We start from the raw sequence: 139134 nt of genomic DNA on the forward strand, positions 1-139134 counted from the left end.
CATTTGTCAACATTGTATTCCATCTGCCAGACACTAGCCCATTCACTTAGCCTATCCAAATCCCTCTGCAGACTTCCAGTATCCTCTGCACTTTTTGCTTTACCACTTATCTTAGTGTAGTCTGCAAACTTGGACACATTGCCCTTGGTCCCCAACTTCAAATCATGAGAGGTGACTTCATAGAAATTTATAAGATAATGAGGGGGATAGAGTGGACGTTCAGAGACTATTTCCTCGGGTAAATGTAGCTGTTACAAGGGGGCATAAATATAAGATTCAGGGTGGGAGATATAGGAGGGATGTCCGAGGTAGGTTCTTTACTCAGAGAGTGGTTAGGGTGTCGAATGGACTGCGTGCTGTGATAGTGGAGTCGGACAATTTAGGAAATTTCAAGCGGTTATTGGATAGGCACATGGAGCACACCAGGATGACAGGGAGTGGGATAGCCTGATCTTGGTTTCGGAAAATGCTCGGAAAAACATCGAGGGCCGAAGGGCCTGTTCTGTGCTGTACGGTTCTATGTTCTATGTCCTTTCATTTCAAACTAGATTTGCTTTTCCTATTTTTGAAGCCCAGCCAGAGTCGTGTATCTGAGTGCCATCCTTCTCCAGGCCGCCGGGGGTTAAGGAGTTTCTCATTGCTGCATAGATCAGTTTGCTCCAATCAACAAGGACCGAACTGCCGCCGACCTGTTCATCACACGAGGATATTGAGAGTGTAAGATCTGAGCGGCGTGAAGGATCCAATTAGTCAGTTGTATCCTGATGACTGGGATCTCTCTCCACAGCTGCTTCTGGTGCTGCTTTCACAGACAAGTAGCCGAAGAACCCTTCAGTGTCCACACAGGAGGAGGTACATCCAGGAAAAGCGTCAGAGAAGGATTCTGCGAGAGGTCAACTGAGTCACCTCGACAATCCAACCAGACATGCTTTTTGCAACAAGAGAGGGGGAATTTTATCCGGGGTCCTGGGTTCAATATTAATTCCTCAGCCAGTGTCACTGAGCAGGTCATCCAGTCATGAACTGGGCTTCGGCCTGTGGGGTCTTGATGTGCGAATTTAAGTAGAAATCTCTTGTCCGGAGACGACCGTTTCCCCATTGAATTGGCGTAATTGGAACTTCCTGGAGTTGAACATTTTGCTGGAGAACTGTAACCTCGTGGAGTGAAACTTAATGTCAGAAGTGGGATTCAAACCCACGCCTCCAGAGAAAACTGCGACCTTAACGCAGCGCCTTCGACTGATCAGCCATCCAGCCGCGTAGTGGCAAACGACACGCTTCTTGCACAAAACGATTTAAATTATATCTTCATCGTCATTTCTCTGCAAACTCGATGTGCTTTTCCTCTTTTTGAAACCCAGCCAGAGTCCTGTATCTGAGTGCCATACTTCTCCAAGCCGCTGGGGGTTAAGGAGCTTCCAATTGCTGCATTGATCCGTTTGCTCCCATCAACAATGACCGAACTGCCGCTCTACCTGTTCCCACACGAAGGTATTGAGAGTCTAATATCTGAGCGGCATGAAGGATCCAATGAGATAGTTGCATCCTCTCTCCACAGCTGCTTCAGGTGCAGCTTTCACAGAACTGACAGATGACTGCCTCTCAGCAAGTAGGGTGGGGGCAGCTTCAGCAAGTCATACACTAAGCTAAACACTGCACCTTTAACTGAGAAGCAGCAGAATTTGACTTCCCACTTACCTTTCCTGATTTCCTCACTGCACCAAATTACCAAGTTTCAATTCACATTCTGGATGTGTCTCACTCACTCAGGATGTGTCTCCTTGAACTGGGCAAAATCAGATGTGCTTTTCCTATTTATCAACTCCAGCCAGAGTCCGGTATCTGAGTGCCATCCTTCTCCAAGCCGCTGGAGGTTAAGGAGCTTCTCATTGATACATTGATCCGTTTGCTGCAAACAACAAAGTCCGAACTGCCCCCTACCTGTTCCTCACACGAAGGTATTGAGAGTCTAAAATCTGAGCGGCGTGAAGGATCCAATCAGACAGTTGCATCCTGGCGACTGGGATCTCTCTCCACAGCTTCCTCTGGTGCTGCTTTCACAGACAAGTAGCCGAAGAAGCCCTTCAGTGTCCACACAGGATGAGGTACATCCAGGAAAGGCGGCAGAAGAGGATTCTGGGAGACGTCAACTGAGTCACCTCGGCAATCCAACCAGACAGGCTATTTAAATAATGAGAAGAAGAATTTTACACGGAGTCGTGGTATCAATATTAATTCCTCAAGCAGACTCACTGAGCAGGTCATCCAGTCATGAACTCGGCTTCTTCCTGTGGGGTCTTGCTGTACGAATTTAAGTAGAAATCTCATGTCCTGAGACCACCGCTTCCCCATTGAATGGGAGGTATTGGATCTTCTTTGGGCTGAACATTTTGCTGGAGAAACGTAACGACGTGGAGGAAATGTTAATGCCAGAAGTTGGATTCGAACCCACGCCAACAGACGAGACTGCGATTTTAACGCAGCGACTTCGACGGCTCCAACATCCTGACGCGTTGCGGCAAAGATATGCTCCGTGCACAAATCGATTTAAATTCTATTTTCATCGTCATTTCTTTTCAAACTTGATGTGATTTTCCTAATTTTGAACCCCAGCCAGAGTCCTGTATCTGAGTCCCATCCTTCTCCAAACCGCTGGGGGTTAAGCAGATTCTCATTGCTGCATTGATCAGTTTGCTCGAATCAACAAGGACCGAACTCCCGCTCGACCTGTTCCTCACACGAAGATATTGAGAGACTAAGATCTGAGCGACGTGAAATATCCACTTCGGTTGGAGAGTTGCAACCCGGCGACTGGAATCTCTCTCCACAGCTGCTTCCGGTGCTGTTATCACAGAGAAGTTGCCGAAGAACCCCTCCAGTGTCCAAACAGGAGGACGCTCATCCAGTCGAGGCGCCAGAAGAGTGTTCTGGGAGAAATCAACTTCGTCACCTGGACTGTACTGTGGGTAGCTGAAGAACAGGTGTCAAAGAGCGGATCAGACTGAAAGCAAAACTTTGATGCTAATAAAGAAAAAGGCAGATATGCTGCTGGCAAACAATGACTTGTTTCCGTTTGATGTGAGAGAGAATATAAATGGCAGATGATGGTTTCGATCCATGGGGTTATGGGCACAGCACGCTTCCGCTGCGCCACTCTGCTCGTGGTTGTGTTCTTTCGGGGTCGGACTTGAGGCAAAGTTTGAAGAAATCAGTTACAGCGTGATCCATGTTCCCGGAGAGGTGAAACTGCCGCCCGAAATTCATTCTATGACGGTGATTCCAGACACTCCCCACTTTCCCATCAGAACAACGTCACAGAAGAAATCACATCACCTTCACAGAACAACCATTGCGCACGAAAGTTAATTATCTGACCTATGCTGACCAGAATCAGTTTGCTCAAACGTGTGTTCCTGTTGAAAGACTAAATGAGGAAGTGAATAGTTGAGTGGCTACCGCAGGGCAGTAATGTTGTAGCTCCTGGTTTAAGGAGCAGAGTGCCGCAGCGGAAGCGTGCTGGGTCATTACCCCGAGGTCGAGGAATCGAGGCAATTTTCTGCAATTTACATTCTCCCTAACACCAAAAGTAAACATAACGCACGCTCCTGTTTGCTGTGCACCAAATACCCGTCAGAATGTTTCTTGCACTCTCATCCCGTCATTTGTCCCAGGAATGAATGAGACAAAATGACACATTACAACATTGTAATGCTCACAAATATGGAACCACGGAGAAAACGTTTTAAAATCTCTGCCGGTCTGACAGCATCTGTCGGGTGACAAATGAGCTAACGCTTCGAGTCCAGGTGACGCTTTGTCAAAGCTGGACTGGAAACGTTATCCAGGAGAACGCCACAGAGGGGCAACATAGATATATAACGATATCCAGTAATCCCTCACAGGGGGCAATAAGGAAATAAACCAAGTTCCCATCTTCCTCTCTCGGACGGATGTGAACGATCCAACCAGCACGACTTTTGAAAACCAATTTTACTCGGAGCCCTGGAATCAATGTTATTTCCTCAACTAGAGTCACTGAAGCAGATTATCGAGTAATTAACTGGGCTTTTGCCAGTGGCATCTTGCTGTGCGTATTTAAGCAGGAATCTCCTGTCCTGCGACCGACGCTTATCCATTGAATGGGAGATATTGGATCTTCCTCAGGTTGAAAATCTAGCTGGAGAAATTTTACATGCGGGGGGAAAAGTCAATATCAGGAGTAGGATCCGGACCCAAGCCTCCAGAAGAGACTGCGACCTGAATGCAGAGCCTTAGAACGCTCGGCCTTCATAGAACATAGAACGATACAGTGCAGTACAGGCCCTTCGGCCCACGATATTGCACCGACATGGGAAGTCAAAAAACAAAAGCCATCTAACCTACACTATGCCATTATTATCCATATGCTTATCCAATAAACTTTTAAATGCCCTCAATGTTGGTGAGTTTACTACTGTTGCAGGTAGGGCATTCCACGGCCTCACCACTCTTTGCGTAAAGAACCTACCTCTGACCTCTGTCCTATATCTATTACCCCTCAGTTTAAGGCTATGTCCCCTCGTGCTAGCCATTCCCATCCGCGGGAGAAGGCTCTCACTGTCCACCCTATCTAAACCCCTGATCATTTTGTATGCCTCTATTAAGTCTCCTCTTAACCTTCTTCTCTCTAACGAAAACAACCTCAAGTCCATCAGCCTGTCCTCATAAGATTTTCCCTCCATACCAGGCAACATCCTGGCAAATCTCCTCTGCACCCGTTCCAAAGCTTCCACGTCCTTCCTATAATGAGGTGACCAGAACTGTACGCAATACTCCAAATGCGGCCGTACCAGAGTTTTGTACAGCTGCAACATGACCTCATGACTCCGGAACTCAATCCCTCTACCAATAAAGGCCAACACTCCATAGGCCTTCTTCACAACCCTATCAACCTGGGTGGCCACTTTCAGGGATCTATGTACATGGACACCGAGATCCCTCTGCTCATCCACACTTCCAAGAATTTTACCATTAGCCAAATATTCCACATTCCTGTTATTCCTTCCAAAGTGAATCACCACACACTTCTCTACATTAAACTCCATTTGCCACCTCTCAGCCCAGCTCTGCAGCTTATCTATGTCACGCTGTAACCTGCAACATCCTTCCGCACTGTTGACAACACCACCGACTTTAGTGTCGTCTGCAAATTTACTCACCCACCCTTCTGCGCCCTCCTCTAGGTCATTTATAAAAATGACAAACAGCAACGGCCCCAGAACAGATCCTTGTGGTACGCCACTTCTAACTGAACTCCATTCTGAATATTTCCCATCAACCACCACCATCTGGCTTCTTTCAGCTAGCTAATTTCTGATCCACATCTCTAAATCACCCTCAATCCCCAGCCTCCGTATTTTCTGCCATAGCCTACCGTGGGGAACCTTATCAAACACTTCCTGGCGCGTTGCCGTCGAAATGAAGATCCGTGCATGAATAGACTGAAATTCTGTCTTCATCGTCATTTCATTTCAAACAAGATACGCTTTTCCTACTTTTGAACCCCAGCCTGAGTCCTGTATCTGAGTGCCATCCTTGTCCAAGCCGCTGGGGTTAAGCAGCTTCTCATTGCTGCATTCATCAGTTTGCTCTAATCACAAGGACTGAATTCCCGCTCTACCTGTTCCTCACACGAAGTTATTGAGAGTCTGAGATCTGAGCGACGTGAAGTATCCAATTGGAGAGTTGCATTCTGGCGACTGGAATCTCTCCCCGCAGCTACTTCCGGTGCTGCTTTCATAGACAAGGAGCCGAAGAACCCCTCCAGTGTCCAAACAGGAGAACTTTCAGCAAGTAGAGGCGGCAGAAGAGTGTTCCGGGGAAAGTCAACTGAGTCACCTCGACTGTACTGAAGGTAGCTGAAGAACAGGTGTCAAAGAACGGATCAGACTGAAAGCAAAACTTTAATACTAATAAAGAAAAAAGGCAGATGTGCTGCTGACGAATTGCCACTTGTTTCCGTTTGGTGTGAGTGAGAATATAAATAGCAGAAGATGGCATTGATCCATCGACCTCCGGGCTATGGGCCTAGCACGCTCCCACGGCGCCACTCTGCTCGTGATTGACTCGCTTCGGGGTCGGACTTGAGGCAAAGTTTGATGAAATCAGTAACAGGTTGATCAATGTTCCCAGAGAGGTGAAACTGCCGCCCCGAACTTCCTTCTATGAAGGTGATTCCAGTCACTCCCCACTTTCCCATCAGAACAACATCACAGAAGAAATCACATCACCTTCACAGAACAACCATTCATCACGAAAGTAAAATATCTGAACTGTGCTGACCAAAAGCAGTTGAGTCGGGTTCGATTCCTGGCCTTCACAGTAATAGTTGTATTGGATGTTCTTGCACCACATCGTTAGTTTCAAACTGAGGAAGACTGGCCAACAGCTTTTCACTCAGAATTTATGCGCCATTATTTAATTGAGATGTATAAGATGTCGGAAGGTATGGATAAAGGAGACGTGGCGTTGATGCTTCCTCTTGTGGGTCATTCTAAAATCAGAGGTCATGATCTGAGTATAAGAGATCGCAAATTTAAAACCGATTTGAGGAAAAACTGCGTGTCCCAAATGCTTGTGATTCTGTGGAATTCGCAACCCCACAGTGCGTTGGATGCAGGGAGAGTGAGTAATTGTAAGGAGGAGTTAGAGAGATTTTTATTGGTAAGGAGTTGAAGGTTTAGGGAGAGCGTGCAGGACGGTGGAGTTGAGGCCTCGATGGGATTTGCTAAGATCACATGGAAGGTGTTAGACTCAGGAGGCTAAATTGCCTACTCCCGCTCCTAGGTCATGTATTCTTGGGAGAAGGTGTTCTGGCTGATATCATAAACGATCTCTTGGTCTGTAACATTCTAAGTAGCAGCTGAGGAACCTTTCAGCCATGATGGAATGACGGGCAGATTCGTTGGGTCGACTGGCTTAATTTTGATTCTATACCTGATGAACTTATCTTTTTGGCGCGACTTCATGCCTTTCAAACTGAGGGAAAGAAATCGTTTCCAACACAGAATTTATGCGCTATTAGGGCGGGCAGTGAATAAAGTCAATTCCTCGTCATTTTGTCATGTAGTTTGAATATGGAAAGTGTTCGAGTATTCACCACCTCCAGGCCCTTAAACAAAAGCTAAAAATCACAGCATTTTTACTTCACCCTCATGAAGTGGACCAGACAGAGACGCTACAGACACGTTGCAGACGATGATGGGATACGGACCCACGAGCGCAGAGCACCAAGGGTTACGGTGCATCCCCTTAACCACGTGGTACAACTCCTTCACTTCATGGATCTTTAATATTTGATCTTCGCACAGACATGGAACCCCTCCAATGTACAAATAGAAGGAATTTCATCTGGGAGAGGTGGCAGAACTTAATTATAGGAGAGGTCAACACGGAAACATCGACTTTCCTGTGTTCGGCCGAAGACGAACAGGTGTCAACGGGCGGTTAAGCACCAACACGTCTGTCTTCGTTCCTCCCTCCACTAACCCAACTCGATGCAAAAGGCCTGAAAAATTGGAATAGATTGACACATCAGTTATTGCAGATCCATCATGGAAAAATTAGCCCCACTTCCGAGAAACACTAGATGAAAATTCGACGAGGATGGGATTCGAACCCATGTTTTCAAAGCACAATGGACAAGCAGTCCATCGCCTTCACCATTCGGCCACCACATTACAGGCACGCATCCGCTAATACGTTTAAATTCGGTTCGCATCCATGAACTGATGGAAATTATCTGCCTCTTTCTATTCAACCTGGTATCCAAAATTTGAAATGGAGCGATGGTGGTACAGTGATGAGCGCAGCTGCCTTCTAAACGGTTTATCTGGGTTCGATTCCCAGCTATGGCAGTAATAGTTGTATTGGAATTGGATGTTTTTCACGACATCGTGAGTTTCAAACTGAGGAGTACTGGCAGACAGTTTTTCATTCGGAATTTATGCGCCATTATCTAATTGAGATGCATAAGATGTCAGAAGGTACGGATAAGGTAGACGTGGAGTTGATGCTTCCTCTTGTGGGGCATTCTAAAGCCAGAGGTCATGATCTTAGAATAAGAGATCGCAAATTTAAAACCGATTTGAGGAAAAACTACGTGTCCTAAATGCTTGTGATTCTGTGGAATTCGCAACCCCACAGTGCGTTGGATGCAGGGAGAGTGAGTAAATGTAAGGAGGAGTTAGAGAGATTTTTATTGGTAAGGAGTTGAAGGTTTATGGAGAGCGTGCAGGACGGTAGAGTTGAGGCCACGATGGGATCAGCTAAGATCACATGGAAGGTGTTAGACTCAGGAGGCTAAATTGCCTACTCCCGCTCCGAGGTCATGGATCCTTGGGACTGGGTGTTCTGGCTGGTATCATAATCGATCTCTTGGTCTGTAATATTCTAAGTAGCAGCTGAGGAACCTTTCAGCCATGATGGAATGGCGGGCAGATTCGATGGGTCGACTGGCTTAATTTTGCTTCTATACCTGATGAACTTATCTTTTTGGCGCGACTTCATGCCTTTCAAACTGAGGGAAAGAAATAGTTTCCAACACAGAATTTATGCGCTATTAGGGCGGGGAGTGAATAAAGTCAATTCCTCGTCATTTTTTAATGTGGTTTGAATATGGCAAGTGTTCGAGTATTCACCACCTCCAGCCCTTAAAGAAAAGTTAAAAATCACAGCATTTTTACTTCACCCTCATGAAATAGACCAAACAGAGACGCAACAGACACGTTACAGAAGATGATGGGATGCGGACCCACGAGCGCAGAGCACCAAGGATTATTGTGTATCCCTTAACCTCGTGGTACCTTCACTTCATGGAACTTTAATATTTGATCTTCTCACATACAAGGAACCGAGGCACCCCTCCAATGCACAATTCCACCTGGGAGAGGTGGGAGAACTTAATTATAGGAGAGGTCAACACGGAAACATCGACTATACTGTGTTCGGCCGAAGAAGAACTGGTGTCAACCGGCGGTGAAGCCCCAACACGTCTGCCTCCGTTCCTCCCTCCACTAACCCAACTCGATGCAATCTGGCCTGAAAACCTGGAATAGATTGTCACATCAGTGATTGCAGATCCATCTTGGAAAAATGAGCGACACTTCAGAGAACCAGTGGATGAAAATTCCACGAGGATGAGATTCGAACCCACGCGCGCAAAGCACAATGGATCAGCAGTCCATCGCCGTGACCACTGGGCCACCATCTCCCACACACTCAGCCGCAAATACGTCTAAATGCGGTTCGCATCCATGAACTGTTGGAAATTATCTGCCTCATTCTATTCAACCTGGTGTCCAAAACTTAAAATGGAGCGATGGCGGTACAGTGTTGAGCATAGCTGCTTACCAAACAGTTGACCGGGGATCTGTTCCCGGCCATCGCAGTAATAGTTGTATTGGATGTTTTTGCGCCACATAGAACATAGAAAAATACAGCACAGAACAGGCCCTTCGGACGACGATGTTGTGCCGAACCTTTGTCCTAGATTCATCATAGATTATCATAGCATTTACAGTGCAGAAGGAGGCCATTCGGCCCATTGAGTCTGCACCGGCTCTTGGAAAGAACACCTCCACCCAACACTAAGGGCAATTTTGGAATCGAAGGGCAATTTATCGTGAGTTTCCAACTGAGGAACACTGGCCAACAGTTTTTCACTCAGAATTTATGCGCCATTATCTAATTGAGAAGGAAAAGATGTCAGAAGGTATGGATAAAGTGCGGAGCACAATGGATGAGCAGTTCACCGCCTTAACCACTCGGCCACCCCGTCCCGCAAGCTCGCACGTCTATCCGTCTTCGTTCATTTTGCACCCATGAACTGATGGATTATATCTGCCTCGTTCTATTCATCCTGGTGTTCAATATTGAAAATGCAGCGATAGTGGCATAGTGGTGAGCATAGCTTCCTTCTCAGCAGTTGAACAGTGATCGATTTACCGCCATCGCAGTAATAGTTGTATCGGATGTTTTTGCGCGACACCGTGAGTTTCAAACCGAGGAAGACTGGCCAACAGTTTTTCACTCAGAATCTATGGGCAATTATCTAATTGAGGGGTATAAGATGCCAAAAGGTCAGGATAAGGTCGACGTGGAGTTGATGCTTCCTCTAGTGGGGCATTCTAAAACGCGAGGTCATAATCTTAAAATAAGAGATCGCAAATTTAACAAAGATTTGAGGAAAAACTACTTCTCCCAAAGGCTTGTGATACTTGTGGAATTCGCAACCCCACAGTGCGTTGGATGAAGTGAGAGTGAGTAAACTTAAGGAGAAGTTAGAGAGATTTTTATTGGTAAGGCGTTTCAACTCCTTACCAACAAGGAGAGCGGGCAGAACGGTGGAGTTGCGGCCACGATGGGATCAGCCAAGATCACATGGAAGGTGTTAGGCTCAGGAGGCTAAATTGCCTACTTCCGCTCCGAGGTCATGTGTTCTCGGGAGGAGGAGCTCTGGCTGATATCGCAATCGACCTCTTCACCTGTAACATTGTAGATAGCAGATGAGGAACATATCAGCGATGATAGAATGGCGGGGCAGACTCGAAAGGTCGAATGGCTTAATTCTGCTCCTATATTTTATGAACTTATCTTTTGCGCGAATTCGTGAGTTTCACACTGAGGGAAAGAAACGGTTTCCAACTCAGAATTTATGGGCAATTATGGTAGAGAGTGATTTAAGTAACTTCCTCATCGTTTTTTAATGTTGTTTCAATATGGAAAGCGTTCTACTATTCACCACCCGCCAAGCCCTTAAACAAAAGCTAAATATCACAGCATTTTTATTTTATCCTCATGAAGTTGACCACGTTACAGACGAGAATGGGATTGGAATCCACGTGCGCAGAACACAATGGATTATTGTGCATCACCTTAACCACGTGGTATACCTCCTTTACTTCATGGAAATTTAATATGCGATCTTCTCACAGACAAGTAGCCGAAGAACCCCTCCAGTGTACAAACAGGAGAAGGTTCATCCAGGAGAGGTGGCTGAAGAGAATTATGGGAGAAGTGAACCCGGTAACCTCGCCTGTACTGTGGGTAACCGAAGAAGAACTGGTGGCATTGAGCGGTTAAACCACAAACACGCTTGCCTCCATTCGTCCCTCCTCTCACCCAACTCGATGCAATCCGGGATGACAACTTTGAATAGACTGTCACATCAGTGATTGCAGATCCATCTTTGAAAAAGGAGTCCCACTTTCGAGAAACGGTGGATGAAAAATCGACGAGGATGGGATTCGAACCCACGCGTGCAGAGCACAATGGATTAGCAGTCCATCGCCTTAACCACTCGGCCACCCCGTCCCGCAAGCTCACTCAGAATCTATGCGCAATTATCTAATTGAGGGGTATAAGCTGCCAAAAGGTATGGATAAGGTAGGCGTGGAGTTGATGCTTCCTCTAGTGGGGCATTCTAAAACGCGAGGTCATAACCTTAGAATAAGAGATTGCAAATTTAATAAAGACTTGAGGAAAAACGACTTCTCCCAAAGGCGTGTGATTCTGTGGAACTCGCGACCCCAGAGCTGGTTGGATGCAGGGAGAGTGAGTAAATGTAAGGAGGAGTTAGAGAGATTTTTAGTGGGAAGGAGCTTAAGGGTTATTGAGATCGGGTAGGACGGTGGAGTTGAGGCCAGGATGGTTTCAGCCAAGATCACATGGAAGATGTTAGGCTCAGGAGTCTAAATTGCCTACTCACGCTCCGAGGTCATGTGTTCTCGGGAGGAGGTGCTCTGGCTGATATCGCAATCGACCTCTTCATCTGTAACATTGTAGATAGCAGATAAGGAACATATCAGCGATGATAGAATGGCAGGGCAGACTCGAAAGGTCTAATGGCTTAATTCAGCTCCTATATTTAATGAACTTACCTTTTGCGCGAATTCGTGAGTTTCGAACTGAGGGAAAGGAACGGGTTCCGACTCAGCATGTATGCGCAATTAGGGCAGAGAGTGAATTAAGTAACTTCCTCATCGTTTTTGAATGTGGTTTCAATGTGCAAGGTGTTCTACTATTCACCACCCGCCAAGCCCTTCAACAATTGCTACATATCACAGCATTTTTATTTTATCCTCATAAAGTTGACCACGTTACAGACGAGGGTGCGATTGGAATCCACGTGCAATGGATTATTGTGCATCATCTTAACCACGTGTTCCAACTCCTTTACTTCATGGAAATTTAATATGCGATCTTCTCACAGATAAGTAGCCGAAGGACCCCTCCAGTGTACTAACAGTAGAAGGTTCATCCAGGAGAGGTGGCTGAAGAGAATTATGGGAGAAGTGAATACGGAAACCTGGACTGCGCAGTGGGTAACCGAAGAAGAACTGGTGGCATTGAGCGGTTAAACCCCAAACACTGGCAGATACAATCACACAGTCACAAAAAGTGACATACACTGACAGGTACTATGACACACTCACAGTTAGTGAAATATAGTGATACGCATAATCACACACTCAGAGACAGTCTCAGAAACAGATAGATGCAATCACACACTCAGACAGTAACAGATACTGACAGATACAAGCACACACTCATAGACTGTAAGCAACGCTGACAGATACAATCACACACTCACAAATAGTATCAAACATTGATAGATACAATGACAACGCACAGACAGTGACACACGCTGATCGATCCAATCACACACTCACAGTCACAGACACTGACAGATACAACCACACACTTAGAGACAGCGACAGGCACTGAAAGATACAATCACACACTCACAGACACTGAAAGATGCAATCGGACTCTTACGGACAGTCACAGACACGGAAAGATGCAATTGCACACTTACAGACAGCCACAGACACTTATAGATGGAATGGCACACTTACATACTGTAAAAGACACTGATAGATGCAATAGATCACCCACAGACTGTACCAGACGCTAATAGAGGCAATTACACACTCACAGACAGTAACAGACACTAGCAGATCCAATAGTACACTGACTGATTGTAACAAGCACTGATAGATAAAATCACAGACAGTAAGAGACACTGACAGATACAGTCGCGCACACACAGTCAGTGACACACACTGGCAGATATAATCACAACTCACAGACAGTAAGATACAGTGATCGATGCACTCACACACTCACAGACAGCAACGTAAACCGACAGATGAAATTACACATTCGTCGGCAACAGTGCACACTGATAGATGCAATCACACACTCAGACAGTAACATACACTGACAGACACAATCAGAAACTCACAAACTGTAATAGACACTTATAGGTACAACAGAAACTCACAGACAGGAACGTCACGGATAGGTGCAATCGCGCCGGCACAGAGAGTAGCAGACACTTATTGATACTGTCTCACACTTACAGATAGAACGAGGCTGACAGATTCATCCACATACTCATATACCGAAACAAAGAATTGCAGGCCTATCACACGGTAAATGACAGGCTCACGGATAGAATCAGGCACTCACAGAGAGTAACAGAGGCTGGCATGCACAATCACACAATCAGACACAGTAACAGACACTGACAGATACAATCACACACGCACAGAGAGAAACAGATTGGCAGCAACAGAGACTGACATATATAATCACACACAGACAGCAATAGAGACGGACAGATATAATAATCGAATAATAATCCACCTTTTTAGTACCACATAGGTTTCCATTAACACAGCCATGAAGTTACAATGAAAAATCACTAGTCGCTGCACTGCGGCGCCTGTTTCCTCCTCTAAGGGGGAGAGCTGACTGGTGTTGATTTAACCTGAGAACCGCTGCACCTCGGGAGAGGGGTGTGTTTGAGAAGGTGGCCCTTCCTGAACCAAATACCCAAGTTAGTTGCATTGGGGTAGTATTAAGTAAATTGGCACCACTCAATGGTCCACTCACACACTGTGACCTCATTGGCTGGGGGCCGGATAAAGTTCTGGAAAGGCAGGGGGGAGGGGTATAACAATCAAATCCCGGTCCCCCGAACAGCGAAGACTCCATTCAGCAGAGCCGGTAGGAAGCAGCGTGTGAGGCCCACCCTGGCAACGAAGACCGCGAGGAAATCGAGGCTCAGAGAATGAGAGGAACAGGCACAGTTTCTAATTCGGGAGGTATGAGAAATTAAGTCAGGTAGTGAAATACTTAACTTACTCAGCATTTTGTTTGAAGAGCGTAAACTTTGGATTCAATATGGAAGGAGTTCGATTATTCCAGGCCCTCAAACATCATCTGCCACCATGTTTCTTTGAACATTTTAAACTCCATGAATTAAAAACTAAAAATCACAGCATTTTCAGTTCACCCTCATGAACTGGACCAAACAGAGACACAACAGATACTTTACAGACGACGATGGGAGCTGAAACCACTTGTACAGAGCAGAATGGATTATTGAGTATCGATTTAACCACGTGGTACAAACATTTGATCACATCATGATGAACATCGCTCAGGCGCCTTAAGGATCAGGTCATGTGGAACTCATGACAAATCTAATTTGTTATCCATAGAATCCCTCAAATTCCGAAGAGGGTCATTCGGCCCATTAAGTCTGCACCGACCCTCCGAAACAGCCTCTGTCCAGAACCCCCCAATCCCCCGCCCGCCCTATTCCCCTAACACCACGCATTGCCCATGGCCTATCCACCTAGCCTGCATAGCTTTAAAATGAGATACGAATCCGCAGCACCCGGAAGATCCTCCTTCCGCAGAGACGGGGAGAATGTGGAAACTCCACACGGATAGCCACGCAAGGCCGGAATCCAACTATTACGAAACGCCAACTGACAGGCAGAATTGCTGTAACTCCACATGATTCGGACAAGTTGAGCGAGTGGGCAAATGAATGGCAGATGCAGTACAATTTGGATGAATGTTAGGTTCGCAACTTTGGTAGGAAAAAGAAGAAGGTAGATTATTATGTGGATGGCAATAAATTAGGAAATGTGAATGTGCCACGAGACCTGGGTGTCCCTGTGCACCAGTCGCTGAAGATAAACGTGCAGGTGCAGCAGGCGGCAAAGAAGGCAAGTGGTACGTTGGCTTTCATCGCGAGAGCATTTCAGTGCAGGAGCAAGGATGTCTTGTTGCAATTATATAAGATGTGGAGATGCCTGCATTGCACTGCGGTGAGCACAGCAAAATGTCTTACAAGACCAGGTTAAAGTCCAACAGGTTTGTTTCAAATCACTAGCTTTCGGAGCATTGCTCCTTCCTCAGGTGAATGAAGAGTTGTGTTCCAGTAACATATGTATCGACAAAGTCAAAGATGCAAAACGATACTTAGAATGCATGCACTTGCAGGGGTGACCCCAGATTTAAGAGGGGTGTGAATTGCCCAAGCCAGGATAGTTGGTAGGATTTTGCAAGCCCAGGCCAGATGGTGGGTGGGTGTGAATGTAATGCGACAAGGATCAAAGGTCCCGGTTGAGGCCGTAGCAATGAGTGTGGAACTTGGCTACAAGTTTCTGCTCGGCCATTCTGCGTTGTCGCGCGACCTGAATGCTGCCTTGGAGAACGCTTACCCAAAGATCAGAGCCTGAATGCCCTTGACAGCTGAAGTGTTCCCCGACTGGAAGGGAACATTCCTGCCTGACGATTGTCGCGCCATGTCCGATCATCCGTTGTCCAAGCATCTACATGGTCTCGCCAATATACCACGCTTTGGGACAAACTTTCCTGCAGCGTATGAGGTAGACAACATTGGTCAACTCGAACGAGTATGTACCGCGTACCTGGTGGGTGGTGTTCTCATGTTTAATGGTGGTACCCATGTCGATGATCTGGCACATCTTGAGGAGATTGGTATGTCAGAGTAGTGTGGTGGCGTGGTCGTTGTTCTGAAGTCTGGGTAGTTTGCTGCAAACAATGGTTTGTTTGAGGTTGCGCGGTTGTTTGAAGGCAAGTTGTGAAGGTGTGCGGATGTCCTTGGCAAGATGTTCGTCTTCATCGATGACGTGTTGTAGGCTGGAAAGAAGATTTCGTAGTTTATCCGCTCCAGGGAAGTACTGGACGACGAACGGTACTCTGTCGGTTGTGTCCAGTTTTTGTCATCTGAGGAGGTCCGTGCGGTCTTTTGCTGTGGTGCGTTCGAACTGTTGATCGATGAGTCGAACGCCATATTCCGTTCGTACGAAGGCATCTTTCAGCGTCTCAACTCTCATTTCCTGCTTCACTCCATTGTTCTGGAGTGATGTTCCTCGGATGTCGGAAGAACCATCACCACGTGATACAGAAGGATCACATTTGAATTCAGAGCAGAAAACTGTGTGTGAATCACATTCTGTACACGAATCATATTATTTATTTGTGATAAAGAAGTAAGATTAGTGAAATTAAAGTCACAATAAATGGATTGAAGGGCGGGTTGTTCATGGACAGATTGCAGAATTTGACGAATATTTATTGTCAGAGATCTCAGAACAATTGATATTTGACGCGAGTAAGGAGATTAACATTGAACGAAGCATGTCCTTAGCTATAATTTACCATTATCTAATTTTGTGAAATTTGCTCTGACAGATGGCATTCAAAGTCCTGACGTCATCAGGATTCGAAACTGCGGAGAGAAATCCCGATGGATTATGAATCCATCGCCTTAACCACTAGGCCAGGGTTGCGTCCCCTGACGTATGCAAACCACACACACTGCTGGTGAAACCACATGTCAAAAATGTACTGCCGCATTTTGAATTCCGGTGCTGCATCTTAATGTATTTCGGCATTCTGATGGTTATGTAGATCTGTACTCTGCATTTAGAGTGAATCGTATTTAATCGGGGTGGGTTTTAATCAGCCTTTGTAGCCATCTGGGATGGCCACTTACCACGAGGGACAGAGAAACTCGCAAAGCCTAAAACGGACAAGGCAAGACTCAGCCAGGCTCAGAGCCTGAGATGTATATTTGCAAGCAAGAAGTCCAGACGGTATCGAAACTCCGACCAATTAGCGTTTTGATGGGGCCGATTAGCATTTGATGGCCCATTTTCACGTAAACAAAGGACTGGTACTCCAGAGACCGTACAGTCCCAGACATTTCGGCGCCACTCCCTGTTCAGGGGAACCTAAAGCAATTCCGCTTGGCACACGTTCAGCCATCCAGGTCCCCGCCCACCTATTGGTTAGGAATCGAACAGAGTGATCAGGGATCACCCAATTAGTGGGGTCCAAACTGAAGGACCGCCCAAAAGAGCGCAAAAACCCCCAAGTATAAGAAGAAGAGTTCGCCATGTGCTCGACCTCTTTTGGACCTGGCGCCCTGGCAACGACCATCTCCAATCGCAGCAACACCAGAAGCAAGTCCAAGTTCAACGCTCGCTACCAGACGGATGAGCCTAGCTGAGCAGCACTTACTTCTCCAGACTCGATGGATCCAGAATCGGACAGCGGCCACTGTTCCTCTGGCCAAAGCCGGGTGCCTGAAGTTAAGTACATGTTGTCTTAGTCGATAGGTGTAGTTAACTAGTAGTGTTTATATTGCATGACTAATTGTGTGTAAATAAAGTATCCTTGACTTTGAATTAACTGACTTGTGTTTGGCTCTTTGATCAATAGCCGGTTGAACCTTGTGGTGGTATCATTTGATACCTGGCGACTCTGAGCATTAGAACATAGATATCAAAAGAAAGGAGGGCAAACTAACTGATTGCCATAATTGGAACAGAGCCACAGAAAAAGACAGGGGAATAAAAGGCAACAGTCATTGGCGACACGTGACGGGAATTGACCCAAACGTGACCGTGTCAATCCGAGAGAACCCACAAAAGTGTTTGAATTAGAAATCCAAATTTTCAAAATAAAAGAAACCACAAGCGAAACCAATATCGATCAAACCTCCAAAATTCAGGAGTGTGTAATCTGCATGCGTATTAACTAAGTGATATAAGGTAAACTCGATAGGGTTTGTTGCGTGAAACTCTTGGGAGTTGCGTAAACCGGAAAATAGCTTGAGCCTTACCCGTATTGGCACCACCGCTTTATTCCCCCTTGTTCCAGATTTCCGGTAGAGACAGAAGTAATTGTTGGGATTGCCATGAAAGCAATGGAATGCGCTATGCATCCACAGGCACCCGAGGGTGCAGCGAGCAACAGATCAGAACAGTGTCCCGTATGGGAAGAAGAGCTTAGGAGATACCTAAAGGGGAAAGGATGGCCCCTATGGTCGGAATTTTGCGCAAATGAGGAAAGTGTTCCTGACAGCATAGGACAGACTTGGTGGGACAGCCTGACAGAGATCCACAAGAAAAGTTTAAGTAAGGTTCGTAAGCCGATGGCAATCGTATCCTGTCTGGCAATTGCGTGTCACGGAGGAGGTCATGAGGGCACTCCGTAAGCAGCTTGAGAAGAAGGAGAGATGTAGAGAGGGAGATATTAGTGCAACCGAGAGATTAAATGTGCAGCTGCGGTACCAGCTAGCGGCGAAGCACAAGGAGATGGATGATGTCAAGAAGACACACCAATCCTGTCTCGCCCACCGTAGCAGCTTCCAAATTCACTATGATAAGGCCTACCAGGACACGCAACGTGATGTGATGGTAAGAGAAGAAACAGCGAACCAGTTAGAACAATTGAGGAAACAGTGCTGTGATTTGTAGGCAGCCCTCCGAGCACTCCACAGTTCCACCACGGGACAGAGGCAGGGTTTGGTGGGTCATGCCAAGTGCAGGCAGCAAATTGCAAAATTGCAATCCCTGCTATCTGTTCAAAATGGGTTCAGAGACACCTTTGGCCCACAGCTAGATCAGGAAGACGGCCCTGATTGGCAGGAACTCAGTGAAACGGCCCAACGGTACATGAGTGAGATCGAAAATCAAAATAGAGCTCCCCCCCTCCCGCCCCCCAGGCTCCGGAAAGAAAAGCACCCGCACCACCGACTGCACAGGCAGCACCCAACACAATGAACCCCATCACCATGCAGCGCAGGGTCAGCACGGAAGACCAACCCGATTTTCTTTATACAACCCCATTAACCATCACCCAGTTAAGAGATGCCGACGATAAGATTGAGACTTTCCACCGCACATCAGACATACACCACCTTTTCGAGCTAGTGAAGCAACAGACACTAATGTACAGTTTAGATGAGAAGGAGGAGGTAACGCTCATAGTTATGTGCCTCGACCCGTCAGTTAGTTCAGCCCTTCCCAACTCACAAACGGTAGGAGGTGGTAGCCTCCAAGGCATGAAAACAGACATTTTAGACGCCATTGACTATAATAGAGGAGATGCGTAGAAGGACTCAACCGGTGCAGACAGAAAAAGGGAGAGCATACAACAGCTTTTGCTGAACACCTTTGGATTCACTTTACTGCTGTATTTGGTGAGTCAGCCCGCGCCCGTTTATCAGCAGACGATACGGTCAAATGTACCCATACACTAGTATCCCATGCCACAGAAGCAGGGCAGAAGATGTGCCAGTTACGACTCCTCAGACCCGGCACACAATGAAGTGTGGGGTCGGAAACGCTTATCGAGAGCTTGGGAACAATCTGTACAGAGAACGACAGAGCAGTAGAGAGTGGGCGCCACAATGAACCCAGTAAGGGCACACCAAGACCCCGCATGGGTAAATTAAGGTAGAAGAAGCGCGCAGCATGCTAAAGCATAGGAATGTTATAATTGTGGACACGAAGGACATTATGCCCGAGAATGAAATACCGCCCGAAGCAGCAAAGGAATAAGCACCCCCCCCCCCCCCGCCCAGAAACAATGCCAGACCCATCCACAGTGTTAGCACCCGACCAGATAATTCGGCCATGAATGGCACCGATTGACGGTCTTCACGCTCCGCAACCTGGGTCCGTGATACACTTTAGGATAACTCCGGAAGACCGGTAGTTGCATGCACCGTCTGGGGACGCCCCGTAGAGTTCCTTTGGGATACAGGAGGGTCCTGAACCACAGTAAACCCCTCCACCATGTACCAAAGAGAGATATGGCCCACTACGGACACCATTACCCTTCATCGCTTTACAGGTCAACTCCAGCACGGACACATCACAGCCCCTGTGGATGTACAGATTGGCAATATTAAAACAAAACACTTGGTCATTTTTGTAGATTTACCCTAGGCAGCAGAACACATCCTAGGCATAGATTTCATGAGTGCACCAACCTTTCATTGGACCCAGTCAACAGATGTATATGGGAAATGGCTAGAGCAGCGCCCGCCAGGCTCACAGTAGTAGATTATGCCCATTGACTCAGCTCATTAGGAGAGTACTGGTTTGATGCACAAACCATTACCACAGGCAAAGCGGTTAGAGAGGTCTTGAAGAGACATAAAGCAGCGTTTGCCCAGCACAAGCACCACTGCGGCAAATTCCCAAGAGTGGTTAACATTACAGGTCCCAATCCTAAGTCCCAGAAACAGTATGGCTTCCCCCAGCAAGCCGAGGGAGAGTTAGTCAAGGTAATTGCTTATTAAAGCTTATTAAATCAAGGAGTGATTCGACCAGCAGCATCGACGAACAATGCCCCGATTTGGCCAGTAAGAAAACCAGACGGTTCATGGCGACTGACCATCGACTACAGGGAATTGAACAAAGTGACTCCCCTAGCAGCCCCCACTGTTGCCACGAGCTCCGAGACCATGTTAAAACAGGGACTCCAGTCGAAAGTTTTCACGGTATTGGACATTAGCAATGGTTTTTGGTCCATACCACTGGACAAAGGTTGCCAGTATAAATTTGCGTTCACGTTCCAGGGACAGCAGTACACGTGGACGTGCCTTCCACAACTTCTCCTCCATTTTTCACAGACAATTGGCGAATGGCTTATCTAAATTTTCCCGCCCTGAATGCCTTGTTCAGTATGTGGATGACTTGCTCCGACAGACGGACACCAAGGAAACGCACATCTTGCTTCTTTCAGAATTATTAGGACTACTCACAACAATTGAAAGCAAAATTAACCCCATGTAAGCCCAAATCCTCCATGGAAATTTCACAAATGTAGGTACGGTCATCACACATGGGAAGAGTAAAATAGAATACAAACGCATAGATTCCATTCGAAATTTGCCTTTGCCCCAGAACGTTACAGCACTCCGTTCATTTTTAGGAGTGGTTGGATCTTGTAGAAACCCCATAGACGGATTCGCCGCAAAAGCAGCCCCACTTTCCGAGCTCAGAAAGAAACAGGCCCCATGGAAATGGCTTCCACAGCACACGGATGCCATGAATGTTTTAAATCGCGCCCTGAGCACAATCCCCGCCTTGCAAGCCCCAGATCCACACTCCCCATATGCGATAGAGGTAGCGACCACCGACCGAACCCTTTCGGTCGTACTCCTGCAGGAAAGGCACGATCGTTTCGGACCCATATCCTATGCCTCACGTGTTTTAGATGCAGTCGAGCAGGGATTTTCAGCCTGCGAAAGCTGTTAGCAGTTTTCTGGGCAGTACAGTGCTTCTCGTACATAACCGGACTCAACCCAGTAACCATTTTGACCGAGCATACCCCGACACAGCTTTTACTGGACGCGACTAAAAGACGGCACAGTAAGCGACATTCAAACAGCACGATGGACCCTACTCGTACAAGGAAGCGACATTACGGTAAAACGGACAAAAACGCACATGTTTCTGGCCGACCATTTGCACGATGCAGGAACCCCACGTGAGTGCGAGATCATAGCCCCCAAGCACAGTACAGGCCCCTTTGTTCCCAAGTCGGTACCAAAAAAGACAGGCATCCGACGATAGACGAACACAGACAAAGCATTGAGAATCTATGTAGATGGCTCCTCCACAGTCCTTGATGGAAAAAGGATCACAGGATGTGGTATTTATGTCGAGGATGCGCAGGGACGCGCTTCAGAAGAAATTGCTTTAAAGTTGCCTGGACACTTAGGTTCGCAGGCAGCCGAGTTAGCAGCCATCGCTTACATTGTCCAGCACCCTGATTCGTTCCCGACCCCAGCAGACATATATTCAGACAGTTTGCATGTCTGCAACAGCCTAACAGAATTCCTATCCCTGTGGGAGTCTAAAGGATTAATTTCCGACGACGGAAAACCTCTACCCTCAGCCCCATTGATCAAATATATCCTTCAGAATGCGAGAGGCAGAAAATATGGTGCGGTAAAAGTAAGAAGTCACCATCGTTCCTCCCCACCCGGCAACATGAAAGCTGATGCCCAAGCGAAGGCAGGCTCACGACATGGCCACTTTTGGCAACCCCCCGAGAGTGCCCCAGTACACGCAGTTCAGGTCTCACAGACCAACATCCAAGACTTAACCCAGGCCCAGAAGGAAGACGAGACATTGAAGGGAATTTTAAAAGGAAACTTCTCAGCTCCCTGCGAAAATGTTAGGAATTCTTTAACGATCCATGATGGAATCGTTTTAAAAGATGGCATTTATGTAGTCCCCACCCAGGACAGGAACCAAATATTTTGTTATTTCCATGACGGATATGAACACCAAGGAATTGAATCCACCCTTGCCCACGTCAGACCTCTCTGCTGGTGGCCTGATTTGAAAACCGACGTATCCCATTAGGTTGAAAATTGCTTGATTTGTGCACAGAACAGCCCGGATAGATATGCGAAAAAAGCCCAGCTACGACACACCCGCCCTGTGAATTGCCCGTGGACAAACCTTCAGCTAGATTATATTGGGTCCCTCCACCCACCCCCCCCCCCCCACCCTGCAGAAATGGATACAAATATGTGTTGGTTGTAAGCGATACATTTACGAAATGTGTCGAAACTTTCCCCTCGAGAACAAAGACAGCCAAGCCCACGGCAAAGATCCTAACCGAGCAAATTGTCACCAGATGGGGACTCCCCTGTAGTACTGTGTCGGACCAAGGTTCGTACTTTACAGGCAGGGTTATGAAAAACGTTATGCCCATTTTTGGTATAAAGCAAAAGTTCCACATTGCCTATCACCCGCAGTCCAGCGGCATTGTGGAACACACGAATCGAACACTAAAGGCAACACTTAAGAAAACGGTGCAGCAGCACAACACGACATGGCACACAGTTCTCCCATTCGCACTGATGTTTGTTAGGAACACAGTGTCAAGTTCAACAGGATATACCCTGAGAAAATCGCACGTCCACATATACTCTCATAACCGGACGACCCATGAAGTGTACCGAGTATTTATTTGGACTTGATTTGGCCAGCCCCGCAGTCCCCACCCTGACCCATGAGAAAGCAGTCCAGCACATGGTAGAAAATATTAAAGCAGCACAAGTCGCTGCAGCTGTTCGACTAGGTGCAAAATGAAAGCAGAGTAAAGCCTGCTTTGATAAGACGGTACTCCCGACAGAGTATACAGTCGGACAGCAAGTAATGGTCACCTTATACAACCACAGCTCATTCCTCTCCCCTAAATTTGCAAGTCCCTATTCAACCTCGGAGAAAGTAAGCCCCCCAGTTTATGAAATCACGTAGCCGAACGGAAAATCAGGATGGTTCCATGCAAATCAGCTTAAGGTTTATGGAACCCAGTGCAGCCACTCGCACCACCTCTCCTCGGCGATGGCAGACAATGAAGACCCGCCCACTGACAACCCAATCCCCCCTCCCCCCAGCAGCAGCAGCACGTCCACACACACAACCTTGACCCGGCGCCTCGAATCAAATTTCACCCTGACGCTTGATTCTGCTGACAGCGACAGCACAACTGAAGCCCATGAGAAAACCGAACAATGGACACACAGGCCAGACCCCAGTCTTTGCAGCCCCAGAGACACCGATCAGGATACATTCATCCCCTTCGTGACGATTTATTTGCCCACACCGGAAACTGACCCACCACCCGCCGATAGGGACATTGCCCAGACCGCCATATGGAACATGAAACACTGGCAAAGCGATCATTCCTGTCGTCTGACACGGAATGATGGAATGGACCCCACATCGGCAAACGCGGTGTTAGCACGGAAACTCTACACGCAAGTTTGGCACCTGGGAGATGCTGATGACTCCATGTCTGACTCCCACCATGGTAACCCCTTTGAAACCCTTTTCAGAATGGAACCTTGAGGTGTCCAGATGATGAGAGACAGGAACCGATTGAGATTTACGGTGTCCTATACTCTGATGGAACCTGTCCGCTTTTGTTCTTTACTTTGTTTTTAAATGTTGTATATTCTCTCTTGTACGATTTTGTGTCAGCCTCACGAATACTTTCCTGATACAGTAATAACTACTCTTCTGACGCCACATGGCAGTTAAGAAAACAAATTTCCAAATTCGTACCGCTCTTGGAAGGTCACTCGGGCAGTAGAGTAACGGCATTTATCGCCGCCCTGCCTGAGGACCCCTTATACATTTGGTCAGCCAAGCTCGGGGAGTGGTGTAAAGGCACTTGTCACCACCCTACCCGGGGATCCCACCCATTCTTGCCCTGCCGCAGATCATACGCACGCCATTCAGAGAATTATTTTCGAATCTCTTTGCTGTTCTTTTTCATTCCTGTGGTTTAAAGAATGCATTTTGCCACAACTTTGCCCCTTTCAGGCAACCCTTCGGTTGTTATCCCCCACCTACTATTTACATGTCAGAATCACTTCGTTGGAAAAACGAGTTTGCAGAGGACGGAGAAATTGTTCGTCCACTCAGCCCATCAAACACCAGCTGCGAGACTGCTGGCACTGTGACAGAATTTGTTTTTCGGATGTCTTGTCTCCGCAAATGGTTGGTATACAAATAAAATGAGGGAGTCACATATGGTGACGATTCTAACGGGAAATTGGCGTTAAGGAGAAACAGACAGACAAACGAGATGTTAAGCAACAAGATAATAACAGACATTTTGCTTGCTCCCCGAAGAAGATACGAAGATACCTACAGACGGAGAAAAGTCTGAACAAGATGAAGACGACCCTGATGATCTGCATCATGACCGTAGCTAGAACAATACAGTTGCGCGAGTTACCTACCTCTACCTCCCTCACCACAAAGGCCCCGAACACGACTACCCAACACAACAACCCCAGCCTGGACACGACATCACACATAGACCCAGCCACCGATACCCCCACATGGTGTGAGAATCTGATTAAATGGTCCTCCCTGTCAAAAACAGTAGAAGCCTTACTAGTGATAGCCATATTCTGCAGAGTCACCCAGACAATCAGATTGCGGAAATGGAGAAGGAGAGCCTCCCGCCCTCCAGTATACACAGTTAGAGTCCCTATCCTCGGACTCCAGCAAACCCCACACTCTTTCTGAACTTTTTTATTTCATAAATTCCGCAGTTGTTGCTTCGTTAATAAAGTTAATTTTCTGTATATGAATGTTAGTGATATGAAGAAATGTGATACTGCTATTGGATTTTTGTGCTGCAAGATAAGTTCTTTGATTGTTAAATAGCAGCATGAGGGTAGTTTACTGAGACACAGTTAGAGGTTCTCCTTTTATATTATTTATAAGGAGAATGGAATATAGGATTGAATGTTAAAAGGCCCCTTAGGAATATTTAGGTACGTGTTGTATCAGGGAGATTTAGGTAAATGCTTTCGACCCGTGGCACAGAGTAGGGTAGAACCTGTCCTTGATTGAGGGTACCCGGCATTTCAGAGATCAGGAGAAGACCCAGTATTGTGATCCTTCACGCTTCGCGATGAGGATCAAGAGGACGGAGTGTAGCCATCTGGAATGGCCACTTACAACTAGGGACAGAGAAACGCGCAAAGCCTAGCGGGTAAAACGGACAAGGCAAGGCTCAGGCAGGCTCAGAGCCTGAGATGTATATTTGCAAGCAAGAAATCCAGACGTTATCGAAACTCCGACCAATTAGCATTTTGATGCGGCCGATTAGCATTTGATGGCCCATCTTCTCCAAAACAAAGGACTGGTACTCGAGCGACCGGTACAGTCCCAGACAATTCAGCGCCACTCCCTGTTCAGGGGAAGCGTAAGCAACCGGGTCAGTGACCGCTTGGAACACGGCCAGAATTCCAGGTCCTCGCCAACTTATTAGTTAGGAATTGAACATAGTGATCAGGGATCACCCAATTAGTGGGGCCCAAACTGAAGGACCGCCAAAAGAACACGAAGCCCCCCCCCCCCCCCCCAAGTATAAGTAGAAGAGTTTGCCAGATATTCGTCCTCTCTTGGACCTGGCGCCCCGGCCACGACCATTTCCAAGTGCAGTAACACCAGAAGTAAGTGCAAGTTTAACGCTCGCTACCAGACGGATGAGCCGAGCTGAGCAGCACTTATTTCTCCAGACTCGAGTGTTCCAGAATCGGACAGCAGCCACTGTTCCTCTGACCTAAGCCGGGTGCCTGAAGTTAAGTACAGGTTGTCTTAGTCGATAGGTGTAGTTAACTAGCAGTGTTTATGTTGCATGACTAATTGTGTGTAAATAAAGTACCCTTGACCTTGAACTAACTAACTGGTGTTTGGCTCTTTGATCAATAGCCGGTTGAACCTTGTGGTGTTATCAGATGACACCTGGCGACTCTGAGCATTAGAACATAGATATCAAAAGAAAGGTGGGCAAACGTATTGATTGCCATAATTGGAACAGCGTCACAGAAAAGACAGGAAAAGAAAAGGCAACATCTTTCCTTCAGTTTTCAATCAGGTCAAAACACATTGATACACAAAGCAGCTCAACACAAACAGATTGAGAGATAACAGAAATAAATACACAATTATTCTATTATTCAACGCACTATCATGCTCCTACACATAAAATTCAAATGCAAACGTCGCAATAGTAATCATAAATATTGTTTTATTTAGAGCTTGATATTATCCAATACCTGCAACAGCTACGTTGAAGATGCCATCGGAGTGCGTTCTTCAGCGGGAGGAACTCGAAGATTTTATATTCTTCTGTCATTTGTCGCATCCATTCTGCAATTTAGATTTGCGGAGATATGAAAAAGGAATATGTGAATTCCTCGGCTAGAACGAAATAAACTGATATGTGCCAGTAGAATACAGGCTGGAAATGCAATGAATAGTAGGCGCAGAGGCAGTCAGTAAAGATGTGCGGGGTTACACAACAGCCTCACATTGCAGGACCAGTGGGAAATTGGTGTACTTTGCAGATGGTGAGAAACGATAGACCTTGGAGGAGCAAAGGGATTGGAGACCCTTGTTTCGGAGTCATTCACCGTCAGTGGAAATATCCGATTACTAGTTTCTCGTTCTCAACTTCCAGGCTGTCATATCAGAGGCGACATTCATTCCTCCAGTCCATTGTCTGGGCAAATCTCTCCAATGAGCTGCTGTAATTAATTGAAACATCGATTCCCTAGCGGGCAGAGTGGGGCTATTCGGTCCATTAAGTGGTGACCGACCCTCCGAACGAGCATCATACCGTTCCCGTACCAGCCTCCCCGAACAGGCGCCGGAATGTGGCCACTAGGGGTTTTTCACAGTAACTTGATTTGAAGCCTACTTGTGACAATCAGCGATTTTCATATTTCATATTTCATTTCATACCCTGTCCATGCCCTGCCCATAATTCCACCTAATGTCTGGAAAGTAAAGGCCTAGTAAACATGGCCCATCCAACTAAGCTGCAGATGGTTGAAGTGTGGAAGGTAGCCGGTGCAGTCCCACTGCCTGCTCGCACCTCGTTCTATTCATCCATTAGCCTTTGATTTGAACAATAAAATGATATCCAGACATTTTGCTCATTTGTCGGCGAGATCAGCGGCCATTAAGAACGGCAGAGAAGTCTTGCCGTTCGACACATTTTCACGAAAGTTCCTTTGACATTTTTGTGTTTTACACCACCTCACAGCTTTCCATGTAAGGCATAACTTATGACAACGAAACTTGCGTGAATTTGTAAATTGCATGAGCAAAGGAAGACACGTTGTCATCAGGATTCGAACCTCCGCGGGGAAAGCCCAATGGATTTCGAGTCCATCGCCTGAACCGGCATAGTGAGGAGCACCGCCGTGTTCCCGGTGGTTAACCAGCGTTCGATTACCGGCCATTGTTGCGCCGATTTATTTAGAAATTTATGCGAGCTGGTCAATTTCAAAATAAGAGAACAAAAAGATCTAACAAATGACAGGCAAAAATAAATTTGAAGCTTTGTTATCATCGATTTTCACAATTCTGGTGCCCGGTGAAGTTAATATGAACGTGACTGAGGTTGTGAAACTATCCTGACAAATAAGAAAATTCAGAGCGAAAGCAGAATGAGAAAAAGGAAGGATCTTCTGTCATGACACAGACATTTAATCCGAATACATTGAATGAACAAGAACTTCAAATTGATACTTAGACTGACATCGTGTTCTGCAAACAGATTGCTCCAAACGGAGTAAAGATTTCAGATCATAGCCGCTGCGAGTAGGATTCGAACCTACGCGGGGAAACCCCATTGGATTTCGAGTCCAACGCCTTAACCACTCGGCCATTGCAGCTGACCGCTCGCTTGTCGAAAGCATTGTAAAATGCACTCCAGGTATTCCAGTAATGCAATGAACGGTGTCCCAGTCTTTACCTGGGAAGGGTAGAATTAACATGGAAAGAGACCATGAGATTTGGGGCAATGCCTTGAGCTGCACGAAAATCTCACCTTCCATAACGCACTGTTCTACTTTTGTGTCACAATATCAGTTGCAAAGGAAATATGCGATAAATTGATGTTTTTTGAATGGACCAGTACATAACTTCCCAGTCTCGGTCAAAATTAAAGTAATGGAATCGAAGAATCTTACAACACAGAAAGAGACCTGCGCAGACCGAGTGGTCACGTGATGACTGGGTTATCAGGAAGTTCCACCAGATTTCTGTGTGAAGTGACCGCAGCAGGTCTACCACATGGACTCAACGTTAAATTCCTCGACGTCAGACGCCGTTTCCATCCGCTGCAAAGAGGAAGCTGATGTTTTCACCCTGTCAATAATCACTGTCAATATTTCCATTTCAGTTCTGTTTTTGATGATACCCTTTTTCCCAGATCACAGAAAATACACGGACATGGTCATTTTCGATGTCGCAAAAGTCCTTCACATTGAGAGCCGTGAAGATTCATGGAGCATCATCCTCAAATTTAGCTGCTCACGGGCATGTGTCACATCCTCTGCCTGTTCGGCATTCACATAGAGTCAGTGATCCTCACCAAGTGAATCAACTCAACCCCGGCTCAATAAGAACTGCAGACAAACAAAGGGTGCGTCATAGCACCAATTTTCTTTTCCATTTTCCTCACTACAATATTGTACCTGTCACCCAGCAACTTCCCGACAGGCCTGGAGATAATCAAAGGAACGACAGGAAATTGTTCAAACTACAATCGTTTTCATTAGAAAGTCAAACACTATCTTCAGACATTGAGCTCCAGGCTGGAGGCAAAGTTTGTGTGGGTGTTCAATCAGAATCTCAGAATCAAGCAGATTCAGCACGGCTTTATGAAGGGAACGTCATGGACGACAGATTAATTGGAATTCTTTGCGGCGTTAATCACCAGGATAAATAAAGGAGACCCAAAAGGTGTAATTTACTTGGATATCCAATAACGCGTTCGACAAGATGCCACACATAAGTTAACTTAATGAGATAAGAGACCATGGTTTTCTGGCTAATATATTCGGACGGTCTCCTTGGATTTTATTTTGTATATTGTCACGTTCTCCAAGGTACAGTGATATGTATTCTTCTGCGAGCAGCTCAACAGATCATTAAGTACATGAAAAGGAAAGGAAATAAAAGAAAATACATAATAGGGCAACACATGTTACACAATGTAACTCCATAACACCGGCATCGGGTGAAGCATACAGGGGTGTAGTGTTCATGTGGTCAGTCCATAAGAGGATCGTTTAGGAGTCCGCTAACAGCGGGGAAGAAGCTGTTCATGCGTTATCTCAAACTTCGGTATCTCCTGCCCATTGGAAGAAGTTGGAACAGTGAGTAAGCCGGGTGGGAGGCGTCTTTGATTGTGCTGCCCGCTTTCCCCAGGCAGCAGAAGGTGTAGATGGAGTCAATGGAGGGGAGGCAGGTTCGTGTTATGGACTGGGCGGTGTTTACGACTCTCTGAATTTTCTTGCGGTCATGACCGAGCAGTTGCCATAACAGGCTGTGATGCAGCCAGATAGATTGCTTTCAATGGTGCATCTGTAAAAGTGGGTAAGAGATAATGTGGACATGCCGAATTTCCTTAGTTCCCTGAGGACTGGATAATATCCCAAACTTGTATCCTGCTATTGTCACCTTGCTCCACCACCTTGTTCTCTTCACAAAACATCAGGAATCTCAGACCAAATCTTCAGACATTTGATTCTCTCTTCAACCAACATCTTGTCCCTGATTAAGTCCACCTTGGGAAGAGGGGCTTGACATTCCGAGATCCCCTGCAGACAGCCGGCTGCTGTTGATGGATCAAAAGAGGCCTAACCCCTGAAAGAAAGCCTCTCTCACAGTCCTGTGAGCATGTCTCCATTAGACGGCGCAGTCACAACCTGCAGAATACCTAACGGCACAGAGGTCCCACTTTCGATCCCGGCCCTGGGTCACTGTCCGTGTGGAGTTTGCATATTCGCCCCATATTTGTGTGCGTTTCATCCCCACAACCCAAAGATGTGCAGGGCAGGTGGATTGCCCCTTAATTGGAAAAATGAATTGGGTACTCTAAATTTACATTGAAACAAAACACTGAATAGACCCTCTGGGAGCTGGACTCAAATCAAATGGGGAATATCCGATGAATTTCTGGTCGAAAGATTTAACAACTGGATAACGTCAGCTGACATAAGCAATTGTGTTAAAATCCCTGTTGATATTCTACAGGAAAGGGAAGGAGAATTTGCAAAAGACAGATATCCCGCTGTTATGGAGGAAGTTCTCATTCTTACACATGGTCAAAGGGAATAAGGCTCGGCTGAGATTTGAATTTAGATTTTTCTTTAGGGAACAGACACTTTAACGTACTAAACTACAGTGTGTGAGTATGTTGAGCTAATCACAAGGGAATGCTGGAAATACTGTACTGATCTGTAGTATCTGTGAAAAGAGAAATAGTTACCATTTCAGATCCTGACCTTTCATTGGAACGACCTGTTCCTCTCTCCACAGAAGCTGCCGGATCAGCTGAATATTTGCAGCATTTTCTGTCTTTGTTTCGGGTTTGCAGCATCCACAGTATTTTGGTTTTGGGCCTAAGGACAATGAGTTGTCCTTCCTGCTCTGAGGGTTATTGCAGGTCTCTCTGGATGTGATTATCGCTGATTATCCATCTCTGGGATCTTTATGAATCATTGAACGATTTATCGTGAGCTAGTCCCATTTACTGCATTCAGGAGCAGCATTCCCTATCAGTGAGCAGGTCACACTCGTTGCAGCCCCCTGCTGCCTGTGACCAGCAACAAAAGCAATTGCAGAGACAGACTTAGATTATCATCATGGGACAAATAACAAAAATAATAATCGCTTATTATCACAAGTCGGATTCATTGAAGTTACTGTGAAGTCGACACATTCCGGCACCTGTTCGGGGAGGCCAGAATGGGAATTGAATCCGCGCTGCTGACTTTGTTTTGCAGAACAAGCCAGCTGTTTCGACTACTGTGCTAACCCGGTCCCTCAATACAAAGCCCGAGAGACAGGATCAGAGGGAAGGTTGTTTTTCTGCAGTGTGGACTTCACTCCAGAACAATGAGAAAAGCAGAACATGAGAGTTGAATGTGGTAAAGAGACGTTTCTTCACACAAAAGGTAACGGAAATTAGGAACTCGCGCCGAACAAGCCAGTGAGACTCAGAGTCAATAATATAGTTTTGAATATTTCACATATTTTTAACCAGCTCTGGTCTGATTGTTTCTGAAATCCTGTAAGGGAGCTGGAGTGAAGATGCAGCCGAGCCCTAATTCAATTTAAATAAAGCGTGGAACAGTCTCGAGGGGCTGAATGGCCAGCACAGTTTGTTTGTTCCTGGGAATACAACAGAATATCAAGAGAAACAGTTGAAAACACACATTGCATTTCATTCATAGAGTCATAGAACCATACAGCACAGAAAAGGCCCTTCGGCCCATCACGTCTGTGCTGCTCAAAAACAACCACCTAACCATTCTCATCCCATTTTCCAGAACTTGGCCCAAAGCATTGTGTGCCCTGGGATGGGCAAGGTAGGGGAACTGGCAGCGTGGGTTGGTACCTGGGACTTCGATGTTGTGGCCATTTCGGAGACATGGATAGAGCAGGGACAGGAATGGATGTTGCAGGTTCCGGTGTTTAGGTGTTTTAGTAAGCTCAGAGAAGGAGGCAAAAGAGGGGGAGGTGTGGCGCTGCTAGTCAAGAGCAGTATTACGGTGGCGGAGAGGATGCTAGATGGGGACTCTTCTTCCGAGGTAGTATTGGCTGAAGTTAGAAACAGGAAAGGAGAGGTCACCCTGTTGGGAGTTTTTTTATAGGCCTCCTAATAGTTCTAGGGATGTAGAGGAAAGGATGGCGAAGATGATTCTGGATATGAGCGAAAGTAACAGGGTAGTTATTATGGGAGACTTTAACTTTCCAAATATTGACTGGAAAAGATATAGTTCGAGTACAATAGATGGGTCGTTTTTTGTACAGTGTGTGCAGGAGGGTTTCCTGAAACAATATGTTGACAGGCCAACAAGAGGCGAGGCCACGTTGGATTTGGTTTTGGGTAATGAACCAGGCCAGGTGTTGGATTTGGAGGTAGGAGAGCACTTTGGGGACAGTGACCACAATTCGGTGACGTTTACGTTAATGATGGAAAGGGATAAGTATACACCGCAGGGCAAGAGTTATAGCTGGGGGAAGGGCAATTATGATGCCATTAGACGTGACTTGGGGGGGATAAGGTGGAGAAGTAGGCTGCAAGTGTTGGGCACACTGGATAAGTGGGGCTTGTTCAAGGATCAGCTACTGCGTGTTCTTGATAAGTATGTACCGGTCAGACAGGGAGGAAGGCGTCGAGCGAGGGAACCGTGGTTTACCAGGGAAGTGGAATCTCTTGTTAAGAGGAAGAAGGAGGCCTATGTGAAGATGAAGTGTGAAGTTTCGGTTGGGGCGATGGATAGTTACAAGGTAGCGAGGAAGGATCTAAAGAGAGAGCTAAGACGAGCAAGGAGGGGACATGAGAAGTATTTGGCAGGAAGGATCAAGGAAAACCCAAAAGCTTTCTATAGGTATGTCAGGAATAAGCGAATGACTAGGGAAAGAGTAGGACCAGTCAAGGACAGGGATGGGAAATTGTGTGTGGAGTCTGAAGAGATAGGCGAGATACTAAATGAATATTTTTCGTCAGTATTCACTCAGGAAAAAGATAATGTTGTGGAGGAGAATGCTGAGCCCCAGGCTAATAGAATAGATGGCATTGAGGTACGTAGGGAAGAGGTGTTGGCAATTCTGGACAGGCTGAAAATAGATAAGTCCCCGGGACCTGATGGGATTTATCCTAGGATTCTATGGGAGGCCAGGGAAGAGATTGCTGGACCTTTGGCTTTGATTTTTATGTCATCATTGGCTACAGGAATAGTGCCAGAGGACTGGAGGACAGCAAATGTGGTCCCTTTGTTCAAAAAGGGGAGCAGAGACAACCCCGGCAACTATAGACCGGTGAGCCTCACGTCTGTAGTGGGTAAAGTCTTGGAGGGGATTATAAGGGACAAGATTTATAATCATCTAGATAGGAATGATATGATCAGGGATAGTCAGCATGGCTTTGTGAAGGGTAGGTCATGCCTCACAAACCTTATTGAGTTCTTTGAGAAGGTGACTGAACAGGTAGACGAGGGTAGAGCAGTTGATGTGGTGTATATGGATTTCAGCAAAGCGTTTGATAAGGTTCCCCACGGTAGGCTATTGCAAAAAATACGGAGGCTGGGGATTGAGGGTGATTTAGAGATGTGGATCAGAAATTGGCTAGCTGAAAGAAGACAGAGGGTGGTGGTTGATGGGAAATGTTCAGAATGGAGTACAGTCACAAGTGGAGTACCACAAGGATCTGTTCTGGGGCCGTTGCTGTTTGTCATTTTTATCAATGACCTAGAGGAAGGCACAGAAGGGTGGGTGAGTAAATTTGCAGATGATACTAAAGTCGGTGGTGTTGTCGATAGTGTGGAAGGATGTAGCAGGTTACAGAGGGATATAGATAAGCTTCAGAGCTGGGCTGAGAGGTGGCAAATTGAGTTTAATGTAGAGAAGTGTGAGGTGATTCACTTTGGAAGGAATAACAGGAATGCGGAATATTTGGCTAATGGTAAAGTTCTTGAAAGTGTGGCTGAGCAGAGGGATCTAGGTGTCCATGTACATAGATCCCTGAAAGTTGCCACCCAGGTTGATAGGGTTGTGAAGAAGGCCTATGGAGTGTTGGCCTTTATTGGTAGAGGGATTGAGTTCCGGAGTCGAGAGGTCATGTTGCAGCTGTACAGAACTCTGGTCCGGCCGCATTTGGAGTATTGCGTACAGTTCTGGTCACCGCATTATAGGAAGGACGTGGAGGCTTTGGAGCGGGTGCAGAGGAGATTTACCAGGATGTTGCCTGGTATGGAGGGAAAATCTTATGAGGAAAGGCTGACGGACTTGAGGTTGTTTTCGTTGGAGAGAAGAAGGCTAAGAGGAGACTTAATAGAGGCATACAAAATGATCAGGGGGTTGGATAGGGTGGACAGTGAGAGCCTTCTCCCGCGGATGGAAATGGCTGGCACGAGGGGACATAACTTTAAACTGAGGGGTAATAGATATAGGACAGAGGTCAGAGGTAGGTTCTTTACGCAAAGAGTAGTGAGGCCGTGGAATGCCCTACCTGCTTCAGTAGTGAACTCGCCAACATTGAGGGCATTTAAAAGTTTATTGGATAAACATATGGATGATAATGGCATAGTGTAGGTTAGATGGCTTTTGTTTCGGTGCAACATCGTGGGCCGAAGGGCCTGTACTGCGCTGTATTGTTCTATGTTCTATGTTCTATGTTCTATGGCAAGTGCACATCTAAATACTTCAATATTATGAGGGTCTTTGCTCTACCATCCTTTCAGGCAGCGGCAAAACATGTTTTCACAATAAAATATTTCACAACAAACACTGCAATCAGAATCTGAAAAGGGAGAGAGGTCATCTGGCAGGAATGATCAAGGAAAACCCAAAAGCTTTCTATAGGTATGTCAGGAATAAGCGAATGACTAGGGAAAGAGTAGGACCAGTCAAGGACAGGGATGGGAAATTGTGTGTGGAGTCTGAAGAGATAGGCGAGATACTAAATGAATATTTTTCGTCAGTATTCACTCAGGAAAAAGATAATGTTGTGGAGGAGAATGCTGAGCCCCAGGCTAATAGAATAGATGGCATTGAGGTACGTAGGGAAGAGGTGTTGGCAATTCTGGACAGGCTGAAAATAGATAAGTCCCCGGGACCTGATGGGATTTATCCTAGGATTCTCTGGGAGGCCAGGGAAGAGATTGCTGGACCTTTGGCTTTGATTTTTATGTCATCATTGGCTACACGAATAGTGCCAGAGGACTGGAGGACAGCAAATGTGGTCCCTTTGTTCAAAAAGGGGAGCAGAGACAACCCCGGCAACAATAGACCGGTGAGCCTCACGTCTGTAGTGGGTAAAGTCTTGGAGGGGATTATAAGAGACAAGATTTATAATCATCTAGATAGGAATAATATGATCAGGGATAGTCAGCATGGCTTTGTGAAGGGTAGGTCATGTCTCACAAACCTTATTGAGTTCTTTGAGAAGGTGACTGAACAGGTAGACGAGGGTAGAGCAGTTGATGTAGTGTATATGGATTTCAGCAAAGCGTTTGATAAGGTTCCCCACGGTAGGCTATTGCAAAAAATACGGAGGCTGGGGATTGAGGGTGATGTAGAGATGTGGATCAGAAATTGGCTAGCTGAAAGAAGACAGAGGGTGGTGGTTGATGGGATATGTTCGGAATGGAGTACAGTCACAAGTGGAGTACCACAAGGATCTGTTCTGGGGCCGTTGCTGTTTGTCATTTTTATCAATGACCTAGAGGAAGGCGCAGAAGGGTGGGTGAGTAAATTTGCAGACGATACTAAAGTCGGTGGTGTTGTCGATAGTGTGGAAGGATGTAGCAGGATACAGAGGGGTATAGATAAGCTGCAGAGCTGGGCTGAGAGGTGGCAAATGGAGTTTAATGTAGAGAAGTGTGAGGTGATTCACTTTGGAAGGAATAACAGGAATGCGGAATATTTGGCTAATGGTAAAGTTCTTGAAAGTGTGGATGAGCAGAGGGATCTAGGTGTCCATGTACATAGATCCCTGAAAGTTGCCACCCAGGTTGATAGGGTTGTGAAGAAGGCCTATGGAGTGTTGGCCTTTATTGGTAGAGGGATTGAGTTCCGGAGTCGGGAGGTCATGGTGCAGCTGTACAGAACTCTGGTACGGCCGCATTTGGAGTATTGCGTACAGTTCTGGTCACCGCATTATAGGAAGGACGTGGAGGCTTTGGAGCGGGTGCAGAGGAGATTTACCAGGATGTTGCCTGGTATGGAGGGAAAATCTTATGAGGAAAGGCTGATGGACTTGAGGTTGTTTTCGTTGGAGAGAAGAAGGTTAAGAGGAGACTTAATAGAGGCATACAAAATGATCAGGGGGTTGGATAGGGTGGACAGTGAGAGCCTTCTCCCGCGGATGGATATGGCTGGCACGAGGGGACATAACTTTAAACTGAGGGGTAATAGATATAGGACAGAGGTCAGAGGTAGGTTCTTTACGCAAAGAGTAGTGAGGCCGTGGAATGCCCTACCTGCTACAGTAGTGAACTCGCCAACATTGAGGGCATTTAAAAGTTTATTGGATAAACATATGGATGATAATGGCATAGTGTAGGTTAGATGGTTTTTGTTTCGGTGCAACATCGTGGGCCGAAGGGCCTGTACTGCGCTGTATTGTTCTATGTTCTATATGTTCTATCTTGTCCTCTGTGCCCCTATTAATAAAGCAGAGGATACCGTCTGCTTTATTAACGGCTCTTGCAACCTTTTCTACCTGCTTCAATGATTTATACACTTGTCCATCCATTTCCCGCTGTTCCTGCACACACTTTTGGAATTATATCCTTTATTTTATATTGCCTTCTTGTGTTCTTCGTACAGAAATTAATCACTTCATTTCTTGTCTGCCACATGTTCTCCTGTTGCACCAACAAGTCTATGTCCTTTCAGTGTTCGACGGTGTTCAGAATTCCCGGAACTCTTTTCACAACCACAGGCCGGCCCAAAACATTTCACACAATAATGTTCTCTTGAAATGTACTCTTTGAACTGTGCAAATTGCTGAACTTTTGAACTGCCTGTTGGACAACATCGGAAATTCCCATGTGGGGATGGGCGGTTACTGCAAGTGTGGCTCTATGGCGCAACGAATAGCGCGTTGGACTTCTGGTTGCTGTCGTGGTGAGACGTTCATTGGTTGTGGGTTCGATTCCCATGAGAGTCACGTTTTAAATAATGTTTTACGAAATCAGTCACGGGTTGATCAATGTTCCCAGAGGACTGCCGCCCGGAACTTCCTTCCAGAAAGGTTCCTCCAGTCACTCCCCCACTTTCTCATCAGAACAACGTCACAGAAGAAACCACACCACCTTCACAGAACGACCATTCAGCAGGAAAGTAAAATATGTGAACTATGCTGACCCGAATCAGTCTGCTCAAACGTGAGTTCTTGTTGAAAGAAAAATTGAGGAAGTGAATAGTTGACTGGCAACCGCAGGGCAGTAATGTCGTAGCTCTTGGTTTAAGGAGCAGAGTGCTGCAGCGGAATGATGGGCCATTACCCCGAGTACGAAGAATCGAGGGTATTCCCTGCTATTTACAATCGCCCTCACAAGAAAGCAAACAGAAACAACGTTCCTGTTTGCTTTACAGCAAAAACCTATCAGAATCCTGCTTGCAGTCGCATCCGACAGTTGTCCCAGGAATGAAGCAGACAGTATTACAATATTGTAAAGGTAAAAAATGGGGAACCACAGAGAAAATGCTGTAAAAAGGGATGGGTGAGTAAATTTGCAGATGACACTAAAGTCGGTGGAGTTGTGGATAGTGCGGAAGGATGTTACAAGTTACAGAGGGACCATAAGACCATAAGACATAGGAGCGGAAGTAAGGCCATTCGGCCCATCGAGTCCACTCCACCATTCAATCATGGCTGATTTCAACTCCATTTACCCGCTCTCTCTCCATAGCCCTTAATTCCTCGAGAAATCAAGAATTTATCAACTTCTGTCTTAAAGACACTCAACGTCCCGGCCTCCACCGCCCTCTGTGGCAATGAATTCCACAGACCCACCACTCTCTGGCTGAAGAAATTTCTCCTAATCTCTGTTCTAAAGTGACTCCCTTTTATTCTAAGGCTGTGCCCCCGGGTCCTAGTCTCCCCTGCTAATGGAAACTACTTCCCTACGTCCACCCTATCTAAGCCATTCATTATCTTGTAAGTTTCTATTAGATCTCCCCTCAACCTCCTAAGCTCCAATTAATATAATCCCAGGATCCTCAGACGTTCATCGTATGTTAGGCCTACCATTCTTGGGATCATCCGTGTGAATCTCCGCTGGACCCGCTCCAGTGCCAGTATGTCCTTCCTGAGATGTGGGGCCCAAAATTGCTCACAGTGTTCTAAATGGGGCCTAACTAATGCTTTATAAAGCTTCAGAAGTACATCCCTGCTTTTATATTCTAAGCCTCTTGAGATAAATGACAACATTGCATTTGCTTTCTTAATTACGGACTCAACCTGCAAGTTTACCTTTAGAGTATCGTGGACTAGGACTCCCAAGTCCCTTTCCACTTCAGCATTATGAATTTTGTCACCGTTTAGAAAATAGTCCATGCCTCTATTCTGTTTTCCAAAGTGCAAGACCTCGCACTTGCCCACGTTGAATTTGATCAGCTATTTCTTGGACCACTCTCCTAAACTGTCTAAATCTTTCTGCAGCCTCCCCACCTCCTCCATACTACCTGCCCCTCCACCTATCTTTGTATCATCGGCAAACTTAGTCAGAATGCCCCCAGTCCCATCCTCTAGATCGTTAATATATAAAGAGAACAGCTGTGGTCCCAACACTGAACCCTGCGGGACACCACTCGTCACTGGTTGCCATTCCGAAAAAGAACCTTTTATCCCAACTCTCTGCCTTGTGCCTGACAGCCAATCGTCAATCCATGTTAGTACCTTGCCTCGAATACCATGGGCCCTTATTTTACTCAGCAGTCTCCCGTGAGGCACCTTATCAAAGGCCTTTTGGAAGTCAAGATAGAGAACATCCATTGGCTCTCCTTGGTCTAACCTATTTGTTATCTCTTCAAAGAACTCTAACACGTTTGTCAGGCACGACCTCCACTTACTAAATCCATGCTGACTTGTCCTTATCCGACCCTGCACTTCCAAGAATTTAGAAATCTCATCCTTAACAATGGATTCTAGAATCTTGCCAACAACCGAGGTTAGGCTAATTGGCCTATAATTTTCCATCTTTTTCCTTGTTCCCTTCTTGAACAGGGGGGTTACAACAGCGATTTTCCAATCCTCTGGGACTTTCCCTGACTCCAGTTACTTTTGAAAGATCATAACTAATGCCGCCACTATTTCTTCAGCTATCTCCTTTAGAACTCTAGGATGTAGCCCATCTGGGCCCGGAGATTTATCAATTTTTAGACCTCTTAGTTTCTCTCGCAATTTCTCCTTTGTGATGGTTACCATATTCAACTCTGCCCCCTGACTCTCCTGAATTGTTGGGATATTGCTCATGTCTTCTACTGTGAAGACTGACGCAAAGTACTTATTTAGTTCCTCAGCTATTTCCTTGTCTCCCATCACCAGATTACCAGCGTCATTTTGGAGCGGCCCAATGTCTACTTTTGCCACCCGTTTGTTTTAATGTATTTAAAGAAACGTTTACTATCATTCCTAATGTTACTGGCTAGCCTACCTTCATATTTGATCCTCTCTTTCTTTATTTTTCTCTTTGTTATCCTTTGTTTGTTTTTGTAGCCTTCCCAATCTTCTGACTTCCCACTACTCTTTGCCACATTATAGGCTTTCTCTTTTGCTTTGATGCATTCCCTAACTTCCTTTGTCAGCCATGGCTGCCTAATCCCCCCCCCACCCCCCCTCTGATAACCTTTCTTTTCTTTAGGATGAACCTCTGTACTGTGTCCTCTATTACTCCCAGAAACTCCTGTTATTGCTGTTCTACTGTCTTTCCCACTAGGCTCTGCTCCCAGTCGATTTTAGTCAGTTCCTCCCTCATGCCCCTGTAGTTAGCTTTTTTTAACTGTAACACCTTTACATGTACATAGATGACTGCAGCTCTGGGCGGAGAGGTTGCAAATGGAGTTTAATGCAGAAAAGTGTAAGGTGATTCATTTTGGAAGGAATAACAGGAAGACAGAGTACTGGGCTAATGGTAAGATTCTTGGCAGTGTGGATGAGCAGAGAGATCTCGGTGTCCATGTACATAGATCACTGAAAGTTGCCACTCAGGTTGAGAGGGTTGTTAAGAAGGCGTACGGTGTGTTAGTTTTTATTGGTAGAGGGATTGAGTTTCGGAGCCATGAGGTCATGTTGCAGCTGAACAAAACTCTGGTGCGGCTGCATTTAGAGTACTGCGTGCAATTCTGGTCACCGCTTTATAGGAAGGATGTGGAAGCATTGGAAAGGGTACACAGGAGATTTACCAGAATGTTGACTGGTATGGAGGGAAGATCTTATGAGGAAAGGCTGAGGGACTTGAGGCTGTTTTCGTTCGAGAGAAGAAGGTTAAGAGGTGACTTAATTGAGGCATACAAGATGATCAGAGGATTGGATAGGGTGGACAGTGAGAGCCTTTTTCCTCGGATGGTGATGTCTAGCACGAGGGGACATAGCTTTAAATTCAGGGGAGATTGATATAAGACAGACGTCAGAGGTAGGTTCTTTACTCAGAGAGTAGTAAGCGTGTGGAATGCCCTGCCTGCAACAGCATTGGACTCGCCAACACTAAGGGTATTCAAATGGTCATTGGATAGACATACGGACGATAAGGGAATAGTGTAAATGGGCTTTAGAGTGGTTTCACTGGTCGGCGCAACATCGAGGGCTGAAGGGCTGTACTGCGCTCTAATGTTCTATGTTCTATGTTCTAAATCTCAGCTGCTTTGGCAGCATCTATGGGGAGAGAAAAGAGCTAACGTTTGGAGTCCAGGTGACACTTTGTCAAAGCTGGACACGAAACATGATCCAGTAGTACCACACAGAGGGGCAATATAGATATATAACGATAACCAGTAATACGTCACAAGGGAGCAATAAAGAAATAAAACATTATCGAGGAATAAGTCACAATAGAAACTGAGTGCCCAGCTTCCCCTCTCGGACGGATGCGGACAATCCAACCAGCCAGACAATATGCAACAAGGGAAGAAGGATTTTACCCGGAGTCCTGGGATCATTATTAATTCCTCAACCAGAGTCACTGAACAGGCTATCCAGTCATTCACTGGGCTTTTACCTGTGGGATCATTCTGTGCGAATTTAAGAAGGAATGTCTTGTGCTGAGATCGCCGCTTCCCCATTGAATGGGAGGCATTTGATCTTCGTGGGTTGAACATTTTGCTGGAGAAATGTAACCTCGTGGAGGAAAAGTCAATATCAGGAGGCGGATTCGGATCCACGCCACCAGAGAAGACTGTGACCTTCGACCGCTCGGCCATCCTGACGCGTTGTGGCAAAAGATATGCTCCGTGCAGAAATCGATTTAAATTCCACCTTCATCGTCATTTCATTTCAAACTAGATGTACTTTTACGATTTTTGAACCCCAGCCAGAGGCCTGTATCTGAGTGCCATCCTATTCCGAGCCGCTGGTGGTTAAGGAGCTTCTCATTGCTGCAGTCATCAGTTTGCCCCAATCAACAAGGTCCGAATTCCCGCTCTACCTGTTCCTCACACGAAGGTATTGAGAGTCTAAGATCTAAGCGGCGTGAAGGATCCAATAGGAAAGTTGCATCCTGGCGACTGGAATCTCTCTCCACAGCTGATTTCACAGACAAGTAGCCGAAGGCGCCCTCCAGTGTCCAAACAGGAGAAATTCCATCCAGTAGATGCGGCAGCAGATGATTCTGGGAGAAGTCAACTGAGTCACCACGACTGTACTGTGGGTAGCTGAAAAACAGGTGTCAAGGAGCGGATCAGACTGAAAGCAAAACTTTGATACTAATAAAGGTATAGTCAGAAGTACAGCTGGGTGACACCAAACTGTTGGCTTTTCGTATGAGTGAACGTATAAATAGCAGAGAATGGTTTCAATCCATCGACCTCTGGGATATGGGCCCAGCACGCTTCCGCTGCGCCACTCTGCACCTCGTTGAATGCCTCAGGGCTTGGACTTGAGGCAAAGTTTAAAGAAATTAGTAACAGGTTGATCAATATTCCCAGAGAGGTGAAACTGCCGCCACGAACTTCCTTCCATGAAGGTGTTTCCAGTCACTCCCCACTTCCGCATCAGAACTACGTCACAGAAGAAATCACATCCCCTTCACAGAACAACCATTCAGCACGAAAGTAAAATATCTGAACGATGCTGACCAGAGTCAGTGTGCTCAAACGCGTGTTCTTGGTGAAAGAAAAAATGAGAAAGTGAATAGTTGTGTGGCTACCGCAGGGCAGTAATGTTGTAGCGCCTGGTTTAAGGAGCAGAGTGCCGCAGCGGAAGCGTGCTGGGCCATTAGACCGAGGTCGAGGAATCGAGGCCATTCTCTGCAGTTACATTCACACTGACAAAAACGTAAACATAGCGCACGTTTCTGTTAACTTTGCAACAAATACCTATCAGAATCTTGCTTGCAGTCTCATCCCGACATTTGTCCCAGGAATTAAGGAGACAGCATTACAACACTGTAAAGTTCACAAACAAAGATCCACAGAGAACATGATGTAAAATCTCCAAGCAGGAGGAAGTTGATCCAGCATTGACCCTTTGTCAGTGCTGGACTCGAAGCGCTTTCCAGTAGTACCCCACAGAGGGGCAATATAGATATACAACGATTTTCAGTAATACCTCACAGGGGGCCAATAAGGAAATACATCTTTATCGAGCAATGAATCACAATAGAAACCGAGTCCCCAACTTCCCCTCTTGGACGGATGTGAACACTCCAACCAGCCAGACATTTTCCCACAAGAGAAGACGATTTTTCCCCGGAGTCGAGGAATCAATATTTATTCCTCAATCAGAGTTTATGTGCAGATTATGCAGTCATTAACTGGGCTTTTGCCTGTTGCGTCATGCTGTGCGAATGTAAGCAGGAATCTCATGTCCTGAGGTCACCACTTCCCCATTGAATGGGAGGTACTGGATCTTCCTTGAGTTGAACATTTTGCAGGAGAAATGTAATCTCTTGGAGGAAAACTCAATCTCTGGAATGGTATCCGAAGCCACGCCTCCAGAGGTGACGGCGACCTTAACGCAGCACCTTAGATCGCTCGGCCATCCTGACACTTTGCGGCCGAAGAATTTCTCCGTGCACAAATCGATTTAAATTCTATCTTCATCGTCATTTGATTTGAAACTAAATGTTCTTTTACTATTTTTGTACCATAGCCAGAGTCCTGTATCTGAGTGCCATGCATCTCCAAGCCGCAGCGGTTTAAGGAGCATTTTATCGCTGCATTGATCAGTTTGCTCCAATCAACAAGGACCGAATTCCTGCTCTACCTGTTCCTCCCACGAAGGCATTGAGAGTCAAAGATCTGAGCAACGTGTGGTATCCAATTGGACAGTTGAAACCTGGCGACTGGAATCTCTCTCCACAGCTGCTCCTGATGCTGATTTTACAGACGAGTAGACGGAGAACCCCTCCAGTGTCCAACCAGGAGGAATTTCATCCAGCAGATGCTGCAGAAGATCATTCTGGGAGAAGTCAACTGAGTCACCTTGACTGTACTGTGGGTAGCTGAAGAACAGGTGTCAAGGAGCGGATCGGACTGAAAGCAAAACTTTGATACTAATAAACAAAACGGCAGATGTGCTGCTGGGTGACAGCGACTTGTTTGCTTTTGGTGTGAGTGAGAATACACTGGGCCCAGCACGCTTCCGCTGCGCCACTCTCCTCGTGGTTGAGTCTGTCTGTGATCGGACTTGAGGCAAAGTTTGATGAAATCAGTAACAGGTTGATCAATGTTCCCAGAGAGGTGAAACTGCCGCCACGAACTTCCTCCTGTGAAGGTGATTCCAGTCACTCCCACTTTCCCATCAGAACAACGGCACAGAAGAAATCACAGATCCTTCACAGACCAACCATTCAGCACGAAACTAAAATATCTGAACGATGCTGACCAGAGTCAGTGTGCTCAAACGTGTGTTCTTGGTGAAAGAAAAAATGAGGGAGTGCATAGTTGTCTGGCTACCGCAGGGCAGTAATGCCGTAGCTCCTGGTTTAAGGAGCAGAGGACCGCAGCGGAACCGTGCTGGGCCATTAGCCCTAGTTCGAGGTTGTTCTCTGCTGTATACATTCTCACTCACACCAAAAGTAAACATAACGCACGTTCCTGTTGGCTTTGCAGCAAATACCTATCATCCCGACATTTGTCCCAGGAATGAAGGAGACAGCATTACAACATAGGGAACCACGGAGAAAATGCTGTAAAATCTCAACAGGTTAGGCATGTCCTGAGACCTAGGATTTCCCTTGAATGGGAGGTATTAGATCTTCCCAGGTTTGAAAATCTTGCTCGAGAAATGTAACCTCGTGGAACACAAGTCCATATCAGGAGTGGAATTCGAACCCAGAGCACCAGAGTAGGCTTCGACTTTAACACAGCGCCTTTGGCCGCCCAACCATCAGAACACGTTGCGATAGAAGATACAAATCGATTTAAATTATATCTTCAACGCCATTTCATTTCAAGTTAGATCTGCTTTTCCCATTTATTTATTTTTAAAATAAATTTAGAGCACCTAATTCATTTTTTCCAACTAAGCGGCAATTTAGCGTGTTCAATCCACCTACTTGGCACATCTTTGGGTGATAGAACATAGAAAATAGAACATAGAACAATACAGCGCAGTACAGGCCCTTCGGCCCACGATGTTGCACCGAAACAAAAGCCATCTAACCTACACTATACCATTATCATCCATATGTTTATCCAATAAATTTTTAAATGCCCTCAATGTTGGCGAGTTCACTACTGTAGCTGGTAGGGCATTCCACGGCCTCACTACTCTTTGCGTAAAGAACCTACCTCTGACCTCTGTCCTATATCTATTACCCCTCAGTTTAAAGTTATGTCCCCTCGTGCCAGCCATTTCCATCCGCGGGAGAAGGCTCTCACTGTCCACCCTATCCAACCCCCTAATCATTTTGTATGCCTCTATTAAGTCTCCTCTTAACCTTCTTCTCTCCAACGAAAACAACCTCAAGTCCATCAGCCTTTCCTCATAAGATTTTCCCTCCATACCAGGCAACATCCTGGTAAATCTCCTCTGCACCCGCTCCAAAGCCTCCACGTCCTTCCTATAATGCGGTGACCAGAACTGTACGCAATACTCCAAATGCCAACACACCAACACGGGGCGAATGTGTAAGCTCTACGCGGACAACTACCCAGAACAGGATCGAACTTGGGACCTCGGCGCAGTGACGCTTTTCCTATTTCTCAACCCCCACCAGAGTCCTGTATCTGAGTGCCACCCTTCTCCAAGCCGCAGGGCATAAAGGAGCTGCTCAAAGCTGCATTGGTCAGTTTTCACCAATCAGCAAGGAGCGAATTCCCACTCTACCTGTTCCTCACACCAAGGTATTGAGAGTCTAAGATCTGAGCGACGTGACGCATCCAAATGGAGCGTTGCAACCTGGCGACTGAAATCTCTCTCCACAGCTGCTTCCGGTGCTACTTTCACATACTAGTAGCCGAAGAACCCCTCCAGTGTCCAAACAGGAGGGAGTTCATCCAGTAGAATCGTCAGAAGAGAATTATGGGAGAAGTCAATCCGATCACCTCGACTGCACTGTGGGTAGCCGAAGAACTGGTGGCAATGAGCGGTTAAGCCCCAAACACGTCTGCCTCCATTCCTCCCTTGAATCCAACTCGATGCAATCTGGCCTGACAAACTGGAAAGGATTGTCACATCAGTGATTGCAGATCGATCGTGGAAAACTGAATTCCACTTCCGAAAAATGTGTGGATGAAAAATCGAAGAGGACGGGATTCGAACCCACGTGTACACAGCACAAAAGGTAAACAGTCCATCGCTTTAATCACTCAGCCACTTCGTCCCACAGGTTCAGACGCCAATACGTCTCAATTTGTTTTGCATCCATGAACTGATGGAAATTATCTGCCTCGTTCGTTTCAAACTGGTGTTCAACGATGGAAATGAAGCGATGGTGGTATAGTGGTGAGCACAGTTGCCTTCCAAGCAGTTGATTCGGGTTCGATTCCCGGCCATCGCAGTAATTGCTAGCGCGGATGTCTTGACATCGTGAGTTTCAAACTGAGAAAAACTGGTCAACAGTTTCTCACTTGAATGTATGTGTAATTATCTAACTGAGGTATATCAGATGCCAAAAGGTCCGGAAAGGTAGACATGGAGCTGATGCCTCCTCTTGTGGCGCATTCTAAAACGAGAGGTCATGACCTTAGAATAAAAGATCGCAAATTAAAAAAGAGTGGAGGTGAAACTACTTCTCGCAAAGGGTGTGAGTCTGTGGAATTCGGTACCCCAGAGTGTGTTGGATGCAGGGAGACTGAGTAAATTTCATGAGGTGTTAGAGAGATTTTTATTGGTGAGGAGTTGAAGGGTTGTGGAGAACGGGCCAGACGGTGGAGTTGAGGCCAGGATGGGATCAGCCAAGATCACATGAAATGTGTTAGGCTCACGAAGCTAAATTGCCGACTCCAGCTCCGAAGTCTTGTTTTCCAGAGAGGATGTGTTCTGGCTAAAGCGCAATCGACCTCTTCATCTGAAACATTGTCGGTAGCAGATGAGGAACATATCAGCACGATAGAATGGCGGGGCAGACTCGATGTGTCTAATGGCTTAATTCGGCTCCTGATATTTTATGAACGTAACTTTTGCGCGACTTCGTGAGTTTCAAACTGAGGGGCAGAAACAGTTTCCAAATCAGAATTTATGCGCAATTAGAGCAGTGAGTTAAATAAGTAACTTTCTCACCTATTTGTAATGTGATTTCAACATGAATAGTGTTCGACTATTAACCACCCCCAAGCCCTTAAACAAAAGCTAAACATCACAGCATTTTTACTTTATGCTCGTGACATGGACCAAACAGAGACACAGCAGACACGTTTCAGCCGAGGATGGGATTCGAACCCACGTGCGCAGAGCGTAAAGGATTATTGTGCAACCCCTTAACCACGTGGTACAACTACTTTACTTCATGAAACATTAATGTCCGATTTTCTCACAGACAAGCAGCCGACGCACTCCTCCAGTGGACAAACAGAATGAAATTAATCCAGGAGAGGTAGCAGAATGTAATTGTGGGAGAAGTCAACCCGGTCACCTCGACGAGACTGGGTAGCCGAAGGAGAACTGGTGTCAATGAGCTGTTCAGCCCCAAACACGTCTGCCTCCGTTCCTCCCTCCTCTAACCCAACTGGATGCATTCTGGCCTGACAACTTGTAATAGACTGTCACATCAGTGATTGTGGATCCACCTTGGAAAAATGAGTCACATTTCGCGGAAACAGTGGATACAATTTCGAGGAGTATGGGATTCGAACCCACGTGTGCAGAGCACAATAGATTATCAGTCGATCACCTTTACCGCGGCCCACAAGCGCGCAAGTTAATGTATCTTCACTCGTTTTGCATCCATGAACAGATGGAAAGTATCGGCCTCCATCTATTCCACCTGGTGTTCAAATTTGGAAATGCAGCGATGGTGGCACAGCTTTCTTCCAAGCAGTTGTACCGGGTTCGGATCCCGGCCATCGCAGTAATAGTTGTATCGGATGATTTTGCGCGACACCATGAGTTTCAAACTGAGGAAGACTGGCCATAGTCTCACTCAGAATCTATGCGCAATTATCTAATTGAGGGGTATAAGATGCCAAAAGGTATGGATAAAGTAGACGGGGGGCTGATGCTTCCTCTTATGGGGCATTCTAAAACGAGAGGTCATAGTTTTAGAATAAGAGATTGCAAATTTAAAAAAGATTTGAGGAAAAACTACTTCTCCCAAAGGGTTGTGATTCTGTGGAATTCGTTACCCCAGGGTGCGTTGCATACAGGGAGAGTGAGTAAAGTTAAGGAGGGGTTAGAGAGATGTTTATTGGTAATGAGTTGATGGGTTATGGACAACGGGCAGGATGGTGGAGTTGAGGCCAGGATGGCATAAGCCAGGATCACATGGAAGGTGTTAGGCTCAGTAGGCTAAATTGCCTACTCCCGCTCCGAAGACGTGTGTTCTCGGGAGGAGGTGCTCTGGCTGATATTGCAATCGACCACTTCATCTGTAACTTTGTAGGTAGCAGATGAGGAACAACTCAGCCATGATAGAATGGCGTGCAGACTCGATCGGTCTAATGGCTTAATTCTGCTCCTATAACTTATGAACTTATCTTTTGAGCGACTTTGTGAGTTTCAAATTGAGAGGAAGAAGCAATTTCGAACTCAGGATTTATGCGCAATTAGGGCAGGGAGTGAAATAAGTAACTTTCTCACCTTTTTATAACGTGGTATCAACATGGACAGTGTTGGACGAATTCACCACCCTCCAAGCCCTTGAACAAATGCTAAAAATCACAGCATTTTTACTTTTTGCTCATGAAGTGGACCAAACAGAGACACAACAGACACATTACAGACGAGGATGGGATTTCATTCCACGTGTGTAGAGTACAATGGATTATTGTGCATCTCATTAACCACATGATACAACTCCTTTACTTTATTGAATTTTAATACGCGATCTTCTTACAGGCAAGTAGCTAAAGAACCCCTCCCGTCTACAAACAGGAGGAGGTTCATCCTGGAGAGCTGGCTGAAGAGAATTAGTGGAGAAGTCATCCCGGTAACCTCAACTGTACTGTGGGTAGCCGAAGAACTGGTGTCAAGGAGCGGTTCCACTGACAACGTATCCACCGGCACATATAGTGACGAAGACTGACAGGTTCAGATTGTCTCTTTCACTCTCACTCATTACCTGAGAGTGACAGGAATCCCCCATTTACAAACGGGACCAGAGAAGGGCAGAGCGAATGCACCTCACTCCCACATACAACATGTTGCCGGATTCAACACAACCAAAATATAAGAAAAGATCATCACCAAATATTATGTTCTCATAAATCCCACCGTCCCAAGTTCAATATAATATAAACAATTGTTATCAGTTGTGTGTCACTCTGACCTGCGAACTTCGTTCCACCAGAGTGTGCTGACATCTATTGGCCACGACACAGAACCGCAACAGAGCGGGGGAGATTCACATGAACTGTCGGTGTTGCAGAAACAGGTCAACATGAAGAACCGGTGATAGAATGTGATCGGCAGGACTGAGAGGTGTTAGAAGTAAGTAAAAGTTAAACAATCTATATTCATGTATTTCCCAATGGAGGTGGTAGAATTTGGAAGTGTTTATCTTGAGGATCAATTAAGACGAATAGCAGAAATGTTTTTAAGTGAAATCTGGACGAGTACAGGAGTGAGAATGGATTTCAGAGACAAACAAATAATGTTGCATGAAGTAGTCCATAGAATCCACCAATTCTATAGTCTGGGTGTAGGATCTCCTGGAGCACTGTAACAATTAGAGAAGTGTCTGTTTTCAATTATGAGCATTATGGAGAGGACGAATAACAATTTGCAGTATTTTCAGACACTGACAGATACTGACAGCAACAGAGACTGACAGAAAGTAACAATCTGACAGGTAAATCACACTCACAGATAAGAACTGAGACTGACAGATACAGTCAGACACTTACAGACAGTAACCCACACTGACAGATACAATTGTACATTCACACACAGTATCAAACACTGAAAGATACAATCACAACTCACATACACTGAAATACACTGATAGCTACAATCACACACAAACAGGCATTAACAGATACTGACAGTTACAATCACAACTCACAGACATTTACACACGCTGATACATCTAATCAGCGTGTGTCTGTTTAGCACAGGGCTAAATCGCTGACTTTGAAAGCAGACCAAGGCAGGCCAGCAGCACAGTTCAATTCACGTGACAGCCTCCCCGAACAGGCGCCGGAATGTGGCGACTAGGGGCTTTTCACAGTAACTTCATTTGAAGCTTACTTGTGACAATACGCGATTTTCATTTCATTTCATTTTCATACACTCACAGTCACAGACACTGACTGATACAATCGCACACTTACAGACAGTGACAGGCACTGATACACTCGCCCAGAACCCTCCTCTGCCGCCTCCACTGGGTGAAATTCCTCCTGTTTGTCCACTGGAGGTGTTTCTCGGCTACGTGCCTGTGAAAGCAGCCCCGGAAGCAGCGGGGGAGAGAGATTCCAGTCGCCAGGATGCAATTCTCCAATTGGATACTTCACGTTGCTCAGAACTTACACGCTCGTTTAGAGAATCATAGAATGGTTAAAGATCAGCGTGAGTCCATTCCGCCCACCGTGTCCATGTCAGTCGCCTGGAGCTGGCGTGTAGTCCTGTGATGAAGACAGAAAATGCTGTAAAATCTCAACAGGCCTGGCAGCAGATGTGGGGAGGGAAACAGAGAATGGGAAGGAGGGTCAGACTGGATTCGGAACTGTAACTCTCTGTCTCCCTCCACAGGTGTTGCCCGGCCATCCGAGTTATCCACAATTTTCTATTGCTGTTTCAGGATTTTATGAAGAATCGCCATAGCGGCATTGCCCTTGTGCTCGGCGCTTCTATTTATAAAGATTGGTCCCGGATGTCTATTGTTCTGTTCGCAGTGGAGGACAACGAACCAGAAAGAACCAAATTGACGCAATGATCCCGATAAGAAAAGCAAGGGACAAAGAAGACTTTCTTTTGATTTTACTTTCACAACCAAACCAAATTCAGCGGGAATTAAGAAGTCCATTGAGTTGCTCAAATAAACTTTGCTTGGGACGTAATGGTAAGGTGGTTTCAGCGGTACGTTGAGCGCACCTGGTTCGTTGGTCTAGGGGTATGATTCTCGCTTGGGGTCTTCTGCTGCAATAAAATGCTAGAGGTCACGTGTTCAAATCCTGGACGATCCTTGCAAAGCACTTTTTAATATCTATGCGATCGATATGGTGTCATTGACTGAACGAGGGAGCAGTTTGGAGAAAAAGGAGTGTGGGAGCGAGGGTCATGTTTGGGGCTTAACCGCTCTTTGACACCAGTTCTTTGGCTGCCCACAGTGCAGTCGAGGTGACACAGTTGACCACTCCCAGAACCCTCCTCTACCGCCTCCACTGGATGAATTTCCTCCTGTTTGTCCACTGGAGGGATTCTTCTGCGAAGTATCTGTGAAGGCTGCACCGTAAACAGCGGGGGAGAGAGATTCCAATCGCCAGGATGCAACTCTCCAATTGGATACTTCACGTTGCTCACACTCGTTTAGAGAATCATTAAATGGTAACAGATCAGGGTGAGTCCATTCCGCCCAACGTGTTCCTGACAATCGCCTAGAGCTGGCGTATAGTACCGTGATACAAACAAAAAATGCTGGAAAATCCCAACATGCCTGGCAGCAGCTGTGTTGAGCGAAACAGAGAATGGGAAGCAGGGTCATTCTGAATTCGGAATGGTAACTCTCTTCCTCTCTCCACAGATGTTACCATACCAGACGATTTGTCCAGCAATTTCTATTTGTCTTTCAGGATTTTATGGAGAATCTCCATAGCGGCATTGCCCTTGTGCCCGGCGCTTCTATTTACAAAGACTTGTCCCTTCTGTCTATTGTTCTGTTCCCCGTGGAGGCCAACAAACCAGAAAAAAACAAATTTACCCAATAATCTAAATAAGGAAAGCAAGGGGCAAAAGGGACTTCCTTTTGATTTTACTTTAACAACCAAACCAAATTCAACAGAATTAAGTCCGTTGAGTTGATAAAATAAGCTTTGCTTGGGAGGTAATGGTAAGATGGTTTCAGCGGAATACGGATCTCCGGCTTGTTCGTTGATCTAGGAGTATGATTCTCGCTTAGCGTCTTCTGATCGGCAAAATGCGATTGGTCCCGGGTTCAAACCCCCGCCGAGCCCTGCAAGGACTTTATAACATCTGTTCGATCGATATGGTCCCATTGACTAAACTCGGGAGCAGTTTGGAGGAAAAGGAGGGAGGGGCAAAGGTCATGTTTGGAGCTTAACCGCTCCTTGACATCAGTTCTTCGGCTGTCCACAGTACAGTCGAGGTGACTCAGTTGACCTCTTCCACAATCCTTCTCTGTCGCCTCCACTGGATGAATTCCCTTCTGTTTTGTCCACTGGAGGTGTTCTTCGGCTACATGTCTGTGAAAGTAGCACCGGTAGCAGCTGTGGAGGGAGATTACATACGCCAGGGTGTAACTCTCCAATTGGATACTTCCCGTTGCTAACTCTTGTTTAGAGAATCAAAAAATGGTTACAGATCAGGATGAGTCCATTCCGCCCACCGTGCCCATGACAGCCGCCTAGAGCTGGCGTGTAATCCCGTGATAAAAACAGAAAATGCTGGAAATCCTTAACAGGCCTGGCAGCAGCTATGGAGATGGAAACAGAGAATGGGAGGGAGTGTCGTACTGGATTCGGAACTGTAACTGTCTTTCTCTCTCCACAGATGTTGCCATACCAGTCAAGATATCCAACATTTTCTATTTCTCTTTAAGGATTTTATGAAGAATCTGCATAGCGGCATTGCCCTTGTGCTCGACTCTTCTAGTTGTAAAGACTGCTCACTTATGTCTATTGTTCTGTTCGCAGTGGACGCCACCAAACCAGAAAGAACCAAATTGACCCAGTGATCCCGATATAAAACCAGGGGACAAAAAGTCTTTTTTTTGATTTTACATCAGCAAGGAAACAAAATTTAACAGGAATTAAGAAGCACATTGACTTGATAAAATAAGCTTTGCTTCGGAGGAAATGGTAAATTGTTTCAGTGGAATGCACAAAGCGATTTAAATTCTATATTCATCGTCATTTCATTTCAAACTTGATGTGCTTTTACTATTTTTGAACCCTGTATCTGAGTGCCAGAGTCACAGATCTGATTATCCAGTCAGTAACTGATCTTTTCCTGTTGGGTTTTGCTGTGCCAATTTAAGCAGGATTCTCACGTCCTGAGGCCGCCTCTTCCCCGGTGAATTGGAGGCATTGGATCTTCCTGGGGTGAACATTTTGCTGGAGAAATGTAACCTCGTGGAGGAAAAGTTAATATCAGCAGTGGGATTCGGACCCATGCCTCCAGAGGAGACTGTGACCTTAACGCAGTGACTTCGAACGCTCGACCATCCTGACGCGCTGTCGCAAAAGATATGCTGCGTGCAAAAATCGATTAAAATTCTATCTTCGTCGTCATTTAATTTCAAGCTAGAAACAAGTAGCAGGTGGAAGGTACTGAGGGAGATAGTAAATGGGAGACCAAAAGACAGAGCAAGAGTAGGAAGGCAGTGCAGGGGTCCTCTGCGGTCATCTCCCTGCAAAACAGATATACCGCATTGGATACTGTTGAGGGAGATGGCTCACCAGGGGAAGGCAGCAGCAGCCAGGTTCATGGCACCGTGGCTGGCTCTGCTGCGCAGCTGGGCAGGAAGAAGAATAGCAGGGCTATAGTGATAGGGGACTCAATTGTAAGGGGAATAGACAGGCGGTTCTGCGGACGCAATCGAGACTCCAGGATGGTATGTTGCCTCCCTGGTGCAAGGGTCAAGGATGTCTCGGAGCGGCTGCAGGACATTCTGGAGGGGGGGGGGGGTGAGGGTGAACAGCCAGCTGTCGTGGTGCACATATGCACCAACGATATAGGTAAAAAACGGGACGAGGTCCTACAAGCTGAATTTAGGGAGCTAGGAGGAAAACTAAAAAGTAGGACCTCAAAGGTAGTAATCTCAGGATTGCTACCAGTGCCACGAGCTAGTCAGAGTAGGAGTGTCAGGATAGAGAGGATGAATACGTGGCTCGAGAGATGGTGCAAGAGGGAGGGATTCAAATTCCTGGGACATTGGAACCGGTTCTGGGGGAGGTGGGACCAGTACAAACCGGACGGTCTGCACCTGGGCAGGACTGGAACTGATGCCCTAGGGGGGGGGGGGGGGTGTTTGCTGGAGCTGTTGGGGAGAGTTTAAACTTATGTGGCAGGGGGATGGGAACCGATGCAGGAAGTTGGAAGGTTGTAAAACAGGGACATAAATAAAAGGCAGTAATGGGGAAAGTGTAAGGCAGAGAAGCCATAGTCAAAAATCAAAAAGGGCGACAGTACAAGGTACAGTGACTGAGGGGGAGCTCAGTGAATAGGACCACGAATAATAAAAGAAATAAAACGGGAAGTGAAAACATTAATGTTAAGCGACGCGGCAGGTTGTTACAGGAAGATATGGGTTCGATGACAAGGAAAATTAGGAGAAAGGTTAAGAGGAAATATAACTTAGGAGAGGTTACTGATCGAGGTGTTAAGATTCAGAACAGAGGTAAAAAAGCCAACATAAGTGTACTTTACCTGAATGCTCGTATTATTCAGAATAAGGTAAATGAGTTGATGGCGCAAATCGTCGTGAATGACTATGATTTAGTGGCCATTACTGAAACATGGTTAAAGGATGGTCACGACTGGGAGTTAAATATCCGAGGGTATCAAACCTTTCGGAAGGACAGAGTGGATGGTAAGGGAGGTGGTGTAGCTCTGTTATTTAAGGATGACATCCGGGCAACAGTAAGGGGTGACACCGGTGCTATGGAGGATAAGGTTGAATCCATTTGGGTGGAAATCAGGAATAGTAAGGCGAAAAAGTCACTGATAGGAGTAATCTATAGGCCACCAAATAGTAACATTATGGTGGGGCAGGCAATAAACAATGAAATAGCAGATGCATGTAGAAATGGTACAGCAGTTATCATGGGGGATTTTAATCTACATGTTGATTGGTTTAACCAAGTCAGTCAAGGCAGCCTTGAGGAGGAGTTTATAGAATGTATCCGCGATAGTTTCCTAGGTGGAACCTACGAGGGAACAAGCGGTCCTAGATCTGGTCCTGTGTAATGAGACAGGATTGATTCAGGATCTCATAGTTAGGGAACCTTTCGGAAGGAGCGATCACAATATGATGGAATTTAAAACACAGATGGAGGGTGAGAAGGTACAATCAAGCACTAGTGTTTTGCGCTTAAACAAAGGAGATTACAATGGGATGAGAGAAGAACTAGCTAAGATAGACTGGGAGCAAATATTTTATTGTGAAACAGTTGAGAAACAGTGGAGAACCTTCCAAGTGATTTTTCACAGTGCTCAGCAAAGGTAGATACCAACAAAAAGGAAGGGCGGTAAAAAGAGGGAAAATCGACCGTCGATATCTAAGGGAATAAGGGAGAGTATCAAATTGAAGGATAAAACATACAAAGTAGCAAAGATCAGTGGGAGACTAGAGGACTGGGAAATCTTTAGGGGGCAACTGAAAGCTACTAAAAAAAGCTATAAAGAAGAGTAAGATAGATTATGAGAGTAAACTTGCTCAGAATATAAAAACAGATAGTAAAGGTTTCGACAAATACATAAAACAAAAAAGAGTGGCTAAGGTAAATATTTGTCCTTTAGAGGATGAGAAGGGAGATTTAGTAATGGGAGATGAGGAAATGGCTGAGGAACTGAACAGGTTTTTTGGGTCGGTCTTCACAGTGGAAGACACAAATAACATGCCAGTGACTGATGGAAATGAGGCTATGACAGGTGAGGACCTTGAGAGGATTGTTATCACCAAGGAGGTAGTGATGGGCAAGCTCATGGGGCTAAAGGTAGACAAGTCTCCTGGACCTGATGGAATGCATCCCAGAGTGCTAAAAGGGATGGCTAGGGAAATTGCAAATGCACTAGTGATAATTTACCAAAATTATCTGGGGCCGTCCCGGCGGATTGGAAATTAGCAAACGTGACACCACTGTTTAAAAAAGGAGGTAGGCAGAAAGCGGGTAATTATAGGCCAGTGAGCTTAACTTCGGTAGTAGGGAAGATGCTGGTATCTATCATCAAGGAAGACATAGCGAGGCATCTGGATGGAAATTGTCCCACTGGACAGACGCAGCATGGGTTCATAAAGGGCAGGTCGCGCCTAACTAATTTAGTGGAATATTTTGAGGACATTAACAGTGCGGTAGATAACGGGGAGCCAATGGATGTGGTATATCTGGTATATCTGGATTTCCAGAAAGCCTTTGACAAGGTGCCACACAAAAGGTTGTTGCATCAGATAAAGATGCATGGCATTAAGGGGAAAGTAGTAGCATGGATAGAGGATTGGTTAATTAATAGAAAGCAAAGAGTGGGGATTAATGGGTGTTTCTCTGGTTGGCAATCAGTAGCTAGTGGTGTCCCTCAGTGATCAGTGTTGGGCCCACAACTGTTCACAATTTACATCGATGATTTGGAGTTGGGGACCAAGGGCAATGTGTCCAAGTTTGCATACGACACTAAGATAAGTGGTAAAGCAAAAAGTGCAGAGGATATTGGAAGTCTGCAGAGGGATTTGGATAGGCTAAGTGAATGGGCTAGGGTCTGGCAGATGGAATACAATGTTGACAAATGTGAGGTTATCCATTTTGGTAGGAATAACAGCAAAAGAGATTATTATTTAAATGATAAAATATTAAAACATGCTGCTGTGCAGAGAGACCTGGGTGTTCTAGTGCATGAGTCTCAAAAAGTTGGTTTTCAGGTGCAACAGGTGATTAAGAAGGCAAATGGAATTTTGTCCTTCATTGCTAGAGGGATGGAGTTTAAGACTGGGGAGGTTCTGCTGCAATTGTATAAGGTGTTAGTGAGGCCACACCTAGAGTATTGTGTTCAGTTTTGGTCTCCTTGCTTGAGAAAGGACGTACTGGCACTGGAGGGTGTGCAGAGGAGATTCACTAGGTTAATCCCAGAGCTGAAGGGGTTGGATTACGAGGAGAGGTTGAGTAGACTGGGACTGTACTCATTGGAATTTAGAAGGATGAGGGGGGGGGGGGGGGGGGATCTTATAGAAACATATGAGATTATGAAGGGAATAGAAAGGATAGATGCGGGCAGGTTGTTTCCACTGGCGGGTGAAAACAGAACTAGGGGGCATAGCCTCAAAATAAGGGGAAGTAGATTTAGGACTGAGTTTAGAAGGAACGTCTTCACCCAAAGCGTTGTGAATCTATGGAATTCCTTGCCCAGTGAAGCAGTAGAGGCTCCTTCATTAAATGTTTTTAAGATAAGGATAGATAGTTTTTTGAAGAATAAAGGGATTAAGGGTTATGGTGTTCGGGCCGGAAAGTGGAGCTGAGTCCACAAAAGATCAGCCATGATCTCATTGAATGGTGGAGCAGGCTCGAGGGGCCAGATGGCCTACTCCTGCTCCTAGTTCTTATATTATCCAGTTATGAACTGGGCTTCTCCCTGTGAGGTCTTGCTGTGCGAATGTAAGCAGGAATCTCATTCCCTGACCCATTGAATCTTCCTGGGGTTGCACATTTTGCTGGAGAAACGTAACCACGTGGAGGAAACGTTAATGTCAGAAGTAGGATTCGAACCCACCCCTCCAGAGGAGACTGCAACCTTAACGCAGTGCCTTCGACCGCTAGGCCATCCTGACGCGCTGTAACCAAAGATATGCTCCATCGGCGAATCGATTTAAATTCAATTTTCATCTTCATTTCATTTCAAACTAGATGTGGTTTTACTATTTTTGAACGCCAGCCAGACTCTTGTATCTGAGTGCGATCGTTCTCCAACACGCTGTGTGTTAAGGAGCTCTCATTTCTGCATTGATCAGTTTGCTCTTTTCAACAAAGTCCGTACTGCCGCCTACCTGTTCCTCACACGAAGGTATTACGAGTCTAAGATCTGAGCGGCGTGATGGATCCAATTATACAGTTGCATCTTGGCGACTGGAATCTCTCTGCACAGCTGCTTCTGGTGCTGCTTTCACAGGCTAGTAGCCTAATAGCCCCTCCAGTGTCCAAACACGAGGATGTTCATGCTGTAAAGGCGGCAGAAGAACATTCTGGGAGAAGCCAACTTATTCACATCCGCCAATACAACATGCCAGACTATTTACAACAAGGGAAGTGGAAATTTACGCGGAGTCCTGGGATCATTATTAATTCCTGATCCAGAGTTACTGAGCAGATCATGCCGTCATGAACTTGGCTTCTGCCTGTGGGAACTTGCTGTGCGAATTTAAGCACGAATCTCACGTCCCGAGGCCACCGCTTCCCCTTTGAATGGGAGGTATTGGATCTTCCTGGGCCTGAACATTTTGCTGGAGAAATGTAAGCACGTGGAAGAAAAGTTAATGTCAGAGGTGGCATTCGAACCCTCGCCTCCAGCAAGACAGTTCGGCCATCCTGACGAGCTGGGTGAAATGTTATGCTCCGTGCACAAATCGACATAGACATAGAACATACAGTGCTGTAGGAGGCCATTCGGCCCATCGAGTCTGCACCGACCCACCTAAGCCCTCAATTCCACCCTATCACCCTCATCCCGCAACCGGATAATCTTTCCTACCTTTGTGGACACGAAGGGCAATTTTGCATGGCCAATTCACCTAGCCTGCACGTCTATGGGCTGGAGGAGGAAACCGGAGCACCCGGGGTGAAATTCACGCAGACACAGGGAGAACATGCAGACTCCGCACAGACAGTGACCGAAGCCGGGAATCGAAACTGGAACCCTGGTGCTGTGAAGCAACTGTGCTAACCACGATGCTACCTTGCTGTCCAAAATTTCGAAATAAATTTCTTCTGCGATGGCCGAGAATCGAACACGGGTCAACTGCTTGGAAGGAAACTGTGCTCACCACTGTACCACCATCGCTCACAGACCCGCTTTGAATTATATCTTCATTCGCATTTTCTTTCTAATCAGTTGTGCTTTTCCTATTTTTTGAACACCAGCCATAATCCTGAATCTGAGTACCGTCCTTCTCCAAGCCGCTGGGGGCTAAGGAGCTTCGCATTGATGCATTGATCAGTTTGCTGCAATCAACAAAGACCGAACTCCCGCCGACCTGTTCCTCACACGACGGTATTGAGAGTCTAAGATCTGAGCGGCGTGAAGGATCCAATTATACAGTTGCATCCTTGCGACTGGAAACTCTCTCCACAGCTGATTCTGGTGCTGCTTTCACAAACAAGTAGCCAAAGAACCCTTCAGTGTCAAAACAGGAGGTCCCTCATGCTGTAAAGGCGGCAGAAGAACTTTCTGGAAGAAGCCAACTGATTCACGTCCGACAATCCAACCAGCCAGACTATTTACAACAAGGGAAGTGGAAGTTTACCCGGAGTCCTGAGGTCAGTATTAATTCGTCAACCAGAGTCACTGAGCAGATCATCCCGTCATGAACTGGGCTTCTGACAGTGGGGTCTTGCTGTGCGAATTTAAGTGCGAATCTCACGTGCCGAGGCAACCGCTTCCCCATTGAATGGGAGGTATTAGATCTTCCTGGGGTTGAACATTTATTGGAGAAATGTAACCTCGTGGAAAAAAAGGCAATGTCCGAAGTAGGATTCGAACCCACGCCTTCCAGAGGACACTGCGATCTTAACGCAGCGCCTTCGACCGCTCGGCCAGCCTGACGAGCTGGCGACAACGTTATGCTACGTGCACAAATAGACATAGACAGAGAACATACAGAGCAGAAGGAGTCCAGTCGGCCCATCGAGTCTGCACCGACCCACTTAAGACGTCAATTCCATCCTATCACACTCACCCCGCAACCCAATAAACCTTCCTACTTTTTTGGACACTAAGGGCAATTACGCATGACCAATTCCCCGAGCCAGCGCGTCTTCATGCTGTGGGAGGAATCCGGAGCACCCGGGGTGAAATTCACGCAGACATGGGGAGAACGTGCAGACTCCGCACAGACAGTGACCCAAGCCGGGAATCGAACCTGGAACCCTGGAGCTGTGAAACACCTGTGCTAACCACAGCGCTAGCTTGCTGCCGAAAATTTCGAAATAAGTTTTTTCTGCGATGGCCGGGCATCGAACCTAGATGAAATGCTTGGAAGGCAGCTATGCTCACCACTATACCACCATCACTCACTGAAGAACTTTAAATTCTATCTTCATTGACTTTTCATTTCTAATCAGTTGTGCTTTTCCTATTTTTGAACACCAGCCAGAGTCCTGTATCTGAGTGCCGTCCTTCTCCAAGCCGCTGGGGGTTAAGGAGCTTCGCATTGTTGCATTGATCAGTTTGCTGCAATCAACAAAGACCGAACTCCCGCCGGCCTGTTCCTCACACGAAGGTATTGAGAGTCTAAGATCTGAGCGGCGTGAAGGATCCAATTCTCCAGTTGCATCCTTGCGACTGGAATCTCTCTCCACAGCTGCTTCTGGTGCTGCTTTCACAAACAAGTAGCCAGAGAACCCTTCAGTGTCCAAACAGGAGGACGTTCATCCAGGAAAGGCTGCAGTAGAGTTTTCTGGGAGATGTCGACTGAGACACCTCAATAATCCAACCAGCCAGACTATTTACAACAAGAGACGAGACATTTACCCGGAATCCTGGGATCATTATTAATTCCTCAAATAGAGTCATGAGCAGATTATCCAGTTATGAACTGGGCTTTTGCCTGTGGGGTCTTGCTGTGCGAATATCAGCAGGAATCTCATTCCAGGAGGCCACCGCTTCCCCATTGAATGGGAGGTATTGGATCGTCCTGGTGTTGCAAATATTGCTGGAGAAACGTAACCACGTGGAGGAAAAGGGAATGTCAGAAGTGGGATTCGAACCCACGCCTCCAGAGGAGACTGCGACCTTAACGCAGCGCCTTCGACCGCTCGGCCATCCTGACGCACTGCGGCCAAAGATATGCTCCATGCGCAAATCGATTTAAATTTAATTTTCATCTTCATTTCATTTCAAACTAGATGTGGTTTTACTATTTTTGAACGCCAGCCAGACTCTTGCGTCTGAATGCGATTGTTCTCCAACGCGCTGTGTGTTAAGGAGCTCTCATTTCTGCATTGATCAGTTTGCTCCAATCAACAAAGTCCGTACTGCCGTCTAACTGTTCCTTCCACGAAGGTATTAAGAGTCTAAGATCTGAGTGGCGGGAAGGATCCAATGAGACAGTTGCATCCTGGCGACTGGAATCTCTCTGCACAGCTGCTTCTGGTGCTGCTTGCACAGACAAGTAGCCGAATAACGCCTCCAGTGCCAAACACGAGGATGTTCATGCTGTAAAGGCGGCAGAAGAACTTTCTGGAAGAAGCCAGCTGATTCACGTCCGACAATCCAACCAGCCAGACTATTTACAACAATGGAAGTGGAAATTTACCCGGAGTCCTGGGATCAGTATTAATTCGTCAACCAGAGTCACTGAGCATATCATCCAGTCATGAACTGGGCTTCTGACTGTGGGGTCTTGCTGTACGAATTTAAGTACGAATCTCGCATCCCGAGGCCACCGCTTCCCCATTGAATGGGAGGTATGAGATCTTCCTGGGGTTCAACAATTTTTGGAGAAATGAAACCTCGTGGAAAAAAAGGCAATGTCAGAAGTAGGATTCTAACGCACGCCTCCAGAGGAGACTGCGTCCTTAACCCGCGCCTTCGACCGCTCGGCCACCCTGACGAGCTGCAGAAACTGTTATGCTCGGTGCACAAGTCGACATAGAACATACAGTGCAGAAGGAGTCCATTCGGCTCATCGAGTCTGCACCGATCCCCTAAAGACCTCAATTCCATCCTATCACCCTCACCCCTCAACCCAATAATCCTTCCTACCTTTTTGGACACTAAGGGCAATTACGCATGACCAATTCCCCTAGCCTGCTCGTCTTTATGCCGTGGGAGGAAACCGGAGCACCCGGGGTGAAATTCACGCAGACATGGGGAGAACGTGCAGACTCCGCACAGACAGTGACCCAAGCCGGGAATCGAACCTGGAACCCTGGAGCTGTGAAACAATGTGCTACCTTGCTGCCCAAAATTTCGAAATAAGTTTTTTCTGCGATGGCCGGGCATCGAACCTAGATGAAATGCTTGGAAGGCAGCTATGCTCACCATTATACCACCATCGCTCACGGAAGAACTTTAAATTCTATCTTCATTGTCATTTCATTTCTCATCAGTTGTGCTTTTCCTATTTTTGAACACCAGCCAGAGTCCTGCATCTGAGTGCCGTCCTTCTCCAAGCCGCTGGGGGTTAAGGAGCTTCGCATTGTTGCATTGATCAGTTTGCTGCAATCAACAAAGACCGAACTCCCGCCGACCTGTTTCTCACATGAAGATATTGAGAGTCTAAGATCTGAGCGGCGTGAAGGATCCAATTATACAGTTGCATCCTTGCGACTGGAATCTCTCTCCACAGCTGCTTCTGGTGCTGCTTTCACAAACAAGTAGCCAGAGAACCCTTCAGTGTCCAAACAGGAGGACGTTCATCCAGTAAAGGCGGCAGAAGAGTTTTCTGGGAGATGTCGACTGAGACACCTCGACAATCCAACCAGCCAGACTATTTACAACAAGAGACGAGACATTTACCAGGAATCCTGGGATCATTATTAATTCCTCAAATAGAGTCATGAGCAGATTATCCAGTGATGAACTGGGCTTTTGCCTGTGGGGTCTTGCTGTGCGAATATCAGCAGGAATCTCATTCCAGGAGGCCACCGCTTCCCCATTGAATGGGAGGTATTGGATCGTCCTGGTGTTGCAAATATTGCTGGAGAAACGTAACCACGTGGAGGAAAAGGGAATGTCAGAAGTGGGATTCGAACCCACGCCTCCAGAGGAGACTGCGACCTTAACGCAGCGCCTTCGACCGCTCGGCCATCCTGACGCACTGTGGCCAACGATATGCTCCATGCGCAAATCGATTTAAATTTAATTTTCATCTTCATTTCATTTCAAACTAGATGTGGTTTTACTATTTTTGAACGCCAGCCAGACTCTTGCGTCTGAGTGCGATCGTTCTCCAACGCGCTGTGTGTTCAGGAGCTCTCATTTCTGCATTGATCAGTTTGCTCCAATCAACAAAGTCCGTACTGCCGTCTAACTGTTCCTTCCACGAAGGTATGAAGAGTCTAAGATCTGAGTGGCGGGAAGGATCCAATGAGACAGTTGCATCCTGGCGACTGGAATCTCTCTGCACAGCTGCATCTGGTGCTGCTTTCACAGACAAGTAGCCGAATAACGCCTCCAGTGCCAAACACGAGGATGTTCATGCTGTAAAGGCGGCAGAAGAACTTTCTGGAAGAAGCCAGCTGATTCACGTCCGACAATCCAACCAGCCAGACTCTATACAACAATGGAAGTGGAAATATACCCGGAGTCCTGGTATCAGTATTAATTCGTCAACCAGAGTCACTGAGCATATCATCCAGTCATGAACTGGGCTTCTGACTGTGGGGTCTTGCTGTACGAATTTAAGTACGAATCTCGCGTCCCGAGGCCACCGCTTCCCCATTGAATGGGAGGTATGAGATCTTCCTGGGGTTCAACAATTTTTGGAGAAATGTAACCTCGTGGAAAAAAGGCAATGTCAGAAGTAGGATTCTAACGCACGCCTCCAGAGGAGACTGCGTCCTTAACCCGCGCCTTCGACCGCTCGGCCACCCTGACGAGCTGCAGAAACTGTTATGCTCGGTGCACAAATAGACATGGAACATACAGTGCAGAAGGAGTCCATTCGGCCCATCGAGTCTGTACCGATCCACTTCAGACCTCAATTCCATCCTATCACCCTCACCCCGGAACCCAATAATCCTTCCTACCTTTTTGGACACTAAGGGCAATTACGCATGACCAATTCCACTAGCCAGCTCGTCTTTATGCCGTGGGAGGAAACCGGAGCACCCGGGGTGAAATTCACGCAGACATGGGGAGAACGTGCAGACTCCGCACAGACAGTGACCCAAGCCGGGAATCGAACCTGGAACCCTGGAGCTGTGAAACAACTGTGCTACCTTGCTGCCCAAAATTTCGAAATAAGTTTTTTCTGCGATGGCTGGGAATCGAACCCAGGTCAACTGCTTGGAAGGCAGCTCGGCTCACCATTATACCACCATCGCTCACTGAAGAATTTTAAATTATATCTTCATTGTCATTTCATTTCTAATCAGTTGTGCTTTTCCTATTTTTGAACACCAGCCAGAGTCCTGCATCTGAGTGCCGTCCTTCTCCAAGCCGCTGGGGGTTAAGGAGCTTCGCGTCGTTGCATTGATCAGTTTGCTGCAATCAACAAAGACCGAACTCCCGCCGACCTGTTCCTCACATGAAGATATTGAGAGTCTAAGATCTGAGCGGCGTGAAGGATCCAATTATACAGTTGCATCCTTGCGACTGGAATCTCTCTCCACAGCTGCTTGTGGTGCTGCTTTCACAAACAAGTAGCCAGAAAACCCTTCAGTGTCCAAACAGGAGGACGTTCATCCAGTAAAGGCGGCAGAAGAGTTTTCTGGGAGATGTCGACTGAGACACCTCGACAATCCAACCAGCCAGACTATTTACAACAAGAGACGAGACATTTACCAGGAATCCTGGGATCATTATTAATTCCTCAAATAGAGTCATGAGCAGATTATCCAGTGATGAACTGGGCTTTTGCCTGTGGGGTCTTGCTGTGCGAATATCAGCAGGAATCTCATTCCAGGAGGCCACCGCTTCCCCATTGAATGGGAGGTATTGGATCGTCCTGGTGTTGCAAATATTGCTGGAGAAACGTAACCACGTGGAGGAAAAGGGAATGTCAGAAGTGGGATTCGAACCCACGCCTCCAGAGGAGACTGCGACCTTAACGCAGCGCCTTCGACCGCTCGGCCATCCTGACGCACTGTGGCCGAAGATATGCTCCATGCGCAAATCGATTAAAATTTAATTTTCATCTTCATTTCATTTCAAACTAGATGTGGTTTTACTATTTTTGAACGCCAGCCAGGCTCTTGCGTCTGAATGCGATCGTTCTCCAACGCGCTGTGTGTTAAGGAGCTCTCATTTCTGCATTGATCAGTTTGCTCCAATCAACAAAGTCCGTACTGCCGTCTAACTGTTCCTTCCACGAAGGTATTAAGAGTCTAAGATCTGAGTGGCGGGAAGGATCCAATGAGACAGTTGCATCCTGGCGACTGGAATCTCTCTGCACAGCTGCTTCTGGTGCTGCTTGCACAGACAAGTAGCCGAATAACGCCTTCAGTGCCAAACACGAGGATGTTCATGCTGTAAAGGCGGCAGAAGAACTTTCTGGAAGAAGCCAGCTGATTCACGGCCGACAATCCAACCAGCCAGACTATTTACAACAATGGAAGTGGAAATTTACCCGGAGTCCTGGTATCAGTATTATTTCGTCAACCAGAGTCACTGAGCATATCATCCAGTCATGAACTGGGCTTCTGACTGTGGGGTCTTGCTGTACGAATTTAAGTACGAATCTCGCGTCCCGAGGCCACCGCTTCCCCATTGAATGGGAGGTATTAGATCTTCCTGGGGTTCAACAATTTTTGGAGAAATGTAACCTCGTGGAAAAAAAGGCAATGTCAGAAGTAGGATTCTAACGCACGCCTCCAGAGGAGACTGCGTCCTTAACCCGCATCTTCGACCGCTCGGCCACCCTGACGAGCTGCAGAAACTGTTATGCTCGGTGCACAAATAGACATAGAACATACAGTGCAGAAGGAGTCCATTCGGCCCATCGAGTCTGCACCGATCCACTTAAGACCTCAATTCCATCCTATCACCCTCACCCCGCAACCCAATAATCCTTCCTACCTTTTTGGACACTAAGGGCAATTACGCATGACCAATTCCCCGAGCCAGCTCGTCTTTATGCCGTGGGAGGAAACCGGAGCACCCGGGGTGAAATTCACGCAGACATGGGGAGAACGTGCAGACTCCGCACAGACAGTGACCCAAGCCGGGAATCGAACCTGGAACCCTGGAGCTGTGAAACAACTGTGCTACCTTGCTGCCCAAAATTTCGAAATAAGTTTTTTCTGCGATGGCTGGGAATCGAACCCAGGTCAACTGCTTGGAAGGCAGCTATGCTCACCATTATACCACCATCGCTCACTGAAGAATTTTAAATTCTATCTTCATTGTCATTTCATTTCTAATCAGTTGTGCTTTTCCTATTTTTGAACACCAGCCAGAGTCCTGCATCTGAGTGCCGTCCTTCTCCAAGCCGCTGGGGGTTAAGGAGCTTCGCGTCGTTGCATTGATCAGTTTGCTGCAATCAACAAAGACCGAACTCCCGCCGACCTGTTCCTCACATGAAGATATTGAGAGTCTAAGATCTGAGCGGCGTGAAGGATCCAATTATACAGTTGCATCCTTGCGACTGGAATCTCTCTCCACAGCTGCTTCTGGTGCTGCTTTCACAAACAAGTAGCCAGAAAACCCTTCAGTGTCCAAACAGGAGGACGTTCATCCAGTAAAGGCGGCAGAAGAGTTTTCTGGGAGATGTCGACTGAGACACCTCGACAATCCAACCAGCCAGACTATTTACAACAAGAGACGAGACATTTACCAGGAATCCTGGGATCATTATTAATTCCTCAAATAGAGTCATGAGCAGATTATCCAGTGATGAACTGGGCTTATGCCTGTGGGGTCTTGCTGTGCGAATATCAGCAGGAATCTCATTCCAGGAGGCCACCGCTTCCCCATTGAATGGGAGGTATTGGATCGTCCTGGTGTTGCAAATATTGCTGGAGAAACGTAACCACGTGGAGGAAAAGGGAATGTCAGAAGTGGGATTCGAACCCACGCCTCCAGAGGAGACTGCGACCTTAACGCAGCGCCTTCGACCGCTCGGCCATCCTGACGCACTGTGGCCAAAGATATGCTCCATGCGCAAATCGATTTAAATTTAATTTTCATCTTCATTTCATTTCAAACTAGATGTGGTTTTACTATTTTTGAACGCCAGCCAGACTCTTGCGTCTGAATGCGATCGTTCTCCAACGCGCTGTGTGTTAAGGAGCTCTCATTTCTGCATTGATCAGTTTGCTCCAATCAACAAAGTCCGTACTGCCGTCTAACTGTTCCTTCCACGAAGGTATTAAGAGTCTAAGATCTGAGTGGCGGGAAGGATCCAATGAGACAGTTGCATCCTGGCGACTGGAATCTCTCTGCACAGCTGCTTCTGGTGCTGCTTGCACAGACAAGTAGCCGAATAACGCCTCCAGTGCCAAACACGAGGATGTTCATGCTGTAAAGGCGGCAGAAGAACTTTCTGGAAGAAGCCAGCTGATTCACAGCCGACAATCCAACCAGCCAGACTATTTACAACAATGGAAGTGGAAATTTACCCGGAGTCCTGGGATCAGTATTAATTCCTCAACCAGAGTCACTGAGCAGATCATCCAGTCATGAACTGGGCTTCTGACTGTGGGGTCTTGCTGTGCGAATTTAAGTACGAATCTCGCGTCCCGAGGCCACCGCTTCCCCATTGAATGGGAGGTATGAGATCTTCCTGGGGATGAACAATTTTTGGAGAAATGTAACCTCGTGGAAAAAAAGGCAATGTCAGAAGTAGGATTCTAACCCACGCCTCCAGAGGAGACTGCGTCCTTAACCCGCGCCTTCGACCGCTCGGCCACCCTGACGAGCTGCAGAAACTGTTATGCTCGGTGCACAAATAGACATAGAACATACAGTGCAGAAGGAGTCCATTCGGCCCATCGAGTCTGCACCGATCCACTTAAGACCTCAATTCCATCCTATCACCCTCATCCCGCAACCCAATGATCCTTCCTACCTTTTAGGACACTAAGGGCAATTACGCATGACCAATTCCCCTAGCCAGCTCGTCTTTATGCCGTGGGAGGAAACCGGAGCACCCGGGGTGAAATTCACGCAGACATGGGGTGAACGTGCAGACTCCGCACAGACAGTGACCCAAGCCGGGAATCGAACCTGGAACCCTGGAGCTGTGAAACAACTGTGCTACCTTGCTGCCCAAAATTTCGAAATAAGTTTTTTCTGCGATGGCTGGGAATCGAACCCAGGTCAACTGCTTGGAAGGCAGCTATGCTCACCATTATACCACCATCGCTCACGGAAGAACTTTAAATTCTATCTTCATTGTCATGTCATTTCTAATCAGTTGTGCTTTTCCTATTTTTGAACACCAGCCAGAGTCCTGTATCTGAGTGCCGTCCTTCTCCAAGCCGCTGGGGGTTAAGGAGCTTCGCGTCGTTGCATTGATCAGTTTGCTGCAATCAACAAAGACCGAACTCCCGCCGACCTGTTCCTCACATGAAGACATTGAGAGTCTAAGATCTGAGCGGCGTGAAGGATCCAATTATACAGTTGCATCCTTGCGACTGGAATCTCTCTCCACAGCTGCTTCTGGTGCTGCTTTCACAAACAAGTAGCCAGAAAACCCTTCAGTGTCCAAACAGGAGGACGTTCATCCAGTAAAGGCGGCAGAAGAGTTTTCTGGGAGATGACGACTGAGACACCTCGACAATCCAACCAGCCAGACTATTTACAACAAGAGACGAGACATTTACCAGGAATCCTCGGATCATTATTAATTCCTCAAATAGAGTCATGAGCAAATTATCCAGTGATGAACTGGGCATCTGCCTGTGGGGTCTCGCTGTGCGAATATACGCAGGAATCTCATTCCCGGAGGACAACGCTTCCCCATTTAATGGGAGGTATTGGATCTTCCTGGCGTTGATCATTTTGCTGGAGAAATGTAACCACGTGGAGGAAAACTTAATGTCAGAAGTGGGATTCGAACTCACGCCTCCAGAGGAGAGTGCGACCTTAACGCAGCGCCTTCGACCGCGCGGCCATCCTGACGCGCTGTAGCCAAAGATATGCTCCATGCGCAAATCGAGTTAAATTTAATTTTCGTCTTCATTTCATTTCAAACTAGATGTGGTTTTACTATTTCTGAACGCCAGCCAGACTCTTGTGTCTCAGTGCGATCGTTCTCCAACGCGCTGTGTGTTAAGGAGCTCTCATTTCTGCATTGATCAGTTTGCTCCAATCAACAAACTCCATACTGCCGCCTACCTGTTCCTCACACGAAGGTATTAAGAGTCTAAGATCTGAGCGGCGTAAAGGATCCAATTAGACAGTTGCATTCTGGCGACTGTAATCTCTGTCCACAGCTGCATCTGGTGCTGCTTTCACAGACAAGCAGCCGAATAACGCCTCCAGTGTCCAAACACGAGGAAGTTCATGCTGTAAAGGCAGCAGAAGAACATTCTGGGAGAAGCCAACGGATTCACCTGCGTCAATCCAAGCAGCCAGACTATTTACAACAAGGGAAGTGAAAATTTACCAGGAGTCCTGTGATCATTATTAATTCCTCAACCAGAGTCACTGAGCAGAACATCCCGTCATGAACTTGGCTTCTGCCTGCGGGGTCTTGCTGTGCGTATTTAAGCAAGAATCTCACGTCCTGAGGCCACCGCTTCCCCATTGAATCGGAGGTATTGGATTATCCTCGGGTTCAACACTTCGCTGGAGAAATGGATCCGCGCGGATGAAAGTTGAATATCTGAAGTGAGATTCGAACACACGTCTCCAGAGGAGACTATAACCGAAACGCAGCACCTTCATCCGCTCGGCCATCGGTACGCGCTGTGACATACGGTGTGTTCCGTGCACGAATCGATTTAAATTCTATCGTCATTGTCATTTCATTTCAAACAAAAACAAAGAACAACGAAAAGTACAGCACAGGAACAGGCCCTTCGGCCCTCCAAGCCCGTGCCGACCATGCTGCCCGTCTAAACTAAAATCTTCTACACTTCCTTGTTCCGTATCCCTCTATTCCCATCCTATTCCTGTATTTGTCAAAATGCCCCTTCCATGTTACTATCCTCCATGGTCCCACCGCCTCCTCCGGCAGCGAGTTCCAGGCACCCACTAACCTCTGTGTAAAAAACGTGCCTCGTACATCTCCTCTAAACATTGCCCCGCGCACCTTAAACCGATGCCGCCCAGTAATTAACACCCCTAGCCTGGGCAAATGTCTCTGACTATCCACTGTGTCGATGCCCCTCATAATTTTGTAGACCACTATCAGCTCGCCCGTCAACCTCCGTCGTTCCAGTGAGAACAAACCGAGTTTATTCAACCGCTCCTCATAACTAATGCCCTCCATACCGGGCATCATCCTGTTAAATCTCTTCTGCACCTTCATAAAGCCTCCACACACTTCTGGTAGTGTGGCGACCAGAATTGAACACTCTACTCAAAGTGTGGCCAAACTAAGGTTCTATACAGCTGCAACGTGACGTGCCAATTCTTGTACTTAGTGCCCCGGCCAATGAAGGCAAGCATGCCGTATGCCTTTCTGACTACCTTATCCACCTGTGTTGTCCCTTTCAATGACCTGTGGACCTGTTCACCTTGATCTCTCTGACTTTCAATACTCTCGAGTGTTCTACCATTCACTGTATATTCCCTACCTCCATTAGACCTTCCAAAATGCATTACCTCACATTTGTCCGGAGTAAACGCCATCTGCCATCTCTCCACCCACGTCTCCAAACGATCTAAATCCTGCGGCATCCGCTGACTGTCCTCATCTCTATCCGCAATTCCACCAACCTGTGTGTCGTCTGCAAACTTACTTAGCAGACCAGTTACATTTTCCTCCAAATCATTTATGTTTTCTACGAACAGCAAAGGTCCCAGCACTGATCCCTGCGGAACACCACTAGTCACAGCCCTCCAATTAGGAAAGCACCCTTCCATTGCTGCACTCTGCCTTCTATGACCTAACCAGTTCTCGATCTAACTTGCCAGCTCACCCCTGATCCCGTGTGACTTCAATTTTTGTGCCGGTCTACCATGAGGGACCTTGTCAAAGGCCTTACTGAAGTCCATATAGATAACATCCACTGCCCTACCTGCATCAATCATCTTTGTGACCTCTTCGAAAAACTGAGTTTACCTTGACAATCCAACCAACCAAACTACTCACAACAAGAGAAGAGGAATTTTACCCGGAGTCCTGGGATCAATGTTAATTCCTCAACCAGAGTCACTGAGCAGATCATCCAGCCATGAATTGGGTTTCTATCTGTACGGTCTTCTTGTGCGAATCGAAGCAGGAATCTCATGTCCTGAGGCCACCGCTTCCCCATTGTATCTGAGTTATTTGACCTTCCTGAGGTTGAACATTTTGCTGCAGAAATGTAACCTCGTGGACGAAAAGTTAATGTCAGCAGTGGGATTCGAACACACGCCTCCAGAGGAAACTGCTACCTGAATGCAGTGTCTACGATCGCTCGGCCATCCTGAGGCGCTCTGGCAGAAGCCCTGCTCCGTGCACAAATCGATTTGAGATCTTTCTTAATCATCATTTCATTCTAAACTCGATGTGATTTTCCTATTTTTGAACCACAGCCAGAGTCTTGCATCCGACTGGCATCCTTCTCCAAGCCGCTGGGGGTTATGGAGCTTCTCAACGCTGCATTGACCTGTTTGCTCCAATCAACAAAGACCAAACTGCCGCCGACCTGTTCCTCATTATTGAGAGTCGTAGATCTGAGCGGCGTGAAGGATGCAATTAGACTGTTGCATTCTTGCGACTGGAATCTTTCTCCACAGCTGCTTCTCTTGCTGCTTTCACAGACAAGTAGCCAAAGAACCCCTGCAGTGTCCAAACAGGAGGACGTTCATCCAGTAAAGGCGGCAGAAGAGGACTCTGGGAGAAGTCAACTGAGTAACCGCGACAATCCAACCAGACAGATTATTTACAAGATAAGAGGAATTATACCCGGAGTCCTGGGATTAATATTACTGCTTCAACCAGAGTCACTGAGCAGATTATCCATTCATCAAGTGGGCTTTTTCCTGTGGGAATTTAAGCACGAATCGCACGATACGAGGCCACCTCTCCCATTGCATGGGAGATATTGGATCATCCTGGGGTTGAATATTTTTCTTGAGAAATGTAACCTCGTGGAGGTAATGTTAATGTCAGATGTTGAATTCAAACCTACGCCTCCAGAGGAAACTGCGACCTTAACGCAGCGCCATCAACCGCTCTGCTATCCTGACGCTTTGTGGCAAAGGGTATGCTCCGTGCATCAATAGATTTAAGTTCGATCTTCACCGTTATTTCATTTCGAACGAGATGTGCTTTTCCTATTTTTGAACGCCAGCCAGAGTCACGTATCTGGGTGCCATTCTTCTCCAAGCCTCTGGCGGTTAAGAAGCTTCTCATTGATGCATTGATCAGTTTGATCCAATCAAAAAACCCGAACTGCCGCCGACCTGTTCCTCACACGAAGCTATTGAGAGTCTAAGATCTGAGCGGCGTGAAGCATGCAATTATAGAGTTGCATTCTCGCGACTGGAATCTCTCTCCACAGCTGCTTCTGCATTCACAGACAAGTAGCCAAAAAACACCTTCAGTGTCCAAACAGGAGGAGTTTCATGCAGTAAAAGCGGCAGAAGAGGATTATGTGAGAGGTTAAATGAGTCACCTCGACAATCCAACCAGCAAGATTATTTACAACAAGTGAAGAGGAATTTTGCCCGGAGTCCTGGGATCCATATTAATTCCTCAACCAGAGTCACTGAGCAGATTATCCGGTCACTAGCTGGGATTTTGCCAGTGGGGTATTGCTGTGCCAATTTAAGCAGGAATCTCACGTCCTGAGGCCAACGGTTCCCCATTGAATTGGAGGTATTGGATGTTTGGTAGTTGAACATTTTGCTGGAGAAATGTAACCTCGTGGAAGAAAAGTTAATGTCAGAAGTGGGAGTCGAACACAGGCCTCAGAGAAGACTGCGATCTTAATGCTGCGACTGGGACCTTAAAGCAGCGCCTTCGAACGTTCGGCCACCCTGCCGCGCTGTGGCAACAGATATGCTCCGTGCACAAATCGATTTAAATTCTATCTTCTTCGTAATTTCCTTTCAAACAAGATGTGCTTTTCCTATTTTTGAACCCCAGCCAGAGACCTGCATCTGAGTGCGATCTTTCTCCAAGCCGCTGGGGGGTTAAGGAGCTTTTCATTGCTGCATTGATCAGTTTGCTCCAATCAACAAAGACCGAGCTGCCGCCCACCTGTTCCTCACGCGAAGGTATTGAGAGTCTAAGATCTGAGCGGCGTGAAAGCTCCAATTAGACAGTTGCATCCTGGCGACTGGAATCTCTCTCCACAGCTGCTTCTGGTGCCGCTTTCACAGACAAGTCGCCAAAGAACCCCTTCTGTGTCCACACAGGAGGAAGTTCATCTCATGTCCTGAGGCCACCACTTCCCAATTGAACCGGAGGTATTGGATCTTCCTGGGGTTGAACATTTTGTTTGAGGAACATAACTTCGTGGAAGAAATGTTAATGTCAGAAGGGAATTCGAACGCACGCTTCCAGAGGAGACTGCAAACTTAACGCAGCGCCTTCGACCGCTCGGCCATCCTAACGCTTTGTGACAAAACATATGCTCCGTGCACAAATCGATTTAAATTCTATATTCATCGTAATTTCTTTTCACACTTCATGTGCTTTTCCTATTTTTGCACTCCAGCCAGAGTCCTCTATCTGAGTGCCGTCCTTCTCCAAGCCGCTGGTGTTTAACGAGCTTCTCATTGCTGCATTGATCAGTTTGCTGCAATCAACAAAGACCGAACTCCCGCCGACCTGTTCCTCACACGAAGGTATTGAGAGTCTAAGGTAAAGATAAAAAATGGGGAACCACAGAGAAAATGCTGTAAAAAAGGATGGGTGAGTAAATTTGCAGATGACACTAAAGTCGGTGGAGTTGTGGATAGTGCGGAAGGATGTTACAAGTTACAGAGGGACCATAAGACCATAAGACATAGGAGCGGAAGTAAGGCCATTCGGCCCATCGAGTCCACTCCACCATTCAATCATGGCTGATTTCAACTCCATTTACCCGCTCTCTCTCCATAGCCCTTAATTCCTCGAGAAATCAAGAATTTATCAACTTCTGTCTTAAAGACACTCAACGTCCCGGCCTCCACCGCCCTCTGTGGCAATGAATTCCACAGACCCACTACTCTTTGGCTGAAGAAATTTCTCCTCATCTCTGTTCTAAAGTGATTCCCTTTTATTCTAAGGCTGTGCCCCCGGGTCCTAGTCTCCCCTGCTCATGGAAACAACTTCCCTACGTCCACCCTATCTAAGCCATTCATTATCTTGTAAGTTTCTATTAGATATCCCCTCAACCTCCTAAACTTCAATGAATATAATCCCAGGATCCTCAGACGTTCATCGTATGTTAGGCCTACCATTCCTGGGATTATCCGTGTTAATCTCCGCTGGACCCGCTCCAGTGCCAGTATGTCCTTCCTGAGGTGTGGGGCCCAACATTTCTCACAGTATTCTAAATGGGGCCTAACTAACGCTTTATAAAGCTTCAGAAGTACATCCCTGCTTTTATATTCCAAGCCTCTTGAGATAAATGACAACATTGCATTTGCTTTCTTAATTACGGACTCAACCTGCAAGTTTACCTTGAGAGAATCCTGGACTAGGACTCCCAAGTCCCTTTGCTCTTCAGCATTATGAATTTTGTCACCGTTTAGAAAATAGTCCATGCCTCTATTCTTTTTTCCAAAGTGCAAGACCTCGCACTTGCCCACGTTGAATTTCATCAGCCATTTCTTGGACCACTTTACTAAACTGTCTAAAACTTTCTGCAGCCTCCCCACCTCCTCCATACTACCTGCCCCTCCACCTATCTTTGTATCATCGGCAAACTTAGCCAGAATTTCCCCAGTCCCGTCATCTAGATCGTTAATATATAAAGAGAACAGCTGCGGCCCCAACACTGAACCCTGCGGGACACCACTCGTCATCGGTTGCCATTCCGAAAAAGAACATTTTATCCCAACTCTCTGCCTTCTGCCTGACAGCCAATCGTCAATCCATGTTAGTACCTTGCCTCGAATACCATGGGCCCTTATTTTACTCAGCAGTCTCCCGTGAGGCACCTTATCAAAGGCCTTTTGGAAGTCAAGATAGATAACATCCATTGGCTCTCCTTGGTCTAACCTATGTGTTATCTCTTCAAAGAACTCTAACAGGTTTGTCAGGAACGACCTCCCCTTACTAAATCCATGCTGACTTGTCCTGATCCGACCCCGTACTGACAAGAATTTAGAAATCTCATCCTTAACAATGGATTCTAGAATCTTGCCAACAACCGAGGTTAGGCTAATTGGCCTATAAGTTTCCATCTTTTTCCTTGTTCCCTTCTTGAACAGGGGGGTTACAACAGCGATTTTCCAATCCTCTGGGACTTTCCCTGACTCCAGTGACTTTTGAAAGATCATAACTAACGCTTCCACTATTTCTTCAGATATCTCCTTTAGAACTCTAGGATGTATCCCATCTGGGCCCGGAGATTTATCAATTTTTAGACCTCTTTGTTTCTCTAGCACTTTCTCCTTTGTGATGGATACCATATTCAACTCTGCCCCCTGACTCTCCTGAATTGTTGGGATATTACTCATGTCTTCTACTTAGGCCACACTTGGAGTATAGTGTTCAATTCTGGTCGCCACACTACCAGAAGGATGTGGAGGCTTTAGAGAGGGTGCAGAAGAGATTTACCAGAATGTTGCCTGGTATGGAGGGCATAAGCTATGAGGAGCGATTGAATAAACTCGGTTTGTTCTCACTGGAACGAAGGAGGTTGAGGGGCGACCTGATAGAGGTATACAAAATATTGAGGGGCATAGACAGAGTGGATAGTCAGAGGCTTTTCCCCAGGGTAGAGGGGTCAATTACTAGGGGGCATAGGTTTAAGGTGAGAGGGGCAAGGTTTAGAGTAGATGTACGAGGCAAGTTTTTTACGCAGAGGGTAGTGGGTGCCTGGAACTCGCTACCGGAGGAGGTAGTGGAAGCAGGGACGATAGGGACATTTAAGGGGCATCTTGACAAATATATGAATAGGATGGGAATAGAAGGATACGGACCCAGGAAGTGTAGAAGATTGTAGTTTAGTCGGGCAGTATGGTCGGCACGGGCTTGGAGGGCCGAAGGGCCTGTTCCTGTGCTGTACATTTCTTTGTTCTTTGTTCTTTGTACTGTGAAGACTGACGCAAAGTACTTATTTAGTTCCTCAGCTGTTTCCTTCTCTCCCATCACTAGATTACCAGGGACATTTTGGAGCGGCCCAATGTCTACTTTTACCTCCCGTTTGTTTTTAATGTATTTAAAGAAACTTTTATTATCAATCCTAATGTTACTTTCTGGCCTACCTTCATAATTGATCCTCTCTTTCTTTATTTCTCTCTTTGTTATCCTGTTTGTTTTTGTAGACTTCCCAATCTTCTGACTTCCCACTACTCTTTGCCAGATTATAGGCTTTCTCTGTTGTTTTGATGCATTCCCTAACTTCCTTTGTCAGCCATGGCTGCCTAATCTCCCCTCTGATAACCTTTCTTTTCTTTGGGACGGACATCTGTACTGTGCCCTCAATTACTCCCAGAAACTCCAGCCATTGCTGTTCTACTGTCTTTCCCACTAGGCTCTGCTCCCAGTCGATTTTCGTCAGTTCCTCCCTCATGCCCCTGTAGTTACCTTTATTTAACTGTAACACCTTTACATCTGATTCTATCTTCTTTCTTTCAAATTGGAGATTGAATTCTACCATGTTATGATCACTGCCTCCTAAGTGTTCCCTTACTTTAAGATCTTTAATCAATTCTGGCTCATTACATATAACTAAGTCCAGAATGGTCTGTCCCCTCGTGGGCTCCATCACAAGCTGTTCCAAAAAGACCCCTCCTGTAAACATTCAATGAATTCCCTTTCCTTGGGTCCACTGGCAGCATTATCTACCCTGTCCACCTGCATATTAAAGTCCCCCATGATCACTGTGACCTTGCCTTTCTGACACGCACTTTCTATTTCGTGGTGCATTTTGTGACCCTGGTCCTGACCACTGTTAGGAGGCCAGTACATAACACCCATTATGGGTTTTTTTTGCCTTTGTGGTTCCTCAACTCTACCCACGCAGACTCCACATCATCTGACCCTATGTCGTTTAGAGCTATCGATTTAATTTCATTCCTAATTAACAAGTCAGCCCCGCCCCCTCTGCCCACCTCTCTGTCTCTTCGATAGGTTGTGAATCCCTGGAGGTTTAAATGCCAGTCCTGAACCCCCTGCAACCACGTCTCTGTGATGCCTACCACATCATACCTGCCAGTCACAATCTGGGCCACAAGCTCATCTACCTTGTTCCGTACACTGCGCGCATTTAAATATAGCACCTTTAATTCTCTATTGACCGTCCCTTTTTGTTTTCTTAGTGTGGTGGACCTTGGTTTACTGAGGCTTTCCATACACTGTGTCATATTTTGTGGGACGGGGACTATCGTAACCTCTCCTGAGTTCGGTCTTTTCGTGCGTTTTTGTATTCCTAAGCAGCTACGCTTCCCACTGATTACTTCACCTCATGGTTCCCTGACTCCCCTCGCCCCCCCCCCCCATTCTCTAGTTTAAAGTCCGACTGACCACCCTATTTACTTTTTTCGCCAGAACACTGGTCCCAGCTCGGTTCAGGTGGAGACCATCCCAACGGTATAGGTCCCCCTGTCCTAAAACTGATGCCAGTGTCCCATGAAAAGGAACCCCTCTTTCCCACACCACTCTTTCAGTCACGTATTATCTTCCCTTATTCTTGCCTCCCTATGCCAATTTGCACGTGGCTCGGGCAGTAATCCGGAGATTATGACCCTTGAGAACCTGTTTTTTAATTTGAATCCTAGCTCTTTATAATCTCTAAACAGGTCCTCTTTTCTAGACTTTCCTATGTTGTTGGTATCGACATGGACCACAACAACTGGGTCCGCCCCCTCCCTCACCCGTATCCTTTCAAGCCGGTCAGAGATGCCCCGCACCCTAGCACCGGGCAGGCAACTTATAATGTGGGACCCTTTATCCTGCTCACAAAGGATACTATCTATCCCCATGATAATAGAATCCCCTACAACTACAACTTGCCTATTTACTCCCTCCCCTTGAATAGCCTGCTGAACCATGGTGCCTTGGTCAGCTGACTCATCCTTCCTGCAGCCCTGTTCGCCATTCACACAGGGAGCAAGTGCCTCATACCTGTTGGACAGGGTCAAGTGCTGAGGCTCCTGAGTTCCTGACTGCTGCTTCCCGTTACCTGCCTGACTTGCAGTCGCACCCTGCTGTCCCTGGCCACCGGCAGGATTTAAACTACTCCTGTCATGAACTGGGCTTCTGCCTTTCGGGTCATGCTGTACGAATTCAAGCAGGAATCCCATGTCCTGAGCTCACCGCTTGCCCATTGAATGTGAGGTATTGGATCTTCCTGGGGTTGAATATTGCGTGGAGGAAAAGTTAATGTCTGAAGTGGGATTCGAACCCACGCCTCCAGAAAAGACTGAGACCTTAGCGCAGCGCCTGCGACCGCTCGGCCACCCTGCCACGTTGCGACAAAATGTGTGCTCCGTGCACAAATCTATTTAAATTCTATCTTCATTGTCTTTACATTCCAAGCTTGATGTGATTTTAATATTTTTGAACCACAGCAGAGTCTTGTGTCTGAGTGCCATCCTTCTCCAAGCCGGTGGTGTTTAAGAAAATTCTCATTGCTGCATTGAACAGTTTTCTCTAATCAAGAAAGTCCGAACTGCCGCCTTACTGTTCCTCACACGAAGTATTGAGAGTGTAAGATATGAGTGGAGTGAAGGATCCAATTGGAGAGTTGCATTCTGGCGACTCGAATCACTCTCCATTGCTGCTGCTTTCACAGACAAGTAGCCGAAGAACCCTTAAGTGTCCAAACAGCAGGAAGTTCATCCAGTAAAGGCGGCAGAATAGGTTTCTAGGAGAGGTCAACTGAGACACCTCGACATTCGAACCAGCCAGACTATTTACAACAAGAGAAGAGAAATGTTACCCGGCGTCCTGCGATCAATATTATTTCCTCAACCAGGCTCACAGAGCAGATCATCCAGTCATGGGCTGGGCTTCTGTCTGTTGGGCCTTGCTTTGAGAATGTGAGCAGCAATCTCATGTCCTTACGCCACCGCTTCCCAATTGAATCGGAGGTATTGGATCTTCCTGGTGTTGAACGCTTAGCTGGAAACACGTAACCTCGTGGAGGAAAAGTTAATGTCAGAAGTGGGATTCGAACACACGCCTCCAGAGGAGACTGCAACCTTAACGCAGCGCCTTCGACCGCTCGGCCATCCCGACGCGCTGCGATCAAAGATATGCTCCATGGGCAAATCGATTTTAATTCAATTTTCATCTTCATTTCATTTCAAACTAGATGAGGTTTTACTATTTTTGAACGCCAGCCAGACTCTTGTATCTGAGTGCCATCCTTCTCCAAGACGCTGTGTGTTAAGGAGCTCTCATTTATGCATTGATCAGTTTGCTCCAATCTACAAAGTCCGTACCACCACTTGCCCATTGAATGTGAGGTATTGGATCTTCCTGGGGTTGAACATTTCGTGGAGGAAAAGTTAATGTCAAAAGTGCGATTCGAACCCACGCTTCTAGAGAAGACTGCGACCTTAACGCAGCGCCATAGCCACTCGGCCATCCTGACGCGCTGGCGTTAAAACTACGTTCCGTGTACAAATCGACTTAAATTCTATCTTCATCGTCATTTCATTTCAAACAAGATATGCTTTCGCTACTTTTGAACCCCACCCAATGTCCTGTATCTGAGTGCCATCCTTGTCCAAACTGCTGGGGGTTAAGGAGCTTCTCATTGCCGCATTCATCAGTTTGCTCCAATCAACAAGGACCAAAGTCCCGCTCAACCTGTTCCTCGCACGACGGTATTGAATGTCTAAGATCTGAGAGACGTGAAGTATCCAATTGGAGAGTTGCATTCTGGCGACTGCAATCTCTCTCCACAGCTGCTCCCTGTGCTGGTTTCAGAGACATGGAGCCGAACAACCCCTCCAGTGTCCAAACAGGTGAACGGTCATCCAGTCGAGGCGCCAGGAGAGTGTTCTGGGAGAAGTCAACTTAGTCACATCGACTGCAGTGTGGGTAGCTGAAGAACAGGTGTCCAAGACCGGATCAGACTGAAAGCAAAACTTTGATACCAATAAAGAAAATCGCAGATGTGCTGCTGACCAATAGCAACTTGTTTCCGTTTGGTGTGAGTGAGAACACGAATAGCAGAGGATGGTTTCAATCCATCGACTTCTGGGTTATGGGCCCAGCACGCTTCCGCTGCGCCACTCTGCTCGTGGTTGACTCTCTTCGGGGTCGGACTTGAGGCAAGATTTGAAGAAATCAGTAACAGCGTGATTAATGTTCCCAGAGAGTGAAACTTCCGTCACGAACTTCATTCTATGAAGGTGATTCCAGTCACTCCCCACTTTCCCATCAGAATAACGTCACAGAATCAATCACATCACCTTCACAGAACAACCATTCAGCACGAAAATAAATTATCTGAACTATGCTGACCAGTATTAGTGTGTTCAAAAGTGTGTTCCTGTTGAAAGAAAAAATAAGGAAGTGAATAGTTGTGTGGCTACCGCAAGGCAGTAATGTTGTAGCTCCTGGTTTAAGGAGCAGAGTGCGCAGTGGAAGCGTGCTGGGCCATTAGCCAGAGGTAGAGGAATCGAGGCTATTCTCTGCTATTTACATTCTCCCTCACACCAAAAGTTAACATAACGCAGATTCATGTTTGCTTTGCAGCAAATACCTATCAGAAACTTTTTGCAGTCTCATCCTGACATTAGTCCCAGGAATGAAGGAGGCAGCATGGCACATTACAACATTGTAAAGCTCACACATAGGGAACCACAGAGAAAATTCTTTAAAGTCTCAGACGGTCTGACAGCATCTGAAGGGAGAGAAAAGAGCAAACGTTTCGAGTCCAGGTGACCCTTTGTCAAAGCTGGACGGAAACGTTATCGAGCAGTACCCCACAGAGGGGCAATATAGATATAGAACGATATCCAGTAATAACTCACAGGGGGCCAACAAGGAAATAAAGCTTTATCGAGCAATGAATCACAATAGAAACAGATTTCCCATTTTCCCTCTCGGACGGATGTGAACAATCCAACCAGCCAGACTACTTACAAGAAATGAAGACGAATTTGTCCCGGAGTCCTGGGATCAATATTCATTCCTCAACCAGTTTACTGAAGCAAGTTATAGAGTCATTAACTGCGCTTTTGCCTGTGGAGTCTTGCTGTGCGTATTTAAGCGGAATCTGATGCCCTGAGGCCAATGTTATTCCACTGAAAGGGAGCTATTGGATCTTCCTGGAAAAATTTAACCTCGTGGAGGAAAAGTCAAAATCAGGGGTGTGAGTGGAACCCACGCCTCCAGAAGAGACTGCGACCTGAACGTAGCTCCTTAGCCGCTCGGCCATCCTGATGCGCTCGCGTCAAATTTAAGATCCGTGCACAAATCGACTTAAATTCTATCTTCATCGTCATTTCCTTTCAAACAAGATATGCTTTTCCTAATTTTGAACCCCAGGCAGTCCTGTATCTGAGTGCCATCGTTGTCCAAACTGCTGGGGGTTAAGGAGCTTCTCATTGCTGCATTCATCAGTTTGCTCCAATCAACAAGGACCAAATTCCCGCTCAACCTGTTCCTCGCACGACGGTATTGAATGTCTAAGATCTGAGAGACGTGAAGTATCCAATTGGAGAGTTGCATTCTGGCGACTGCAATATCTCTCCTAAGCTGCTCCCTGTGCTGGTTTCAGAGACATGGAGCCGAACAACCCCTCCAGTGTCCAAACAGGTGAACGGTCACCCAGTAGAGGCGCCAGAAGAGTGTTCTGGGAGAAGTCAACTTAGTCACATCGACTGCAGTGTGGGTAGCTGAAGAACAGGTGTCCAAGACCGGATCAGACTGAAAGCAAAACTTTGATACCAATAAAGAAAATCGCAGATGTGCTGCTGACCAATAGCAACTTGTTTCCGTTTGGTGTGAGTGAGAATATAAATAGCAGAGGATGGTTTCGATCCATCGACCTCTGGGTTATGGGCCCAGCACGCTTCCGCTGCGCCACTCTGCTCGTGGTTAACGCTCTTCGGCGTCGGTCTTGAGGCAAAGTTTGAAGAAATCAATAACAACGTGAACAACGTTCCCAAAGAGGTGAAACTTTGTTCCCGAACTTCATTCTATGAAGGTGATTCCAGTCACTCCCACTTTCCCATCAGAACAACGTCACAGAAGAAATCACATCACCTTCACAGAACAACCACTGAGCACGAAGGTAAATTAACTGAAATATGCTGACCAGAATCAGTGTGCTAAAAAGTGTGTTCTTGTTGAAAGAATAAATGAGGAAGTGAATAGTTGTGTGGCTACCGCAGGGCAGTAATGTTGTGTCTCCTGGTTTAAGGAGCAGAGTGCCGCAGCGGAAGCGTGCTGGGTTATTAGCCTGAGGTCGAGGATTCGAGGCTGTTCTCTGCTATTTACATTCTCCCTCACACCAAAAGTAAACATAACACACGTTCCTGTTTGCTTTGAAGCAAATACCTATCAGAATGTTTCTTGCAGTCTCATCCCGACATTAGTCCCATGAATGAAGAAGACATAAGAACATAAGAACTAGGAACAGGAGTAGGCCATCTGGCCCCTCGAGCCGGCTCCGCCATTTAATGAGATCATGGCTGATCTTTGTGGACTCAGCTCCACTCTCCGGCCCGTTCACCATATCCCCGAATCCCTTTATTCTTTAGAAAGGCATTAATCTTTTTCTTAAAAACGTTTAAAGAAGGAGCCTCAACTGCTTCACTGGGCAAGGAATTCCAGAGATTCACAACCCTTTGGGTGACGAAGTTCCTCCTACACTCCGTCCCAAATCTACCTCCCCTTATTTTGAGGCTATGCCCCCTGATTCTGCTTTCCCCGACCAGTGGAAACAACCTGCCCGCATCTATCCTATCTATTCCCTTCATAATTTTATATGTCTCAATAAGATCCCCCCCGCATCCTTCTAAACTCCAATGAGTACAGTCCCAGTCTGCTCAACCTCGCGTCATAATCTAATCGCCTCAACTCTGGGATCAACCTAGTGAATCTCCTCTGCAGTCCCTCCAGTGCCAATATGTCCTTTCTCAGGTAAGGAGACCAAAACTGAACACAATACTCCAGATGCGGCCTCACCAACACCCTATACAATTGCAGCATAAACTCACTAGTCTTGAACTCCATCTCTCTAGCAATGAAAGACAAAACTCGATTAGCCTTCTTAATCACCTGTTGCACCTGCACACCAACTTTTTGCGACTCGTGCACCAGCACACCCAGGTCCCTCTCCACAGCAGCATGTTTTAACATCTTACCGTTTAAATAATAATCCATTCTGCTGTTATTCCTCCCAAAATGGATAGCCTCAGACTTGGCAACATTGAACTCCATCTGCCAGACCCTATCCCATTCACCTAACGTATCCAAATCCTTCTACAGACTTCCGGTATTCTCTGCACTTTTTGCTTTACCACTCATCTTAGTGTCGTCTGCAGATTTTGACACATTGCACTTGGTCCCCAACTCCAAATAGTCTATGTAAATTGTGAAAAACTGCGGGCCCAACGCTGATCCTTGAGGGACCCCACTAGTTACAGGTTGCCAACCAGAGAAACACCCCTTTGATCCCCACTCTCTGCTTTCTGTTAGTTAACCAATCCTCTACCCATGCTACCACTTTACCCTCAATGCCATGTATCTTTAGTTTATGCAGCAACCTTTTGTGCGGCACCTTGTCAAAAGCTTTCTGGAAATCCAGATATACCACATCCATTGGCTCCCCGTTATCTACTGCACTGGTAACGTCCTCAAAAAATTCTTCCAAATTAGTCAGACACGAACTATCCTTTGCGAACCCATGCTGCGTCTGCCCAATGGGACAATTTCCCTCCAGGTGCCCCGCTATTTCATCCTTAATGATAGATTCCACCATTTTCCCTACAACCGAAGTTAAGCTTACCGGCCTATAATTACCCGCTTCCTGCCGACCTCCTTTTTTAACCAGTGGTGTCACGTTTGCTACTTTCCAATCCTCTGGGACCACCCCAGAGTCTAGTGAATTTTGGTAAATTAGCACTAGTGCGTTTACAATTTCCCTAGCCATCTCTTTTAACACTCTGGGATGCAGCCCATCAGGGCCAGGAGACTTGTCTACCTTTAGCCCCATTAGCTTGCCCAATACTGCCTCCTTAGTGATTACAATCATCTCAAAGGTCCTCACCAATCATATCTTTATTTCCATCAGTCACTGGCATGTTATTTGTATCCTCCACTGTGAAGATTGACCCAAAAAACCTGTTCAGCTCCTCAGCCATTTCCCCATCTCCTATTATTAAATCTCCCTTCTTGTCTTCCAAAGGACCAATATTTACCTTAGCCACTCTTTTTTGTCTTATGTATTTGTAGAAGCTGTTACTATCTGCTTTTATGTTCTCAGCCAGTTTACTTTCATAGTCTACCTTACTCTTCTTTATGCCTTTTTTTAGTAGTTTTCTGTTGTCCCCTAAAGACTTCCCAGTCCTCTAGTCTCCCACTAATTTTTGACACTTTGTATGTTTTTCCTTCAATTTGATACTCTCCCTCACCTCCTTAGATACCCACGGTCGATTTTTCCCCTTTCTACCGTCTTTCTTTTTTGTCGGTATGAACCTTTTCGAAACACTGTGAAAGATCGCTCGGAAGGTTCTCCACTGTTCCTCAACTGCTTCACCATGAAGTCTTTGCTCCCAGTCTACCTTAGCTAGTTCTTCTCTCATCCCATTGTAATCGCCTTTGTTTAACCACAAAACACTAGTGTTTGATTTTACCTTGTCATCCTCCAACTGTATTTTAATTTCCACCATATTCTGGTCGCTCCTTCCAAGAGGATCCCGAACTATGAGATCATTAATCAATCCTGCCTCATTACACAGGACCAGATCTAGGACCGCTTGTTCCCTTGTAGGTTCTATTACATACTGTTCCAGGAAATTATCCCGGGCACATTCTATAAACTCCTCCTCAAGGCTGCCTTTACCAACCTGGTTAAACCAATCGATATGCAGATTAAAATCTCCCATGATAACCGCTGTACCATTTCTACATGCATCTGTTATTTCTTTGCTTATTGCCTTCCCTACCATCCTGTTACTATTTGGTGGCCTATAGACTACTCCTATCAGAGCCCTTTTCGCCTTACTATTCCTGATTTCCACCCAAATTGATTCAACCTTGTCCGCCATAGCACAAATATCATCTCTTACGATTGCCCGGACGCCATCCTTAAACAACAACGCTACACCACCGCCCTTACCGTCCATTCTATCCTTTCGTATAGTCTGAATCCCTTGAATATTTAACTCCCAGTCGTCACCATCTTTTAACCATGTTTCAGGAATGGCCACTAAATCATAGTCATTCACGATGATTGGCGCCATCAACTCATTTACCTTATTTCGTATACTCCGAGCATTCAGGTAAAGTACACTTATGCTGTTTCTTACGTCTTTGTTATGAATCCTAACACCTTGATCAGTAACTTTTCGCAATTTATTTTTCCTCTTACCATTTCTCCCATTTTTCCTTGTCTTTGAACCCATATCTCTACATAACAACCTGTCACGTAACCTGCTGCCTTAATCTCCATTAACCATCATACTGTCCATAGCTTTACATTTCCCTTCCCCCCAACTTGCTAGTTGAAAGTCCTTGTGACCAACCTATTTATCCTATTCGCTAGAACACTGGTCCCAGAATGGTTCAGGTGAAGTCCGTCCCAACGGTACAGGTCCCTCCTGCCCTATTACTGATGCCAATGCCCCATGAAATGGAATCCCTCTTTACCGCACCACTCCTTTAGTGCGGGAAACTTCTCTAATTTTCTCAACCCTATGCCAATTGGCACGTGGCTCGGGTAGTAATCCAGCGATTATAACCCTGGAAGACCTGTTCTTTAATTTAGTCCCTAGTGTTTGATAATCCCCAAACAGGTGCTCTTTCCTAGTCTTACCTATGTTGTTAGTCCCCACGTGGACCACAACAACTGGATCCTCCCCCTCCCTCTCCAAAATCATTTCAAGCCGATCAGAGATGTCCCTCACCCTGGCATCGGGCAGGCAACATACCATGTGGGACTCTCGATCTGGCTTACAAAGGATGACATCAATCCCGCTAATTATAGAATCCCCTACAACTACCACTTGTCTTTTTGCTCGCCACTCTTGAATGGCTTCCTGTACCACGGTGCAGTGGTCAGTCAACGCATCCTCCCTACAGCCCTCTTCCTCATCCACACAGGGAGTAAGTACCTCCTGCCCGTTGGACAAGGTCAAGGGCAGAGGCTCCTCAACTCCTAAACTCAGGATCCTCCTACATGCCTCCCTTGCAGTCACACCACTCTGTCCCTGACCACTGTCCGAATTAACAGTACTTATTCTACCGGGTGTGACTGCCTCCTGAAACAAAGCGTCCAGCATGAAACATTGCAACATTGTAAAGCTCACACAGAGGGAACCACGGAGAAAATGTTTTAAAGTCTCAGCAGGTCTGAAAGCATCTGCAGGGAGAGAAAAGAGCTAACGTTTCGAGTCCACGTGACAATTTGTCAAAGCTGCACGGGAAACGTTATCCAGTAGTACCCCATAGAGGGGCAATATTGATATATAACGATATCCAGTCATACCTCACAGTGGGGCAATAAGAAAATAAAGCTTATCGAGCAATAAATCACAATAGAAACCGAGTTCCCAACTTCCCCTCTCGGACGCATGTGAACAATCCAACCAGCCACACTATTTATAAGTTGAGAAGACGAATTTTACCCGGGGTCCTGAGATCAATATGAATTCCTCAACCAGAGTCACTGAAGCAGGTTATCGAGTCATTAACTGGGCTTTTGCCTGTGGGGTCTTGCTGTGCATATTTAAGCAGGAATCTCATGACCTCAGGCCAACGCTTTTCCAATGAAATTCCTGAGGTTGAAAATCTTGCTGGAGAAATTAAATCTCGTGGAGGAAAAGTCAATATCAGGAGTGGGATTCTAACCCACGTCTCCAAAAGCGACTGCGAGCTGAACGCAGCATTCTAGACCGCCTGGCCATCCTGATGCGTCGTCGTCAAAACTAAGCTCCGTGCACAAATCGACTTAAATTCAATCTTCATCGTCGTTTCATTTCAAACAAGACATACGTTTCCTCCTTTTGAACCCCAGCCAGAGTCCTGTATCTGAGTGCCATCCTTCGCCAAGCCGCTAGGGGTTAAGCAGCTTCTCATTGCTGCATTGATCAGTTGCTCCGATCAACAAGGACCGAATTCCAGCTCTATCCGTTCCTCACACGAAGGCACTGAGAGTCTATGATCGGAGCGACGTGAAGTATCCAACTGGAGAGTTGAATCCTGACGACGGGAATTTCTCTCCACAGCTGCTTCCGGTGCTGCTTGCACAGACAAGTCGCCGAGAGAAATCCTCCAGTGTCCAAACAGGTGAACGTTCATCCAGTAGAGGGAGAAGAGTGTTCTGGGAGAAGTCAGCTTAGTCACCTCGCTGCACTGTGGGTCGCTGAAGAACAGGTATCAAGGAGCGGATCAGACTGAAAGCAAAACTTTGATACGAATAAAGAAAAAGGCAGATGTGTTGCTGACAAATAGCGACTTGTTTGCTTTTGGTGTGAATTAGAAAATAAATAGCAGAGAATGGTTTCGATCCATTGACCTCTGGGTTATGGGCCCAGCACGCTGCCGCTGCGCCACTCTGCTCGTGGTTGACTCTTTGCGGGGTCAGACTTGAGGTAAAGTTTGAAGAAATCAGTAACAACGTGATCAATGTTCCCAGAGCGGTGAATCTGTCGCGCCGAACTTCATTCTATGAAGGTGATTGCAGTCATTCCCCACTTTCCCATCAGAACAACGTCACAGAAGAAATCACGTCACCTTCACAGAACAACCATTCAGCACGAAACTGAATTATCTGAACCATGCTGACCAGAATCAGTGTGCTCAAACGTGTATTCTTGTTGAAAGAAAAAATGAGGAAGTGAATAGTTGTGTGGCTGCCGCAGGGCAGTAATGACGTACCTCCTGGTTTAAGGAGCAGAGTGCGGTAGGGAAACCGTGCTGGGCCATTACCCTGAGGACGAGGAATCGAGGCTGTTCTCTTCTATTTACATTCTCCCTCGCACCAAAAGTAAACAGAACTCACGTTCCTGTTTGCTTTGCAGCAAATACCTATCAGAAATTTCTTGCAGTCTCATCCCGACATTAGTCCCAAGAATGAAGGAGACAGCATGACACAGTGCAACATTGTAAAGCTCACACATAGGGAACCACGGAGAAAATGCTTTAAAGTCTCAGCAGGCCTGGCAGCATCTGCAGGGAGAGAAAAGAGCTAACGTTTCTAGTCCACGTGACAATTTGTCAAAGCTGCACGGGAAACGTTATCCAGTAGTACTCCACAGAGGGGCAATATAGATATATAACGATATCCAGTAATACCTCACAGTGAGGCAATAAGGAAATAAGGTTTATCGAGCAATAAATCACAATAGAAACCGAGTTCCCAACTTCCCCTCTCGGACGCATGTGAACAATCCAACCAGCCACACTATTTATAAGTTGAGAAGACGAATTTTACACGGGGTCCTGGGATCAATATGAATTCCTCAACCAGAGTCACTGAAGCAGATTATCGAGTCATTAACTGGGCTTTTGCCTGTGGGGTCTTGCTGTGCGTATTTAAGCAGGAATCCCATGACCTCAGGCCAACGCTTGTCCAATGATCTTCCTGAGGTTGAAAATCTGTCTGGAGAAATTAAATCTCGTGCAGGAAAAGTGAATATCAGGAGAGAGATTCTAACCCACGTCTCCAAAAGAGACAGCGAGCTGAACGCAGCATCTTAGACCGCCTGGCCATCCTGATGCGTCGTCGTCAAAACTAAGCTCCGTGCACAAATTGACTTAAATTCAATCTTCATCGTCGTTTCATTTCAAACAAGACATGCGTTTCCTCCTTTTGAACCCCAGCCAGAGTCCTGTATCCGAGTGCTCCAAATATGGCCTTACCAAAGTTTTGTACAGCTGCATCATCACCACACGGCTCTTAAATGCAACCCCTCTGTTAATGAACGCTAGCACACCATTGGCCTTCTCCACAGCTCTATCCACTTGAGTGGCAACTTTCAAACATCTATGAACATAGCCCCCAATATCTCTCTGCTCCTCCAAATTGCCAAGAACCCTACCGTTAACCCATTATTACGCATTCATATTTGTCCTTCCAAAATGGACAACCTCACACTTTTCAGGATTAAACTCCATCTGCCACTTCTCAGCCCAGCTCTGCATCCTATCTATGTCTCTTTGCAACCGACAATAGCCCTCCTCACTATCCACAGCTCCACCAATCTTCGTATCGTCTGCAAATTTACTGACCCACCCTTCAATTCCCTCATCCAAGTCATTATTGAAAATCACAAACAGCAGAGGACCCAGAACTGATCCCTGCGGTACGCCACTGGTAACTGGGATCCAGGCTGAATATTTGCTATCCATCACCACTCTCTGACTTCTATCGGTTAGCCAGTTCGTTACCTAACAGGCCAAATGTCCCACTATCCCATGCCTCCTTACTTTCTGCATAAGCCTACCATGGGGATCATTATCAAATGCCTTAGTAAAATCCATGTACACTACATCCACTTCTTTACCTTCATCCACATGCTTCATCACCTCCTCAAAGAATTCAATAAGACTTGTTAGGCAAGACCTACCTCTCACAAATCCATGCTGACTATCCCTAATCAAGCAGTGTCTTTCTAGATACTCAGAAATCCTATCGCTCAGTGCCCTTTCCATTACTTTGCCTACCACCGAAGTAAGACTGACTGGACTGTAATTTCCAGGGTTATCCCTATTCCCTTTTTTGAACAGGAGAACGACATTCGCCACTCCCCAATCCCCTGGTACCACCCCTGCTGACAGTAAGGACGAAAAGATCATTGCCGACGGCTCTGCAATTTCATCTCTTGCTTCCCATAGAATTCTTGTATATATTCCGTCAGGCCCGGAGGACTTGTCTATCCCCAACTTTTACAAAATGCCCAACGCATCTTCCTTCCTAACAAGTATTTCCTCGAGCTTACTGTTTCACACTATCCTCTCCAACAATGTGGCCCCTCTCATTTGTAAACACTGAAGAAAAGAACTCGTTCAAGACCTCTCCTATCTCTTCAGACACAATACACAATCTCCCGCTACTGTCCTTCATCGGACCTACCCTCGCTCTAGTCATTCTCATATTTCTCACATATGTGTAAAAGGCCTTGGGATTTACCTGGATCCTACCCGCCAAAGATTTTCCTTGCCCTCTCTTAGCTCTCCGAATCCCTTTCTTCAGTTCCCTCCTGGTTATCTTGTATCCCTCCAGCGCCCTGATTGAAACTTGTTTCCTCAGCCTTACAGATGTCTCCTTCTTCCTCTTAACAAGACATTCAACCTCTCTTGTCAACCATGGTTCCCTCACTCGACCATCTCTTCCCTGCCTGACAGGGACATACATATCAAGGACACGTAGTACCTATTCCTTGAACAAGTTTCACATTTCACTTGTGTCCTTCCCTGCCAGCCTATGTTCCCAACTTATGCACTTCAATGCTTGCCTGACAACATCGTACCCTTCCCCCAATTGTAAACCTTGCCCTGTTGCACGCACCTAACCCTCTCCATTACTAAAGTGAAAGTCACAGAATTGTGGTCACTATCTCCAAAATGCTCCCCCACTAACAAATCTATCGCTTGCCTTGGTTCATTACCAAGTACCAAATCCAATATGGCCTCCCCACTGGTCGGACAATCTACATACTGTGTTGGAAAAGCTTCCTGGACACACTGCACAAACTGTGGAGAAGATACTGCGTGATAGGATCTATTCACATTTGGAAGAAAATAGACTTATCAGTGATAGGCAGCATGGTTTTGTGCAGGGAAGGTCATAACTTAGAAACCTAATAGAATTTTTTGAGGAAGTGACAACGTTAATTGATGAGGGAAGGGCTGTAGATGTCATATACATGGACTTCAGTAAGGCGTTTGATAAAGTTTCCCATGGCAGGTTGCTGGAAAAAGTGAAGTCGTATGGGGTTCAGGCTGTACTAGCTAGATGGATAAAGAACTGGCTGGGCAACAGCAGACAGAGAGTAGTGGTGGAAGGGAGTGTCTCAAAACGGAGAAAGGTGACTAGTGGTGTTCCACAGGGATCCGTGCTCGGAGCACTGTTGTTTGTGATATACAGAAATGATCTGGACGAAGGAATAGGTGGTTTGATTAGCAAGTTTGCAGATGATATTAAGATTGGTGGAGTTGCAGATACCGTGGAGGACTGTCAGAGAATACCGGGAAATATAAATAGATTGGAGAGTTGGGCAGAGAAATGGCAGGTGGAGTTCAATCCAGGCAAATGCGAGGTGATGCATTTTGGAAGATCTAATTCAAGAGCGGACTTTACGGTCAATGGAAGAGTCCTGGGGAAAATTGATGTACAGAGAGATCTGGGAGTTCAGGTCCATTGTACCCTGAAGGTGGCAACGCAGGTCGATAGAGTGGTCAAAAAAGCATACAGCATGCTTGCCTTCATCGGACGGGGTATTGAGTACAAGAGTCGGCAGGTCATGTTACAGTTGTCTAGAACTTTGGTCAGGCCACAGTTGGAATACTGCGTGCAGTTCTGGTCGCCACATTACCAGAAGGATGTGGATGATTTAGAGATGGTGCAGAGGAGGTTCACCAGGATGTTGCCTGGTATGGAGGGTGCTAGCTATGAAGGAAGGTTGAGTAGATTAGGATTGTTTTCATTGGAAAGACGGAGGTTGAAGGGGGACCTGATTGAGGTCTACAAAATTATGAGAGGTATATACAGGGTGGATAGCAACAAGCTTTTTCCAAGAATGGGGGTGTCAATTACAAGGGGTCACGATTTCAAGGTGAGAGGTGGAAAGTTTAAGGGAGGTGTGCGTGGAAAGTATTTTACGCAGAGGGTGGTGGGTGCCTGGAACGCTTTGCCAGCGGAGCTGGTAGAGGCGGGCACGATAGCGTCATTTAAGATGCATCTAGACAGATATATGAATGGGCGGGGAACAGAGGGAAGTAGATCCTTGGAAAATAGGCGACAGGTTTTGGTGAAGGATCTGGATCGGCGCAGGCTGGGAGGGCCGAAGGGCCTGTTCCTGTGCTGTAATTTTCTTTGCTCTTTGTTCTTTGTAAAGAGTTTCCACTCAATGTTTGGGAAGTTGAAGTCACCCATGACTACTACCCTGTAATTTCTGCACCTTTCCAAAATCTGTTTCCCAATCTGTTCCTCCACATCTCTGCTAATATTTGGGCCCACAGAAATCTCCCAACAAGGTGACCGCTCCTTTCGTATTTCTGACTTCAACCCATACTACCTCAGTAGGCAGATCCTCCTCGAAATGTCTGTCTGCAGCTGTTATACTATCTCTAATTAGCAATGACACCCCCCCACCACCACCTCTTTTACCACCCTCCCTAATCGTATTGAAACTTCTATAACCAGGGACCTCCAACAACCATTTCTGCCCCTCTTCTATCGAAGTTTCTGTGATGGCCACCACATCGTAGTCCCACGTACCGATCCATGCCTTAAGTTCACCCACCTTATTCCTGATGCTTCTTGCGTTGAGGTATACACACTTCAACCCATCTCCGTGCCTGCAAGTACTCTCCTTTGTCAGTGTTACCTTCCCCACTGCCTCATTACACGCTTTGGCGTTCTGAATATCGGCTACCTCAGTTGCTGGACTACAAATCCGGTTCCCATTCCCCTGCCAAATTAGTTTATACCCTCCCGAAGATTACTAGAAAACCTCCCTCCCAGGATATTGGGTCCCTCTGGTTCAGATGCAACCCATCCTGCTTGTACAGGTCCCACCTCCCCCAGAATGCACTCCAATTATCCAAATACCTGAAGCCCTCCCTCCTACACCATCCCTGCAGCCACGTGTTTAACTGCACTCTCTCCCTATTCCTAGCCTCGCTATCACGTGGCACCGGCAACAAACCAGAGATGACAACTCTGTCTGTTCTGGCTTTTAACTTCCAGCCTAACTCCGTTTATTACCTCCACACCCTTTTTCCTACCTACCTCGTTGATAGCAATGTGCACCACGACTTCTGGCTGCTCACTCTCCCCCTTAAGGATCCTGAAGACACGATACGAGACATCCCTGGCACAGGAACCCGGAAGGCAGCATACCTTCTGGGAGTCTCGCTCGCGACCACAGAATCTCCTATCTATTCCCTTAACCATTGAATCTCCTATTACGATTACTTTTCTCTTCTCCCCCTTCCCTTCTGAGCCCCAGACCCAGACTCAGTGCCAGAGAGCTGGCCGCTAAGGCCTTCCCCCGGTAGGTCACCCCCCCCCCCTCAACAGCATCCAAAACGGTATACTTGTTTTGAAGAGGAACGGCCACGAGGGATCCCTGCACTGTCTGCCTGTTTGTTTTCGTTCCCCTGACTGTAATCCAGCTACTCTTGTCCTGTACCTTGGGTGTGCTTACCTCCCTGTAACTATTCTCTATAACCCCCTCTGCCTCGTGGATGATCCGAAGTTCATCCAGCTCCAGCTCCAGTTCCCTAACACGGTCTCTGAGGAGCTAGAGTTGGGTGCACTTCCCTCAGGTACAGTCAGCGTGGACACCGTATCCCTCACCACCCACATCCTACAGGATGAGCATGTAACTGCCCTAGCCTCCAACCCTTCTTACCTTACAGAATATAGCTGCCCTGTGGATCAACTGGACTTCCGGCCTCTGACTCTGCTCCCAGTCAGCTGCACACTCTATAAACTCCTGGTTCCGTTCTCGCTCTTTGCTGAAATGAAATTAAAGGAGCACCTTACTAACTTCTCACCTAACTCCCTCAGTCACCAAACACTCACTGTAGCAGTCAAATGCACCAAATTCATCACTCAGAGGAAACAAAGTGTGCACTGTAGCTGGATCACTTTTATACTGTGAATCTAGCCTCTGGAGACTGGCCTAATCCAATTAGCTAATTAATAAGCTCCAGCTGCAAGTACCGACAAGTAGAACCTTTGTTTAAAGCTTGATGAAAATTCACCTTCTCAACCAAACAGGAACTTTTAAGTTAATTAACTAAATAAAAGAAAGACTAGACTTTAGATCAAAATTAACCCTTATACACCCTCAGTCACGAAACTCTCACTATAGCACGCAAATGCACCAAATTCAGAACTCAGTGAAGAACGCCTCCAGTGGACAAACAGGAGGAACTTCATTCAGTGGAGGCAGCAGAGGAGGATTCTGGAAGAGGTCAACTGAGTCACCTCGACTGTACTGTGGGCAGCCGAAGAACAGGTGTCAAGGAGCGGTTAAGCGCCAAACACGTCCCTCCCTACTTTTCCTCAAAACTGCTCCCGCGTTCAGTCAATGGCACCATATCGATCGCACAGATGTTAAAAAGTGCTTTGCAGGGTTCGTCCGGGATTGGAACCCGGGACCTCAGGCATTTTATCGCAGCAGAATTGCCTACGTGAGAATCGCCAAAGCGAGAATCATACCCTTAGACAAACGAGCCACCTGGTGATCAACGTCCCGCTGAAACAATCTTACCATTACTTCCCAACCGAAGCTTATTTTATTAAGTCAATGGGCTTCTTAATTCCTGTTGAATTTGGTTTGGTTGTTAAAGTAAAATCCAAATAAACTATTTTTTGTCCCTTGCTTATCTAATTGGGATCGTTGGGACAATTTGGTTCTTTCTGGTTTGTTGGCCTCCACTGCGAACAGAACAATAGACACACGGGACCAATCTTTATAAATAGGAGCGTCGAGCACATTCTTCATAATGCAGATTCTTCATAAAATCCTGAAAGAGAATTGGAAAATGTTGGATTACTCGGCTGGTCTGGCAACATCTGTGGAGAGAGAAAGAGAGTTACAGTTCCGAGTCAAGTATGACCCTGCTTCTCATACTCTGTTTCCCTCTCTACAGATGCTGCCAGGCCTGCTGGGATTTTCCAGCACTTTCTGTTTTTATCACGGGACTACCGCCAGCTCTCGGCGACCAACGTGGACACGGTGGGCAAAATGGATTTCGCCCGATCTGTAACTATTCAATGATTCTCTAAACGAGAGTGTAAGATCTGATCAAAGTGAAGTATCCAATTGGAGAGTTGCATCCTGGAGATTGGAATCTGTCTCCACAGCTGGTTCCGGTGCTGCTTTCACAGACAAGTAACCGAAGAATCCCTCCAGTGGACAAACATGAGGAAATTCATCCAGTGGAAGCGGCAGAGGAGGATTCTGGACGAGGTCAACTGGGTCACCTCGACTGGACTGTTGGCAGCCGAAGAACTGGCGTGAAGAAGTGGTTAAGCTCTAAACATGACCCTCGCTCCCTCCCTCCCTTTCCTCCAAACTACTCCCGAGTTCATTCAATGGCACCATATCGATCGTACAGATTTTAAAAAGTTATTTGCACAGTCCGCAATCTGAACCCGGGATCTCTCTCATTTTATGGCAGCAGAAGATCCTAAGCGAGAATCATACCACTAGACCAACGAGCCAGCCGGTGGTCAGCGTGCCGTTGACACCATTTTACCATTACCTCCCAAGCAAAATTTATTGTATCAACTCAATGGGCTTCTTAATTCCTGTTCAATTTGGTTTGGTTGTTAAAGTAAAATCGAAAGAAACTCTTTTTTGTCCCTTGCTTTTCTTATCGGGGTCATTGGGTTAATTTGGTTCTTTCTGGTTTGTTGGCCTCCGCTGCGAACAGAACAATAGACATCCGGGACCAATCTTTATAAATAGAAGCGTCGAGCACAAGGGCAATGCCGCTATGGAGATTCTTCATAAAATCCTGAAAGAGAAATATAAAATGTTGGATAACTCGGCTGGTCTGGCAACATCTGTGGAGAGAGAAAGTTACAGTTCCGAGTCCAGTATGACACTGCCTCCCATTCTCGGTTTCCCTCTCAGTCAATGTCTGGTACTGTATGTGAGGGTGGGATTCAGTCTCTATCAGACATTGGTACTGAATGTCAGTGTGGAAATCTTTCTGTATTTATCAATCACAATTCTTGTTTGGGAAACGTGAGATGAATACGTAACATCAGCATGGCTGTAACAGATAGAGAAAGTCACACAGAAAGAGACTATCAGGATACACACAGTGACACACAGAAAAGGTGCAGTGCAAACCAGCAAGATACTGAGATGGAGAAATTGGGTATTTAGGAAAATGTGTTTTCTGCTGCACACAGAGAGGCCCTGTTTGTAAATGTATATCCTGCTGTGTAACCGTGCTCTCTGATGTGTAACTGAGCTCTCAGCTGTGTAACTGAGCTCTCTGCTATGTGACTGTTCTCTCTGTCGTGGAACAATGACTCTGCCGGTGACAGATCTGCACTGCACTGCACTAATTGGAGGGCTGTGACCAGTGGTGTTCCACAGGGATCAGTGCTGGGACCTTTGCTCTTTGTAGTATATATAAATGATTTGGAGGAAAATGTAACTGATCTGTTTAGTAAGTTTGCAGACGACACAAAGGTTGGTGGAATTGTGGATAGCGATGAAGAATGTCAGAGGATACAGCAGGATTTAGATTGTTTGGAGACTTGGACGGAGAGATGGCAGATGGAGTTTAATCCGGACAAATGTGAGGTAATGCATTTTGGAAGGTCTAATGCAGGTAGGGAATATACAGTGAATGGTAGAACCCTCAAGAGTATTGAAAGTCAAAGAGATCTAGGAGTACAGGTCTACAGGTCATTGAAAGGGGCAACACAGGTGGAGAAGGTAGTCAAGAAGGCATACGGCATGCTTGCCTTCATTGGCCGGGGCATTGAGTATAAGAATTGGCAAGTCATGTTGCAGCTGCATAGAACGTTAGTTAGGCCACACTTGGAGCATAGTGTTCAATTCTGGTCGCCACACTACCAGAAGGATGTGGAGGCTTTAGTGATGGTGCAGAAAAGATTTACCAGAATGTTGCCTGGTGTGGAGGGCATTAGCTATGAGGAGCGGTTGAATAAACTCGGTTTGTTCTCACTGGAACGAAGGAGGTTGAGGGGAGACCTGATAGAGGTCTATAAAATTATGAGGGGCACAGACAGAGTGGATAGTCAGAGGCTTTTCCCCAGTGTCGAGGGGTCAATTACTAGGTTTAAGGTGAGAGGGGCAAGGTTTAGAGTAGATGTACGAGGCAAGTTTTTTACGCAGAGGGTAGTGGGTGCCTGGTACTCGCTCCCGGAGGAGGTGGTGGAAGCAGGGACGATAGTGACATTTAAGGGGCATCTTGACAAATACATGAATAGGATGGGAATAGAGGGATACGGACCCAAGAAGTGTAGAAGACTGTTGTTTAATCGGGCAGCATGGTCGGCACGGGTTCAGAGGGCCGAAGGGCCTGTTCCTGTGCTGTACATTTCTTTGTTCTTTGGTTGTGTCAAATCATTCCCTGTTGTGTCAATGTGTTCCCGGTTGTGGAAATCGATCCGTCTGAAGCAGAACCTTTCTGCGACATTACGGAGACGAAATTTCAATTCCAGATTTATTTAACCTTGTCACCAAAGGTTAGTTCACACCCCTGGATTCCCAGTCAAGCGACATAACCTTGTGTTTTTGTTATGAAGACAATTAATTCAGCATGAATATTTTAAGATACGAATATGGAAACGCCCAACATGGGGCTCGAACCCACGACCCTGAAATTAAGAGTACCATGCTCTACCGACTGAGCTAGCCGGGATGGTGCTGCATTATCTATTAAACCTCTTCTTGCAGAGTAGCGGAGGTGCTCATTCGGATGGTCAGTGTTGACTCGTTGGGTCGAATGGCCTCCTTCTGCGCTGGACATTTTACGATTCGATGATACAAGGAGGTTGATGCGGTGGAGTCCTTCTGCCATACTGCCCACTCCTGACACCATGTAGAAATGCTGGTCTCTCAATGACTGGCGACCAAGGTCTTGTAATAAAAAATAATTAAATTAATAATTGAGCAGCCCCTCCTGGCTTGTGCTCTGACCGCGATCCGGGGAGAACTGCTCGAATCCAGACACGTGATCATGTTAGTTGCCTCATCAGGTCATCACGTGACCATTCGGCCTGTACAGGTCTCCTTCTGTGCCGTAATTTCTAGATTCCATCATTTTTATTTTCTTCCAGACTGGGAAGTGTGGTCCTGTTCCATTTGAATTTCTAATATATTTCCAATGTAACTGATGTTGTTACACAAACTATTAAATCAGTGGAATTGTGCGTTTAGGGAGTTGAGATTTTCGAGTCTCTCAAGGCTTCTCTCCAAATCCAATGGCCATTTTCCACGAAGTATCAACCCCTCCTCACATAAACACTATTAGAACATAGAAAATACAGCACAGAACAGGCCCTTCGGCCCACGATGTTGTGCCGAACCTTTTTCCTAGATTAATCATAGATTATACAGTGCAGAAGGAGGCCATTCGGCCCACCGTGTCTGCACCGGCCGACTATTGGTCGCTTGAATGGAATAACTTCCTGGAATGATTCCAGGCTGGTTTTAGAATGTATTCCATCGACCAAATAACTAATGAATGACACATCGAACGCAGCTGCGATGGCCGAGTGGTTAAGGCGTTGGACTTGAAATCCAATGGGGTTTCCCCGCGCAGGTTCGAATCCTGCTCGCAGCGACTGTGTTTCGAAATGTTTGTTCAACCCGCCGCACAAGCCGCTGACTCGAAAATTCATACGTTTTCCGATGGTTTGTAAATAAGCTGTTTGAACGTTAATCAAGTTCAGTCAGTTATTAACAGATGAATATTCAGATGAATAAGGAACTCACACCCAAAACAGCAATCAGTAAATAATAATATGTCCTTCAACGTTCGGAAGGAGAAGCAGCAACGGCAGCGAATGGAAACGTGGTTTGGTTTCATTGAATGTATTTCTGGGTAAAAAGATCGTGGCAGAAATGGAACATTTTTAAAAAATATTTTCTTGTTCTCTTTCCTTTGTCTCCATCTGTTTCTTTGTTTCTTTCTCTCTCCCTCACTCATTGTTTTTGTGCTTCTCCGGGGACTGATTGGATACAGCGAAACTCAGCCCCATCTCATTCCAACTCTTTTGGACCAACACGTCCTGGTGATGGACGGTCCTGAATCAGTGGAAGAATCGACAAACTATTCCATTCTTGGCTCTGTGAGAAGTTCCATTCCTGGTTGTGAGGTGGCTCTGAGATAAAGGGATCGAGAGAGAAAGAGGTGACTGCAGTCTGACTCTTACTCTGAAAACCAGTTAGTGCGCCCTTGTACAAAGTGGATGTGTCTGAGAACAGGAGGAAAGCAGATCATGGGTCTGTGATTGATTTTATTGAGCAGGACCTTGAAAAGTGATGCAATCTTCTAACCAGTCAGCGCCTGTCTGAGAACTGGCAAGGAAGTAAGGCTGTTATTGAAACGGTTGATCTTGAATTAGTTTAGGCAAACCGATTATTTATGAGGTGTTGGTATATTGTTTTCAGAGACACTGTCATACTTTCTTAAAATATGATTTGTGCTTGTTTTTGTTTTGTTCAATAATTTGGGGAATCTATTTGGAGCGGATGCAGTTGGTTAATATCTGTGCCGCTTGCTTGTCCAGCTGCCCGTGCAACAGCAGCTCCATTCCTGTCGAGATCTGTGGACACAAACAGGATATCCAAACTATTGCGCACTGCTGCCATCTCCTGGTTGAACGCGAGTTGTAGAACACGGTAACGCTGTATTCGTAACACATTTCAATTGGTGCAAAAGAACATTAACATGGTTAAATATTATCATTGTAGTAATCATCTTGAAATCCCCAGATATCTGATTTCTGACTGAGCTGCCCAGCTCTACCCGACCTATGGGAATATGAAAGATTCCCATTACAGCCATATTGGTTACAAGAATATAGAATCCCTGAATTAATACATTCACCCGCTTCATTGTTTGTGTATTCGTTCTATAAATACAGAGGGGGCAACATTGCCCAGGGACAGGTGGTGGTATCGTGGTGACTGTCCCAGCATTTGACCCAGATTCAGTTCCTGCCCATCACAGTGGTGAATTATTTAATTAGATACCGCAGGTCAGGACAGAAAAGGAGTGGACACTCCTCAAATAAAATTCACCAATTGTTTTCATCATCCATGGGTTCCTTATGTAATAACCAGCATCAATTTGTTTTGAGTGGAAACTTAGTTTAAATAAACGAACAATCTTCAACATTAATAACTAAGTTCTCAGTCTGCAACAATAGTAAATAGGTGGGTTAAACGGGTCAAAAATACGAGCCACGCAAAGTTCCGTTTACAAAATAAGCTTAAAACACTCCTAGTGGCTGAATAAATTAACCACTAAGTAAGTTACATAATTAATACCAGTAAAAAGTTATTACTGAAACAGGAAGAAAAGGGCAGCATCAGGGCACAAGGACAAGGTAATGTCTCAGACCAGAGTAAGAGTCCAATGTAATGACACACAGAACATCATAAATATATTGCATAAATACATTTATTGTGGACTGGTGCCATCTCCTGGCTGAGCGTGAGCCGTGTGACACAGACACTTTCATTCAGGAGCGTTTTAAATTGGAGTGAAATGCACACAAACAACACGAATTTCTTTCTGCTCACTGTGCCAGTTATAGTGATCTGTATTAAACAGCAGGAGCGGGATCCGCAGTCTTCACCTTGTTTTAAAATAATTTAGAGTACCCAATTAATTTTTCCCAATTAAGGGGCAATTTAGCGTGGCCAATCCACCTAGCTTGCACATCTTTGGATTCTGGGGGATAAACCCACGCAAACACGGGAGAATGTGCAAACTTCACACGGACAGTGACCCAGAGCCGGGATCGAATCTGGTACCTCGGCGCCGTGAGGCAGTAGTGCTGACCACTGTGCCGCCATGCTGCCCTCGCAGTTTCGTTGTTGAAATAAAATCAAAAGAAACAATTTTTGTCCCTTGCTTTTCGTACTGGGATCATTGGGTAAATTGGGTTATTTTTGGTTTGTTGGCCTCCACTGCGAACAGAATAAAACACATACGGGACCAGTCTTTGCCGTTGCTGAGTAAGCACTGTGCAATGGTCACTATGAACGATTCTGTCATGAAGCTGCTCCTCAAGTATTCTCTTTCTCAATCTGCTGAAGGCTGAGCTGACACATTGGAGGTTAGGGCGAATCCTATCTGCTGGATCTGCCTTTTTCCAGTGGTGGCTTCCGGTCATGGAAAACGGTCCACATTTTCCACGATCTCGCCATTTTATTCTGTGTGCCATTTCTATGTGAGTGTTGACAACATAATTCAGCTCTTGGTATTCACCATGATTCAGGGACAGCACGGTAGAATAGTGGTTAGCACTGTGGCTTCACAGCGCCGGGTCTCATGTTCGATTCCCACTTGGATCACTGTCTGTGTTCTCCCTGTGTCTGCGTGTGTTCCCTCCGGGTCTCCGGTTTCCTACCACACTCCAAAGATGTGCAGTTTAGGTGGATTGGCCATGCTAAATTACCCTTAGGTTAGATGGGGTTGCTGGGATACGGGGAAAGGGTGGACGCGTGGGCTTCAGTGGGGTGCTATTTGAAGAGCCTGTGCAGATTCCATGGTACGAATGGCCACCTCTGCACTGTAAATTCTATGATTCTATATTCCCTTAAAAAATGCATCATGAATGAATGAATGAAAATCGCTTATTGTCACAAGTAGGCTTCAAATTAAGTTACTGTGAAAAGCCCCTAGTCGCTACATTCCTGCGCCTGTTCGGGGAGGCTGGTACGGGAATTGAACCGTGCTGCCTTGGTCTGCTTTAAAAGCCAGCGATTTACCCCAGTGTGCTAAACCAGCCCTTGTCTGGTTTCTAGTCTAAACCAGTCATCTCACACGTCTCCAGACTGAAAATCATCTTTCGTCGTTTGAAGTTCTAGACTGTCCACGTATCAGTTCAGAACATTTCCAAGTTTGTACCATCATCAAACTTTGAAACTGTTCCCTCTACACCATGATCTAGCACATTATTATATACCAGGGAAAGCAAATATTCCAGTAGGAACCCATGTCGAACACTACAAAACTTCTTCCAGTCCGAAAACTCTCTAATGGCCATTATATTCTGTTTGTGATTATTCAACCACATTTATATCCATATTGCTACTGTCCCTTTTATTCCAGGAGCTACACATTTCGCTAATTCTGTGCAGTTTTGGTTTTCTTATTTAGGTAAATACGGTTCAGAGGAGGTTTCCTCGATTGGTCCGGGAATGAGCGGGTTTTCTAATGAGGAAAGGTTAGACAGACTGCACTTGTTTCCAATGGAGATGTGAAGAGTGACAGTTGATTTGATTGAAGTACATCAGATCTTGAATGGTCTTGGCAAGGTGGACGTGGAAAGGATGTCACTGCTTGAGGTTAACTACTGGGCAGTTAAAAACAAGGATGTCGCCCTTTTCGGATGGAGATGTGGAAATTTCTCACTCCCAGAGTTGTGCGACTTTGGAACTCTGCCTCAGAAGGCGGCGGAAGCGGGACATTGATTATTTTTAAGGCGGAGATTCAGCAAATAAATCAAAGGTTTATTGGGGTTACATACAAACATTGCATTCAGCCAACTACCTGGATGCGCAAGCGTTCGTTTGTTTTTCTTGATATCTGAGGATAAATTCAGAGTCCTCCACCATGGTGAAACGGTCTTTAAATGTCGCGTTCGTTTCTTCGCGTGTTCTGTATTGACACATTCTCTGGAGCTCAAACTTGCTCCCGATTTCAGTCAATGACAACACATGGATCGCACTGATTAAACATAAACAGGGCTCGTCCGGGATTTGAACCCGGGACCTCTCGCATTTTACCGTTAACGGAAATCCCTAAGCGAGACCCCTAGACCAACGAGCCAACCGACAGGCAAACGTCACTCAAACCAACTTATCATTGCGTCCCGAAGCCTATCGTATCAGCTCAATGCGCTTTTTAATTCCTGTTCAATTTTGTTTCGTTGTTGAAATAAAATCAAAAGAAACAATTTTTGTCCCTTGCTTTTCGTACTGGGATCATTGGGTAAATTGGGTTATTTTTGGTTTGTTGGCCTCCACTGCGAACAGAATAAAACACATACGGGACCAGTCTTTGCCGTTGCTGAGTAAGCACTGTGCAATGGTCACTCCGAACGATTCTGTCATGAAGCTGCTCTTCAAGTATTCTCTTTCTCAATCTGCTGAAGGCTGAGCTGACACATTGGAGGTGAGGGCGAATCCTATCTGCTGGAACTGCTTTTTTCCAGTGGTGGCTTCCGGTCATGGAAAACGGTCCACATTTTCCACGATCTCGCCATTTTATTCTGTGTGCCATTTCTATGTGAGTGTTGACAACATAATTCAGCTCTTGGTATTAACCATGATTCAGTCAGTGGTGGTCTGTGGAAAGTAGGAGTCAGTCTGTGGAGCTCTGTCTCCCATAGTCTTGACGTTCAGAGTGACCATTACACAGTCCTTGTGGCGACAAGGTCCCATTTGCACATTGAGGATTCGCACCATCCCGTTATTTGACACTACCACCCTGCTACGTGCGATCAATTTTGAAATACAATTGCTGCATATTTCAGTCCCTGACACTATATGGCAGAGTCAGATTCATTCCATATTTGTAATATACCAATCATTCTTCGGCTTGTTACAGATCTTCTGCAACAATCTGTCTTTGGGATTCAGTGAAATCGCTTTGCGAGAGTCTCTGGGACTGTATGAGAGTCTGTCATTCATTTAATATCTTTCATACTCTGAAAATCTGTGTGAAGGTGGAACTAAATCTGTAATGATCAATCTCTAATATTGTTATTGAGTGGATAAAATCATTATGTTGTTTGCCAGTTTCCGTTAAAACGTCTGCATATCAGAATCATGACAAGACTTTCAGTGGCAGTGGGCATGCGCGTGTGTTGGGGGAGGTGCATATAGACATTTGGGTGGTGACTGAATCTTTATCTGTCAGTCCCTGCTGTGCACAGTAACAAGTCTGACAACACCAGGTTAAAGTCCAACAGGTGTGTTTCAAACACTAGCTTTCGGAGCACTGCTCGTTCCTCAGGTGAATGAAGAGGTATGTTTCGGAAACATATATATAGGCAAAGTCAAAAATGCAAGACAATGCTTTGAATGCCAGCATTTGCAGGTAATTAAGTCTTTACAGATCCAGAGATTAAATGAAAATCGCTTATTGTCACAAGTAGGTTTCAAATTAAGTTACCGTGAAAAGCCACATTCCGTCGCCTGTTCGGGGAGGCTGATCCAGGAATTGAGCCGTGCTTCTGATCGGACTCGGTCGGCTTTTAAAGCCAGCGATTCAGCCCTGTGCTAAACCAGATAGGGCGAACCCCAGGTTAAAGGGGTGTGAATTGACTCACACCAGGACAGTTGGTAGGATTTCGCAAGCCCAGGCCAGGTAGTGGGGGATAAATGTAATGCGACATGAATCCAAGGTCCCGGTTGAGGCCGTACTCATGTATGCGGAACTTGGCTAGAAGTTTCTGTTCGGTGATTTTCCTTGTCGCGCGTCCTGAAGGCCGCCTTGCAGAACGCTTACCCGGAGATCAGAGGCTCAATGCCCTTGACTGCTGAATTGTTCTCCTACGTGTTCTCTGGTGTGACATGTGAATATTCGATTCATTCTCTATCTGCAGTCTCTATTGCTTTGTGTGGCACAGGTCTCCCTCGGCCAACGAACCAGCCGCTGATTTGATCTCACTTAAAGCAACTTTTAATTGCGTCCAAAGCCCATCAGTTTCCCCACACAATTATAAATCAGAAATATGAATGAACAATGTGACATTTATCTCTCTGTTCTGGAGCTGATCAGAAGCAGTGATGTCAGTTTGCACCACTCGCCAAGTCGGCCTGTGGATGCGCCTCGCCAATCACGTGGGTAATGTAATTCTGCCAGTCAGTGGGTTCAGTTGGCATTTTAGGAGAAATTCGAAGCCATCATGACTTCATCAGTGGCTCATGGTTAAGGTGTGAGTGATGTCAATCATGATGTGATCAAATGAGTATCTGTTTCAGTCTTTCCGCAGGGAGTTTTCATACTGAGGAGAAACATGTTGGACATGGTCTGGGAATGTTTCACTCCGGTCCATTCCCAACATATCCTGCCCTGATGGGATGGGCTTTTCCTTCCAAACGTTGCAGAACACTTTTCTAATATTGATTAATATTGGTTAATTATCATTTCTCAAGTATTGTTTCATATGTTTAGAGTAGTTTATATAAAAATACTAATTACCAGACGTGATAAAGTTTTACTTTCATTCCCGAAAAAGCCAAATTGGATGAAAACCATCAAAGAGCCCCGATCATTTGTGTGGTCAGTGGTGTGTTTATGGAGTACGAAATGGTTTTCAGAGTAAGAGTCAGACTCGTTCTCTCTCGATCCCTTTATCCCAGAGCCACCTCACAACCAGGAATGGAACTTCGTACAGAGCAAGAATGGAATAGTTTGTCGATTCTTCCACTGATTCACGATCGTCCATCACCAGGACGTATTCGTCCAGAAGAGTTGGGATGAGATGGGGCTGAGTTTCGCTGTGTATCCAATCAGTCCCCGGAGAAGCACAAAAACAGTGAGGGAGGGAGAGAGAAGGAAACAAAGAACCAGATAGAGAGACAACGGAAAGAGAACAAGGAAATATTTTAAAAACATGTTCCATTTCTGCCACGATATTTTTACCCAGAAATACATTCAGCTGAATGAAACCAAACCACGTTTCCATTCGCTGCCGTTGCTGCTTCTCCTTCCAAACGTTGCAGGAACCGTTATTATTTATTGATTGTTGCTTTGAGTGTGATCTCCTTATTTATCTGTATGTTTCGTTTAGTTTCCAAAAAGGACTTTTTTCCAAAAAACTGCGTTCGATAAATGTTCATACCGTTAACAGACAACCAACCGAAATTCCGATTCATTGTCGAGCCGGCAGGTTCCCGGGATGAGTTGAACAAACATTTCGAATCACAGTCGAATCTGCGGGGGGGGGGGGGGGGGAACCCTATTGGATTTGAAGTCCAATGCCTTGACCATTCGGCCATCACAGCTGCATCATTCAACAGTAATTTGGTCGATAGAATACATTCTAAAACCAGCCTGGAATCACACAAGGAAGTCATTGCATTCAAGCGATCAAAGGCCCCGGGATTTATGTGAGGAGGGCTTGAATCTTGTGGAAAATAACCATTCGATTTGGAGAGAAGCCTTCAGATATTCGAAAATCTGAGTTCCATAAACGCACAATTCCACTGATTAAATAGTTTGTGCAACAACATCAGTTACATTGGAAAAATATTAGAAATTCATGTTTCTTCTCAAATGCAGAAGCACTACACTTCCCAGTCTGGAAGAAAATTAAAATGATGAATCTAGAAATGTGAGCACAGAGGGAGACCAGTGCAGACCGAATGGTCGCGGGATGACGCAACTAAATGATCACGTGTCTGGATTCCGGCAATTCTCCCCGGATCCCGGTCAGAGCACAAGCCAGGAGGAGCAGCTCAATTATTAAATCAATTATTTTTTATGACAACACCTTGGTTGCCAGTCATTCAGAGACGAGCATTTCTATATGGTGTCAGGAGTGGACATTATAGCAGAAGCATTTGAACGCATCAACCTCCTTGCATCATAGAATCGTAGATGTCCATGCTAAGTTGCTCCTTAGTGTTCAAAATGTTGGGTGGTGTTACAGGGATGTGGTGGGGACAGAGGGGCTCTTTCAGAATATCGTTGCAGAATCCATTGGCAGAATGGCCTCCTTTTACATTTTAATGATTTCATGATAATCCTCATGTCCACTTTCCCGGCTTTTTCTCTATACATTTCATGATGAATCTTTAAAACCAACATACCAACCAAGCCTCAAGTAGCAGTAACTCCTCAATGGTCGTTAATGTCCCGGCTATCAATCATTTGGTCAGTCTTGAGTGAAGTCACATCCTGGAAATGTCATACATTGATCCAGTTCTAAAGTAAATTAAGTCGCTCTAGTCCCTGATGACCACAGGCTCTTTGAGGGTAAGATCTCACTGGTGGTGATTTAACCTGAGGATCACCATACCTCAGTCGAGGAGCAATAATAGTAATAATACTAATAATCTCTTATTGTCACAAGTAGGCTTCAATGAAGTTACTGTGAAAAGCCCCGAGTCGCCACATTCCGGCGCCAGTTCGGGGAGGCTGGAACGGGAATTGTGAGATGGCGGGGTTTTTATGTTTCAGGTCTTGTATAACCGTGTGATCTGAATCTAATTAATTTGGTTTTCCTTCTGCTAATCTTGTCTCACAGTGAGGCAAACCTCACTGATTGGATAGACGAGTGATCGTTCTTCAGTCTTGTCATTGTCGGACCCGCTGAATATGGAGGCATATCCTGTGTGGCAGGATTTAGCTCCAACTCAAGCTATAAGTTTGTGGATGATACCACTGCGGTAGATCGTATCGCAAACAATGACGAATCAGATACAGAAGGTAGATAAATCACATGGTTGCATAGTGCACTGTCATGTGAGTGTACCTTTAAGACATGGATGTTTAAGCAATGTACATTTAACAAAACAGTGATGTCAGAGAGTGGGTGGAACTGGGCTTTAGGTCAGCCATTTTGCAGGTTTTTAGTTTCAGTTCAAAAAGCACTTTGTGTGTGCCTGTGTGTTTCCAGAGAGCTGCAAGTTTGAAAAGTGATTGGGAGTGTCTTCGTTTGCAGGGGATGTTAAGTTGAGTTCATGGAATAAACAGTGTTTTCTGTTTAAAAACCCACGTGACCATAATTGTAATCCCACACCTCGGGAAAAAGCCATGTGCCAGGAAAAGCAACACATCCATTAAAGGGAGAGATTAGTTGAACTCTCTGATACATTTTGGGGTTCTGAAAACGCCTCGCCCATAACAGTACCTAAAACAGCCTGTCTCTAAATGTCGGAAAGACCAAGGAACTGATCATCGACGCCATGAAGCGTTGCACAACACACACACCCGTCTGCATCAATGGGTGCGAAGTGGAGATGGTCGATAGCTTTACATCTCTGAGGGTCACCATCATCAACAGTCTGTCCTGGTCCACTCACGCTAATGCAACAATCTAGAAAGCCCAACATCGTTTGTACCTCCTAAGGAAGGAAAATAAAATCGTCATGTCTGCATCGACTCTCACAAACGTCTACAGATGCGCCATAGAGAGCATCCTATCGGGCTGCATCACAGCTTGGTATGGCAACTGCTCGGTCCAACTTCGCAAGAAACTGCAATGTGGTGAACTCAGCTCAACCCATCACACAAGCTTGCCACCCGCACAGTGATTCTGCCTACAACTCCCGCTGCCGCAGGACAGCAGACAACATTATCAGAGACCCTCCCACCCAGGCTTTACCTTTTTACTGATTATTCCATCAGGCAGAAGGTACAGAAGTCTGAAGACCCGCACATCCAGACATAGGAACAGCTTCTTCCCCACAGCTACTAGACTCCTCAACAACTCTCCCTCGGACTGATCTGTTCCCTGTAAGAACACTATTCACGACGCCCTATGCTGCTGTTGGTCATGGATTTACTTTGTTTGTCCACTTGTTCCGCACTGTAACCAATCACTGTTTGTCGATGTACCATTTGTCAATGCACTGCGTCGATTATTCTTTTTTTGCCCACTATGTATGTAATGTGTATGTTCCTTGGAAGCAGAAAAATACTTTTCACTGTACATGTGACAATAAGTCAAATCAAAGTGGTTCCTCTCTCACTACCCGATCAATTCATCTCAATCAGACCAAGACTGAATTTTGAATTCTCGCTTTTCCAACACAGCTCGATGCAATCCGGCCTCACAACCTGGAATGGATTTGCACGTCAGTGATTGCAGATCCATCATCGTAAAATGAGTCCCACTTCCGAGAAAAAAGCGTATGAAAAATCGACGATAATGGGATTCGAACGGCGTTATAGAACGCAATGGACTAGCAGTCCATCGCCTTAACCACTCGGTCAGCTCAGCACACAAGTGTATGCGTCAAAAAGACTTAATTCGTTTTGCATTCGTGAACTGATGGACAATATCCGCCTCTTTGTCTTCAGCCCCGTGTTCAATGTTGGAAATGCAGTTTTTTTCAGTAAAATGAATTCCCATCACATTCAGGGACTTTTGTGAATGGACTGATGGGAAACACATCAATATTATTTCCAAGATGTTTCCACACAGTGTGAAAGGCCCCCGCTGAAAGACTGGATTCAACCATCATTTGACAGCAAAAACAAACGTTCCCGGCTTCACAGAGGAATCCGTCGATCATCGGAACACACACTTCACGATGGACATTTTCTGATAATTCAGTTACAGGTTTCTACTCCTGCCTGGCTTCATTCCCCAGGAAATAGGGATTATATTCTTTCAGCGAGTCATGAAAGTATACTTGGAGCAGATTAAAGATAAATTATTGTGGTACGATGAAACTATTCCTGGTTGAAAGGTAAACTTTCCATAAAGTGCTTCAATATTCAGCGGGTCCGTCCATGACAAGACTGAGGAACGATCACTCGTCTATCCAATCGGCGAGGTGTACCTCAGCGTGAGACAATATTAACAGAGTGAGAACCAGGTTAATTAGATTCAGATCACACGGTTACAATAGAACTGAAGCAGGAAAACCCCGCCTTCGCAGCCTTGCCACTCGCCTGAGGTATCGTGATCCTCAGGTTAAATCACCATCAGTCAGATCTCACCGTCAACCGGGAAAGCAGCCTATGGTTATCAGGGACTAAAGCGACTTAATTTACTTTCGAACTGGGTCAATGTATGATGTTTCCAGGATGTGACTTCCTCAGACTGATCAAATGATTGACAGACGGAAAATTTACGACCATTGAGGAGTTACTGGTACCTGAGGCTTGATTGGAGTATTGGTTTTAAAGGTTAATCATGAAATCTAGAGATGAATAGCCGGGAAAGTGGGCATGAGGATTATCATGAAATCATTAAAATGTAAAAGGTGGCCATTCGGTCCATCGACTCCGCACCGACCCTCTGAAACAGTCCCTATGCCCCAACCACATCCCTGTAACGCACTACCCAACTTTATAAACACAAAGGGGCAATTTAGCATGGACATTCCACCTAACCCACGCACATTTGGACGTGCGAGGAAATCGAAGCACCCGGAGGAAACCCATAGACACAGAAAAAAAGTGCAAACTCCACACAGTCAGTGACCAAAGGCTGGAATTGAACCGGAATCGCGGGCGCTGTGAGGTAGGCACTGTGACAACGTGCCACCATACCAGATCATAACACGTCATATCATATCAGATCAATCATGATCTCATTGAAATACAGAGCACATTCGATGGGCTGAATGGTCTACTTGTGCTCCTACGTCTTATACCCTGATATTGTGTAAATGTGTTCCGGTTCTTGTGTAACTCTTGTTAAAACAACACAGACACCGTATGCCGACTGCATCTGATTATCTGCCGCAGAGAAGGTGATTGTGGAATACATGTCGTACCCATCAAACTCTGCTACTCACCTGACTGAGATTTGTTCTGTATCTGTAAATGACAGGTAGTATTCGCGAGTGGAGGGAACACTCTGCACCTCAGTCTCTGGGACAGGTTGTGAGAGCAGGATGCCTTTATTATGAGTCAATGTCTGGTACTTTATGTGAGGGTGGGTTTCAGTCTCTATCAGACATTGGTACTGAATGTCAGTGTGGAAATCTTTCTGTATCTATCAATCACAATTACTGTTTGGGAAAAGCGAGATTAATACATAACATCAGCGCTGCTGTAACAGACAGAGAAAGAAACACAAAAAAGCAGTAAGAGACTATCAGGACACACACAATGACACAGAAAAGGCGCCGAGATGGAGAAACTTGTTATTTAGGAAAGTGTGTTTTCTGCTGCACACAGAGAAGCCCTGTTTGTAAATGTATATCCTGCTGTGTAACTGAGCTCTCTGCTCTGTAACTATTCTCTCTGCCGTGGAACCGTGACACTGCCGGTGACAGATCTTCACTGTCGTTGCGTCAATGTGTTCCCAGTTGTGGAAATAAGATCCGTCGGAAGCAGAACCTTTCTGCGCCGTTAATGAGACGGCGTTTTCTCACGTTAATTTTCGTTTTGTTCGTTTCGACCCTCTGGATTCCCAGTCAAGGGTCATAACCTTATTCCTGTTATGAAGACAGTTCATTCAGCACCAATGTTTTCGGATAATAACAAGGAAGCGCCCAACGTGGGGCTCGAACCCACGACCCTAGGATTAAGAGTCCCATGCTCTACCGACTGAGCTAGCCGGGCTGCTGGTGCAGTATCAATTAAACCTCTTCTTGAAGAGAGTTGCTGCGGTTCTCATTCGGAGGGTCAGTGCTGACTTGTTGGGCCGAATAGCCTACTTCTGAGCTGGATATTCTACGATTCTATGATTCAAGGAGGTTGATGCGGTGAAGTCCTTCTGCCATACTGCCCATTCATGACACCATGTAGAAATACTGGTCTCTCAATGACTGGCGACCAAGGAGCTGTAATAAAAAATAACTGACTTAATAATTGAGCAGGTCCTCCTGGCTTGTGCTCTGACCGCGATCCGGGGAACTGCCGGAATCCCGACAGTGATAATTTTAGTTGCGTCATCAGGTCATCAGGTGACCGTTCGGCCAGCACAGGTCTCCTTCTGTGCTGTAATTTCCAGATTTCATCATTTAAATTTTCTTCCAGACTGTAAACTGTGTACCTGCTCCATTTGAATTTCTAATATATTTCCAATGTAACTGACGTTGTTCCACAATCTATTCAATCGGTGGAATTGTGCGTTTAGGGAGCTGAGGTGTTCGAGTCTCTCAAGGCTTCTCTCCAAATCCAATGGTCATTTCCCACGAAGATTCAATATCACATAAACACCGGGGCCCCGTTGATCGTTTGAATGCAATAACTTCCTGGAGTGATTCCAGGCTGGTTTTAGAATGTATTCTATCGACCAAATTACTAATGAATGACGCACTGGACGCAGCTGCGATAGCCGAGTGGTTAAGGCGTTGGACTTGAAATCCAATGGGGTCTCCCCGCGCAGGCTCGAGCCCTGCTCGCAGCGACTGTGATTCGAAATATTTGCTGAACTCCCCGCGCAAGCCGCTGACTCGAGAATGAATCGGAATGATTGTAAATGAACGGTTTGAACCTATATCGAGCTCAGTCAGATATTTACCATTTCTTTTGGTAACTGAACGATATATAAAGAAGCTCACACTCAAAACAACAATCAATAAATAATAACGTCTCCTGCAACGTTTGGAAGGAGAAGCAGCAACGACAGCGAATGGGAACGTGGTTTGGTTTCATTCAGGTGAACGGATTTCTGGGTAAAAAGATCGTGGTAGCCACCAAACCCACTGTGTTCAGCGACTTCTCCCTGTCTGCTCTGCCTCAGAGCCCCACTGTCCCTATTCCCTCGTTCTCCCTCAATGCTCTCACCTTCTGACATATTGCTCCCGTGCCCACCCCCCTGCCATACTAGTTTAAACCCTCCCGTGTGACACTAGCAAACCTCGCGGCCAGGATATTTATGCCTCTCCAGTTTAGATGCAACCCGTCCTTCTTATATAGGTCACACCTGCCCCGGAAGAGCTCCCAGTGGGTCAGATAACGGAAACCCTCCCTCCTACACCAGCTGTTTAGCCACGTGTTTAGCTGCTCTATCTTCCTATTTCTAGCCTCACTCGCACGTGGCACAGGGAGTAATCCCGAGATTACAATGCTAGAGGTGCTGTCTTTTAACTTTCTGCCTAGCTCCCTGAACTCCTGCTGCAGGACCTCATGCCCCTTCCTGCCTATGTCGTTAGTACCAATATGTACAACGACCTCTGCCTGTTTGCCCTCCCCCTTCAGGATGCCCTCTACCCATTCGGAGACATCCTGGACCCTGGCACCAGGGAGGCAACATACCATCCTGGAGTCTCTTTCACGTCCACAGAAGCGCCTATCTGTGCCCCTGACTATAGAGTCCCCTATTACTATTGCTCTTCTGCGCTTTGACCCTCCCTTCTGAACATCAGAGCCAGCCGTGGTGCCACTGCTCTGGCTGCTGCTGTTTTTCCCTGATAGGATACACCCCCTCCCCCGACAGTATCCAAAGGGGTATACCTGTTCGAGAGGGGGACAACCACAGGGGATTCCTGCACTGACTGCCTGCCCTTTCTGGTGGTCACCCATTTCTCTGCCTGCACCTTGGGTGTGACCACATTTATATAACTGCGATCTATGACGCTTTCCGCCACCTGCATGCTCCTAAGTGCATCCAATTGCTTCTCCAACCGAACCAGGCGGTCTGTGACGAGCTCCAGTTGGGTGCACTTTCTGCAGATGAAGCCATCTGGGACGCTGGAAGCCTCCCGGACCTGCCACATCTCACAGTCAGAGCATTGCACCCCTCTAACTGACATTGCGTCAATTAATTAAAATTAAACGTTTTTTTTTAAAATTATTATTTTTATTTTTTTAAAGTTACTGTTAACTATCTGTTTCCTAGCACTAGATTTCTAATATAAATGCGAAAGCTAAATATAGTACTCTCCGATCTCTGGCTTAGATACCTCTCTAAATTATAATTCAGTAATTATGTTTAATTAGTTACCAATGCTTAATTTTTTTAATTCAGTGTAGATTCCCAACCAGCCACTCAGGTCACAGCTTTTCTGTGATGTCACTTCAGTCCCCCCCCCCCCCGACACGCACAGTTTGAAAAAGGTATAAAAGTAAAAATGAATAAAAATCACTTACTTACCTTCTTACCTTCTGAGTGTCTTAGATGTTCTCAGGTTTTCTCCCTGACAGAGACTGCTCCTCCTCCTCCGAACGGCCCCTGAAACAAGGGCGCGATCTTTCAAAATCTCGGTAGTCGGATGCACCTCAACCCATCTGCTGAACACATCCACAATAACCAAAACATATTTAAAACGTTGACAACATTAACACCTTTCCAACTCAATGTAATCCATTTGGAGCGTCTCAAATGGACCACTGGGCAATGGGGCTTGCCTCATACCACAAGGGATACCTTTGCCGGTGTTATATTGCTGACAAATCAAACACCGATTACTGATACTCTGGGCCAGCCCCTGCATTTTAGTGTGCCACCAAGTGTCCAGCAACAAATCACTAGTCCCCCGAGCCCCACAATGAGTTGTAAGGTGTGCACATTCGATGACCCACAAAGCCAGTACCTCAGACATACAAGTCAGATGTGCTGGCGTGGTCCATAAAGAATAAACAGAATCATATGTACAACCTAACCGTTTCCACATTTGTTTATCACTCTCAGGAGCGTCCTGCTGTAACCTTCTGACGTCTTGGATGGTTGGCACTGGCTTGTCAGAAGCAGATCTATTTAAAGCAGATCGTTTTGTCTGACTTAGCATTTTAGGCACCACTGAATTTGAGGGCTGTCCGCGCTGCACAATCTGCTTGTTCATTACCAACGTCAACTGGGGTCTTACCGTTTGTATGGGCAGCGCATTTAATGACGGAAATCTGCGCAGACATAAGGAGGTCCCGCAGTAGGTCATTAACTAAACCCCGGCGGGATCTTTTCCGTGCCGGCCGAGGTAAGGAATCCCCTATTCTTCCAGAGCTGTGGGTTAGCTGAAGTCGAGTGTTAATCGTTTCAGAGACCTCAAAATATTTTATGGAAGTGCCGTCTGGCATGGCTTGAAGTGCGTACTCTGTTAGATCTGAATGATCCACTGCCCACCTTACCATAGGCCCCAGATCCTTGGCATGGTACTGGTCATGGACCTGACGTGTAATATGAGGGCCGACAGAAGCTGACTGTGCCCATAAATGTGGTGGTATTGTAACAAAATCGGCTGTACCTTCTTTTCCCGTGACTGTGGCTGTAATCTTTACTGGTCATTCGGTCCCAATTAACGTCCGGTATTTGTCCTCCAACTCTCTGTTCTGTCCGGTTCTGGCATAGGCCAGGGTAACGTGGAGCAGTGAATGCTCAATGTCTAACGTCCACCACTAGGGTATGATGGAAATATAGCACTGTTGTCTCATCCTCCATGATTGAACCGTTACCCCTTCGTCTCTGCACTGCAGCTGGAAGATACACAGTAAATCACGGGCCAACAAGTTACAGTCGAATCCAGTAGTCACCACAAACTGATGATCTGTAGACCTATTCTCATAAATGACTGTCACAGGTTCAGAAATAGGATACTCACACACGTGTCCTTGGGGCCCCGCCAAATGCTGGATGTGGTCGGATAGTGGTAGTCGAAGTTCTGATTGCACCGAAGACATGGCTGCTCCAGTGTCGATTACAAATGGGTAATGTTGATCTCCTGTCTGCAGAGAGATAATAGGTTCACTGTCCGATTGGTGATTACTTATGCCTAAATTAGCTAGTCAATCTTGTGTTGGGAAAGGGTTTGTCTGGGAGAAGTCGGTCTATAAGACCATAAGACATAGGAGTGGAAGTAAGGCCATTCGGCCCATCGAGTCCACTCCACCATTCAATCATGGCTGATTACAACTCCATTTACCCGCTCTCTCTCCATAGCCCCTAATTCCTTGAGAAATCAAGCATTTATCAACGTCCCGGCCTCCACCGCCCTCTGTGGCAATGAATTCCACAGACCCACCACTCTCTGGCTGAAGAAATTTCTCCTCATCTCTGTTCTAAAGTGACTCCCTTTTATTCTAAGGCTGTGCCCCCGGGCCCTAGTCTCCCCTGCTAATGGAAACAACTTCCCTACATCCACCCTATCTAAGCCATTCCTTATCTTGTACGTTTCTATTAGATCTCCCCTCAACCTCCTAAACTCCAATGAAGAAAATCCCAGGATCCTCAGACGTTCACCGTATGTTAGGCCTACCATTCCTGGGATCATCCGTGTGAATCTCCACTGGACCCGCTCCAGTGCCAGTATGTCCTTCCTGAGGTGTGGGGCCCAAAATTGCTCACAGTATTCTAAATGGGGCCTAACTAATGCTTTATAAAGCTTCAGAAGTACATCCCTGCTTTTATATTCCAAGCCTCTTGAGATGAATGACAACATTGCATTTGCTTTCTTAATTACGGACTCAACCTGCAAGTTTACCTTTACAGAATCCTGGACTAGGACTCCCAAGTCCCTTTGCACTTCAGCATTATGAATTTTGTCACCGTTTAGAAAATAGTCCACGCCTCTATTCGTTTTTCCAAAGTGCAAGACCTCGCACTTGCCCACATTGAATTTCATCAGCCATTTCTTGGACCACTCTCCTAAACTGTCTAAATCTTTCTGCAGCCTCCCCACCTCCTCCAGACTACCTGCCCCTCCACCTATCGTTGTATCATCGGCAAACTTAGCCAGAATGCCCCCAGTCCCGTCATCTAGATCGTTAATATATAAAGAGAACAGCTGAGGCCCCAACACTGAACCCTGCGGGACACCGGTTGCCATTCCGAAAAAGAACCTTTCATCCCAACTCTCTGCCTTCTGCCAGACAGCCAATCGTCAATCCATGATAGTACCTTGCCTCGAATACCATGGGCCCTTATTTTACTCAGCAGTCTCCCGTGAGGCACCTTATCAAACGCCTTTTAGAAGTCAAGATAGATAACATCCATTGGCTCTCCTTGGTCTAACCTATTTGTTGTCTCTTCAAAGAACTCTAACAGGTTTGTCAGGCACGAACTGCCCTTACTAAATCCATGCTGAATTGTCCTAATCCGACCCTGCACTTCCAAGAATTTAGAGATCTCATCCTTAACAATGGATTCTAGAATCTTGCCAACAACCGAGGTTAGGCTAATTGGCCTATAATTTTCCATCTTTTTCCTTGTTCCCTTCTTCAACAGGGGGGTTACAACAGCGATTTTCCAATCCTCTGGGACTTTCCCTGACTCCAGTGACTTTTGAAAGATCATAACTAACGCCTCCACTATTTCTTCAGCTATCTCCTTTAGAACTCTAGGATGTAGCCCATCTGGGCCCGGGGATTTATCATTTTTTAGACATCTTAGTTTCTCTAGCACTTTCTCCTTTGTGATGGCTACCATATTCAACTCTGCCCCCTGCCTCTCCTGAATTGTTGGGATATTACTCATGTCTTCTACTGTGAAGACTGATGCAAAGTACTTATTCAGTGCCGCAGCTATTTCCTTGTCTCCCATCACAAAATAACCAGCGTCATTTTGGAGCGGCCCAATGTCAACCTTTGCCTCCCGTTTGTTTTTAATGTATTTAAAGAAACTTTTACCTTCATTCCTAATGTTACTGGCTAGCCTACCTTCAAATTTGCTCCTCTCTTTCCTTATTTCTCTCTTTGTTATCCTCTGTTTGTTTTTGTAATCTTCCCAATCTTCTGACTTCCCACTACTCTTTGCCACATTATAGGCTTTCTCTTTTGCTTTGATGCATTCCCTAACTTCCTTTTTCAGCCATGGCTGCCTAATCCCCCCTCTGATAACCTTTCTTTTCTTTGGGATGAACCTCTGTACTGTGTCCTCAATTACTCCCAGGAACTCCTGCATTGCTGTTCTACTGTCTTTCCCACTAGGCTCTGCTCCCAGTTGATCTTCGTGAGTTCCTCCCTCATGCCCCTGTAGTTACCTTTATTTAACTGTAACACCTTTGCGTCTGATTCTACCTTCTTTCTCTCAAATTGGAGACTGAATTCGATCATATTATGATCACTGCCTCCTAAGTGCTCCCTTACTTTAAGATCTTTAATCAAGCCTGGCTCATTACATAACACTAAGTCCAGAATGGCCTGTTCCCTCGTGGGCTTCATCACAAGCTGTTCCAAAAAGCCCACCTGTAAACATTCAATTAATTCCCTTTCCTTCGGTCCACTGGCAGCATTATTTACCCAGTCCACCTGCATATTGAAGTCCCCCATGATCACTGTGACCTTGCCTTTCTGACATGCACTTTCTTTTTCGTGGTGCATTTTGTGCCCCCGGTCCTGACCACTGTTAGGAGGCCTGTACATAACTCCCATTATGGTTTTTTTGCCTTTGTGGTTCCTCAACTCTACCCACACAGACTCCACATCATCTGACCCTATGTCGTTTAGTGCTATTGATTTAATTTCATTCCTAATTAACAAGGCAGCACCGCCCCCTCTGCCGACCTCTCTCTCTTTTCGATAGGGTGTGAATCCCTGGATGTTTAAATGCCAGTCCTGAACCCCCTGCAACCATGTCTCTGTGATGCCTACCACATCATACCTGCCAGTATGGGCCACAAGCTCATCCACCTTGTTCCGTACACTGCGCGCATTTAAATATAGCACCTGTAATTCTCTATTGACCGTCCCTTTTTGTTTTCTTAGTGTGGTGGACCTTGGTTTACTGAGCCTTTCCATACGCTGTGTCATATTTTGTGGGATGGGGACAATCGTAACCACTCTTGAGTTTTGTCTGTTCGTGTTTTTTTGTATTCCTAAGCAGCTACGCTCCCCGCTGATTACTTCACCTCTTGGTTCCCTGACTTTCCCTTCCCGCCCAATCTTTAGTTTAAAGTCCTATTGACCACCCTATTGACTCTGTTCGCCAGAACACTGGTCCCAGCTCGGTTCATGTGGAGACCATCCCAACGGTGTAGGCCCCCCCTGTCCCAAAACTGATGCCAGTGTCCCATGAAAAGGAACCCCTCATTCCCACACCACTCTTTCAGCCACGTGTTAACTTCCTTTATTCTTGCCTCCCTATGCCAATTTGCACGTCGCTCGGGCAGTAATCCAGAGGTTATGACCCTTGAGGACCTGTTTTTTAATTTGAATCCTAGCTCTTTATAATCTCTAAACAGGTCCTCTTTCCTAGACTTGCCTATGTTGTTGGTACCGACATGGACCACAACAACTGGATCCTCCCCCTCCCTCTCCTGTATCCTTTCAAGCCGGTCAGAGATGTCCCACACCCTAGCACCGGGCAGGCAACATACCATGCGGGACTCTTTATCCTGCTCGCAAAGGAAACTATATATCCCCCTGATAATAGAATCCCCAGAACTACGACTTGCCTATTTACTCCCTCCCTTTGAATGGCCTGCTGAACCATGGTGCCTTGGTCAGCTGACTCATCCTTCCTGCAACCCTGTTCGCCATCCACACAGGGAGCAAGTGCCTCATACCTGTTGGACAGAGTCAAGGGCTGAGGCTCCTGAATTCCTGACTGCTGGTTCCCTTTACCTGCCTGACTTGCAGTCACACCCTGCTGTCCCTGGCCACTGGCATGATTTAAACTACTTACTCTGACAGGCGTGACTGCCTCCTGAAACACAGTGTCCAGGTAAGTCTCCCCCTCCCGGATGTGCCTCAGTGTTTGAAGCTCAGACTCCAGCTCATCAACTCTTAGCCGGAGCTCTTCGAGCAGCCAGCTCGCACACCAAGCAGCTCAAGCACATCACCTGACCAGCCATAACTAATTAATTAATTAGTTTAATTTAAGTTTATTATGGGGGCAGCTGCAGCCAATCAGACACTAATCTATCCTGCACTTTTAACTGAAAAACAGCACAATTAGATTAACCACTTACATTTCCTGGTTACCTCACTGCACCAAACTACCAAATTCTCACTGTCTGTATCTCTTATTCCGGCTGTGTCTCCTTGACTTGCGCAATGCTAATAATATAATAAGGTCTACCTCGTCTGTCCTCCCCTTGGTGGGTACCCCCTCCTTTAGGGTCGGGTAGTCTCCTTCTGCTGCCTGTCCTTTAAAGGGGCATTCCTGATGCCAGTGATCTGTACGGCCACAATTAAAACTTGCATTGTTCCCTCTATATCTGCCGCTGGTTGGGGTCTCAGATCATCCTCTTTCATTATAAACTCAGTCTTAATCTTTGTAACTGAGTCTCCTTCCTGGTCTACACCCTCCTTACAATAAAATCTGACTGCCCGGGCCATCTGGGAAGGGTCGTTCTCTGTCCATTTCATGTTACCACATTTCACGGCAGTAGGCACGGAAGGTGGTAGGCAATACATTAATACAGCATAATATTGAAGGGAATTCTGATCACTCTGGGACAGCATGTCACCTGACTGCCCACGGGAGATTTCATTAAAAAGGTTCCAGAAATTCCTCTGGCTCTTCAGTATAGCAGAGATGTTTATGGGCTTTTGAAATGTGGCATTCAACGCATTCAGGATTTGTGCTCGCCTATCATCGTCCAAGGCATGGGCTTGCTGAAATGCGGCGTGGCTAGTATAATTCAAGTGGTTGAGGGAACGGCGGAGCTCTGCTGGGGTTAAAAGCCGCTGGACTAGGGACCAGAGGTCTCTATAATCAGCTTGATAAACTGAGATGGTACTTCTCAGATAGTCCACGAAAGCAGCAGGAGATTTCTTCCTGTCTGGGATTGCAGCCAGAATAGCCATCATCTCACTGGGTCGCCATGGGAAATAAACGTCTATCGTGGGCTGGGCTGCTGCTGTTGCAACATCAGGGTTGTGTATTTTCCTAAGCGGCAACTGTCTCAGAGTCTCATTAGGGGGCGCTTTAGCGGATTCCTCTGGCTCTTCAAAGACCTCGACGTCCTTCTCTTCCACTAGGGGAGTTCCATCTCCTCAGAACCATTCCCATCCTCTTTCTTTGTTCTCTACCTTTTCTGTCCTACTATATCGGTCTTAATGAATCTAGGTCGTATGCGTAATTGTTTCTGGATAGGATCAGGCCCCTCTCTCTTTGTCCGAGATCGGGTCCTAGAGCTAATTGGGCTTGTGGAACAGAGCTCCCCTTCTCTAACAGATGGTGAAGGTGCAGAAATAGGGCCCATACTATTAAACGAAGGGGCTGGAGAGGCTGGCATGATTTGAATCTGGGAGCAGTGACTGGATATAAATTATGATACCCTGGTGGTTCCGGAATTAGTGCAGACAATGCTACTGGTGCAGTCGGGACCCTCGCCGACATGGTCCAATTCTCTAGGTCATCATCTGCGTCTGTCAATGCAAGGCCAGGCATTGAACTACGTAGCCCTCTTTTTTTCTCCAGTCCACCCTCTCTTTACTTGCGCGTGTTTTTGAATGCACACTCCTTTTTCAAGATCTCCAGAGTTTTCTGGTTCCCCCCTTCACTAATTGGAATCCCCATTTTAAGGTCATTTTCTTGCCAACTGATAACATGATCCTATCCCTCTCCTCTTGACAATATTGTCTCCATAATCCAATTAACTCTTTAGCTTTCATACTTTGGCTCTTTTTTTATTTATTTATTTGCCTATTTATAACCAATGGCAATTTTTGCTACTTGGCAAAGTTATTTAAAAGGTTTTAACAGTGTTCTTTTCAAACTTAAAATGTTTGAAAATTCAAATTGAATTACTGCAAACTGCAAGCTCAGCTCTGATCTCAATTCAGAACTGAATTTACGATTTGCTTAACACAAACTTGTATAATTTTTACAAATTAATTAATTCTTTCTCTTAACAATTTTTCTTTTCACAAGTTATTTTTTACATTCACAAAAATGTTGGCTGCTATGAATGACGAAGCAGTTAGCTGCGGTGGTTGTCATCTCCAGATTTACACTTTTTAAAATCGTGTCAGTGAGTTTCATTAAGTTTCTATTAATTCACAAATAAAATGAAATAAACATTATTTCAAGTAATTCAAACTTAAGATTCTGGCTATTTCAATCAATTGCTTGCTAAAATAATTAACTTTTCTCAAAGAGGTTTAGAAACCCACTGGTTTCTTTGAATTGATTCAAAACGTATCTTTGCTGGAGTTTCAGTGACTCGAAAGAAAGGTATCCGATTACACCACAGGCTGCTGCTGTTATCTCAAGGCGCGTGTGAGAAGCACTGTCTGTAGTCTTTAACATTGGCTGCTGTTAACATTTTGAGAGCCTTCTGCTTTAACTAACATGCAGCATCCAGTTCAATGAATGCGTCTTCGTTTAGAAATTTATCCAAGCAATTCCCCATAATCTCTAACTCGTCCTCAAGACTGCGTTTCTCGCCACTACAGACCAAGGAGACAATTTTAGTAGAATCAACTGTAGTTTTAAAAACACTCCTGGAACTGAACCATCCTTCCGATGTCCCATCAGTTCATCAAAAAGACTCGTGGAACTAAATCATCTTTCCAGATGTCCCAGCAGTTCCACAATTAACCCAAAATTGAACTATCAATTATGATATCCCATCAGTTTAATTTTCTAATCCCCAGACGGACCTTTGATTTCGTCAAGATGATCTTTCCGTACCAACCGCGAGTGACCAGACCAATCAGACCATGAGAAGAGGGGAAAATCAATGTGGGTCATTTTCCAGCTACACACATTGTGGGCCCGTTTCCACTTTCCTTGTCCAACATCAGTCTAATTCTGATTTCGCAGCTGGCCAGTGACCGTCTCAAGAATTCCTGGGTTTTCGGCACCAAATGACAATATTGAGTTCTTTACCCATCAGTCTGGCCTTAATAAAACTCGAGATGGATTTGTAGGCACACTGTTATTTATTTTTAACCAACTGTAGGGGAGTCTAAAACTAGAGGGCATAGGTTTAAGGTGAGAAGGGAGAGATTCAGAAGGGCCCAGAGGGGCAATTTCTTCACTCAGAGGGTAGTGAGTGTCTGGAATGGGCTGCCAGAGGTAGTAGTAGAAGCGGGTACAATTGTGTCTTTCAAAAAGCATTTAGATGGTTACATGGGTAAGATGGGTATAGAGGGTTATGGGCCAAGTGCGGGCAACTGGGACTAGCTTAATGGTAAAAAACTGGGCGGCATGGACTGGTTGGGCCGAAGGGCCTGTTTCCATGCTGTACATTTCTATGATTCTAACTTGCAAGTCTGACTCGCTTCACAATGAGCCTCAGAACACACAAGCTGTCTTCTGAAACCCTAGGAACCGAGTGCTATCGGAGACAAATGAATCTCGATAAATACTTTCAAATGGCATCAAGCTTCACATACAAGTTTCCCACAGGCCATCCTATACACCTCCTGAGCTGGCCATATATCCTGATTGGCTCACTTCTCATTCCGTAACCCTGGGCCTCTTGTTACCCAGCATCCTTTTCCCATCCTCCACCAGACAGCCCTTCCCCTTCCTTGCCATGCCATCTGAAATCCTTTGTCTGTAAACTCACTACTATTAGACTGATCACATCCACATTACTGTAACTAATATTTGAACTAACTATTTTATATCACATTCGTTTGTTCAATTCCTCACCTTCAATGTTAATCTCCTTAACGACATCAAATACATTTGGGCTGAAATCTCTATTGAATAAATAATCATCAAATTCTGCAGTCAGTCCATGAACAACCCGCGCATTCCTTCCACTTATTGTTGCTTTAATTTCCTTTATCACACTTCTTAATCACAAAGGTTTCGACCATTCGTAAATGTTTTCTTTTGTATCAAACTTTTATCAAAGAAGAGGTACGAGAAAGACTGGCTGTAGGCAATGTTCACATGACATGTGGACCAGGTGTGATGCAGCTGAGGATGCTGAGTGATGTAATAGTGGACATTGTGAAGTTACTGGCCAGAAACTTCCGAATTCTATTTGTGTTTTTAATGGACAGCTACAATCCACTTGTTTATTCCAGGACACAACAATGAATAAAGTGAATCAGTGCTGAACAGTTTCTAACATCCACACCTCCAGTTTGTTCTTATTGAGAACCCCGTCCTCGATGGAAGCTCCTCCTTGGCATACAGGAGCGATCCCTCGAGGACCTGAGCTGTAAACGTGAAATTCAGTGAACGGATTTCACCCTCCGCACGGAATCTGATCACCACCTCAACCCCAACATTCAGCTTGGGTGGGCAGGCAAGACAATTTCCTTCCCCCAGCCCCCCACACAGACTGGGTAATATCCCAAACTCGTATCCTGCTATTACCACATTGCCCAACAACATCGCTCTGTTCCCACAACTCCAGGAATCTCACCCCAAATCCTCAACCCTGTTATTCTGTATTCAAGCAACATTTTGTCCCCTGATTAAGTTAATTCAGGGAAGAGAGGTTTGGCATTCCGAGTTCCTCTGCAGATATCCGGTTGCTGCTTCATGACCAAAAGAGGCCTAAAACCTGAAAGAAAGCCTCTCCCACAGCCCTGTGAGCATGTCTCCATTAGACGGTGTAGTCAATACCTGCAGAGTAGATAACAATGGAGAGAAGTGTGAGGAATGTCAACGTCGACATTCGGTGGAAATAAATGATTCAAAAGAAAACATTATTTTAACTACTGACAGATTCTCTGGGAGCAGGACTGAAGTCAAAGGGGAAAATCCAGTTGATTTCTAGTCGAAAGCTTTAACCATTGGACTGAATTCAGTCCTTGTGTTAAAATGTCTGTAAATTATCCATTGGAAAGTGAAGGACAATTTAAACCTGCAATTCTGGACAAAGACAGATTTTGCGCTGTTATGTTCTTGGGGAGAATTACAGAACAGAGAGATCTAGGGGTACAAGTTCGGAGCTCCTTGTAGGCGGAGCCGCATGTGGACAGGGTGTGAATAAGCCATTCAGCATATTGAATACAGGAGTTGGGACGCCTTATTGAAGTTGTACAAGACATTAAGAGCACACATGAAATACTATGTTCAGTTCTAGTCACCCTATTATGGGAAGTATATTGTTAAACTAGAAAGAGTGCAGAAGAGATTTACGAGGATGCTACCAGGACTTGGTGGTCTGAGTTATAAGGAGAGGCTATATAGGCTTGGACTTGTTTCCCTGGATCGTCGGAGGCTTCGAGGTGATCTGATAGAGGTCCATAAAATAATGAGAAGCGATCAGGCAGAGAGTCAACATATTTTTCCACTGGTAGAGTAGCTAAAGGGCACAGGTTAAAGGAGACAGTGGAGAGATGCCATAGAGACCAGACAGGATTTTCGTTCACACAGAGGGTGGTGAGCATCCGAAATGGGCTGCCAGAGGCAGTGTAGAGTCGGTACAATGTTTTCCTTTATAAAACAGGTTTGATATTTCCCTGGGCAGGGTGGATATAGAGGGATATGGGTCAAATGTGGGCAAGTGGGACTAACTCAGTGGTAGAAACTGGGCGGCATGGACAAGCTGGGTCGAAGGGCCTGTTTCCATGCTGTAAACATCTATGACCCGGTGACTCTCTGGAGGAAGTGTTCAATCACACAGATCAGGTCAAACGCAATAACACTCTGCTGGGATTGATCGAGCTACAGAGTGTCAGGATGTTCAGCTGAACAAAACGGAATGCCTGAAATATTTTACGGATCTGTGGTATCTCTGACAAGAAAAATAGTTAACATTTCAGATCCTGACCTTTCATTGGAACGACCTGTTCCTCTCTCCACAGGTGCTGCCGGATCAGCTGAATATTTGCAGCATTTTCTGTCTTTGTCTCGGGTTTTCAGCATCCGCAGTATTTTGCTTTTGGGTCAAAGGACAATGAGTTGTCTTTCCTGCACTGAAGGATATTGCAGGTCTCTCTGGTTGTGGGTGTCGCTGATTATCCATCTCTGGGACCTTTATTAATCAAAAGACTGCCGTTTGTGGAGGGTTTCTGAAATCCTGTCAGGGAGCTGGAGTTAAAATACACGGAGCCCTTACTCAATCTAAATGTAGGGCAGAAAAGTCTCGAGGTGCTCAACGACCAGCCCAGTTTGTTTGCTCCTGTGAATACAACAGGACATAAACAGAGGCAGCTGCAAACACATGTTGCATTTCATTCATAAAGTCATCGAATCAGACAGCAGAGAAATGGCCCTTCAGCCCATCGGATCTGTGCCGGTCAAAAACAACCACCGAACCATTCTCATCCATTCCCCAGCATTTGGCACATAGCCTCGTGTACCCTGGGATCGCAAGTGCCCATCTAAACACTTCTTAGATATTATGAGGGTCTCTGGTCCACCAACCTTTCAGGCAGCGAGTTCCAAACTCCCGTCTCCCTCCAGGGAAAGAGGTTTTCCAATAAACGGTTTAACAAGAAAAGCCTCTGCAGTCAGGAGCTGAAAATGGAGAGATGACCCATCTGTCATCTTGTACTCTGTGCCGCTATTAATAAAGTCATGACACTGTTTGATTTATAAACGACTCTTACAGCCTGCCCTGTCACCTTCAATGATTTGGACACATGTCCATCCATTTCCCGCTGTTCCTGCACTATTTTTTTTAAATAGACACTTTATTTTATATTGTCTACTTCTGCTCTTCCTGCAAAAATAAATCGCTTCACTCCTTGTCTGCTACATGTCCTCCCTTTGCACCAACCTGGCTGTGTCCTTTCGGAGTTTTACTGGAATTTGTGTAGCGCTTTTCACAACCACAGGACGGCCCAAAACATTTCCCGACAATGAAGTAGTTTTGAAATGTCGTCACTGTGCGAATTACTGAACTTTTGGTCAAATTACTGTTGGTCAACTAGAGCAACCCTCATATCGGGCTAGGCAAGCAGGTGTGGCGCTGTGGCGCAACGGATAGCGCATTGGACTGCTAGTTGCTGGCGTGATGAGACATTCAAAGGTTGTAGGTTTTTTCTAGCTGCTGGCGTGATGAGACATTGAAAGGTTGTGGGTTCGAGTCCCACCAGAGTCTGATTTTAGGCAAGGTTTGAATAAATCAATAACAGTTTTATCAATGTCCCCAACACAGAACATAGTAAATACAGCACAGAACAGGCCCTTCGGCCCACGATGTTGTGCCGAACCTTTGTCCTAGATTAATCATAGATTATCATTGAATTTACAGTGCAGAAGGAGGCCATTCGGCCCTTTGAGTCTGCACCGGCTCTTGGAAAGAGCACCATACCCAAACTCAACACCTCCATCCAACACCAAGGGCAGTTTGGACATTAAGGGCAATTTGGACATTAAGGGCAATTTGGACATTAAGGGCAATTTATCATTGGCCAATTCACCTAACCCGCACATCTTTGGACTGTGGGAGGTAACCGGAGCACCCGGAGGAAACCCACGCAGACACGGGGAGGACGTGCAGACTCCGCACAAACAGTGACCCAAGCCGGAATTGAACCTGGGACCCTGGAGCTGTGAAGCAATTGTGCTATCCACAATGCTACCGTGCTGCCCTAAAGAGCAAATAAATCTACACTATATCATTTTACCGTCATCCATGTACCTATCCAATAGCTGCTTGAAGGTCCCTAATGTTTCCGACTCAACTACTTCCACAGGCAGTGCATTCCATGCCCCCACTACTCTCTGGGTAAAGAACCTACCTCTGATATCCCTCCTATATCTTCCACCTTTCACCTTAAATTTATGTCCCCTTGTAATGGTGTGTTCCACCCGGGGAAAAAGTCTCTGACTGTCTACTCTATCTATTCCCCTGATCATCTTATAAACCTCTATCAAGTCGCCCCTCATCCTTCTCCGCTCTAATGAGAAAAGGCCTAGCAACCTCAAACTTTCCTCGTAAGACCTACTCTCCATTCCAGGCAACATCCTGGTAAATCATCTTTGCACCTTTTCCAGAGCTTCCACATCCTTCCTAAAATGAGGCGACCAGAACTGGACACAGTACTCCAAATGTGGCCTTACCAAAGTTTTGTACAGCTGTATCATCACCTCACGGCTCTTAAATTCAATCCCTCTGTTAATGAACGCGAGCACACCATAGGCCTTCTTCACAGCTCTATCCGCTTGAGTGGCAACTTTCAAAGATGTATGAACATAGACCCCAAGATCTCTCTGCTCCTCCACATTGCCAAGAACTCTACCGTTAACCCTGTATTCCGCAATCATATTTGCCCTTCCAAAATGGACAACCTCACACTTTTCAGGGTTAAACTCCATCTGCCACTTCTCAGCACAGCTCTGCATCCTATCTATGTCCCTTTGCAGCCGACAACAGCCCTCCTTACTATCCACAACTCCACCAATCTTCGTATCGTCTGCAAATTTACTGACCCACCCTTCAACTCCCTCATCCAAGTCATTAATGAAAATCACAAACAGCAGAGGACCCAGAACTGATCCATGCGGTACGCCACTGGTAACTGGGGTCCAGGCTGAATATTTGCCATCCACCACCACTCTCTGACTTCTATCGGTTAGCCAGTTCGTTATCCAACTGGCCAAATTTCCCACTATCCCATGCCTCCTTACTTTCTGCATAAGCCTACCATGGGGAACTTTATCAAATGCCTTACGAAAATCCATGTACACTACATCCACTGCTTTACCTTCATCCACATGCTTGGTCACCTCCTCAAAGAATTCAATAAGATTTGTAAGGCAAGACCTACCCCTCACAAATCCGTGCTGACTATCCCTAATCAAGCAGTGTCTTTCCAGATGCTCAGAAATCCTATCCTTCAGTACCCTTTCCATTACTTTGCCGACCACCGAAGTAAGACTAACTGGCCTGTAATTCCCAGGGTTATCCCTAGTTCCTTTTTTGAACAGGGGCACGACATTCGCCACTCTCCAATCCCCTGGTACCACCCCTGTTGACAGTGAGGACGAAAAGATTATTGCCAACGGCTCTGCAATTTCATCTCTTGCTTCCCATATAATCCTTGGATATATCCCGTCAGGCCCGGGGGACTTGTCTATCCTCTAGTTTTTCAAAATGCCCAACACATCTTCCTTCCTGACAAGTATTTCCTCGAGCTTACCAATCTGTTTCACACTGTCCTCTCCAACAATATCGCCCCTCTCATTTGTAAATACAGAAGAAAAATACTCATTCAAGACCTCTCCTATCTCTTCAGACTCAATACACAATCTCCCGCTACTGTCCTTGATCGGACCTACCCTCGCTCTAGTCATTCTCATATTTCTCACATATGTGTAAAAGGCCTTGGGGTTTTCCTTGATCCTACCCGCCAAAGATTGTTCATGCCCTCTCTTAGCTCTCCTAATCCCTTTCTTCAGTTCCCTCCTGGCTATCTTGTATCCCTCCAATGCCCTGTCTGAACCTTGTTTCCTCAGCCTTACATAAGTCACCTTTTTCCTCTTAACAAGACATCTAACCTCTCTTGTCAACCATGGTTCCCTCATTCGACCATCTCTTCCCTGCCTGACAGGGACATACATATCAAGGACACGTAGCACCTGTTCCTTGAACAAGTTCCACATTTCACTTGTGTCCTTCCCTGCCAGCCTATGTTCCCAACTTATGCACTTCAATTCTTGTCTGAAAACATCGTATTTACCCTTCCCCCAATTGTAAACCTTGCCCTGTTGCACGTACCTATCCCTCTCCAATACTAAAGTGAAAGTCACAGAATTGTGGTCTCTATCTCCAAAATGCTCCCCCACTAACAAATCTATCACTTGCCCTGGTTCACTACCCAGTACTAAATCCAATATTGCCCCTCCTCTGGTCGGAAAATCTACATACTGTTTTCGAAAAGCTTCCTGGACACACTGCAAAAACACCACCCCATCCAAACTCTTTGATCTAAAGAGTTTCCACTCAATATTTGGGAAGTTAAAGTCGCCCATGACTACTACCCTAGACTTCTGCACCTTTCCAAAATCTGTTTCCCAATCTGTTCCTCCACATGTCTGTTACTATTGGGGGGCCTTTAGAAAACTCCTAACAAGGTGACTGCTCCTTCCCTATTTCTGACTTCAACCCATACTACCTCAATAGGGTGACACTCCTCGAACTGCCTTTCTGCAGCTGTTATACTATCTCTAATTAATAATGCCACCCCCCCCCCACCTCGTTTACCACCCTCCCTAATCTTATTGAAACATCTATAACCAGGGACCTCCAACAACCATTTCTGCCCCTCTTCTATCCAAGTTTCCGTGATGGCCACCACATCGTAGTCCCAAGTACTGATCCATGCCTTAAGTTCACCCACCTTATTCCTGATGCTTCTTGCGTTGAAGTATACACACTTCAAACCATCTCCGTGCCTGCAAATACTCTCCTTTGTCAGTGTTCCCTTCCCCACTGCCTCATTACATGCTTTGGCGTCCTGAATATCGGCTACCTTAGTTGCTGGACTACAAATCCGGTTCCCATTCCCCTGCCGAATTAGTTTAAACCCTCCCGAAGAGTACTAGCAAACCTCCCTCCCAGGATATTGGTGCCCCTCTGGTTCAGATGCAACCCGTCCTGCTTGTACAGGTCCCACCTTCCCCAGAATGCGCTCCAATTATCCAAATACCTGAAGCCCTCCCTCCTACACCATTCCTGCAGCCACGTGTTCAACTGCGCTCTCTCCCTATTCCTAGCCTCGCTATCACGTGGCACCGGCAACAAACCAGAGATGACAACTCTGTCTGTCCTGGCTTTCAACTTCCAGCCTAACTCCCTAAACTTGTTTATTACCTCCACGCCCCTTTTCCTACCTATGTCGTTGGTACCAATGTGCACCACGACTTCTGGCTGCTCCCCCTCCCCCTTAAGGATCCTGAAGACACGATCCGAGACATCCCTGGCCCTGGCACCCGGGAGGCAACATACCTTCCGGGAGTCTCGCTCGCGACCACAGAATCTCCTATCTATTCCCCTAACCATTGAATCTCCTACAACTATTGCTTTTCTATTCTCCCCCTTCCCTTCTGAGCCCCAGAGCCAGACTCCGTGCCAGAGACCTGACCGCTAGGGCCTTCCCCCGGTAGGTCATCCCCCACAACAGCATCCAAAACGGTATACTTGTTTTGAAGGGGAACGGCCACGAGGGATCCCTGCACTGTCTGCCTGTTTGTTTTTTTCCCCCTGACTGTAACCCAGCTATTCTTGTCCTGTACCTTGGGTGTGGTTACCTCCCTGTAACTCTTCTCAATCACCCCCTCTGCCTCCCGGATGATCCGAAGTTCATCCAGCTTCAGCCCCAGTTCCCTAACACGGTCTTTGAGGAGCTGAAGTTGGGTGCACTTCCCGCAGGTATAGTCAGTGGGGACACCGGTGGTATCCCTCACCACCCACATCCTACAGGAGGAGCATGTTACTGGCCTAGCCTCCATCCCCTCTTACCTTAAAGAATATAGCTGCTGTGTGGACTAACTAGATCTCCGCCCTCCGACTCTGCTCCCAGTCAGCTACACTTCCTGTAAACTCCTGGCTCTCTTCACACTCTTTGTGGAAATGTCGGAAACAAAATGAAAGGAGCACCTTACCCTCTCCTCACCTAACTCCCTCGGTCACCAAACTCTCACTATCGCACTCAAAAAGCACCAAATTCAGCACTCCCTCGGTCACCAAACTCTCACTATCGCACTCAAAAAGCACCAAATTCAGCACCCAGATAAGTGAAACTGCGCCCCGAACCTCCTTCTGAAAGGTGACTCCAGTCACTCTCCCCTTTCCCATCAGATCAACGTCACAGAAGAAACCCCTTCACCTTCTCAGAACAACCATTCAGGACAAAAATACAACCTTTGAAAGCTGCTGCGTCAGTGAGTCTGTTCCCTGCTCAGACAGATTGCAAACGGGGCATATACATCAGCGGGCAACTGTTCAGTCAACTCCCCCAGACTGTTCCTGACAGACAGCACCAAACAAGGATGATGTGAATCGACACCACTGAATGCTAACACCAACACGTTTATCACAGCTGTAATGAACAGCTCATGTTGCAGCTTTTGATCAGACAGCGGGGGATTATCACAGGCGCTCTGTCAGTCTGCATGTTGCTTCAGGCAGGTTTCCGACTGGACACGTTGAATGAGCGGCTGTGTGAACATTCGCGGTTCAGGGGGAGATTTCTCACTTACCAGACTGGAGTTCCGGTTCCAGTCCCAGACATTTCCCTTTCTCTTTCTGAATCCATCCTTGTCCTCTTGCTCATTTGCACTTTTCATTGTTCCATCAATGGCGGCCGCGTCTTCAGCTGTCTGAGCCTTTACCTCGACAATTCATTCTAGAAAAATCTCCAGCTGTCTCTCTGCCGTGCAAGTGCAAAATGAATGAATGCAACTAGAAGCAAAACAAACAAACGGACGGGCAAGACACACTCCCAAAAAAATGGAGAGAGATTTTGCAATCTGAAATTACTGAGCTCGATGTTGAGGGCGGAATTCTGTGTGTGGATATTAAATGTTGAGGTGGTCTTACTCGAGTTTCCGTTAATCGCCATTGGAACACGGATGACCAAGGACAGAAAGGCCAGAGTGGGAGAGGTGGAGAATTAAAATCACAAGTGGCAGGAAGCTCAGAGTCATGATTATGGATTGAACAGAGATTTATCAAAGCGGTCACACAGTCTGTTATCTGGCCTGTTGAAGTAGATGAGACCAAATTGTGGCAGCAAATACAGGAGATTAAAATGAAAAGCACAAGTATCTCACTGGTTCACTTGGAAGGAGTGTTTCGGGCTCTAGATAATGAAGAGGGAGGACGTAAAAAGGCAGGAGTTGCATCTCATGCACTTGCAAAGAAAGGTGCAGATAGAAAGTGAGCGGATATTGGCGGTGGAGCATCGGTCGCAGAGGGGATTGTCCCTTCAGTCTGGTGAATGGGGAGAGCAGGGGAGGGTGTTTCTGATGATGTCATAAATGGTCCCTGGAATACGGAGACTGACGGGCTGCAAGGTGAGAACAAGCGGCACCAAATCAGTTCAGCTCTACTTACACAGGACACAACAATGTCAGTAACGGAAAGATCTTTTGGGATAAGAGCGAGAGTTTTGCAAAATCGTTCACTTTTATTTCCATTTCCCACCTTTGCCGCTTTTCCTACAAATGTTGGCAGCGGTTGGATTTCCACCCGCATACTCGGAGAGACTGAAACCTAAACCCATCTCCTCAGACCGCTCGGCCTCGCTATCCAAAAGGTTCATTGTTTCTGATACTGATGACTGGTGATTGGCATCTTGCTGTTTATCAGCTGAGTCCAGGATTTCAGATTGAGAGAGAAGGAAATGATCCAATCACAGAGCTGGAACGCTGCTTCTAGTTTTCTCCCCACAGATGATGTTTAATTCTGAGCAATTCCAGCATTTCCTGTGTTTATTATTTATGATGATCAACATTTGAAGTCATTTGCTTTGTGATTAGTGAACTTTCTGAGCTGAGTTCAGGGGACTCGGTTTCCAAAATATTTTAAAAGTTATTTGACGGGATGTGGGTGTCGCTGAATCCGTCAACAATTATTGTCCAAAATGTATTACCCTTGAGAATTTGGCGGTGACGTGAATCTTGAGCCGCTGCAAGTCCATGTGGTGTATGTACACACACAGTGCTGTTAGGGAGGGAGTTCCGGGATTGTGAGCCGGCCACAGAAAGGGTGATATATTTCCCAGAATGGTGTGTGTCTCGGAGTGGAACTTGCAGGTGGTCGCTGTTTCTCTGTATCTGCTCCCCTTGTGTTTCCAGGTGAGAGATCCCGCGGGTTTGGATGGAGCCTCACGGAGGAAAAGTCAATATTAGGGGTGGGATTCGAACCCACGCCTTCAGAAAAGTCTGCGACCTGAACACTCGGCCACACTGGGAAAAACATTGGGTAACAGCAAATTCCTGCCGATGCTGGAATCTGAAACGAAAGAGAAAATGCTGGAAAATCTCAGCAAGTCGAGCAGCATCTGTAGGGAGAGAAAAGAGCGAACGTTTCGAGTCCAATGACTCGGCTTTGACAAAGGGTCATTAGACTCGAAACGTTAGGTCTTTCCTCTCCCTACAGATGCTTCCGGACCTACTGAGATTTTCCAGCATTTTCTTTTCCGGCCACGCTGACACACTGATGTGATCAACCGGTGAAGTGGGGATTGGGCCAAGGGTCGGAGCCGACTCGATGAGCCTCCTCTTGCACTGGAGGGGCTCTGTGATAACTTAAACATGTTGAAAGCGGCAGCATCCGGACACAAGGACAAGGTAAGGTCTCAGGCCAGAGGAAGTGTCCGATGTGATGACACACAGAACATCAGAATTAAATTGGTGAAATACATTTATGGTGGACTGGTGCCGTCTGGTGGCTGAACGGGAGCCGTGCGACACGGAAACATTCATTCAGGAGCATTTTAAATTGGAGGGAAATAAGCTACGCAGAGCAGGATCTTTTCACGGAACACTTTATAAACTAATGTGAAGTCCCAAAATGACTCATGCTGCGTCAGTGAGCGATGGTGGTATAGTGGTGAGCATAGCTGCCTTCCAAGCAGTTGACCCGCGTTCGGTTCCCGGCCTTCGCAGTAGTAATTTGGAGGTGAAATTTTGCGCGACTTCGTGAGTTTCAAACCGAGAAAGAAAAACAGTTTCTAACTCAGAATTTGGGCGCAATTGGGGAGTGAAATAAGTAACTTTCTCATCATTTTAATATGGTTTCAATATGGACAGTGTTCCACTATTCACCCACAAGCCGTCAAAGAACAGCGAAAAGCCGCAGCTTTTCACTTCACCCTCAAATTTGTCAAATAGCAGGTGATTCAAACTCGTCCTATTCTCGAAATGACTCCATTCAAAAGCACGATGCAAATAATATATTTTATATTTACCCGCTTGAGCAAATTTGTCAAATATCAGGAGATTCAAAGTCGTCCTGTTAATGCAGAATGACAGTGAGTTCAGTCAGAAATGTTTACAAACAACAGCAATTTCTTTCTGCTCACTAGACAGTTATAGTGATCTGTATTAAACAGCAGGAGCGGGAACCGCAGTCCGCAGTCTTCACCTTCACGGTGAGTCTGAATTTCAGTTTGGGGGTTTCAGTGAGAGCGGATGTTATTGTGGAAACTGAAGTCACTTTTCCTGTGAATGGAGCCGGATAAAGAGCCTTGGCCAGCCTGAGAGTCCCCGAGCCTCCATGAATCTTCACAGCTCACACAGAGTGAAGGGCTTTTACACTTTGAAAATGACCATGTCCGGCAGCTGGAGCTTTCCCTTGTATTTTCTGGGATCTGGGAAAGAGCGGATCATCAAAAAACAGAAATGAAACACAAATAATCGCAGTATTTTTTCACGTGGGCTAAACATCAGCTCAGGTGTTACAGCCGGTGGCCGCGTGGCCTAATGGATAAGGCGTCTGACTTCGGTGATTCTATGAATGATATCAGGCGATTGCAGGTTCGAGTCCTGCCGCGGTCGTTTTATACAGAAATCCGGTGGATCTTTTGCTGACAATCCAGTTTTCACTCCTCTCTCATCTTAGTCTTTCGTTTAGCGCCGAATGAATCCACAATATCTGATTGATTTGGATAAAGAATTGAATAAAATATTATGTATCAATCGGTTCAATACAATTCTGTGGAGGGAATTCTAATGTCCTCAGGAAGATGGTTACAGTCATAGATGTTTCAGCATGGAAAGAGGCCCTTCGGCCCAGCTTGACCATGCCGCCCAGTTTGTATCACTAAGCTAGTCCCACTTGCCCCCATTTAGCCCACATCCCTCTATATTCACCCTGGGGGGGGGGGGGGGTTGACAGGATAAATGCTGATAAGCTGGGTCACCATGTGGGAGAGTCTAGGACCAGAAGGAATAATCTCAGAGTAAGTAGCCGCCCATTTCAACCAGAAATGATGAGTAGTTTCTTCTCTCGGAGTATAGAGCATCTATAGAAATGTTTGTATGAACCGAATAGGGCTGTAATTTGTTGAAGGCTGCCACAGACTGATTTTTTAAAAATTATGAGTACCCAAACATTGTTTCCAACTAAGGGGCAATTTTGCAAACAATCCACCGACCATGCGCATCTTTTGGTTGTGGGAGCGAAACGCACCCAAACACAGGGAAAATGTGCAAACTCGACGCAGATAGTGACCCAGCGCCGGGATCGGACATGGGCCTTCGGTGCCGTGAGGCAGCTGTATAAACTACTGAACCACCGTGCTGCCCTTGAGACAGATTTTTAATCAGTAAAGGAAAGCAAGGATTATGGGGATAAGGCGGGAAACTGGGTTTGAGGATTATATCAGAACAGACATAACCTCTTTGAATGGTGGAGCAGACACGATGGGCCGAATGGCCTACTTCTGCTCCTCCGTCTTACAGTGTAATGAGATCCTCTGATGGACTTGTTTTCACGGCTGGGCGGCCGGTTCTGGAAAGACAAAATCTGCCAGCAGTGCCCCAGATGAAGCTGGCGTCTGTTTTGGAGCTTCTGAAGCCGCAAGTTTTCATGGTGCCAAACCCCTGCCCAAAGCTGGTGTCGTGATTTAAATCGATTATCAGACAGAGGATTAGGAATACCGGTGTAGAGAATGGTGCAAGAAGATTCAATCCTCAGTGCATTCCAGACCCGAAGCACTCGTTGTGCAAAAGTGCTTCTTTTTCAAACATCACATCTGCTTCCTTTGCAAATCAACGGAAATCTGTGCCCTCTCATTCTTGCTCTTTTTACTCGGGGGAACTGTTTCTCTCTGTTTACTCCGCCTAGCCCCCTCATGATTTTGAACATCTCCATCATATCTCCTCTCAGCCTTATCCCCTCCAAGGAGAACGTTCCCAACATCTCCAATCTAGCCTCATAAATGGAACCAATCCTGTAAACCTCTTCTGCACGCTGCCCAATACGTCCACAGCCTTCCAATATCGTGGCTCCCAGCGCTGTGCAAAATATTCCATCTGATGTCTAACTTGCGCCTTGTACAGATTCAGCATAACCTCCTTGCTCTTGTTCTATTTTCCACTCGTAAATAAGCCCAGAATAAGATTTGCTTTATTACCTGCTCTCTCCACCTGTCCACCTTCAATGATCTATTCACATATACACCCAGCTCTGTCTGCTCCTTCATCCCATAAATAGTTGAGGGGCAGCACGGTAACATAGTGGTTAGCACTATGGCTTCACAGCGCCGCGTCTCATGTTCGATACCCGCTTGGGGTTCCCTGTCGGTTTCGGCCGGGTGCTCCGGTTTCCTCCCACGCTCCGAAGATGTGCAGGTTAGGTGGATTGGCCATGCTAAATTGCCCTTAAGTTAGATGGGGTAGCTGGGATGCGGGGATAGGGTGGAGGTGTTGGCTTCATGGGGGTGCTCTTTGAAGAGCCGGTGCAGATTCCATGGTCTGAATGGCCACCTTCTGCACTGTAAATTCTATGATTCTATCCTTCCCTACCAAAATGCATCATCTCACGCGTCTCCAGATTGAAAATCATCTTTTGTCGTTTGAAGTTCTTGACTGTCCACGTCTCGGTTTTCAAAATTTCCAAGTTTGTACCATCCCTAAACTTTGAAACTGTTCCCTGTACACCATGATCTAGCACATTGTTATACATCAGGGAAAGCAAATGTTCCAGTAGGAACCCATGTGGAACACTACAAACCTTCTTCCAGTCCGAAAAGTCTCGATTGACCATTATATTCTGTTTCTGATTATTCAACCACATTTATATCCATATTGCTACTGTCCCTTTTATTCCAGGAGCTACACATTTCGCTTATTCTGTGCAGTTTTGGTTTCCTTATTTAGGGAAAGATGTAAATACGTTGGACACGGTTCAGAGAAGGTTTCCTCGATTGGTGCCAGGAATGAGCCTTTCGTCAGTGGTAGGGAAATTACTGGACAGAATCCTTCGAGACAGAATCTACTCCCATTTGGAAGCAAATGGACGTATTAGTGAGAGGCAGCATGGTTTTGTGTCTCACTAACTTGATAGAGTTTTTCGAAGAGGTCACAAAGATGATTGATGCAGGTAGGGAAGTGGATGTTGTCTATATGGACCTCAGTAAGGCTTTTGACGAGGTCCCTCATGGTAGACTGGTACAAAAGGTGAAGTCACACGGGATCAGGGGTGAGCTGGCAAGATGGGTACAGAACTGGCTAGATCATAGAAGGCAGAGAGTAGCAATGGAAGGGTGCTTGTCTAATTGGAGGGCTGGGACTAGTGTTGTTCCGCAGGGATCAGTGCTGGGACCTTTGCTGTTCGTAGGGTATACAAATGATTTGGAGGAAAATGTAACTGGTCTGATTCGTCCGATTGCAGATGACACAAAAGGTTCGTGGAATTGTGGATAGCGATGAGGTCTGTCAGAGGATACAGCAGGATTTAAACCGTTTGGAGGCTTGGGCGGAGATATGGCAGATGGAGTTTAATCTGTACAAATGTGAGGTAATGCATTTTGGGAGGTCTCATGCAGGTAGGGAATACACAGTGAATGGTTGAACCCTCAAGAGGATTGAAAGTCAGAGAGATCTATGTCTACAGATCCACAGGTCACTGAAAGGGGCAACACAGATGGAGAAGGTAATCAAGACGGCATACGGCATGCTTGCCTTCATTGGCCGGGGCATTGAGGACAAGAATTGGCAAGTCATGTTGCAGCTGTATAGAACCTTAGTTGGGCCACACTTGGAGAATAGTGTTCAACTCTGGTCGCCACACTGCCAGAAGGATGTGGAGGCTTTAGAGAGGGTGCAGAAGAGATTTTACCAGGATGTTACCTGTTATGAAGGGCATTAACTATGAGGAGCGGTTGAATAAACTCGGTTTGTTCTCACTGGAACGACGGACGTTGAGGGGCGACCTGATAGAGGTCTACAAAATTATGAGTGTCATAGACAGAGTGGATAGTCAGAGGCGTTTCCCCAGGGTAGAGGGATCAATTACTAGGGAGCATAGGTTTAAGGTGCGAGGGGCAAGGTTTAGAGGAGATGTACGAGGCAAGTTTTTTTACAGAGAGGGTAGTGGGTGCCTGGAACTCGCTGCCGGAGAAGGTGTTGGAAGCAGGGACGATAGTGAGATTTGAGGGGCATTTTGACAAATACATGTATAGGATGGGAATCGAGGAATACGGACCCAGGAAGTGTAGAAGATTTTAGTTTAGTGGGGCAGCATGGTCGGCACGGACTTGCAAGGCCGTAGGGCCTGTTCCTGTGCTGTACTTTTCTTTGTTCTTTGTTGGTCTTAGAGCGAGTTTTCTATTGAAGAAAGGTGAGACAGACTGCACTTGTTTCCAGTAGAGATGTGAAGAGTGACAGTTGATCTGATTGGAGGTGAGGGCGAGTCCTATCTGCTGGATCTGCCCTTTTTCAGTGAAGGCTTCCGGTCATGGAAAACGGTCCACATTTTCCATGATCTCGCCATTTTATTCTGTGTGCCATTCTATGTGAGTTTTGACAACATAATTAAGCTCTTGGAATGCACTATCATTCATCATTAAGCGCAACACCTCCATACTCCCATAACGCCTTGATCCACTGCAATTCGCATCCCGCTGCAACCGGTCCACCTCAGACGCCATTTCCGTGGCCCTACACTCATTCCTATAGCATC

At 46.2% G+C, this 139134-nt stretch overlaps 18 non-coding genes across 18 annotated transcripts; 4 read left to right on the forward strand and 14 right to left on the reverse strand.

The window, feature by feature from the left end:
• Positions 1-11270: 11270 nt before the first annotated feature.
• Positions 11271-11352, reverse strand: trnas-gcu (transfer RNA serine (anticodon GCU)). Its single transcript has one exon. It is a non-coding gene; the product is annotated as a tRNA-Ser (tRNA).
• A 16962-nt stretch (positions 11353-28314) lies between these two features.
• On the reverse strand, positions 28315-28396 carry trnas-cga (transfer RNA serine (anticodon CGA)). Its single transcript has one exon. It is a non-coding gene; the product is annotated as a tRNA-Ser (tRNA).
• A 17937-nt stretch (positions 28397-46333) lies between these two features.
• trnag-ucc (transfer RNA glycine (anticodon UCC)) lies at positions 46334-46405 on the forward strand. Its single transcript has one exon. It is a non-coding gene; the product is annotated as a tRNA-Gly (tRNA).
• An 11230-nt stretch (positions 46406-57635) lies between these two features.
• Positions 57636-57718, reverse strand: trnal-aag (transfer RNA leucine (anticodon AAG)). Its single transcript has one exon. It is a non-coding gene; the product is annotated as a tRNA-Leu (tRNA).
• A 3130-nt stretch (positions 57719-60848) lies between these two features.
• On the reverse strand, positions 60849-60931 carry trnal-aag (transfer RNA leucine (anticodon AAG)). Its single transcript has one exon. It is a non-coding gene; the product is annotated as a tRNA-Leu (tRNA).
• A 1906-nt stretch (positions 60932-62837) lies between these two features.
• trnal-aag (transfer RNA leucine (anticodon AAG)) lies at positions 62838-62920 on the reverse strand. The gene has a single exon. It is a non-coding gene; the product is annotated as a tRNA-Leu (tRNA).
• Positions 62921-64826: 1906 nt separating this feature from the next.
• trnal-aag (transfer RNA leucine (anticodon AAG)) lies at positions 64827-64909 on the reverse strand. Its single transcript has one exon. It is a non-coding gene; the product is annotated as a tRNA-Leu (tRNA).
• Positions 64910-66069: 1160 nt separating this feature from the next.
• On the reverse strand, positions 66070-66141 carry trnag-ucc (transfer RNA glycine (anticodon UCC)). The gene has a single exon. It is a non-coding gene; the product is annotated as a tRNA-Gly (tRNA).
• A 675-nt stretch (positions 66142-66816) lies between these two features.
• On the reverse strand, positions 66817-66899 carry trnal-aag (transfer RNA leucine (anticodon AAG)). Its single transcript has one exon. It is a non-coding gene; the product is annotated as a tRNA-Leu (tRNA).
• Positions 66900-68059: 1160 nt separating this feature from the next.
• trnag-ucc (transfer RNA glycine (anticodon UCC)) lies at positions 68060-68131 on the reverse strand. The gene has a single exon. It is a non-coding gene; the product is annotated as a tRNA-Gly (tRNA).
• An 11050-nt stretch (positions 68132-79181) lies between these two features.
• trnal-aag (transfer RNA leucine (anticodon AAG)) lies at positions 79182-79264 on the reverse strand. Its single transcript has one exon. It is a non-coding gene; the product is annotated as a tRNA-Leu (tRNA).
• A 2740-nt stretch (positions 79265-82004) lies between these two features.
• On the reverse strand, positions 82005-82076 carry trnam-cau (transfer RNA methionine (anticodon CAU)). Its single transcript has one exon. It is a non-coding gene; the product is annotated as a tRNA-Met (tRNA).
• Positions 82077-87697: 5621 nt separating this feature from the next.
• On the reverse strand, positions 87698-87769 carry trnam-cau (transfer RNA methionine (anticodon CAU)). Its single transcript has one exon. It is a non-coding gene; the product is annotated as a tRNA-Met (tRNA).
• A 9956-nt stretch (positions 87770-97725) lies between these two features.
• Positions 97726-97798, reverse strand: trnak-cuu (transfer RNA lysine (anticodon CUU)). The gene has a single exon. It is a non-coding gene; the product is annotated as a tRNA-Lys (tRNA).
• An 842-nt stretch (positions 97799-98640) lies between these two features.
• On the forward strand, positions 98641-98722 carry trnas-uga (transfer RNA serine (anticodon UGA)). The gene has a single exon. It is a non-coding gene; the product is annotated as a tRNA-Ser (tRNA).
• A 12578-nt stretch (positions 98723-111300) lies between these two features.
• Positions 111301-111373, reverse strand: trnak-cuu (transfer RNA lysine (anticodon CUU)). Its single transcript has one exon. It is a non-coding gene; the product is annotated as a tRNA-Lys (tRNA).
• A 708-nt stretch (positions 111374-112081) lies between these two features.
• trnas-uga (transfer RNA serine (anticodon UGA)) lies at positions 112082-112163 on the forward strand. Its single transcript has one exon. It is a non-coding gene; the product is annotated as a tRNA-Ser (tRNA).
• Positions 112164-134916: 22753 nt separating this feature from the next.
• Positions 134917-135005, forward strand: trnar-ucg (transfer RNA arginine (anticodon UCG)). The gene is given in 2 exon segments: positions 134917-134953; positions 134970-135005. It is a non-coding gene; the product is annotated as a tRNA-Arg (tRNA).
• The last annotated feature ends 4129 nt before the right edge of the window (positions 135006-139134 follow it).

This window comes from Scyliorhinus torazame, chromosome 24 (assembly GCF_047496885.1).
Source record: "Scyliorhinus torazame isolate Kashiwa2021f chromosome 24, sScyTor2.1, whole genome shotgun sequence".
Classification (NCBI taxonomy): domain Eukaryota; kingdom Metazoa; phylum Chordata; class Chondrichthyes; order Carcharhiniformes; family Scyliorhinidae; genus Scyliorhinus; species Scyliorhinus torazame.